We start from the raw sequence: 144,179 nt of genomic DNA on the forward strand, positions 1-144,179 counted from the left end.
CTAAATACCTGCTGCTATCTAAATCAGCAGCATGATGGGGCAAATATTGTTGTATGTGACACATAACTGCTTCTCTCCAAAATATCAGTGTGATAAATTGTTATGTGTGAGTCCCTTGTCACTTTTAAAGTATATGAACACTAAACTGTTTGAAGTCGGTGAGTTATGCCATCATATTATAGGAAAGAGACAGGAAAAATCAGGCCTTGGTTTCCATTCCATAAATATGTTCTGTACAAAAGATTTTGGGTGTAAATAACATAATAAATATGAATAATGTCTGGAGTGAGAAAGATTTCCTTTTGAAATTTCTTGATTCTTAGGAGAAACCCTTGTAAAGCCTAGTCTATGGATTCTAGTCCAGAATCCATATTTCAGCAGTATGTACTAACGAAGATAAGTAGTATGGAGACAAAAAAATGTCTCAAGACTCTAAGGAGAAGCCACTCACTTCTCTTTTGTATGTAATTCCTCTGCCCATTTTATCCTTTTCCATTTTGTCTTGCTCTCTAATTGTTCCTCTAAGTCTCAGCCATAAAAACATTCTTACCTATTCCATAGTCTGTTCTCCTTCTTGACAAGAAAAGTGATTCCTGTTCATAGAAGACAATGACGATGATGACCCATTCTTGAGCAGGTTTGGTTCGTAAGCAGTCCCAATCTTTACATCATTGATATGCAAGCCCTTGCCAAAGATATGTGGGTCAGCACAGGACTGGAAATTCCACTGCAAAGGGTGAGTGGTTGCTGCCACTCTGCCATCACTCGTGATGACGTTTGGCAAAAGTCGTATGTTCATTGTCAGGAGATTTCAGTTCCCTGTGCATATCTTTGCTAGCTATTCCCATCTCTCAAGCGACTCCATACTGGGTCATTTTCTTGCCTCTCTACAGGAGCTATCTCCAGTAGTGCAGACTGCAAGCCATGCAGCAGCTTCCTTTTCTCTCTTGCTAAGTAGCAGTGGCCCCCAGTGGTGACAGCTAAGCTGGCTCCTTATTTCAGGTTTTACCGCGCTGCACTGAAAAGCCTCCGTCCTGTAACAACCTTGGCATAAGGACTTCAGAGTTTCCCAAATCTTTCCCTTCTGCAGGGACCACGGGACAGTTTCTTCTGACCACTCCTTTCCCACCCCCCCACCCCCCACCCCCGAACTGACCAACACTGATGAGGCTTTGAGAATAGAGGTATGTATCATATTATTCTCTAAGATGTTTAGTATTTAAGAAGGAACTATATCACTTAAATGGTACAGCATGTCATCTAGAGAGACCCCTAAATGATGGAGGCATTTTTCTTGTCTTCATCTTTTATGTTAGTATTAAAAGCAGGAAGACAAAAATGTATTAATTCAAACAATTGCTTTGGCATTTTAAGGATAGTAATGCACATCTAAATAGCTATTTTTACATTGCTGACAAGCATTACACATTAAAATACAAGATATTTAAGGACAAGGATTTCTGACAAGGATTTTAGATGGAATACATATACTCTTTTGGAGCTGCAACTTTGAGTCACTGAAGTCTGCAAACACAGTATGTATGTATGTCTCAAAACACAAAAAAACCCCAAAACATTTTACCTAGGGACTTGTTTCACTGTTTCACTCATTAGATGGTATTTTGCCCTCAAGTCAGAATGGAACAAGCTTTTCACTTCTTCAGGCCTGCTGAAGAAGACAAGCCATACATAGACAGATGCCAAAGAAAAAGAAGGCAGTACATAGGGACTGAAATGCCCTCACTCTGTCTCATACTTAGCTGAGAGAACTTATCAGATGTATTCAGGTGAGTAAGAGTAAACATGAGAGAAAAACTTCTTTTGCTCCTTCTGTTTTTCAGCACCCAGGAGACTTTGAGTTAATTTGTCCTTATGAATATATGTATAGGCAGATCAGGATCTTAGGTATAAGTCCAGATTGTTGCTCACCTGCCAATAGTCTATGCCTCAATGCTATTATCATCCACTGTACCAAATTAAAGTGAGAGCAAACAAACCTCCTGTAGTCATGCTTTCCATTATCATATACCTAAATCTAAGTTTTCAGGCCATGAGGATATGGGAAGTGGTCCACAGAACCAAAGAAAACTGTAAAGTGTATATTGTTTCAAATTTAAAATTTTGATGATAAGAACACATAAGAAATTAGAAAGCTTAACATGATTTGTTGGAGACCACTGCTTTAGGGAAAAGGAGAGTACAGAATTCTCTGATTTTAGTGGGTTTAGGACAGATCCAGACAAGTATTTTAAAGCAAGCTTGTTTGTGTAAGTATGACTTTATTAATTTTCCTGCTCAGCAATTCACCACAAACATCTGTAACAGCATTATTAGTAGTTTTGAGGCCACATTAATTCTGGATGTTCTTAAATAGCATTTTTGCAGATACTTCACAACACTTAAGAAAGGAACACTTTAGAAGGCTCTTGGCAGAACATGAGAAGGTTAAAACAGTCTCACTCACCTAGTTTTAATCTGGGAAGTTTGATGGTTGTGAGGACTAAGTAATCTGATTCCAAACTCTTTAACAAAATGAAATGTGTCCTATGGAGTTGATATTTCTGTGGTTTAGATCAAACTTTTGAACGTGTTGCCTACAGCAGGGGTTGTTTCTCAGGCACTAAATGCACAAATAGCCTCAGTATCCTCATCAGGCTGTGCCTGTTTAATGAGAAGGACTTAAAAGGACACATTTGTTTGTTTTAAAAGACTTGTTTATGTACTTTGACACTTCATTGTTCTTGTGTACAAAGGAAACCAGTGAATCTGATTCTGCCACAGAGCCCATATGTTATAAAAAAGTTTAAAATCCTTCATAGTTGTGATTTGAATTATTTTATCTTTTTAATGACCAAGACTTTGTAGAAGATTAATTCACTGTTGGTGCTGTGTGATTAATTTAGGTCTGCAGCAAAACCTTTTCCTAAAAATAAAAGTGAGCTTTTGAGTGAAGAAATGCCACATAACAGGCAAAGCCTTGCAAGTTATATGTTCAACAGGATGAGGAAACCAGATTTCTTAGGTGAACTGTTTTCCAAAAAGGCCCATTACTTCTCTTCTCTAAATGTTAATTTGGATGATTCAGTTATGGCCAAGTTAAGTCAGAGGGCTTAAACTTGGAAGAATGTGTATTGTGGGCAAAGCTTCAAAAGTCTCTTAACACAGTCAGTGTGGCATTTACTCTGGTTATTGATTTGTGTCTTCAAAGCTCTGCCTTATTTTAGGCTAATGGAATTTAATTAGACATCTGATTGCTGCTGAAAGTAGTAAAAATGAAGCTGTTGATGCTTTACTTGAGCTAAACATTTTATGGCATTTTTCCCAATCTCCTGGACATGTCTGAACATGTTTTTACTTTCCTACCTCAAGAGCCACTTGGCACGTCAACATATGTATATTTTGGCTTAAAGAAAAGACAGTAGTTTGGAAATACAAAAGACAGCTTCTGTCTTCTGTAACAAGTCTTGTGTGTTAAGATGTAAAAGAGGTAATACATTAAATTAGAAAGAACTTGAAGTGCATAGTTGGAAGATAGCTGACTGATCGCTTGTGCTTTCTTAAAGAAAACTATTTAAGGTTTCAGTTAACAAGCAATTTCCTTCTCAGAATCTGCTTTCATCTATATGTGAACTTAGAATTTTGCTCTAAATAGAATAACAAAGCCTAGTGACTCACCACATCAAAATAATTGATTGGAAGAATCTCGGATTTTCCTCAAAGGCTGAATGGGGAAACAATCTTATCCTGTGATGGCTAGAAGAATAGATTTCCACTCATATACTCTCTAGACATCTCTGAAATTCATTGCTTATTGTGATAAACCATACATATCATAGGTATTCTGGATAGAAAATTATGTGGAAGATAGAAAAATATTGTGTCATATCACAATAAGCAGATGGGAGTAGAGGCTGACAGCCTTGAAACTGTGGTACACACACAGAAGTGGCCAAATACTTGTAAATGGATTTAGTAGTTCAAAAGTAATAGTGAACTAAAGTATCTAGGGAGATATCTTGAGTGCTCAATAGCTATCTCAGTAGCTTGTGTCACATAACACTTATGGTACACATGCACACATACATAGAAACTATTGTATGCACAGGCCCAGCCAGAACTTGTGTTTGTGCATGTACATGTACATTTTCTTATTTAGAAACAACTTTTAAAAAAGGAATCTATGGATTGTCAATTATATGAAAATTCACCAGATTTGGAAATCTAACATCAAAATTATCTCAAACAAATTTTGCATGATCATTACTCAAATGAAGATTAAAAATAACTGAAAAACTCAATAAGCATTAATAGAACTACCAGATGTTAATGCAAATGAAAGCTGCATTCACATGCAAACAGAATCCGAAGACTTAGCTGGAGTATCACCTGAGCTTCTGTGACTAAGATAGTTCGGAAAAAGCCTCTATTTCTCTTCTGCTCAAGTACTTTTGAAGAAGCTTTCTATTTGCTGAAGGTCTTTGAGATTCCATTCCATTAAATGGGGAAAAATCTTAGAGGTACAAAATGTCTGAAAAAAAATCCTAAATGGTTTCATTAGATGCCATTGTTCACCCCAGATCATAGGCAGATCAAAAGAAAAAAATAGATTAAAAAACAAACAAACAAAAAACTTCCAACAACTTAGAATTCTTCTTTATGATTGACACAACAGATTTCATTTAGTTTCTAATAAAATTAATAAATATCATTATTTTATGTTGCTTTTCTGAGCAGTGTAGTGAAGATGTGTTTCTGCAAAAAAGTGGTGTTACCTGAGAGCAAAACAGTTTTAAATTTTCTAGACTTCCTTCATCTCATTTCCCACCAAACAGCATTAATGTGTGAACCTCTAGAACATGCAGTAAGTAATATGATGTGGTTTAGCTTTTTCATGCTAATGCACCTCAATAAACAGATTTTAGAAATGAAAATACATTTAAAACACAGGACTCCCAGCCCATCCAAATACAAAGCATAAAATTTTTCCCCATGATCTTTAGAAAAAATGTAAACAAGAAGCAATCTTTAGACATCTTGTCAAAATTTTCCTTTTACTATAGTCTAAATGTTTTTATACTTCAACCTATCCCAATATATTCCTGTTGGAGAAATTAGCTAAAAAATAAAAAAATCCAGTCCATTGTTTAAGGAGCCAAAAAAAAAAAGATACCTTAATCATGTATTACTTCAACAAGGATTATAAGAAGAGAAAATCTTTTTAAACCTTCATTCTTCTTCGACTGTTAGTTACAGCACTTACTACCATTGAATTAACATCATCTTCCACTTCCATTATACTTGTTAGGTATAATGATTTAGCCCCCACTTTTTAAACTGTGATAGTTGTAAAATCTGGGCTGAGTTCTGCAGCCATCTCTCCCCACTCTCCCTGTGGTGAGGTGGCCTGTCCAAGTCAGCACCTCCACAGGCAGGGCAGGACAGGAACATCCTCCCTGCCTGACTAGGAGACAACTATATGGCACCAGGCAAGGCAAGAGACTGCCCAAAGATCATGAGAAAGGATGTTAAAATCACTATTTAGTCAATTCATTATCATGAACAAACTTAGACATCTGAAAAAGGAATGAGTACATCCTGGCTTTGTTGGAGATAGTAGGTGGATGATTGGAGACGTGGTTATGTCTCCCTAATTATTATAGAGTTAGGCAATAACGCTTAGTGAAAGAGACATGCATTTATATTACCTAGGCTCACTAATGTAAAACAATCTCCACCCTTCCCTCTTTAAATACATTCCTTTCCCCTTTTTTATTACTTATGGTAGAATTACTTATTCTTTATAGATAAACACATTCCTAAGGAACTCATTACAATGGCATTTTTCCTTTCTTTTCTGTATATATTCTTCTTCACACAGTTCCTGTTTTGCTTCGTCTTTGCACAGTGCAATCACGTGCATTAACTGTTAAAAACATACATTTCTCCTAGCTGCCCTCCTAGCTTAGCAGTATTTGTCCATAAAGGTAAAAGGAGCTGCAGAGAGAGAAACCTGCCAATTGCACAGCCAAAATATACTCAGTCACACACCCTGGGAATGGATGGATTCTGGAAGGATTGTACAGATTCCACTCTGATAGGTTTTGGTACCACATGCCCTATCTGATCCACTTATTTGAGTAAGTCCCACAACCATGAAAAGATAGGCCTGACCTGTTTATTCCTGCAGGCATAGTTATCCACTCTACCCTGATCTGAACCAACAGATTTAGCCAAAGTTTCTGAAGCACATTTTTTTCAACATTATTTATTTAGGACTCAAATCCAGCTCCTGTGAAGTCAGAGGGAATTTGCCAGTGAATGTCAACACCTCTGCTATTTTATTCTTTGGCTTTCTAAGCAGGAACTGCCAATCATACCATATTACACAGTCATTTTATTAGGCATCCAATCATGCTTTCATGAAGTAGAGACAAGTTACCGTTTGCCTTTGCTGGCTACAGAATTGGGCGCCTTCAGCAAACCACCACATTCTCTACGTGTTTCTTTTCTTGGAAGACACAACTCTAAACTTCAAACCATTCTGCCTTATGAGAGGAAAAAAACCCAAAACATTATACTATCATGTATATATAGTATCAAGCTCATATATGCAAGCCTATTTCCTGACATTTTTCCTCTCTTTCAGAACCTAAGTGTTTTCCTATTTCTTTCTGAATAGTAAAGACTGTAAAATAGACATTGGAAGATTCAAAGTGATACAGTTTTGCAGAACTAGAACGAAGAGTCAAGGAAACATAACATATAGATCTAAATCTCATTTTTCATCAGAAAATCAACTTGAGCTTTATAAAATGTGCAATTATGACTTCAGATTCTTTATCTAGAGGTGTTTATTTTTGACTGAGGTATCTTTTTGTGTGATTATTCTTAAAAAAAGTGTCTACATATAACAAAACATATCCCTAACAATATTAGGCAATCTTCTTAAAATATTGGCATGTTAGCATAGCAGCTCTTGGCAGAACTGAGAGCAGCAGACAGATATGGCTTAAATTGTCTTCCTTTCTTTGTTTCCTTTTTTCCTCTTCCAGCTGCAGCCAAGGCAAGAAAACAAAGAAAGGAAGACAATTTAAGCCATATCTACCTCCAAACTTTATAAACATTCAATAGCCCTTGGGGAGGGAAAGCAGAAATATGGCAGTACACAAGCACTACCTAAGGAACACAAAATGGGAGTAACACAAGACTCCTCCACCCAGGGGGTTGCTTTAAAGCCATTTTGCACTGTCAGCATCAATCGTGGCAGCTCTAAGCACCATGTACCATTTGACTGCACATTCCCCCTATTTACACTGTTGACTTGAATAAAGCTGGCTTTCTAAGCACTCTTCAGCTGACCAAACAAAGTGCTGAAATAAATAATAAAAGACATTTTAGATTAGTACAGTCCAGTTTTGATACTATTTATTCATAGCAGTCCGAAGAGGAGCATTTACACAAAGCATCCAAATCATACAAATACTGAGGACCAAAAGAAGCAGCAGATAAATAACATGATATGACCTCTTCTGACAAAATAAACTGCAAACACAATATGCAAGCCTTAGAGCTCATTGAACAAAAGAGATTACTTACAGATTGCCAAAAAAAAAAAAAGCAACATCTGTTACTGGTGTCTATAGAAAGAAAATATTACTATTTAACTGCAATCAAAACCATTCTGTAGCTCTTAAAATCCACAGTTCAATTTAAATGTATTGTTCGGGGAGGTTTTTTTGAAACTTGATACTTTGTAAGGTTTTCTTTATAGCTTAAAAAATGCTTTTCTGCAAAAAATTTCCTAATAAATCTTGAAATTCTTTTCAACAGGTCTAAGTATACTGAGCAATACTGCTTAGAAAAGCCTTTTCATTACATTGTGGTAGCTCTTTGGTTTGCAAATCAAAGAGATTAGATATATTGATATAGATATATTAGATATATGTTTAGATATATTTTCTTTGAGACTTCCAGACTCTACACTGTACTCTTAAAATGCTGTCATAATAAATTAAATCTTCACAGTAAAGATAAAGGGCTTGGGGAGGTGTGCATATTAGTAATTATATTGATCATATATTAAAGATTCAATTATACATAGAAAATTTAAAATAATTCAAATCTAAAGTCTTTTGTATAAACAAAGCACTTAAACTCCATCAATTTCATCAAATTACTTTGCATTTACACATTAAGTGCTTAATAAAGTTACTTTTGAGAGCTGAGATTCCTATAATGACTAAAGTATATCATATTATTTTCTGTATCATGGCGAAATCATAAATTATTGGCTGGAAAGGGTCTTCAAGGCCTCTAGTCTAACCTCTTGCTCAAAGGAGGGCTGGTTTTGCAGTTAAATCAGGTTGCCTATGGCCCTTTTGAAAACCTCCAGACAAATTTTGAAAAATCTTAAAGAATGGAGAATATTTACTTCCCTTCACCCCCTGGTGGTGTTGCTTATACCACCCAGGATGCCATTGCTGTGAGGTCATGCTGCTGATCAGGTTCACCAAGAGGCCCAGTCCTTTTCTGCAAAGTTGGTCTTGTGACAGCCAGTACCCAGCTTGTACCAGTGCATGGAGGTTTTCTGCCTCAAGTGCAGCCTTTACACTTGTTGAACTTGTTTCTGCTTATTCCATGGTTGCAAAGTTCCATGGGTTTGTATATCTTCAGCTCATTTAACTTGACCCTCCTTTGAGCAATTACAATAATACACAACAGAACACTATAGAATAGCCCAGTTCTGTTGAAAGGGGACTACAGTGATCATCCAGTCCAACTGCCTGACTGAGGCCAACCAGAAGTGAAAGGATGATGTTAAGGGCATTGTTCAAATGCATCTTAAACACTGTGACAGGCTCAGGGCATTGGCCACCTCTCCAGGAAGCCCATTCCAGTGTTTGATTGCCCTGTCCATAAAGAAATGCTTCCTAATGTCCAGTTTGACCCTCTGTTGGCACAGCTTTGTACCATTCCCACACATTCCATTATTGGGTCCCAGGGAGAAGAGATGGAGACATATCCTCTCACTCCCTGTGCTCAGGAACCTGTGCAGAGCAATGAGGTCACCCCTCAGCCTCCTTTTCTCCAAACTAGAGAAGCCCACAGTCCTTAATGACATCTCCCAGAACTTTCACCAGCTTTGTTACCCTCCTCGGGACACATTCAAGAACTGCCACATCCTTCTTCTCTGATTCTATGTTTTTTAAATCACAGGGCCCAGAACTGCACTCAACATTCTAGAAGAGGCTGCACCAATGCTGAATACAGTGATAATCACCTCTTTTGCACTGGCATTGCAGTGTTTGATGCATCTTGGGATGCTGTTTGCCTGCCAGGCTGCCAGGGCTCACTGCTGACTCACACTGATCTGCTGCCGACCAGCATCCCACATCCCTCTCTGCAGGACTGCTCTCCTGCCACTCCTTTTCCAATTTGTACCTGTGTTCAATCTTATCCTGTCCCACATACAGAACCCAGCATTTGTTCCTGAATTTCATGCCCTTGATGATTGCCCAATCCTCTATTTAGATCCCTCTGCAAGGCCTCTCATCCCTCAAGAGAGTCAAAAGCACCTCCCAGTTTAGTATCATCAACATAATAATGGTGCATTCATCTCCTGCATCCATATCACTGAGGAAAAGATCAAACACTGGAAGAACCTGGAAAGGCTTAGCAGAAGATCCTGCTAGTAAGGACTGAAATAAGTAACGAATTAGATATGGCAGCATCTTTCATGCCCTTCACTAGTAGATCACTTACCTGATTCACCACCAGGTCTGTGATTTCCTTGGTTTTCTTTTTGCTGCAATATAACGGCAGAAGCCCTTCTTGTTGCACTTCACATGCCTTGCAGTCCCAGCCAAACTTTGGTATTGCTAATTTCATCCTTGCATCCCCATATGGTGTTCCTATTCTTGGTAGTATATCCCATCTTCTGCTTTTCATACACTCCTTTCTTGTGTTTGAGATCAGCCACACGATCTCTGTTTGATCGCACTGGTTTCCTGCGGTGTCCGCTGTATGTCTTGAATATTGATGTGATATCAGTGGCCAATAAAGATTGAGTCAAAGCTCAATCTTTGTGGGTTGTGTCTACAGGGATGGACAAATTAAAAAAAAAAAAAAGTTCAAATTTGGACTTTGGAGCATTCTAATATTTTGGCTTAGAATTATTTTTTCCTGGTGAAACCATTCTATGTCTCTCATATCTGAACTATACATTAAGACTGAGACATGCTATCCCTCTCTGTCAGGGCTTTAGACTATGAATAAATCCATATATGACAGTTTATTACTGTAATGAAAGGGTCAACAGGAACACTGGATCTTGCACTTGAATGTCAGGCCTTTTTCTCTACACCATGGTTTTCTTTTGCCTTCATCAATCTTGTTACTGAATGAAGCACATATACCCATTCTGTTCATCACAGACTCAAAAGTGGAAAATGAGATACAAATCCAGTGAGAATTCTAAAAAGCAGGAGTTTAATATTGAATCTGAATTCAAGGATGCTTGACTGGAAGGATAGATGGAGAATATACATGAAAAAGTAATCTAAGCACAGAATTCTGTGTCTCCTGAAGTCTGTTATAGGGATTTAGTGTAATTATAGGGATTTAGAAGAACTATAAAAAAAGAAGAGCTGGAAAAAGTTGAGATGGAAATGATTCATGAATGAATAATAATCTCAGTACAGCCAGAGCTGAATCAAGGAAGCAGCCTGGCAGTGCTGTAGGGATTGGGAAAGGTCAGTGACACACAAGCAAACTGTAAGGAGGATAGAAGGTTTAGAAATCATGTCAGACTCAAGGATGGCTTCAAGATTTCCTGTCTTCACTACTGCAGAAAATAATTAAGCAAATTATTGCAATAGTTGCAGTCTACTTACAAAGTTTAAAAAACAAAACATATTTCATAGCTGCCAAACCACCATCCCTACAGACTTTTGTTCCCTTTCAATAAAAGTTAATGGAAGTAGGGGTTCTGATGGGGTGCTGGTACTGACACCTGTCAAGGCTGGCCTTAATGCACTTGCTTTTAAACAATCTGTAACATATTTGGGAATGCACATGTAGGGGATTTATTTGTTTGAGGAGATTCTGCAGAGTTAAAGAAAAAAAATACAAAACCAAACTAAAGAAACTGTATGAGATTGACGTTGACAGCTCTTCTACAGATAATAAACATGTTAAAAAGGCATGGAACAAAGGATTATAAGAAATGCAGAATGTCATGTAAACAAAGCTCAAGTGCTCAACAGAAATGGCAATGGTAAATGAAAGAAAGTTGAAAGTAGCATTTTGAAAAAGCCGTGATATTTCAGGGTGAAAATAGTAAAACCTTAGACAAAGAAAAGGTGTAGAGGAGAGAACTGCTCAGTTACCTGCTTTTCAGAGCTGTTTGGAAATTAACAATGGCAAAAGCAAGGTGGGCATGATTCAGTGGAATCCCTTCTCCACTTGATAGGAGTTCAGTTCACCTTACTTGAAAATGTCATGCAAGACTGTAAAATGGAGACTTTACGGCTGGCTTTTATGCAACGCTGTTGTCCTAATGAGAAAATGTGAAAGGCTGAACAATAATTTCATAGACCTGCAAATCTAACAGAACACAGTCCTAGAGAAGAAATAAACAACTCTTGGATCAAAGACTTCATAGATCACCTTCACTGGAGGAATAAGTAAAAATTTATTAGTTGCTTTCTTTTCCCTTTTTTTTTTTGAAGCCAGCTCACAATAAGTATACAGTTTAGCGTCAACTTAAATTACATCTACAGTTTTCTGACAGATTCATTTGCTTTTTGAGGTTTATGTCTAACCCACTGACAGTTTCTAATCAATAGGAGACAATTCCCTTTGAGAGTTATTAAAATATACCTTGCATTTAAATGCAGTAAAAAGCATGACTGAACATGCCTCTGTTCCTCATAACACATAAATACCACATCTGGCCCATAAAAAACATGCATTATACAAAGGTTGTATGAATGCCAGATACATATTATTACATGGAACTGTTTTATCCATCTAGCCTAATTTCCAGATGTTTTCTTATTTGTAGACAAGAGTATTGTCAAAACTGTTGTTCAAAGTCCATTTATTTCAAGAGGGCAAGGGACAGGGCTAGCAAGTTAAGCTACAGGAAATGTTTGTGATACAGTTAATGGCAAATCATGTGACTGAATCATCAGTGCTATCATGTTTAAAGAAATGCACTTAAAAATTCAATTTCAGACTAAGATTTCACTTGACTGCATTTTAAATATGCACTTACTTATTCTTCCAGCAGTAAATGGCACATAATTGTAGGTAATATTTACAAAAAACAGAGCAAGAAACTAATAAAAATGAAATGGAAACTATTAGTACAAAAATTGCTGGTAACTGTAACCATATCCAACAACATATCAAGCAGTTAGCTAAAAATTTTGAAGACATTGAAAACTAGTATCTTTTGATTCCTCCAATTTGGAATTGGGCTGTGGGATTCTTCTTGGGTTGGGGAGGTTGTTGGTTTCTGGGGTTTTTTTTAATCTCTAAAGAACAGAAATACATTATCAAATATGTTTGGTAATGTATTAGGGTGACAGTTCTCAAAGAACCATATGGCATCTGAAAAGCTTGTTTGAGTCCTTCACAAAAGCCAGATTTCTAGTGCAATAGTTAAAGTATGACATAGGGAAGGGGATGAAAAGGCATGTAGGTGAGCATATAAAGGAAAAGCAGCAGATACTATGTCATAAAAATGTTGTTTCACCAAGATGTCTGAAGACACAGGTCACAAAAGACTTTAAGCGCAGCAAAGTAGAAATGAAGAATTGTAAGAATGCCACTAAAAAAGAGTTACTAACATAGGGGTTGGGCAGTAACGACTAGGTTCCTTGTAATGAAAGTACATTTTATTAAATGCAGGGCTTGGTTTAATGAAATACAAGATATACAGAGATGTGAAGGTTACCAAGTGAAAACACACATTTTTAGAATAATTGATGTATCAGTGTGACACTTCTGATTTCATCCTTGAAAACAAACAAACAAAAAAGCAACAATTTGCTGTAGTCTTAGAATGACTACAGCAAATATACCTCACAATCCTATTCAAAATGTACAGATCTCCTAACTTCTCTTTTCTAAAAAGTAACATTAACCCCAAGGTCTTTTCTGTCCTATAATATTTCCTATACTGGCACTGAAAACCTCCAAGTTCCTCTGCTCAATTAATTGTGAGTCCTGTTTCAAATTACCGACTACTTCTCACATCAAGCCTTCTTTTTTTTTTTAAGTCCTAAGCAGGAGCACAGCCATTAAAAAAAAACCCAGACATTTCAGGTGAAGGGAGGCAGACCTAATAGGGTCTCAGGAAAACCTGGAGGCTACAGTCGAGGGTGGACTCCATAGTTAATGATTAATTTGTTTACCTGTCTTCAAATTTACTAAACACCAATATTTAAAACAGGGTTATAACTATATCCACAAAAAACATTAAAACAGGGTTATAACTATATCCACAAAAAACATTAAAAACCCCAATTTTTTTGAAATATGTAATGGCTGGGAGGGTATAATTCATTTCAGTCCTATGAATACCCTAACCTTGTAAGTTGTTTTTTCCTGAAAACTAACAAAGACTACAAAAATGTCCCAAGGTTTTAGACAGCACTAAAAGATGGGAAAACATTCATCATTCTGCCCATAAAAAATATGATGGTTGATCCACTATCACTGATAATTTGTCAGAAGTTGAGCTAAGGTGATGATCAATAATTTACCCTACTTCTCAAGTTAAGACCTGTCCTGCTGCAGCCATCAGTTTTATTCTCTAAAGACAGCTCCAGTGACTTTCTGATTGGTTAGCATTCTGGGTGTTGTGCATTAGCAGGCCCCCTAAACCAGTCAGAAAACTTGGGGCTTAGTGTACTGCCAACTACAGACAAGGACATTTAGAATTAAAGATTGAGTAGCACAGCACATAAGATTATCCTTGGTAAACACAAAGCCGGCTATTCACTTGCCTTGCTGTGAATAGCCAGCTGAATGGATTTTCAGACCAAAGACTCCTTACATCTCATGTCTAATGGTTTGTGTATAATGATTGAGATAGCTGTGACAAGACTAAGGAGGTAATTAATATTTCTCACTGTATGTATTAGCTGATTTGCCATGCATTTCTCTTAGAAACTCTTTGTTCTTTTATTGTAAAGAGAAAGCAATCTGGACCAAGAGCATAACTGATACTGCTTATTGCTCAAGGAAGACCAGAGTACACAGAAATATTCTGTGTATGAACACCAGCAAGAAGAGAGAAACAATGCACTTGTGCAATACTGGAAGGAAAATAACCTGTACATTGCCTGTAATGTTTCTGAATTGGAAACATAAATTAATTATTCCTTTTTGGATCCCACAAAGAAGGCCTGGTTAAATCATCTTGCATGACTCCTGCTATTGAAAATAAAAACTACTCAGACTATCTGCACTGCTAAATATCCTGACACCTCTAGGGATCAAATATGTCACTTAGAATATGTCTATAATGTATCCAACAGAATGAAATTAAAATTGACTGATTACAGCAGTATAAACACATAACAGAAAAAATTTAAAACAAGCAGCTTGTTACACACATTTATGTTACACATTTATGCTCAATTTATTATTTTCTCCAAAGCTAAGAACAAAAAGATAATAAATACTGCTAGGACTGTTTGTTAGGAGGTCTCCAAACACTTTGCAAAGGGGACACTGCTTTCTAAATGTAACATGCTAGCCAAAACCACACTAACCAAGTCAGAGACAGAACAATCACAAGCTAAATTATAATAGATGCAAATTTCATGGCAGGTAGAATTGGCCTCATCCTCACCCTTTAGAGTAATGCATTCACCTGTATCTACTATCAGTTTTTATTGAAAGCATCTGCAAGCTCTCACTGCAACACTGTTGTTCTGGAGAAAAACAAGTGCTGTTAAAAACAAACCAGTACCCTCAAAGTGTTCCTCTCTGGAGATTTTCAATATACTGTTACCTATATTACTGTCTAAAACATAGGGTTTTCCTTTCACAATTCTCATGAAGTCCAAGGAAAAGAAGATATACATATATATTTGATTTTCTGGTCTAGAAAATGCATCTTCCTTGTATGTACTCTGGGTCCTGTTTGCATACATGCCGTAATCCTAACACATGTTCTTGTTTCATTTTATAAGAACCAGTGGAAGAGTTTGTATGCACTGACTTCTTTACTGCTCCATAAAGCATGACTCTTCTGTAATCAAAATTCATGTTAAAAATTAAATGAGCCTAAGGAGGATAATTTATATCTCTTTCCTCCATATTTCCCTATCCATGCCATCTGCATCAAGAATAGTGTACTTGCTGCTCTTTGGGAACATAATGCGGTATGAAAATAATTTTAAAAAAATCAGTAACAAGTTGCCAGCAGTGAACAATGCACCAGATCTAGTTTGACAATATACTACTGGTCAACACTACTGGTTCACACTACTGGTCAGCAACACTATCTGACCTTTTTGGATGTAAAAATCCCAAATCCAAATCACAGGATCAAAGAATAGTTTGGGCTGGAAGGGTCCTCAAAGATCATCTAGTTCCACCCTCTGCCACAGGTAGGGACACCTACAACTAGACCAGGTTGCCCAGAGCTCCATCCAAGCTGGCCTTGAACACTTCCAAGGATGTGGCATCCACAACTTGTCCAGACAACCTGTTCTAGTGTCTCAGCACCCTTATAGTGAAGGATTTATTTCTAATGTCTAATCTAAACCTAGCCTCTCTCATCTTGCAGCTATTCCCTCTTGTCCTATCACTACATGCCCTTGTAAAAAGTCCCTCTTTATATCTCTTGGCAGCCTCCTTTATGTACTGGATGGTGTTCTAAGGTATCCCAAGAGCCTTCTCTTTTCTAGGCCGAACAACCCCAACTCTCTCAGTTTGTCTTACAGAGGAGAGGTGTTCCTGATTTGTGATCACCTCCATGGCCCTCATCTGGACTAACTCCAACAAGGCCATGCGTTTTTATGCTGGAGGCCCCAGTGCTCCAGGTGGGGTCTCAGCAGGGCAGGGCAGAGGGGCAGAATCCCCTCCCTGGCCCTGCTGCCCACCCTGCTCTGGATGCAGCCCAGGACACGTGTGGCTCTCTGGGCTGGGAGTGCCCATGGCTGGGTCATGTCCAGCCCCTCAGCCACCAGCACCCCCAAGTCTTTTGACTCAAATCTATTATCAATCCATTCTCTACAGCATTTCCTCCTCGCCCCTGGTAACTTGTGCTTGGGATTACAAGATGTAGGACGTTGTATTTGACCTTGTTGAACTTCGTAAGATTTACATGGACCCAGCTCTCTGGATGGCATCCCTGCCCTGCAATACATCAACTGCAGGGCAATACATCAACTGCACCATACACACAGCTTGGTGCTGTTGGCAGCCTTGCTGAGATTGCACTCAATCCCACTGTCCGTGTCACCAACAAATATTTTAAACAGGGAGAGTCACAATGCTAATCCCTGAGGAATTCCACACATCAATGGTCTGCACTTGGACATTGAACTATAGGCTGCAACCCTTTGAATCTGGCCATCCAGCCAATTCTTCATCCACCAAGTGACCCACCCATCCAATCCATTTCTCCCTAGTTTAGAGACAAAGGTCATCTAGAACAGAGTCCTTTACAACACAAGGAGCTACACAAGCACCTCGTTCTTGGAGCACCTCTTCCTTTTACCTTTTACTAACCCTTTTCTTACTAGGTGATCTCACTGCCCTTGAGCCAGAACTTGATGTATGGGACTTTATCTCAATAGAAACATTGGAGCACTGAGTAACACATGCACTCTTTTTTGTTCTTCTCTTTTGCTCTCCTACAAAACTTACTTCTCTTTCAGGACAACATAACTGCAGCCATAGCTTTGTTCCATGTCCAGATCAGCTTTAGTAAACCCTACCTACCCCAGCACACAACAGTGAAGCTGTCAGGTCCCTCTGTTCAGCTGCAGCAGAGAGAGGCACAGCACAGCAGAGAGAGGCCAGGTGACATAGAGCAGATGAACCTTGCTTCAATTACCCAAGGTGAACAGAAGACAATATCATTAGGTTACTGTTCCTAGAAACTTTTATGTTATACAAATTTCCCACATTAATCAGTGCATATTCTTAATTTAAGTATAGTGTGTAGCATAGATCTACTGCAGCTGGCACTAAGCCAAAGTAACACAGCTGAAGGGGTACTAGCAGGAAAGTACCCCTGCACAGAATGGATTAACAGCAACACCAGATGAGGTCAGCTTCAGTCTTACCTGGCCAAGCTCAAACACCACAGCCTCTCCAGAGATCTTGTTTCAGTGCTGCACTGAAGAATTTGCCAACCAGCCTGTTCTGATGCACAGGGCACTGAAGTTAATGAGCTTTCTGTTAGTCCAACCCTTAACTTTCTCAAAAACTCTCTGAAGTTCTACCTGCAGGCATGTCACCCTTTCTGACTAAATTGTAATGTCCATAAGTTGGATATTTCATCACAGCAGACCAATGGGTCTCCACTTGAAAACACTGTCTGTATTTATTTAGTGGGGACTTAGTTTTCAGAGTAAAATTAGGAGAAAAAGATGAAAACTTTTCCAAGGCCACAACAGTTAAATTCATTCTAAGTTTAACATTTTAATTGACAGCAAGGAAGGAGGCAGAAACAAAACAAAATCTGCTCTGACCCTGAGAAATAATAATTTTATTTCTTGCCTCTCTAAATATAGCTGATTTTGCCTTTTTTTGCCACTGGAAAGTTCTTCTAGTGTCCCTAAAAACGGGACAGACTTATCCCTGTACACAGGGGGTACAGGAAAATAAGGGTTCCTATTTTCCTGTAATCTGTAATCACTATATTTGAATGTTAAATACACAGAATACAAATAGTTGTTAAGTAGGCATCTGATTTGCATGGATTTCTTCAGTGACAAAATGCAGTAATATTTATTTTGCCGTATAAGCACAGCATGGAGAAACTCAGCAAAAAACTATGCGCATGGAATCCTAGGATGGTTTGTATTCAGGCAACAAGATGCACAAAAGAGACCAATTGTTGCCATCACGGCGGTAGTTACACTTTCAGGGTGAAGGCCCCAGGAGTGAGAGACACTGGTGCAGTGAGAGCATAGCACCACCTGCCGGTGAACACCTGGCTTCAGAAGGGAGGAAAGGATTTTGCCATCTTTCCCCATAATAGTTAGATATCAATCAATCAATCAATCAATCAAACAAACCTCTCTGTATAGAGTTTATCCTCTTTTATTATTAAAGAAATCTCCAACATATAAAACTTGCAAGGGCTCTGCACCTCAGATATTGTGTGGACACTCCTAGTGTTCCATTATAAAAGAAAGAAAAAAAAACACCAACCAAAAAAACTGAGTGTATATTAAAGGGAGGCATAGAGTAGGATTCAGGTAGTCGGTATCTTCCAAGAACCTCAGCCAATGGGGAAATGAAGAGAGTGATGTGGCCAGGAACTCAGGATAAATAGGGGGCTCTGTCCCCAGCAACATGAGAGATGCCAGGGGAATGCCCCATGGTCTCTCTCTTTATATAAAGTTCTATAAAGTGAATAAAGTTACTGAACTCCTCTGTTTCCTTTCTGGACATTAATCTCTGGTGTTGTGAATTTTTCCACACCCTTCTAATCGAGAACAGCTCTATTATATCCTACTTGACAAACTGTGTCTGCCATGAGGACCAAAGCACTTTGAGAAATCAGCAGTTAATGAACAGGCACAAATCATTACTCAAAAAAGACTGTACAAAAGGTTTTATTCAGCCTTTTTCTCCCTCTGATATCTCATTGCAATTGCTGCAGACCAAAGAAACAGTGCTGATGAAACCAAAGACCAGTGGTTGTGAGCAGTGGATCTCTATCAGAATAGGAGGCTCCATGAGTCTGAAGTCCCCAAGCCCAGAGGCAGCACTACTCTAGACCTCACTTTCACGGAATTCCCAGACAGCTGTGAAACAAAAAAGACAAATCAACAAAAGACCATGAGGAGTTTGATAGCCACCCAGTAGCCTAGAACCTTTCTGCATCTGGCATACATTAGCACTTTCTCCCAGCATGTTTTTCACAGTTTCTAGGTGCTTAGGCATTGAAGCCACAGACCTGACCCAGTACTAGATTCATTCGGACTTCTTTCTATCCAAACAACATAACAAAGACTAAAAGTAGTCAGACAGTAGCACACAATGAGGCTGGCAGCCTAAACCACAATTCCCTTTACAAAAAACCATGTGTGTATTATATATATGTGTCCACAGTTTCTTTCTAGCTGGTTCACCTACTTACACTAATCATGCATCTGACATGTGCATCCATTCACAAACTGCCCTTGCTATTGTTTGAAATATTTTCAGCCTGTGAGTTTCCTTGAAGTTACATCATTTAAACATCCTGTTTTCATTAGTTCTTATCCCTAATTATGTATGTCAACATCAATACCAACATTCCCAGCATGTAGCTCACAGACAGCTCATGTATTATGATCCATTTGGAAACTCTCTTCAGCCAACAAACATACTTAAAGTCAGACAGTTCTAAACCCATCATTCAAGCACTCATTGGTCACACACAGGATCTCTAGGCTTGTCAAGGTTTCCAGCTTTCTAGATGTAATTAGTGCCTGGATACTCCTGATATTATAACAGACATCCATAAAAAGATAGCTATACAAAGTGGCCAGGATGAAAAAGAACATATATTTGGAAAAATGTGGACATACAATAACCATACAGAAAATTGTGCACAAGCTAGGTTAGGAACTTACAGTGCAGCGATTCCCTTCTAGAAGTTTATTACATTTCCAAACTGCAGCCCCCAACAGAAGTTTATTTCATTTCCAAACTGCAGAATCTTCACAATCTTTCCCTATACAAAATTATTGTCAGCAGCTATATGTAATATGAAATTATCCTCCTGCTTTACCCAGTCACAACACTCCCTTGTAGGCAAGACCTTCATCTGAGATACCCTAAGCTATGTACCTAGCAAGTAATTAGCTGAATGGAAAGATTCAGTCCCATCTGCAAAAGATATGTACCATTTACTACTCATATGCTCCACTATCCAGATAGTGGAACAGCAGAACTTACTACAATCACGGTAAAAAACACTTCCTTGTGATCTGTCAGTTTCAGGTAACTTAAGAATTTACCTTAGTTTGGCAATGCAGCAAATAAAATATCACCTGGTTTCCAAATAATGGGGAAGTAATATTTTTCACTATCAGTGGTGAACGTCTTCTAAAATTTAATGGATGAACCTTTAACATAGTCCAAAAATGTCTTTGTGAGACACTGATGTGCAATCCCCAGTCAGGTCTCAATTCACACCCTAGTCTGCTGGGTAGTAACATTCCCATATGTTGACCAGACTACAGTGGCCATAAAATATTACTCAGTGGTAGTAAGTCACTGTTTCATCTATGCCGCCTTGCTATTTCTCAAATAAGAAATCAACAGCAGAGACTATATGGCACATTTCTTTTGCGGAGTCAACAGCAAAACTATATGGAACATTTCTTGGCACACCAGGAAACACTGCTGAGAGATCTCCTGCCACTTTGTAGTGACTGCTGTAGCCACAGAATAACTGCAAGAGCTGAGCTACACAAATGGAAGACCAGACCTTCGTCCTGTAAAAGTTACTGGTGTGCAGCCCAATTGCACCATTTTGTTTAGCAAGGTGAACTTTTGAGATTCCTAATGCCCAAAACTGCCTGCCTTTTTTGGTTTTGTTTTTTTTTTTTTTTTTTAATTCCTATTTAAAACAGGAATGTGTATGAAGGAATCTGCACAGTTCTGTTGTAGGAGTCAAGCTCAGCTACATTTACCATGTATTTTTACTGCAGCAATTTTCTTCTCCTTTACAGAAAGGATTAGTCTGCAACTTAATAACACATAACTTTCACCTTGGGGAATGGAAAACACATCTCTGATAGAACCAGGGGATTAAAGTTCATGATCAGAATAACTCATGATTGCACTTTTCAATTTTTCTACAAAAATGCAAAATAGTACTTTAGTACTCATTCAATGGGTATGTGTAACCTATAAAACCATATAAGTCTTTACAACCCTAGATAAGAGTACATTTCCATTCCATCACAGTTTACAATATAGGCTCATCAATAAAACATCAACAATAAAGAAAGATCAAAATCCATTCCTCTCAGAAGCACAACATCAAACTTACAGAACAGGCTAAGAATAGAGTATGGTGGATTTTCACATTCAAGATTTTGAGTTGATAGAGTTGATACTGGAGCTCTTTTTTTTTTTTTTAAGAGCGTGAAGCACACTGATGTCTTCTTTGCTTGTGCACAATGCTGGAAACAATTACAGTCCTACTGTGCAGTTTCATTGTTCTGCTGTGTTGGTGGAAATCCCTCTGAAATCACCTGGTCCCTGAAGAGAGCAACTACAGCCTGCAGTCCAATACTCTTCAATTCTATGTATCCTGCTTATCCTCTACTGTGAGCTTAGAACCAGTCCTAAGATGCAACATAAAACCGAATTACATCATAACACTTCAAACCTAAGTGTCTGAAAATGTCAATGCAGACTTAGATTGTTTGTGGTAACCAAAGACACTACAGCAAGGTTTCCTCAGAAAATGAGGATAGCATGTTTATGTCTGAGTACTCCACCCAGTAATTGTTAAATGCCAGAGGCCTAGATACCAAGTTTCTACAACTTGGTATATACCCACTGGTATACCAGACAACTTTTGTCCGGTATACCAGTGGGTAAAAGAAAGAAACTATACTCATGGACTTACACAAGGAAAGACTACCTGATCTCTTTATTCATCATCAGAAAATCTATCCAGAGAAGATAAAAAAGCAAACTTCATTTAATTATTATTTTGTGCACAGAATAAGTATTTTAAAGTGTGATTATGATAAATTATTAGGTGAATATTTATTAGATGACTAATGAATAAGTGCACTTCATTGGTATAAAACAGACTTGCTCTACAGAAGATACAGCCACTGAAAACAACTGAAAGAAAAAATACTCAGTCTGTCTGAGAATTACATTAGTGGTGGCCAAGCTGGTTAACAGAAGATTTAGTTCAGTATCTTACAGGCCCCCTTCAACTACAGCTAATTATCCTTACACTCTTGGAACAGTTGAATCAACACAGTTGAGGACACAATCACACCAGGCAAAGGAAAGATATATAAGGTATATTTAACAGGCAGCTGGAAACCTCAGCCACAGCTTGAAGAGCATTACAATTCCCTTTGAAAGCACCAGAAAAGACAGCACTGTCATTTCCATGTGTCTCCTGGCATGCAGGGGCAGGAGGGTAGGCTTGCAGGTGTCATGTCCTGTTGTGCCTCTTTGAAATCACCTAATAAAGAATTCCTTTTACTTATAGCATTACAAGATTAAATAACATTCTGCTGTGGATAGCCTGCATCAAACACTTTCCATTAAGCCTTTCCACTCCACTTGCATGGTCAGGGACAGCAAATGGCAAAACTAGCATGTTTTGTGATCCATCCCCTTGAGGATGGCTGACCAGCTCCTCCATTACTCTCCAGGAGCAGACTGCAGATATCAGCTCTCCATCATTGCTGTAGGTTTAACTGGTGCATCAGACAAAGCAGCAATGATGACACTTCAGTGTTTGCATTAAGCATTCAATTAGAAGTGGCATGAAGCCTGAATTCCTCCCCACTTTGACTTCAAGTCTTGAAATGCTTGATTTGCCTTCTTCACAAACACTTCAGCACAACTTCCCCAGATTTGCACCGAGATTGGCCAGAACACTGGGTTTGTTTGTTTAAAGGCTAAAACACTTCACTGCAACTCAGACTCCAGCTTGTTCACTATATAGCTTATAGCACGTTCTGTAGAAAGCCTGTGAAAAAGTATTTTCTGCTGAGACTGAAATTGTTTTGTAGCAGTACAAGAGATGCAGAATCTTTGCCTCATAAAAGTGTGGTCTGCATCACACCCTTTCCATACAGAAATTAAGCTGGCCCTGCCACACTCTCTTATTCTGTAGAACGGTGCCACGTGCAGGACATTATGGTGCTGGCTGATGGAAAGTCATGGAATATGCTGAGCTGGAATGGATCATTAAAGTCTAACTCATAGCTCTGAACAGGGTAGTCCCATGAATCACACCACGTGTCTGAAAGCATTGTTCAAATGCCTCTTGAACAGTGTCAGGCTGGTGCTGTGACCACTTCCCTGGGGAGCCTGTTCCAGTGCCCAGTCACCCTCTGTGTGAAGAACATTTTCCTGGTAATAACGTGAACTTCTCGTAACTCAGCTGCATACTGTTACCTCAAATCCTGTCACTAGTTACCTGAGTAGATAGGGACCTGCCCCTCTGTTTCCCCTCACCAGGATGTTGAAAACCACAATGAGGTCTCCCCTCAGTCTCCTCCAGGTTGGACCGACCAAGTGACCTCAGCCGGTCTTCATACATCTTCTCACCCAGACCCTTCACCATCCTCGTGGCTCTCCTTTGGACGCTAACAGTTAATGGGTTTTATGTGAGAAAACCCCTCAGAGGAGCATGAAGGACGTACCCGCTCCAGCAGAGGGTCCCTCAGGCCCCTTACCGGACCGCGCTCCCGCCGAGGGGCCGCAGGGCGGGCGGTACCGCGGGCGGGCACTGAGGCTCCCGAGCCCGCCCCGTAGCACTGGAGGCGGAGTCAGGCTGCCCTGTCAGTGGAGCGGGCGGGCTGAGGCAGCTGCCCCACTATGGGCAGAGCCATGGGGCTGGCTGGGCTGCTGCTGGGGCTCGTCGTGGTCCCCGCCGTGCTGGTGAGCACCAGCCTCCGCCACGGCGTCCCGCGGAACGAGGCCGAGCCGGAGCCGTCCGGCTGGGAGCTGGCGGCAGGCGCCGTCCCCGAGGACTCGCTGTGGCCGCTGCCGCAGTGGGTCCGCACGTATCCTCGCCAGCTGCAGCTAGCGCCCAGCCGATTCCAGCTGGTGCATGGTGCCGGCTCCTCGGCGGGGCCGAGCTGCGGGCTGCTGCAGGACGCCTTCCGCAGGTGAGCGGCGGCGGGGCCGGGGTGCTGCAGTGGCGGCCCGGGGACGGGAGCAGCCGCCTCAGGGCCCCGCCGGCGCCTCTGCTTCCCCGGCAGGTACTATGAGTACATATTCGGGCATTCCTGGCGGCGGACGTGGGGCCGCAGGCCGCTGGCTGCCCGAGCGGAGCCCGAGCTGTTCCAGCTGCAGGTGGTGATCGAGGCGGGGGACCCTGGCTGTGACAGGCACCCGCAGCTCGTCTCCAGCGAGGCCTGTGAGTACCCGCTCGCCGCGCCCCTCTTTCCCCGGCTTCGGCAGCACCGTTACGCGCTTGATTTCCTATCACGTGTCCGCTGTAGAAGTCAGCAGGTTTTGGGGTGTTTTTTTTAAGGAACTGGAAAGCGAAGGCTCTCGGAAGCCCGCAAAAACATTTCATAACAGTGGCGACCAGAAGATAATTCTTGCTCTTTATACTGTGGGCAATCTCAGCCCACAGTGAATCGTGAAGCTCGCCTATGATTTTTGCAGTTCAGCTATCGTACAGATCACTTAACTGCCTCTGTCTTTTCTAGCAGCTGTCATTAGGAATCAGAGATACTATAGTATGCAGTAGCCAGTTATCTTTGGTGAGATCTGTGCATAGTCAGGAGATGATCCCTTTCAGTACAGGGTATTTATTGAGTGAAGGCTGTCACTGCTTACCATCTCCTAAGAAGTGACTGAATTTAAATTGAAGCTACTTACATTGAGATATGTACATGGTATTTCCTGTTTTTCCAGGAAAACCAGAAAGTGTTTGTTGAACTTGTTATTCATCTTGCAGTCCTATAAATCCACTTCCTTTCTATCTGTAGATACAAGAAAGGATTTAAAAACATGAAGTTTATATTGGACTTAGTTTCCTGTGCTTCTTTAGTTCTGTGACTAGAGTCCAGAGTGGAGAAGTACTCTAAGTATTAAAGTACTAATCACCAGGGAATTTCCTTAACAGAAATAAGATTGAGCAGTAATATTGCTTTCTGTCTAGACAGGCTAACACAAAAATCAACATATTCAGTTAAACATACTCTGTTAATCTAGACCTGTTTTAAGATAATCTTCTGTTGTTTGGTATCCAGGATACAGATCCTTAGAAAAAAGATCCTTTTAATCTCAAGTCATACATCCTGCAGCAGGATTAATTCCACCTGACTTGTGAAAGAATGTACTAATATTAAATTTAGTCAATCCTTTTGGAACATATAGCCAAGGAGTTTGGTTTTTATGTGCAAACTTATATTTCAATGCAAATTAAACATAGGAGCAAAAATGCTAATGTTCTTGAAATTGTTCTGCCAGTCAGGTTATTGTGCTGCTTTATTATTATTTGAACTTTGAGCTTGTTTGTGAACTTAAGATTTTAATCAAAGCTGGTTCTTGTCATGGAATCTGTCAGACCATGTGATTTTTAGGTTGCATTCTTTAGAGCAAGCAGTTTTTTTCCTTCTGCTTTAAGAAATAAGTTTTCTATTACAAATAATGTGTTTTCTTCATATAATAAGCTGAGCATTCCAGGCTCAGCTGTAAGTTTTAATTTCCTGGTTTTTAATGGGCTATCTTTTTGAGGGTACAGATTCTGAAAAATGCTGTTATTGGTGACTTGCTGGTTGTGGTGGTCTGTCTTATCAATAAAGGTAGTATGGACCAGTTAGTCACTGTCCTGTGGCAAGAGTATTGGATATGTAATCAGAGTACAGGTTATCTCCCCTCCTGCCTGCTTACCTGTTTGTGCAAAATGTTTCAAGTAGCTTATTATAACACTTTCCAAGTTCCTCTTTGTTTGGGTTTTGTTCAGGAAAAAAAAAAAAAAACAAAACCCAAACAAACCTGCTGTGTTGGAAATAAATCCTTGACAATTTATTTATTTTATTTAGGGAAAACAAATGTTTTCCCTACAGTTTACCTGTGGAAATTGCAGTAGTCTTCTAAATTTTCTTTCTTACCCCCAACATCCAGTATGTGTAATCGGTTCTTAGGTTAACAGGGACGCTTGAGGTACTTTCTTCATGTCACTAAATGCCTTTTCTCTGGTAGTTTAGATAAATGTATGAACTGTGTAAATTGTAGCCAACCATTCTTTCATACTGGCACAGATTATGTAAGTCATTGTACAGTAATTCAACATCTTGATTTTTTTCTCTGCTCTTTCAGATGTGCAATTATTGCTTTGATGTTTGAATAATAATATAAATCTATAGATGTATAGATGTAGTATATTTTTATGCATATAAATGTATGTGATTTTAAAAAAATACTTAAAATATATTTGTTTCTTCTCAAAAAACTACTAAATCACCTTAAATTTGAAGCCAAAATTATTTTAGCTTTCTTTTTTCATTAGTATTTTGTACTGTACTGCAGTACTCAGCTTCAGGGAGGATTCTTATGGATTCCTTCAGGTACCATTCTTCATTTTACTTACTGTACTTCATCTTACCTGCCTCCATACTGGTGCTCAGGTCAAGAGGGTGACCTGGCATCCTGTAGGTGCATCAGGGACAGCATGGCCAGCCAGGCAAGGGAGGGGATTGTCCTGCTGTGCTCTGCACTGGGGCAGCCTCACCTCGAGTGCTGGGGGCAGCTCTGGGTGCCACAGTGTAAGAGAGATACAAAACTATGGGGGAGTGTCCAAAGGAGGGCCACAAACATGGTGCAGGGTCTTTGAGGAGCAGCTGAGGTCACTTGTTCTGTTCAACCTGGAGGAGACTGAGAGGAAACCTCACTGTGGTCTTCACAAGACGAAGCTGAGGGGCAGGTCCTGATCTCTTCATTCTCATAACCAGTGACAGGACTTGAGGTAACAGCACCAAGCTGAGTAGGGGAGGTTTAGGCTGGATATCAGGAAAAAAGTTCTTCACCTAGGCTGTGGCTGAGCAGTGGAACAGGCTTCCCAGGGAAGTGATCACAGCACCAGCTTAACAGATTTCAAGAGGCATTTGAACAATGCTTTCAGGCACATGGTGTGATTCTTGGGGGTGTCCTGTGCACAGCCAGAAGTTGGACTAAATGATCTTGATGCATCCCTTCCAACTCAACATACTCTGTGATTCTGTATTTTGATTAGTAATTTTTTTTAATAAGACTTAATAGTAAGCACCTGACAATATTATATGACAACTTATATCTTTAAAAAATATGAAACCATAAACTATATGAAAGGAGGTAAAAGGAGAAGTAAATTTTTCATAATCATGAAAAGTTTGGCTTAGCCACCCAACCTTTATCATGTCTTAAATAGAGTGTGTTATTTTTTAAGTCAATTGGGTTAAACTTTGCTGGAATTCTGGCTCATGTACAATATTTTAGCATTGCTCTTACTAAGCACCTTACTTCTTTTATCTTCTTTCTGATGAGCTGTTGACTCTCTGAACAGTGCAACAGCTTGCTTCACAGGAAAACAGAGATGAAAAATAATTGCATGCTATCACCATTAAAAGCAGGATTGATTGGAATTTAATACACAAAGGGAGATGTTGCACTTGGAGAATCTTTTTAATGCCTTTTGGCATTGTCCTTGCAATTCATTCTTTCTTAAAGAGTAAGCAGTTTTTTTTTCTTTTCTTTAGATCATTTAACTGTAACTGAACCTGTGGCTATACTGAAAGCTCCTGAGGTATGGGGTGCTTTAAGAGGTAAGCTGATGCTTTTCACATTGAGCTATTTGTTTAGGGTTTATACAAACTTCATGGCAGACCAAGAACCAGCTGATCACTGAGCCTTGCCCTCATTCATTACTTCATTGGAAGTAAGCTTAGTCAGGCCAGAAGGATACTCAGATGTTTATCGGTTAGACCCTTGGTCCAGATGCTCAGCATCTCAGATCCAGTGGCATACTGTGAGTACATGCTTGCTGTATCTGAAATAAGCCAGACCAAGCAAAAAGCTTTTTAAACTATACTGTGAACAGATTATTTTCTCACTGCACCTATAAAGTGGACATGCTGAAGGCATCACAATCACAAAGAATAACAATCCTGACATTTTAGTCTGCTGTTTTTACTGGAATGTTAAGTCTATATATTAGTTACCTATAAATCAACAGATTTTTCATGCTGAATTAGAAACTTCACCATTTCCCGAAATTACAGGAATAGATGTACAACAAGACCAGAGATTCCCACCTCACTCTCAGTAACTTTATTACTATTTAGGGATTAATCTGCTGCAGCTGAGCGGTAGCACAGGTATTCAGTATCTGTGCATAATAGAGAATGTGAATGGTTCTCTCCAGAATTTTTAAATGGTGATGCTTGAGCAATTAAGGGAACTGTGCTAAAGAGAAAGAAACTCAGCTACAAAGCATTCTTTCTAGCTAGATGAATGCCTGTACATAGTTGTGCTGTTTGTAACTAAAATTTTAAGGGCAAGTACTGGGCTGTAATTGAGATCCCTTTCTTGGATGTTTTTCCAGGTTTGGAAACCTTCAGCCAGTTGGTTCATGAAGATGACTATGGAAGTGTAAGTATGGCTATTAACTAAATCCACTGTCCTGGTAACTGAGTGCTTCTCTAGACTGAGCAGATCAGTTTCATTCAGCAACATTTCAGTTTGTTACATATTTCCAAGAATCATTTCTGAAAAAAGAAAAAGTACTTCCTGTTTGAAATTAATATGAAATTAATATAAAATTCTAATTTTTAAATTTTGTTCTCATAGGTTCTTGTCAATGAATCTGAAATCAATGACTTCCCAAGATTTGCTCATAGAGGAGTCTTATTAGATACTTCAAGGCATTATTTACCATTGAAATCTATTCTTACAAACCTGGTAAGTAGGCAGTTTTATATCATTAATAATAAAGGCTTTTTGTTGTGTTTTGGCTCCTGAAACAGGTAGCAACTGGAGATGGTATGAAAGAAGAACCCATCTCCTCTGACTGACTGTAAAAGGACAGAGTGAACTTTGCTAAGCAAACATAGACTGGAGAGGAGTCAAGTGGGCAGACACAGTGATTATTGGCTCTCTAAAGGGGACTGGTGTTTGTGGTACCTCAGATTCTCTGTACTTTCTGATGCCTAAACCAGCTTATGCATTATATCTTGGAAGCATGTTTTGAGATGTCTGACTGTCATCAAGCAATACAAGGGATACCTTGCTTCAGTGCCAGTGATTTCAGGAGAACTCCAGTCTTTTGGAGCAGACTTTGGTAATCCAGCAGCAGGCTTAGGTAATCCTTTCTTAGGCTGCTAAATGCAAGCCAGTCATTAAGTATTACAGAGCAAGGGAGGAAATTCAAAATGTTGATGGGAAGCTACTGAATAATAAGACTAACCAATAAAACCAAACAAAACTTCCTCCAAAAAGCTTAAGCAAGTACATTAAGAATTAATATGCTCCAGCCCTGATGGAAAGGTGATGTATTTGTATAAGTGTAGCAGCCAAAGATGGGGTGTTAACTGTTTTGCACTCCCCTTTTTTTTTTTTTTTTGGTTGAAGTCCTTGTGGGAGGGATTATTTAGCTGGTTAAAGTGAAGGAACTGGCAGTTTCCCATCTTGTCTCTGCCTTGCTTCTCTAAGATGAAATAATACTTGAAATTTCCCCTCCATGTTGCAGAACTTTGAAAAATAAATATAGGATAGGAAGAAAGAGTGCAGATAAAAACAGTCCTTAATTTCTGAGGTCATTCTTGATCTGTGCTCAGAACTTGTCCTTTAGGTATTTACCACCTTGTTTTCACATTCAAGGTCAACACCTGTTCAGCAAGTAATGCTTGTGTAGTGTTACATTTGTGACAGAGGGTGCTTCAAAGCCTCAAATATTTGTGTCGATATTTTTTGTCTTGTCTAAAAGAGATGTCCAAAGAGACTTGCATTTCTAACTATTTTTGTGTTTCTATAACTGCTGCTGTTCTGCTTTTTTTCCTTAAATTGCATGTCTGTCTCTAATACATTATCAGACCTACATTTCATGATGTTTGCTGGTTTAAGAAATATGCTTTTCTTCCCACCTCTGTGCCTGCTTGAATCCCAACTAATAAAAAGCATCAGTAATGTCTTCTCCGACATGTGGTGAATAGATACTTAGGGCAGCAGTTCAAGTTGATTTCTTGTCTGTGTTCAACTACTGCACTGTATTTCCAGGAACGGCATTGTTCTTGAGGAAGGAGTAGGTGCATTGAAGGTCCAGAGATGTAATTTTTTATGTTGAAGGATGATATTGGTTAGAAATGCATGAAGACATGGAAATTAAAACTTCTGCAGTGTAATGAAACAGATGAAATAAATCTAGGAAATGGACAAGATATAAATCTTCCTTTGTATTTGGTGGGAGTTCCTGAAGAGATTTTATTACCTCCTTAAATACACCTAGGTGAAGAAATAATGAGAGGAATGGGTGGGGAAAACAACTGTAGTGTAGCAAGGGTTTGGGAGCAGCTGTGTTGCTGTCAGTCATGAACGATGTAAACACTTATTTGGTCTGCTCACAGCACACCCTTCAAGTAACTAGCAAGCCAGCATAACTCAAGGTATGTGTGTAACTGTCCAATTGGAGTCATAATTCTAAAATAAGTGTCTAAACATTGATCTTATTCATCTTCAAGATGAAAAAAAGGAAGTACTGACACTGTTATGAATGAAGACATAAAAGAAGCACTGCCTTTTGCAGGGAAAATGCTTAGTTTATTTTGCATGCATTTGTAAAGGATTCTGCAGAAGTCACTAGTGAAAAGGGATGTACTATGTCGTAGGAAACTCTCATGCTGTTCTGTTTTCAAGTCCAAGGTATTTAGTTATAAAAGTATAAGCTTTTCGGTAAGCTGAAATAGTTGATGGTGCATAGAAAATAGCCCACAGAATCATCTGTGTTGGAAGGGACCCAGAAGGATCAAGTCCAACTTTTAAATGAATGGTCCATGAGGGTCAAATCTGTGACCTTGGTGTTAGTGGCACAGTGCTGTAAGCACTGAGCTAATCCCAGGGTACGTGTTCTGAAGTGGAAAAAATTCCTAAGTGTTCATGGCAGTTCATACTACACAGGCTGGTAGAATGGGGATCAAATGAAGAGTTTGTTGACAGCAGTGGTGAAAATAGATCGCAGAGGGGTGGAGCAGTAGAGGTATGTGCTACTAAATGAAACAGAATGCTTTTTTGGTTCGTTGGTGGGGGGATTGGTGAGTTTTGGTTGGTTTTTCCAGTGGTTTGGTTTGGTTGAGGTTTTTTTCTTTCTTAGTTGTTGCTCTAGGCATGTGGGATATGCTGGGACAAGACCACTTTTTTCCATAGATTTTCTATGAGAATGAAGTGTTTAACTAGACTCTATTGCGTTATTTCTTACAGGATGCCATGGCTTTTAATAAGTTCAATGTTCTCCACTGGCATATAGTAGATGATCAGTCCTTCCCTTACCAGAGCATTTATTTCCCTGAATTAAGTGATAAGGTGAGTGAACATCATTGCAGCAGGGTAGAAGGGCAGAAATCTGGCATATATTTAATGGAAATATCATGCAGAGCTAACCAATGCTTGACTACATCTGCTCTGGCTGATTGTGAAACAGTACCATGGGACAAATAACCAGCAAGTCCATATTTAGGATCCTGCCTGAGTTTCTATGTGTATCATTTTTAAGTCTTCTTTTGGATACAGGGTAAATTACCACCTTTACTCTTCTGTGCAAATTTTCTGAATGATCCTCGGTGTTTGCAGGCCTTCAAACACTAATGGTATGCAAATAAGTAGTGAACACTGCCTGGATTTCTGTTGATGGATTTCTTTAAATTGGTTGACTTCTGCCACTCAAACAAATGTAAGAGATTTTCCTGCCAGCTCTTAGCACCACTGCAATAGTAATATTATCCTTACAAAACACATCATGTCTGTAAGAGATCCAAAAGTGCAAGGTTGTTTCCTGAAGTGAATACAGTGGAATGTGTCTCTTTATTTCTAGACACATAGTAAGCTTTATTACATTAGCGAGAGCCACCATGAAGTTCTTGCTCAGTCACGGTACAATAGGAGCCAAATCAAATGTAGTTAAGAATAGTTAAGAAGACTAAGCCTAAGTACAAGATTTGTGATTCTGTTTTAAAATGCCTGCTAGAATCTGATTCTCCTGAAAACTATGTTGGCAGTGCTAGAGTAGATGCTGTGAAGAATTTTATAATTCAAAAATTGTAGATGTTGCATAGTGCAGTCAGATTATTTTTTGTGGTAAAAGCAAACTCTAGTAGAGCTCTGTCATATATCCCACTGACAGCTAGAGAGAGGGAGATGGTCTTTGTCTCAACAAGCTTCTCTTTGAAAGGCTTATTGTCTACTCTTTCCTTTTTTGAGTAACTCAGCTGTGGAAACCATTTTCAGATAAGCAAAAGCTTAAGGTGCTATTTATCATGAAGAGCATCTTTGGCAAGTATCTGTTTCACCAAACTGTAGTAATCTGGGTCACATTTGTTGGCTGTGTGGGAGTGGAATTACACTCAAATTTAGTGTCACAAAAGAAACATATCCTGATGCTAAATTAGTCACATACAAAATCGAGAAGCAGAGGTGCTGGGAGTTCTTTCTGACTTGGCAGAATTTTTCCATTAGTCTTGTATGTTATGTAGTGAGGGCCCTATATTTCAGAGCTAATGGGCAAAAATAACTAGCTTCTGTACAGAAGAATTGAGAACCATATCTTTCAAAATTCTGAAGGATAAGAAACTAGCTTTTCTGTGTTCTTCAGTAACTGCAAGCTAAGGAGGAAAGGAAGGTCTCCTTAAGGCAATCTGTCTTAGTGTTTTGAGTTTGTTGTTTTGGTAGGGTTTTTTTCCTCTCCACAAGTTACGTGAAAAATTATGTCTGTGCAGTTGATAAACCACAGCCTACTTGTAAAAACTGCTCTCCAGTCTAAGTTAAAATACTTCCGACCAAATTTTGTGATCTACTGGTATAGTGTGTTGTCTCAAAATTTGAATATTTTACAGGGGGCATACTCCTCTAATCTCATCTATACTCCTACCGATGTCCGTCTGGTGATTGAGTATGCCCGGTTAAGAGGCATCAGAGTTATCCCGGAGTTTGATACACCAGGACACACACAGTCTTGGGGAAAAGGTATGCCCAAGAAAGTGTTAATTGTTAAGAAATTGTGGTAAGTAGTAGCAAAAAAATTAATTTTTTAAGGACTAACCAATAAAGTGCTTTGGAAGGCCCTTGATAAGAGAGAGGCAAGGAAGAGGCATTAAGTGATGTCATGACTTTACAGGTTACAGGAAATAAAATGAATGAAGAAACGTGTTCTGTTGACATGTTCTATGCTAGATGTGTGTGCAAGGGTACAGATTCTGCTTTAGACATCATTCTAGCTTCAGCTACCACTTCACAGTGACTTAGGTGTTAAAAACCCAGAGTAATAAAAAGAGAAAAGAAGCCTCTGAAGCATACTCATTATGTTTGGCTTTCTTCCAACTGGCTTCCTTCTGATGTTTATTAAAGCTTTTTCTTCTGTTCAAGTAGTTATCCAAATGCTGTTTTCCAGGTATTGTGACGGGTTACATATGTTAGGTTGTGTTAAATCATAGATCTGAAAGTCAGAATCCTGACTGCCAGTTAGAGGGTTCCTCAACCTTTTACAAGTTGTTTTATTTCATCCTGCCTCTATTTGGTTATATTTAAAATAGGTGAGCATTTAGGTAATGAATATTTACCTTTTTAATGTGACTAACTGCTTCTCCCTGGTAGCAAAGTTAGCATAGCAATATGAAACTGAGTATCATCTATTAATTGTTTTTATTAGGTCAAAAAGATCTTCTCACTCCTTGTTACAATGGAGGACAGCCAACTGGGTCCTTTGGACCTGTAAATCCTGTTTGGAATACAACTTACGACTTCATGACTAAGTTCTTTAAGGAGATCAGCAGTGTATTTCCAGATGAATTCATTCATTTGGGAGGAGATGAAGTGGACTTCAGTTGTTGGTATGGTGACAATTCAAGGAACAAATACCTAGTGCCTCCTAAACCTGTCCACCTGCATCAGTTATGGAACTCAGTTGCATAAGATAGTTTTCACTGCATAACCAAAAGATCTTCACTCCTACCTTTACAGGCAGATCATTTGTGATCCTCAAAAAGCAACTGATGTGTAGAATTTTGCTTTGACTTGTAGTTTCATAAATATTCAAGTATTCTAAAGGATTTAGAATACTAGTCCTCTTACCTTGGCAGGACAGAAGACTAGTATGTTAGAAAAATATTAGATAAGAAAATTAACATTTAAATTGTTTGTGTTAAAGTAGATGTTTATATTGAGTTCTGCCCACCAGAAAATCAGGTAACAGTAAGAATTACCAAACAGATTCATATGTGTTTGTATTAGAAGTACAGCATGTATTAATAGTGTTCTTAATTCAGTTGTGGATGTTGAATATTTTGGAGTCTTTCTTCTGGAGAGACTAATAATAAAGCATTTGGAGCATTTTGATGAGTATTCAAATTGATCTAGTTAGTATTTCTACATTCTCTTTAAAGATCAAATTCAAACACTCAGGACATTATTTAATTTTTATAGAGAATGAAAACTGGCTGTAGCACAGAAATGCTGTAGCACAGAAATGTTGGTTTGCTTTTTGTGGTAGAAACACAAAATTGTTGAGTTCTCAGAGTGCTGATAATGTTGGCACAAAGTAGCTGAGATGCTAGGAACCCCAAAGCTATTAGGAGGCAGCCTGCCAGGGACCACTTCAGAACAGGGACTCCACCAGATTTACCTGAGGTTAGGTCTGTTGGCTTTATTTCAAATCTGGATGAAACTCTTTCAAAATATCTAAGTCATGTTAACCTGCTGCTTCTGCTCTGCAATGTGTTCCAGGCTGTGGCATGCTAAGGCACCAGTTAGTGTGCTGTGCATAGGTAGAAATGATTGAGAAATCTGGTTTAAAACATTAAAAAATAATCTTTTTTTAAACTTGTTTTCTTGTTATTATTTAAGGAAATCTAACCCTGAGGTGAAAGAGTTCATGAAGAAGCAAGGTTTTGGCATTGACTATGCTAAACTGGAATCTTACTATGTTCAGAAGTATGTTGACTTTTTAATTCTTGCTCAGTTTTTCACAGCCATTATTAGAGGGTGGATTTGAGGTGCAGATATGGAAGCTGACTTAGTATCTATCATATTATTTTGAAAAATTGCCACATATTTGGAACTATCCACTTTATTTTAAAATACCAGGTCTGAAGTTCATGGCTTTAAAATGTTGGACACAGCATGGATATGTAAGCTAGTTTTACATACACTGTGAATGTATTGCGTGTCTTAAACTAGGTATCTGCAGTAGTGTCAGCACAAGGGTGGGGAGGAAGCTTTTGCAGACACTTCTTTCTCTCCTTAAATAAAATGGACTTAGTCACCCATCACTTAGTCACTGCATGAATTGCTGGTTTGTGTTAATGCATGTGCCCATTGTTCTACATGGTAGAACATGCTCTGCAAGCATGGTTCTGAAACCAGAACAACCTGCTTTTTCTTGGTCCCTTATGCAGTGGTGGGAAAGGTCTGATATGCCTTGGGGTAGAAAATGTTGCTACTTTGAGTGCTTCTAATTATCTCATTGATGTTAACAAACCTGATCTTATTTCTAAATTCTAGCATTTTGGACATTGTTTCCTCCTACAATAAAGGACAAATGGTCTGGCAAGAAGTCTTTGATCACAAAGCGCAAGTAAGATGGGAAAATTAGTAAGGTACTCTTGCATAATACCACAATATTGTGTGAGGCTTCCAGAGCAGACTGTTAAGTAGATCTGGCTTTGTCTCTTAGGAGTTAAAGCAGAGCCTGCTGACATTAGCAAGTCTCTCCAGCTGTGCGTAATTTCAATCCCTTGAAATCATCATTTGTTGAATATGTAGTAGGTGAAACAGGAACACCAGCATTGAAGTGCTCTTTTGCTCTTTAAAGGTGAACACAGTTAAAAAAATAGGTTTAAAACATCTGAGTAAAGGGTGAAGTTTCTATGAGTTTTCCTTTTTTTTTTTGTCTCATGTAACTATGTGTCTGGTCTAGTAACACCAAATACTCAGCATTTAACAGCTGGTCAGATACCTGGTGCTTGTCGGAATCCTCTTAGAGCATTAACTGTCTGTAGCATAACCTAGGCTTCACTCTAGCTGAGTGTTTAAAACCAGCAAAAAGCTAATCAGCTTTAGACTAGGAGGGAGGGGGGAGGGATGACAAGTAGTTTCCAAAATGGTCCTCTTTGAAACAAAATAGAGAATTTTGAAAGTCATGATCCTTTTCCTTGATAACAGCAATTAGGATTGCCATTAGTAGTTTTGGTTAAGTTAGTTAGTTTGTTTATTTTGTCTTTTCCTCTTTTAGCTGAAACCGGACACTGTAGTTCAAGTGTGGATGGCAAATAACTATGCTCGTGAACTGAGTAGGGTCACAGGAGCTGGGTTCACTGCTGTCCTGTCAGCACCGTGGTACTTAGACTACATTAGTTATGGGCAAGACTGGAAGAAATACTACAGTGTTGAACCACTTAACTTCCCTGGTTTGTCACTTTTTTATACATGTGTTCTGTGCATGAAACTCCTTGGTTTATAGTACAGCGTAAATGGAAAGAATAGGGCTGTTTAGAGTGGCCATTCCATCACTGTGATTATAGTATCATCAAAGGAATTATGGTTAGCTAGAACTCTGAAAAACTCTTTAAAAAAAAAGAACTTTGCACTTCGCACAGGGAAAGGTATTACCTTCCTCAAGCATCTGATACTAGTGTTTTGCATAAGATAGAATGCTGGACTAGGTGGGCAGATGCTTTAGGAGTGGAGTTGTGCAAAATGGCTGTTCGTAGATAGACACTGAATTTGTTGTTATTTACTTGATTGTTAAACTAGTCTAGAAAAAGACATGTTCTCTTCCCTTCAATTTTGTATCTAAAGTTGATACAAACATCTTATGCTTTCCACCGGGCTTTCATTTTGTGCAAGGGAGCTCTCAGACTTTTAGACCTCATTAAGCACAATACCTGACTAAGTAATTTTTTCAAGGAATGTTCTCCATGTGATAGAATGAACAGTTTCCATGAGGTTTTAAATCTCTGAGGAATGTCAAAAAGCTGAGGAATCTCTTCAGAGCATAAAAGGTAAAATCCTTTCTGACAGAGCAGAGAAATAGCTTCTCTGGGCAAATGGCTTGGTGGTTCTCCTATTCAGTAACAAGACTACCAAAATGTTAGTGAATGCTTAGAATAGCTCAGGTATTTTATATGAAAACAACTGAACATCAGTCCTATCTAACTGTTGATATATGCCCATCTTCTGGACAGAGAAGAATGCTGACTTTCTGGTTTGAATTCAGGATCTGAAGAACAGAAGAAACTTTTAATAGGTGGAGAAGCTTGCCTGTGGGGAGAATTTGTGGATGCAACTAACCTGACACCAAGATTATGGTATGGACTGCTTTATCACTAGATTTTAAAAAGCCAGCTATAAGAAGCAATAATTAATCCCACAAGACTGTATGCTATTGCTAACAGTGCTTTGTGCTGAACCTAAGCAGCTATGAAAAGTAACGCTTCTGGATATTAAGTATTATATTAGACCTGGTATTAAAAAAAAATTATCCATTCTTGGTTACAGACCATACCTACTCTAAAACTTAGTATACCTTTACAGGCCTCGAGCAAGTGCTGTTGGGGAAAGACTCTGGAGCAGCAGCAATGTGACCAACTTGCAGGATGCCTACAAAAGGCTAACTAATCACCGATGCCGCATGCTCCGGTAAGATTTAGTAGGTACTGTGTATCTTGGTTCTCAGGTTTCATTACAAATGGAATAAAGGTACGGGCATAAACTGCTGGCCTGGAGATAAGAAAGAGAGCTAGCAGTTTAATCTGACTGTAAAGGCAATCCCATTTGATTTTGTATCCACAGAAGAGGAAGACAGATACATTAAGACAGGAGCTCTGGACAGTTTTGCAACTAAAATTTTCAGAACTCACTTTCTTCAATGAAATACTAAGACTCTTCTGAGTTTCTCTTTCCTGTAAAGGAAAAATTAACACCACAATTAACTTATTTCAGACAAAAATTATATTAAAGGGTATGTGAGAAGAGTACACTGACAGAAGGAAGAGCAGACTTCTGAAAAAAAAAAAAAAAGTGGTGTTACTTATTTGTTATAAATAATAATTAAAGACCTGCAGCAGGTAATCAATTGGAGCTGTTTGCATGAGAGTTGAGCTTGGGCAAGCTATCCTTTCAGGTATTGCCTTACTTTAGGGGCTGAAAGGGGTGGATAAGCAGTCCATGACAAATTTTAATTCATTCACTTTGTTTACAGTAGTAACACATTCTTCTCCCAGTTCTTTTGCTAAAAAGTACCTCGACAAGTTACTGGTTATTTATTGCTAATGTTGTTTTTGTACATTCACAGCAGCAGATATGAGTGATTTCTAGGTTGTAAGTCTCAAGTTTGACTCCACTTTTGAAGTATACAGTCAGAGAGCTGAATAGTTGAACTGCAACAGGCATGAAACGTACCATTTTATTTCTCTACAGAAATTTATGATAACTCACAGAAAATGTCAACTCTGTGTGGTAGTAGTTCAAGGTAGATACAAATAATTTCTTTAAAGAACAGGATACAACAGCAGTTATAGTCAGCACTTGAAACTCAAGCTCTCTACTCATGTTCATGAAGATGTCTTAGCATAATTATGTGTTGGAATCACAGAATTCCTAGGTTGGAAGAGACCTTAAAGATCATCGAGTCCAACCCAGCCCTAACACCTCAACTAAACCAATGCACTGAGTGCCACATCATCTTTTCTTAAACACATCCAGGGATGGTGACCTCCCTGGGCAGGCCAATCTAGAACTTTATCACTCTTTCCGTAAAAAACTTCTTCCTAATATCCAACCTATATTTCCCTTGGTGCAGCTTGAGACTGTGACCTCTGGTTCTGTCCATTGCTGCCTGGAGAAAGAGACCAACCCCACCTGACTACAGCCACCTTTCAGGGAGTTGTAGAGGGTGATGAGGTCACCCCTGAGTCTCCTTTTCTCCAGGCTAAACACCCCCGGCTCCCTCAGTTGTTCCTCACAGGGTTTGTGTTCCCAGCCCCTCTCCAGCCTCGTTGCCTCCTCTGGATGCACTCAAGCGTCTCAAGGTCCTTCCCAAACTGAGGGCCCATAACTGGACACAGCACTTTAGTTTAGAGTATATAGTATGTGTTTAGCTTGCTGTCACTCTTTAATCAAGAGTTACTGAAGGACTTGAAAGTTTTGACTTGGCTGGGTTATTTCAAACTGGCTTAAAATAATCATGTGAGGAAAACAGCTGTATGTAAGTTGTGCTATTTCCCTCAGTCACGAGAAAAAATAGATACGTTAAGTGAGAGTTGACAAATACATGTTAAAAACTATATTAAGGGGATTTCAAAACTTAGGGTGGTGCATCTCTTGATGAGGCCTAGGAAAACACTGCTACAACTGAGCAGTTACGTGTACAGTGGCTGTACCACTAGGATTAGGGTTTTACAGTGAACTATGCTGTTCCTGGACCTGCTTGACTCCACTGCTGCATCTGCATCATCTTCCTTAACACTGGTACTTGTAAAGCTGTAAAAGGAGCTGGTCCAGATAACAGCAGCTGCTCTTTTAATGCTGGCATGAGAGATGCAGAATGCAGGGGCAGACTAAGGACTACTCCCTGTACTTGTTGCACATATTTAGCAACAGAAAGTAGTCTAAGGAAAAACTGTTTTGCTGACTTAGGATGAACAATTCCTGTTAGAAAGTAACTACCTTAATAAAAAGATATGTTGTCCTGAAAATGACTCTTTTTATACAGACTTTGAACCAGAAAAAGACTAGAGGAACAATTCCTTTCCCCTTGATGAAGTGAAAATTCCATGGGGCTGCAGTTGTTGTTATTCATGTATATGGGGCTTCCTCAAAGAGCTGACTTAGTATCAGGATGTTGTAGTCTTAGCATGTATGTAACGACTGTGTTCCTATTAATGTTTTTATTCATCACATATGTACTGACAGTGGCAGTTGTAGGAGGACAAGGGTCTTTTCCAAGAGAACAAAGATCTGGCTTGCTCTGCAGCTGGTTACCAGGGAGCAAGGGGAATGGGTAGTAGCACATTGTAACAGCTAGATCCTGGTCACTGGATGAACAGTAACTCTGCCTATTGAAGATCGAGGCCACTGCTCTTGAAATACTACTGTGAATGCAGTAGGTACTATGCAGATCCAAAATCAGCTTCTTCTAGGATACAGCAACCCAGATTGCAGAGGAATGATGATGGGAGGAAGGACAGTAAGATGGGCATATATTCCAGAGTCTTAGAAACCAAGCCTTGTCTTTACTAAGAATATGTCTTGCTTAGGGGCAGCAGTCATTAAGCTGAGCTATTACTCAGTTTCTTCCACTGCACCACTAAACATTAGTGGCAATAGTATCTATATCTTAAACATTTGAGAAATAGAATATTTTTTACAACTATTTTAATTCTGAAACATGTTTTTTATACTATCTAACTGCACCATCATTAGCCACAGGGGTTGGTTTGTTTGTAATGCCACATGAGAACAGAATAATTTATGATCGTGTAAGCTGAAAGAAGCTGACTACTCCCCCCAAAATAATGAAAATTATGGAACTAGAGCTGCATATGAATGAAACATTGAGTTTGGGAGAGGAGAGGGAAGAATGTGTAAATGTCAGTTGGTTCTTATTTGCCTTTCTTAGGACTTCTTTTCAATAAAAGCAGTAGATTTTGCAAAACATCAAAAGAACTAGCCCTTGAATTTAAGCTTTTCAACATGTCTGCTAATAGCTTGGTGCCTCTTATTGAAACAGAGGTTCAGTCTAAAGTGTAATCAAAAGTAGAATAGGGCCCTTTTCACTCCCTAAATAGTTCATCTGTTGTTTTCTAGGAGTAGTTTTGTTTATATAGTTATTAAAATAGATTGCCAGTATCTCTCTTCCTGCCTACACAAGCAGCCAGTTGTTTGATTATAGCCATACCCATTCTGCTTTATTTTAACAGCCGTGGCATAGCGGCCGAACCGGTGTTTGTTGGATACTGTGCCCACGAAGCAAGAGGGCCATAACTGCTGCAAAGACTTCTTCTCAACAGCCTGAAGTGCCTCTGGGGGATATGTATGTGTGGTTTCATATCTGAATCAAGACTTAAAATTTTCACTTTTAAAATAAAATTATTTGACAGCCTTATTGGAGTAAAAATTATCATTATTAACCTTTCAAAAGTGGGGATTCTTCACTGTGAAATCATGAAACTTGATACCATAGAGTTACTAATTCCGTACACTCTAAGGTTGAAGAAAATAAAGCTAAGACATTATTTAAATTTGGAGCAAACTATTTTTTTATTTCAAAGTATCACTTGCCCCTTTTCTAGGTAACCAGATAATTGCAACCCATAGCAAATCAGAACAATTACAGCTTAGTTTACTAATTCCAAAAGGTAAACAAACAAACAAATCTGTTCTTAACATACTGCAGGGTGGTAGGTAGGAATTTGATCTGGAAAAACTGCCTTTCTTGTATTTTTCTTTTTTACATATATCTTACTTGATTTGCAGAAGTATCCATTTCTTACTTGATAAACTCAGGTAAAAATTACACCCAGTCTTGAACTCTGGTTCAAAACTGGTTTCTACCGGTAGAAGTAATACCTCTAAGTTGTACAATGTAAAGTGCTTATTAACCATATCCTTTGTACAGCTGAAAACAAAATACAGAGTGCCAAAACTGTGAAGTTATAAACAGTGATAAACAAAACTTCCACAAATTTTATTTACTAGATCAGGAAAATAGTCCAGTGGCACATTAAGGTGGACTTAGTGCTCATTTCTGTGAAGACAATTTGCATCACTTCTCATTACAAATGTCCGCAAGATAAGAATTTGCAGAGCAGCAATTTGTGGTTGCATTGCTGCTTTGCAATCATAAGGTTATGGCAGCAGAGCAGAGTCTCTTGAACCTTCCTCCCTGGACAGCTAAAAGCAGTCTGTTCATATAGCTGCTAACTCATTATTTGCCATCACCAGTTGGTCCCAGACGAACACACTGGTGTACATACGAAAATATTTAGCAAGAGGACAGAAAACACTGTTCCTAGAGAGAAAAGATCACACCAACCCCATCTTCCTCTGAAGAAGTGCACTTTGCTCTTGACTGCTCAGGGCTTGATAACTGGCAAGCTCCAATGTGAAGGTGGCTGAGCCCGACGTTAGAGAACGCAAAACTGTTGAGTAGCCCTGGACAAAATGGAGAACGCACGTCACTCAGGTTAGGATAAGGGCAAGATAAGTTAGCACAGGAAGCTGCTTAGACCACAGAGAGAGAAAAAAAAGAGTGTCAGAAGTACACTGCAGTGTACTAGTAAGTTAACTTTCCAATATTACTGTATTAGAATTGCAACACATGCATGAGTCAATAATAATCTTTTTTAAAAACTGTTCTCCATAAAACCTGTTTTAGTAGTATTTACTAGTTCTCTAGCTTACAGCTGAATACATGCTGGTTTAGCAATCTGAATTTGGCATAAGAAACAGCTACTCAATTTGAGGACACTTCCTTCTGACCTTCAATAATTAAAATACAATTTAAAAAATCCATTCTAAATTTACTTATCCATAACTAAGGAAAAGTAAACTGAAGCCAAATATGTTAAAGCATATAAAAAAGATCAGTTTTATCATTGGTAAGGTAATCACATACCATCATTTCTGCTAGTGGAACAGCAGCAACCACAACTCTGTTGTCTTGACGAGACAGGATTTCCTGAATATTACCTCTCCGCTGTGCAAGATCAGCAAGTGCTGCACTGAGATGATCTTCACTTACTGTGATTTCTAGGTTCATCAGGGGCTCCAGTATTTGTATACCAGCTTTTTTTAAAGCCTATGTGGAAAGGAAGGAAGTTATGATGATGTACTCTATGGGCTTTTTTAAATAAAATTGACATAAGTACTTGTATCACTGAAGCTGACTCAAACTCTCTACTTGCAAAAGCTGTAAATTCCCCAGCAAGGGCATTAGGAGAGCATGCAAAGAGGAAAAGTGACCAGATATTGATACACATGTATTCTCCCAGCAGTAGATCACGCTACTGTGTTCAGAGAAGCTTACAGTTTCACTGTACCTTTTGCAAGCAACGGGAGACACAGGCTGATACCATTGTGTGCGAGGTGTCTGGGTGCACTGTCAGTGATTGCACTGTCACATCTATATCTTGAACTGGGAATCCAAGCAGAGGTCCTGGGTAGGGCCATGAAGAAGAGATAAATGGGAAAAAAAACAAACAAGCTCATTTGTTTTCAGAACATTAGGACATGTGCAAAAATTTTTCAGAATTAACTGGAAGTTTCTCACTTTCCTCTTTGCTCTTTCCTTTCCTGTCCTCTCCCAGGGGTGTGGCTACTGGTCATGTTCCTGATTTAGAGGTTTTGTCATTGCCTAACTTTACCAAAAGAGACAAAGGAATGCAGCCTCATACTTTCTTAACTCTCTCTACCAAAAGCACAGATAATTTTCAGAACCTCCTGATATATACTCATCCAGACAACCATTACCAAAAAGTTATTTTTAAATACATTATACTTTCTAAAACAAGTCTCTTTTACAAGACATCATTTGAGAAAGCAGGAAAAACTTTTGTTTAACCAGAAGACAGAATATTTTCTGTATTTTCTGCAATGCCTGATACTAACACATAACCAAAACTCTAGGGGTAATTCAATTCCATAAACTAGTGTCCTAAGGCAGATTACCTCCAACCCAGGACTCTCAACTAGACCAAACTGTCTTAGACTACATATGAGGCTTGAAACACATCTGAGAAAAGAAACACTACCTTTTTTTAATGAAGAACATGGCCAGGTATTTTTATTTTTTTAAAGCACTTAATGACATCAATTTTAGGCTGGAGACAGCACAGTTCTGAAGTTTCTTCAAGAAGTGTAAAGAAAGCACATGGTTAAGACATTCTACAGCCAAAGACAGGAGATGCTTTCGAGTTCCACAGAACAAATATGAAAAATCACTTCATGCTGGTTCTTAAAATCTCCTTTGTTAATCCACAACCTACTGATATTACTGTCCACAAGTTATTTTTGTCCACAAGTTACATAAGACTTCCTATTTTTAATTAAAAGTCAGGGACACTTTTAATTTATTCAAGGGCACTTTAATCCTTTAGAAAACACACTTTCCAATTACGTAAGGCTTTTTGCTGAAAACTCATGGATTTAGCATATTTGAAAATTAAAAAAATGCATTAGTATTGTAACCGTAATAGAAGTGTAATACATGTTGGCCTATGAAACCATTTCTGTTTTATCACTATGGTTTACATGATGTCATGAAGTAAATGTCTTATCTCTTACACCACATTAAAAAAATAAACCAAAAGAACTCCAAGCTCACTGTTGAGTGACTGAGAAGACAACAACCTTGAAAGCAAACCAAAGGCAAACTGATTTCCATTCCAGGCAAAGAGAAAAAGACATTTGGCAATTTTTGTAGTAGAATTTTTTGTAGTTTTTGTAATTTTCCTTTGTACCTTACATATACATTAGTTGTACATTTATGTACTATCTTTTTTTCAAGCTACCAAGCAGTTTTTCCTTCCAGAAAATGGATTCTTACAAAAATATTAGACCAGTATAGCTGGCATAACATTTCCTTTACCTTGAATGCATGAATTTGTGATTCCATTTTCTATAGCTCCTTGGAGTTCTTTGGGCAGTACTTCACTGACATTCTCAGCATAGCTGATGATGGGTTTTGTTGCTGCCCCTTCTCCTGACGTGGGCCTCACCTCTATCTCAGCAGTTACACAGTGTCGTTTATCACCTACTGTTTTGTCCAATATATCTGCAGGGGGAGGAAAAAAATAATACATAAAATTCATCTGAAAGCTACTCATATATCATTTAAAGTAAATCAAGCTACACAACCAGAAACAAGATGTGCCTTGCATTCACTCATTTTACCTGTAGCTTGGGCAGCATTTAAGATGGTTTCTCGGTATGCTATTTGAAGCGGTCCCAAGTAAGTCTCAATTCCATATTCACGTTTGATTCGGTCATGAATAATTTCTATGTGTAGCTCTCCCATGCCACAGAGGATAGTCTGGTGAGAAGATAATTAAGAGGGAAGTGGAAAAACATGCAAAATTCAGGTTTTAATACAAATTCTTTAAGCAATGACTTGCATGCTTCAAATTGTCTCTGAAAAATGCTTCTAATTCAAATGGCCATAATACTTCAAATTCTAAGGACCCTTAGAATTTGAAGTATTATGGCTCTAAGTCATCTAACATAAACACCGTTTAAGTGAGAGTGTTGTTACCAGTACTGTGCTCATCATAAAAAAGATAATCTTACCTAACCTTAAAGACTATGTAATTCAAACCTTTTTAAATACAGAATTGTCAAAAACATGCAGAGCATGGGCTGACTTCCTCTGTTCTGTAAAGCACAAGTGACAAAGACTCTATTTTAGTTTCATACACATATCATAGGAACATTCAGGGAGTTCTTTTTAATCAAGAACACATCAATATGCAAATGAACTAACTAAACTGTGGTCTTAATGTTCTAAAATAATGTTATAAGATGAGCAATAGAAGATTCATCTTACTTGTCCTGTGTCAGGATCTGGCTTCACTTTTAAACTGGGATCTTCACGCTGAAGGCAGCTCAATGCATTATCCAAGTCTGTACAGAAATATCAAACATTTTATCTGAAGCAAATTCAGTAATCTGAAGATCAGAGTTAGTGCCTAAATATCACTTTCCTCAAAACAAGCAAAAGAATCCTTGAGGAGCATAGATTTTGACAAAAAAATTCAGGTCAAATTACAAGTAACCAGCAACTTCTGATTTTATCCCACAGATTAACTGTGCTAAAAAGTGCTTGAATTTAATTATTATACATGCTATTTTCAGAGTGATATTTTGTGTTTCTATGAAGACAGACTGGAACCAACAAATTATTAATGAAGCCAGTAAGTAACTGATAAGAGAAATGTCAACTGTTACATGATTTACCTATGTACTTCAAGATAACATGAAATGGCCCAAATGAAAATATAAATCACTTTTTATACATAGTTTTGGGTTTTTTTCTGATTCCCCATTATCTTAACTGTTGAGGAAAGCAGCAGAATGATGAATCAAGAGCCAAGACTGCATCCATCATACCTTACAGTCTTTGGGGGGAAAAGCCACAGAAGTAAACAAACAAAAGCAAACTAAAACATCCAAACACTACAAACTCAGTAACACCTTATAACCCAGTGGCTCAGCCTGCAGACATGTTGCTCCAAATCTGTTTTCTACCTCACTCCATTCTGTAACAGTACACTGGTACTTCCCCTCCTCCTCTTCACCCCCAAACAAGCTCAGCTTTGTTAGAACAAAGATACAGAATTTAAAGGGTATTTCCAAAAAGAGTCATATCACCAAGCCATCTACTGTTGAGAAAACAGTAAGATTACAGGACTGTAAGGATGCAAAGATGAACCCTAACTAGACACAGAGAATTCTTGGTATACAAAGACTTTATAGAGTAAAACTCAGAGTGCCAGCTGAAAAAAACCCCACATTTTAAGGCTATTTGTACTCGAGACACTATGTACAGCCCACCACTGTAACTGCAGCAAAACTCAGAATAAGTATCCTTCTATTTCTAAATGAAGAACTACTACTTTTCTAGACACAAAAACTAGAAAAGTAGTAGTACCACTACTGCTTGATGCAGTTATAGCAAAGGATATGGACAATCATGATCTGAAGTATACCCTCAGTATAAAAAACACCAGAAAGAACCATACTAGATCAATGGGCTGTTAAGTCTGTTAAGTCATCCAGTTAGGTGGCTGCATTGTACCTTGTTGTCTGGCCATTGAAGGCGGTTCAATGGTACAGAAGAAGACAGGCTCAGGGATCTCAACACCTGCCAGCAGAAGACTGTCTACACCACTACCAGACCTCTTCTTTTCCCCAGCATCCCTTCCAGCTCGGCGTGCTGCAGCAACAGCTGAAGCCTTTGATGACACTATGGTATCTCCAGTGGCACTCTAGAGATCAACAAAGGAAGTGATGTGAAAAAAAAACCAACCCCAAATTCAAAATGTATGCTAAAGCTGGTTACATTTTAGAAAATCTATGTAAATGAGATTCATGAAGCAAGCACAAAACACATTTATTTGAACTTGAAACTGTTCCTTTTGGGTAACTGATTCAGACCAACATTCCCCTTCCCCACAGGAGGTCTCTTTGTGATATTACACTGTATTTTAAGAGTTACAGTATTAATACGAGCCCAACCCTAACAAAATACACCTTTTTTGTGTATCAGTCCTTTCCAATCAGCACTGCAGTTTCCAGGTCAATTATTGATATTTGTAGATTGTGGTATTTAATTTTAGGAGGAAGTACATCTAAATGTACTTCAAATAAAGCAAGTTTACATATGTCACCATAATCAAGAACATTAGAGATATGATATCATAGAAGTAGAAAGCACACTAGTGAAACAAGCTCCTTTACAGTATCCGTATTCTTCATTACCTGTTTTAACCCAACAGTGAGAGCAATGTTGCCGGGCATTAGTGATGGTATTTCAATTTGCTGATCAGCAAAAGGCAGGAGCAGCCGGCTCATTCTCTCCCTGAAAATTAAATTCTCTGTTACTCAGGACTTTAACAGGTATTCCAATACTACATAGAACCACACCTCTATCTTACTCACGTGCAACTTTTGTTAATATTATATACAGCTGACTGAGGTTTCAGTGAACCTGAGTAAACGCGAACAAAAACTAGTGGTCCACGACATTTATCATGAAGAACTTTGAATGCCAGGGCACACAGGTCATCCTTGTACCACTGTCTGCAAAATAAAAAGCACAACAAAAAGCATACTTGTAGGATTAATCTGCTCACATGCACTTTTACCTAAACTTTCACTCATTTAAGAGGTGATATGCTTCTTACTGCAATGTTAGTGGAGGCAGATTTTCAAAAACTGTAATTTGTACCAAAAAATAATAATCTAAGCAGTTCCACCTCCAATAGGATATGTTATGTAAGATGTTATGTGATTCAGACAATACTAAACAGGATTACTAGATCACATTTTTGTGAAATGACAATGTCCTCAGATTAAAAAAAGACTAAAGAACTCTAAAGTGCAAGTTTGACAGTTGGAGATAAATGCATCCAATTCCAGTAGAACTGAACAAAGCAGGTTCGGTACTCAAGTGTATTTTTCTGTCCACACATCTCTACTATTATTTAATACCTAAAGACAGTAAATATTTTTTAAAAATATGAATGCTTTGTTAATATATTTCATTTTCTCCTTTTGTGCTTTCCTACTTATCTTTCCTTCTTTTTTTCTGAATCTCCTTTTCTACCTGTACTTACAGAAACTCATATGAACGCTCATTAGGTGCGGGCAGGTACAAAGTAATAGCATCCAGTAATGGCTGCACCCCTTTGTTCTTCAGCGCACTGCCACAGAGCACAGGGACAGCCTTCTGAGCTAGCGTGATTCTGCGGATAGCAGACTGCAGCTGCAAAAAAACAGTTATTTTCTGTTACTACGTGATCTACAATTTAGTTGCACTCCAGCTATTAGATACTGCTAACCAATCTCCAAAAATCTAAAAAGTATGTTTGTAAATACAACATCACTCATCCAAAATCCTTTCACTGCTTTTAGCAAGCTCCAAACCATAAACCCAAACATTTAGATGCTAAAACAGAAGACACTGGTTTTAAGATTTCTAAACATTTCACACAAATCTGCTGGTGTTCTTGTTATAACAATCCTTTGAATTCAGTATGTTGTAACTTACTGCTTTCAACATGCAGTGTCTAAAGATCCAACCATTTCAAAGTAGCTGAGATGCTATTTTTGTTAGTGAGAATCAGCAGCTCAGTCACAAACTGCACTGAGTCTACCTGAAAGTTCCATTCACCTTTCCCTAAACCTTTTTGTAGCAGTCTAACTTTCAAAAAAAAGAAAACCCCACCTTCCTAAATAAATGTACCCAACTTTTAAAATAAAGCCTAGCATGCCTAAGAATCCTAAAATAGCATATCTTTATAAAATTCCTACTAACTCTGAATATATTGTTCTACATCCACACTACTGTTAATTTACTGCGTAAGATGGTATGATCTCATTTTATTGAAAAATCTGCAAAATCATAATTTGCATGTGTCAAAGGAAGAATAACCCAAACCCTTGCAACAAGAACTAGTAAACACTTGTAAATGTAAAAAAATACCTTGTCAGCTGGTATTAAGTCAAAATTTTCACTATTTTCTCCTAGAACCAGCTCAGCAAATTCATCATCCAGATCTGCAACCTTCAACAGAATAGTTCTTTATTATTTGGCATACAGCAGTTTCACAGAAAAGTTACATATCTAACTTACTTAGAATATATAGCTAAACAGAGCAGAAACAAAGCCTTTAAAGACATCAGCAATTATAAACTCAGATCATATAAAATTATGGAAATGAAGACTTCAAGAAAGGATGGAGGAAAAAAACCCAGGGAAGTCTGAAGTAAGCAGCAAGCAACCTTTACAAGCCAACAGATACTGAGCGAGAAGAAACAGACAAGCATCATGGCATTTTGGCCTTCTTCATGCCAAGGGTTTGTAGGTCCAAGAACACGTCTCTGTTTTTAAATTGTACCAGTTAGCTTGACATGTAACTTAACTCCTTAAACATCTAACATACATCCCTGCACTGTCACAGGTTCAGGACACCCAAACACAGGAAAGCACTTTGCCCTCTCTATTGGCTACACACCAATTGGCCAAATTTTGAAATAAACCCTTGATAAGCAATTAGAAGTCTTATCAAGTTAACAGTTAAAACATGAGAGATAAAGGAAATAGTTCATTTAATTAAGTGAAAGTAACGTGTGCAAAATGGCCAGTATTCAAAATGCTACAGTTTACAGGGTTTTGATAAGGAGTATTAACAGCATAGAAAGCATTTCAAAAAATGTTTTACAAATACAGGGTTATCTCAATTATCTCACTTCTGGTACACCCCTTCCTCCTTCAGGAAGGGCCCAGAAAACAAAGGGGAAAAAAACCAACACTGTTCTTACAAATCTTTCTACCTGATAACACATTTCTTAAGAAAAAAGGCTGGGTATTAACACTGCCATTTCAAAACCTACTAAGTTTGAAAACCAGATTGTGTATATGTTCTACTGAACTCAGAGCAATATAAAATATATCTATCCAATTTCAAAGGAAACAGAGCTACCATAATCTGTTTCTGCACTTGCACAATGTTATTCAAAGTTGTGTGGAAGGCAGCCCTTCCAACAAAAAGGATCGATTTATAATTGGATTGAGCTGCTTCTAATACAGCATTTAGTGCCATTTTGACCAGGCTGCAACATCCCATCCAGCTTTTAGCTGTCATTTCAGAAGAGTATGGATACCCTGCAGGTTTCAAGTCATATCTGTCACGTTTCATTTCAAATATATTTTGGCATCTAAGACAGTACAAACACTGTCTGCTTTTAGCTTCCCCAGCACAAAAGAGACAGACAAATTGTAGGAACTCAATTGCAAAACCACTAATGGGGCTGGAGCGCAGCTGGAGGCCCAGAGCGATGGGTTTGTCTGGATTGGAGACGCTAGATCAGGATGCAAATACTGTTTCTTACTATTTGAACTAGCAGTAGTGGCCCTGCTTCAGGGAAAACAGAACCAGGTTCTCCTCAGAGGTACACAAGGAAAGCACCAGCCTGGCAGTTCAAGCTTGCACCACAGTAAAATCCCACTGGACATAAAGAAATTATGATCAAGCACTGGAACAGGCTGTCTACAGAGAATCATCATCCTTGGACTTGAAAACTCAACTGAACAAGCCTGAACAAGTCGACCTAATGCTTTAAGCTGATCACTTAACCAGACGCCTCCAGAGGTCTCTTTCAGCCTACTTTTCCTACTGCTCTGAGTAATGAGTTTAAATATATTATGTATTTACTTTAGAACTTTACTTGTTCTATTAAGGTATTTCTTGCATCCTGGACTTCTTGGAACAGGTTTGGATCATCAGTCTCCAGCAGCAGTTTTCGCTCAAAATTTTTTCCATCATCCACATCAGAAGTGGGTTTCCAAATTATTTGCTCCTTAGTCACAACATCAACCAGTCCTCTGAAGGTCTTGGCTTCCCCAATAGGCAACTGCAAATCAGAGACTTTGTCTTAGACAGATGCAAAAAAATTAAGAAAGTAGTTCCATTCAAAAGAAATGAAACAAGCATTTAATTTCTAAGCTTACCTGTAACAGTAAGGGTTTTGTCTTCAACTTTTGTTTGATGCTCTCGACAGCATATGTAAAACTACAGAAAAGACACTAAGTTAAACAAAACTTTATGATATTAGTATGATAGGCTCACCATTCCCTATTTACTGCAAAAATTACTCCTACAATTATACAAAAATATGCATTTCCATAACCAAAGAAGTATACAGTATTAACATAATTGGGTTGCTCTATGCTTAACAGAAAATGCTAGACATTCTCTTATGAGCTTCTTAACAATTATTAAAATAACTGCCTGAATACCTTGCCCTGTTTTTGTCCATCTTGTTTAAAAAGCAAATTCGTGGAATCTGGTGTTTGTCCGCTTGTCTCCAGACTGTCAGAGTTTGTGCCTAAAAGCAAAACACAAAATGGAAACATTAGTGTCAACAGTTGCACTACATGCTCCCCAATACCACTGAAGGTCTGAGTTGAGAGTAGAGAAGGGAACTGTGCTGTGTATTGTGACAATCCCATATCTAGCTTAATAGATGAACTCCAAAAGCAGCTTTATCTTATCTTGTCTCTCAGCTGTTGTCATTTCCTTTTCTGCACTAAAGGCATGTAGGCATAGTGGCAAGGGAATGTGAAGAGAAACTAAGCATTATGGGGGGCATATATGGGGAAAACTCTGTAATGTAGTGACTTTATGTTTTATTGCCAAATTACTTAGGCACACACAGGCAAGCATTTCTGTGGCAACACATACAGCACTAAAAAGTACTGTGGTTTTAACAGTAATTTGTGCACTGCTGAGCCATTTATCATATGTATTTTTATTTGAAAATTAAAGCAGGTATTTAGAAAAATAGTTCAGATTCAGTAATAGACTCTTGCCACTACAAGGAATAATGCAGGAATTTGCTACAGAGTTCTAGAAAAAAACAAGAAGTTCTAATTGCTTTGTTTTTGAGGGTGGAAGCTATTACTCAGTTCAGGTTCATATTTAGTGGCACCTACATGTTTTCCAGTAGGAAGTTAAATAATGTGACTTACAGTGATTAAGAATTCATTCATCCCTCATCCAGGAAAAACCTATGTCCCATGCAAGAGGGACTTCACATGTAACTTTTCTACAGGACTGAACTACTTAAACATCTCATGCTGTAAAAAGTCCAGTTCTAGCTTGCCTCCACCTTTTCTGCACCCTGTTAAAAAGGCCACTGGGGAGGCAGAAAACCTCCTTGAAAATTATCTGTTTTCTACATGAAATGTGAAAATGAGAAATTGGCCTAGATTAATTTCATTCAATTTGTGGAGCTAGTCAGAAGCATCCACCTCAATCAACAGTTGTAAAAGACAGCAACAAAATAACAAAACCATTCCAAACTTTTAATGATAATCACACTTATTAAATGCTCAGCTTCCTGAAGCTGAGTTTTTATAAAAGCATTGAGAGAGATAATACAGAGAAAAATCTCTGTACACTATTTCTGCCTGATTAAAGTCATTAAACACTGCAGGAGTGTTTAATGACGAGTGACTGGAGGTAAAATCAGAGAAAACTGGGAAGGCACATTCACCCTCTAAGAGAATTTGTAACTGTGGAAACTACAGGGTGAGATGCAGTTGCTATTCCCCAGATAGGATGGGGTCAGCATGCCTGACTTCCCACACAATACATGCTGAGCAGAGTGAAGACACTGTGTCCAGGTTCTGTTTAAATCCTTGCAAGAGGGGGAACTCAGTGGTACCTTGTGGCTGGTAAGTCACATAGCAGCTGTCAACCAAGGGAAAAAAAAATAAGAACCAGGAACCATGGCAAGATCACAGACCTTTAATTAAGATCTTTAATTTCTTAAAGATACACCTCCATCTTAAAGGTGATCTTAGATGTAACACTACTATTACCTAGCTAGAAGGTACGACCACCCCCACTGAACATGACGCATGACTACAGTCACTGAAGCTCCACCTAGACACAAAAATAGTATTAAAGTAAATTAAAAATGGAGAGAAGTTGGCTCCTGGGAACTTCTGGGATCAGAAAACAGGCTGAACTTGTCTTCATTCCTACAGCGACATCTATTGGGTAAGAACCGTACTCCATCCATGATGAATGACTACCTCAAGCTAGCTTTGGTTAAGGATTGGAGCTGGTTAGCATATTGCTTTGAAGGCACTTTTGCAACCAAATGCTACCACCAGAAGTCTTCAAACCTTAACCAGTCACAGAATTCAATTACATTAATGAGGAGTGCTATTCCATAAACTGTTAAGTCTTAGTCCTTTAAGGGTGCTAACAGTTGCTAGCAGAAGACAACATACTGCACTGTGAAGGTCCAGGGTCTCTCTTAACCTGCTGGCATGTCTCCCTGGACCTTTCCTGAGGCACCAACAGACCAATTAAGGACCCCTTAGGAGGATGTCTTTCTGTTTGCATATGACCCTGAACAAGGTAGTTGAACCATGCTCTGATCAAGTGGATTGTTCATTGAAGGGTCATATGCACTCTTGGGTCCCCATAATAGAACACTGAGAGACTGAATTGGTCACGAGAATTTCGTCTTTCCTGGGGAACTGAAAGACTAATCAAACACAAAGGGTTTGAGAAAATCTCTCCCCTTTACCAGACAGACTGCACACACACACACAAAAAATATAACAGCTGATTTTACCTCAACACCAGCTGAAGCATCAAATACCGCTACTGCTCCATCTAGGACTCTCAAACAACGCTCAACTTCCACTGTAAAGTCCACATGGCCTAAAAAACAATCTTCCTTTTATACCATCATAATTGAAACAGGAATCATCAATAGGTCATTACACATTTAAACAACATCTTTTTTCTTTTAAATAAAGTCAAAACAACTTTTTCTTTACTTGCAGGGAAATACATCTATCAGTTTTTGAAATAAACAAGATTATTATAAAGCAATCCTAGAACTGAGAACAATTTAATGTGGAAACATCTGAGCTCACTTTATATAAGCTAGGAGTCAGCAAGTAATAATTATCCAAAGCTGAACAGAGCTTAGTATAGGTGTTTTTATTGATGCAATTAAACCAATTAAATTTTGCATGACATTTAAGACAAAGACACTCTGCAACACTCCACCTCACCCTCTCTCCCTTAATAACATGAGTGCAACTAAAGAACAGTACCTGGGGTGTCAATCAGATTGATTCTGTAGTCCTTCCAGTCAAATGTAACAGCAGCAGACTGAATGGTAATACCACGTTCTCGCTCTTGTGCCATAAAATCTGTCACTGTGTCTCCATCATCAACATCTGCAAACAGAAACCAGGACTGGGTAGGTAATCAACTCAAAATCTGAAATTGTCTTTGAATACAGATGTCAAGAGAGATGTGGAAATAGTCTCTTTTACATATATATATAGATATATAAATATATATGTGTGTGTGTGTGTGTGTAAGCTAAGAAAATTAGCCTTTTGGAAACATTACAATGCCGGGTAATTTACCAGGCTCCCTTTCCTAGGAATAAATGCCCTGCAAGTAAAAGACAAGCTATTTCAACAACCTTTTTGTTGTTCTTAATCCCAGTAGCACCATGAGCATCTTAAAAACTAAACAAAGTCCAAAATCATGAACAAACTACAACTTTAAAAAACCTGGCTGCACTCACTGTATGGAATGTGACTGACATTTTGAAATTTGGTAATCAAAAGGTAATTAAATCAAAAGTAAAGTACAAACAAACAAACCACCAAGAAAGAGGTTGGGTTTTGCTTACTTTTTAATAACAAGAGAAGCAGTTCACATTTTTAAATTAGTGGGATCCCAAGTTCAACTGCTTGACAAGCTGAACATCTTCCATCAGTCATATACAGTTGAGAACAGGGTATAAAACTTAAAATGTCAAAATGAAACACAAAAAGAGGCTGCTGTGACCATTTCAATATTGAAGAATTCTATTAAACTTGCTGTAGCAAAGAAGTCTTTCTGTGTCATGGCTTTCAAAAGAAATGAATACTTTTTCTTACTGTGCCCTCTTCACAGGTCAAAAGAGAACTCAACAAACTGCTTTACCAGAATGGCCAATTAGCAAACAGCAAAATAAGGAGATTCTGTAATTAAATGTTAAATAAAACATAATATGCTGAAAGTAAAAGAAAAATATCAACCTATGATATCTGAAATCAAAACTACCTTAGTGGAAAAAGGAACATGCATTAAAATTCAATTAAACTGCAGCACAACTTAGGAACAACTGCCTCCTACATGAGATATTCCATCAGCAACTGTACTGCATGTAATTGTTGACTATAAATTTCTTAAACCTACTGAAATACAAAGAGCATTTCTAACCTCCAAGTGTTCTTATATATCCAGAATAATACAGCATCCTCTCTGTTGTTGTAGTTTTGCCTGCATCAATGTGGGCCATAATCCCAATGTTTCGGATTCTGCATTAAGTGAAAACAGTGTGGTTAGTGCAGTAATTTTTTAAGCCTGTGATAATTCTTATTTGTATAGTTAATATTCCCTAAGAACAGCACACCAGATTAATAGCATTGTTTCTCTGCTGCATATCTGATATAGTGTACACTCTAACACTGAAAAATGTAAGTATTGATATGGTGGATTTTCTTCAAATCAACAGTACTGAACAGTGTTGCAACAGGTTTCCAAGCTCCAGTTCATGGAAGGCCCCCTCTTCGGATCATGCTCACCCATCTGCCCTCCCAACAAACAGAAACAGCCTCGCCTCTCTCTTGTCCATCCTAATCCCTGACACCTGGTGCTCTAAACAACCTATAGCACAGATACACTTTACACCCCAAATATAGCGCACCCAAGTTCCCATGAAGCTGTCCTTGATCCCGTTCAGCCTACTCTTCCTTCCTGAAGTACCTCGCCAGTAGCTTCCAGAACTGCTTTGCTTGTTCTGCACAGCACAGCTTGTGATCAGCCCCATGTTCACCACTAATGCTGCCTTGACCTCACCCTCAGGTACACACTACCCTTCCAAGGGAACTTCAGCCCTAAGGCACTTTGGCAGCTTAGCCCCTAATTGCCTTGCCCTCATGAAACATGCCATGAAAACAAAGCACAGAGCCCTGCCCACCCGCAGCCCTCTAGCTGCCAAGACATCCTTCCCCCTTCTCCATCTCCCAGCAATACCACAGATTTGGAGCTTCCCTTAACAGTCTGGTTTTGGTTATGATGGTGCAAGCAAGGGACAACACAGGACCTCTGTGCCACCAGCAGGCACTCTCTATTAAAATGCCACAAGGGTAAAGGTAAGCAAGTACTAACTTTATATTAAACATGCACATCAGACAGGCATGGCAACAACCTACAATGCTTTATCACATCAACTGTTCTGACTGAAGTTACATCCCAACAATAAACTAGCTTGATGTACCTGGATATATGAGGATTAATGACAGAATGCAGAGACTTAACATCTCCTGGAAACAAAAAAAAAAAGAAACAAAACAAAACTTTTCAGACAGAACCCAATATAGAAACATATTTAAGAAAGCTTCTAAAAACCTTATTTAAAAAAAAGATTCAGAGCCACAAGTCATGAAAATCTGTAATCTCTACCACCTCAAATTTTTAAAGATATTAACCTAATTTTAAACAAACCTCTCCACATCTCAAAAAAAAGAGAAATGGTTGAGAAAACAGCTGTAACTTAGAAAGAACAGAAAAAAGGCATCACAGGAAAGTATCATCATCTTACTCTGCAGAAGCATACCTCAGTTCAAGACAACTGTAATGCTGACATTCATCTGAACTGGTGATTAGATAATTAATTTGAAAAGTTATTTCTTCTTTAAGCCTTAAAGCTATACAGTATAATTCTCAGGGATAAAAGGCAAGCTGACCCGTGTTGAGAAAATATGGGACTGGGAAGTTTTAAAAGCTATTTTCTTGCGAGATATATTCTTTCTCACACAGCTTAACTATAAAATAAGTTTTATTGTTATAATATAACAATATATTATAACAATATTATAACAATATAATATAACAATATATATTGTCAAGGTAATTTTTTTATGAAACTAACCCAAATTCACTTCTTCAAGCTATTGAAGTTGTGTTTCGGGAAAAAGTAGTATAGTTCATCCTTGATAGGCCACACAGAATTCAACAATATTTAAGCCAACATTCTTTTACCACCTACAGATCATCTGTCTCATCAGAGACAGACTGAGTAGCATCTTACAGGAACCCTTAATGAGGGGTCCCAGCACACTTCACAACTGACCTGACTTCTTATAACATGTACCTTAGCTTATTATTGCTTTCTAAAGGCTTTATACTGTGAATCTACTGAGAAAGAGCAGCAACACAAAACTCTTCAGTCCTTGAGCTAAGTGCTCTATTTATGTTTCATGCATTAAATTTTATTAAAAATGACCAAAAGAATACAACGAAACAGAAAGTGTACAGAAATAGAAAGAATTTCTTATTTTTATTCACTTTTAAATTAATCCTTACTATAAAGAAAACCACATAAACTTATACCTGGTGGAGAACTGTAGTTTCTCAGACTGCAGTTTCGCTGTGTCACACCCATGACTCTCATTCTTGTATTTCTGAAATACATGTACTTGAAAGAAAAAAGAATCATAGAGAATGTTAATTGTTATGATTAGCTATTTTGCAGCCACATTTCTGGCAGCTGTAGAAAAATAAACTAAAAAAAAATATCTACCAGAACAGATATTGTTGCTAGATATTTATATAAGGTCAAAAAAACATCTATTTAAAATCAGATGCTTGAAGTTGATGTCCACACTGAGGTTTAAACCAAAGTTGATCCAAATAATATTTGGGATAATCAGTAAAAATTTATGGCCACATCAAAATATTTTTCAATAGACAAAATTTTTTTAATACATCTAATTACTTGTGTAAATAATTCAACAATAACAAGAGTTAAGCAGTCAAAAAATTTACACAAAATTTACACATTCAATTCCCAATTCTGAAGTCCCATTTTAAATGAAAGTATGGAATGTCCAGAGGCCAACTGTTAAAGACAAAAAAAAACCAAGCAAAAACCAACACATCAATTAAAAAAAGCTTACTCAGAATAACACAAGTGTTCCCCTTGCTCACAGAAAAAGTATCAAAACTGGGGGAGAGCTTACCTTATTGCACAAACTTGATGACTTCAATGCATTCACTGAACATTTCCCCATAATTCTCAACATTCTGCCTCCCGTCTCTAAAGCTGTATAAAATTGCATAAAATGTTTATGACACGAGATAGGCTAACCATGTTCCTTTGACATAACTCAATCACAAAACTTCATTCTTCTTCATGGGAAATCAGGTTAATATTTTTCAGGTTATTGCTTTGCAAGTTAAATCAGTCACATCTGTAATAATAATATTATCAAGTCTTAACAATGCAGTATAAATGCATGCCCACAAACACTAAAAATATTTATCATGGAAATAATATATTTCTCCAGGAAAAATTAAAGCAGAATAACGAAAATTAGAGAATTTACACTCACTCTCAGATAAGATCCAGAGCATCGACTACTGGTGAGCAAAGTGCAAACAGCTTTTCTAGTCTTGAAGAACGAAGGATGGCAGGGCAAAGTACCTATTTAGGTCAGAAACAATAGAAAATATTAAGTACTATGACCTTTTAAGCACAGCCAAGTGCAGCAGCGTCAAAAGCATTCCTAGATGGCTGCCGGTTATTTGAGGAGACATCACTATCCAGCTCCCGTGACTTTCATGTTTCGGAGTAGTTTCACAATGCAGAGTAAGGGCTCAGCGCACACGCTCACCTCCACTCCCTCATCTTGCGATTCGCACACGTCTCCTGATGGTGCCGGCGCAGTTTGCTGACCGGGGGAGCGGGAAGGGCGCGCTGCCTTCACGTTGTCCGTGACGAGTCCCCAAGCCGAGCCCAGCCGAGTCCCGCCAGAGGCCGACCCCCGAAGGCTCTCTGCAAAGTGACACCGCCTTCCTGGCCGCGTTCCGAACCCCCGGGGCGTTTCGTGCGCTGGCTCCGGGTCACCTTCTGCTCCCGGACCTCCCCCTCGGCCCAGCCCGGGACCGTGCCGGACCTGCCCCGGCCAGCGCAGCCGCCGGAAGGCAACCTGCTTCTGCCTTCCCCCGCTACCTCACCTCCCTCCTGCGTTCCGCTCTCCCGCCACAACCTGACAGACCAGGCAGCAAAAAGCGCCTCTTGGACCTCTCTCGCTCCGTTTCTCCCCCTCTTCCTGGCCAAGCCCGGCGTGAAGCCCTCGGGGGGCGCGGACGCCGCCTCTCCGCCGGTAGGAACTAAAGAGGCGCGCGGAAGCGTTTCCATTCGGCGCCACTTCCCAGAAGGCCCGCCCTTTCCGTCGCGGAGGAGGCCGCGCGGCTGCCGACATGGTGGGAGCCGGCGCTGGGGGATACGGCAGCCGGGGGCGCGGGGCGCGGGGTCGGGCGGCGGGATGCAAACGGCGGTGCAGGGGAGGGACGGGAGGCTGCAGGAGGCCGGGTGGGCCCCGCAGTGAGGGTACCGCTGTCGGGCCGCCGCCTCCCCCCGTGTGGCGGAGGAGCCGTCACCGGCCCGCGGGCGGCCGTGCCCGCTGACCGCGCTGCCTTTGTGCCCACAGCCGCAGAACGAGCACATCGAGCTCCACCGCAAGCGCTATGGCTACCGGCTGGACTACCACGAGAAGCGGAGGAAGAAGGAGGGCCGGGAGGCGCACGAGCGGTCCCGTAAGGCCAAGAAGATGATCGGGCTGAAGGCGAAGCTCTACCATAAGCAGCGGCATGCCGAGAAGATACAGATGAAAAAGACGTGAGTGTCCGCCTCCTCTCTGATACCGTCCTTTCATCTTGACGCTTGAAGGATGAGATGAGACGCTTATATTGTTACAAAGAGCTCACTATTGCTTGAGTCACATGTTGTGGTTTTAAATAGCGATCGGCCTGTAGAAGGAAAGGGGCTTTGCCGCAGCAGACACATTTCAGAGTCCCTCTCTTTTAAATGAATGTTAACAATTTCGCTCCTAGAAGTACTTCCTGAGACAAGTGTTGATGGGCAGTAACCGTGACTAATGTAATCATGACAAAAAAAGTGAATGCAATCCTTTGGAGCTTTTATATTAGCTGCTGTTAGCTGATATAAAGTTAGTGTAGCAAGAGGCAGTATTTTTTAGTGGTTAATAGCAAATATACAGTAGCATACGAAGTATTTAAGCAAAAGATGAGGCCTGTCTTCAAGGATAAACAGCAGTGTCAAACATAGACGATAAAAGCATTTTTCTGTAAATTTTTTCTGTCATCCAGAACTTGAAATCAAAGCTGTTAATGATGCCTGAAAACTAGGCAAAAAAACAGTACTCCATAGTGTAAAGCCTGTGGAGCAGGTCTTTGTTTATTTGATGCTGGGAGTGAGGGGGATAGCGGCACCACAAACTCACCTGTCCGTTCTTTCCACAGCACTAGCTTTTCTGCTTTTCTTACTTAATGTGCACATTACACTTTCGTAGCCTTCATGTTGCAACATAGTTTCTAACTACATGATTATGTGAGCCCTTGTAGCACATGCATGGTTTTCACAGGAGGTGGTCGCAAGCCTCCTGGTGGTTGTTTTTTGATGAAGGCTCCTTAGTCTTCCTCAGCCTTGAACTTTTCACCCGGGTGCCTGTACATGCTCTGTAAGATTGTCTGCTTAAGTAGACAGTGGTTAGCTTTTTGCTGTTAGCTTGTTCTGCTAAATTTACAGGTTATTAAAACATGCTTCATTCACATACTCTGCTACAAAGTAACTACTTCTTTCTGCATAGCTACAGCTTTTTGCATAGCTCAAGCATTATATTGTTGCCTCAGCATCATTAACATTCTCATTAATTGCTAATGAACTTCATACCTATCCACCGTGTAGTTTTTGCTGGTTTCAAAGTGTAGATAGCTGCTTTCCTCTGCTACTTTTAGAGGTGATGAGTTTATTAACCCGTTATTAGTTTGTGGGTCTTTTCTTCTTTTCTTCCCCCTGGTAAACAACCTCAAAATTAACAAAACTTGGCTCCTCTTACAAACACACATTCCTCACATGTGTAAGCATTGCCATCAAATCTCAGAAGAGGAATAGAATGGGTTTTTTTTTGTCAGCAGAGAGAAAGGCTACCCTCTCTCAAAGTGCTTGACTGTTTGCTTTGGGTCACACAGAAATTCCTTAAAAGAGGTGCATGTCTTTCTTGTGTTCCTGTCCTGGTAGGAAGTGACAAGATTGAGTGAAATTAGTACTTTACCTTGAAAATTATTTAGTATTATTCCATATAAATATATAATACTTCACAAATACCTCTTAAAGAAAAATTTGAGCAGGCACAGGCTCAAAATGGTATATCTAAAAATAAGTCTTTTTTCTTGTGCGGTTAATACTGGTTTTCTTTCTTTGCAGCATTAAAATGCATGAGAAGAGAAATACAAAGCAGAAGAGTGATGAAAAAACACCCAAAGGAGCTGTACCAGCATACCTGCTGGACAGAGAGGGCCAGTCCCGGGCCAAGGTCCTCTCTAACATGATCAAACAAAAAAGAAAGGAAAAAGCTGTAAGTAAATGTATCAAAGTTCAGATACCTAAAATAACAACAACCACTTTATATTGCTGATGCCAAGGTTATGTAACAGCCTTCAAGCAAAGACTGATTAAAACATGAAATCTTGAGTGACTGAACAGTTTAGGACAATGTGAGCATATGAAGTATCTTGATTTTTGGAACTTTTAAGTGCTAATTAAATAAGTAGCTATGAATTGCATAACAGCTATGGTCTAACCCTTTGCTTTCCAGAAATTTGATTTTATTTGGTTTTTCCCTTTTTATTTAAATATGTGACAGGTAAGAAAATTGACCTTTTTTTTTGTTTGTTTTACCCTCCTTCCAGGGGAAGTGGGAGGTGCCTGTGCCAAAGGTTCGTGCACAAGGAGAAACAGAAGTTTTAAAGGTGATTCGTACAGGAAAGAGAAAAAAGAAGGCATGGAAGAGGATGGTTACAAAAGTTTGTTTTGTTGGAGATGGCTTTACTAGGAAGCCTCCTAAGTACGAGCGATTCATTCGACCAATGGTAATGTTTTAGAGCCTTAAAGAACATTTAAGTAATAATTCTTTTGACTTACTGCTTTGATTTTCTGTGTTAAAGAAACTTTCTTGTGTGATTATGCACTTGATCATTACTTATGTAGAACATTCCTGTTAGTTTCCTTGCCAAAATATAAACCTCTAATAGCATGGGGGGTGGGGAGATGCCTCTACAGTCCCAGTATATGTTGAAATTCCTGCTTTTATTCCTATAACTCAGGTGATGCCAGTAAGTTAAAGCTACGAGCTTTTGAATTAGCATAGGAAAATCTTTATCAAAAATACTTTGCATATATTTTAAAGATGGAGGTGTCTTTTTCAAGCTGCACTGATTCTCCGAACTGCAGAAGCCCACTCTGTTCTAGGACTTCAGAATTCCCTCCTTTTGGCTTAAATAAGCTTGAAGCACACTTGTGACTGTGAAGGGAAAAGCTGTGCCTCCAGTCCAGCCTTTACTCACTCAGCTGCAGGAGCAGTGCCTGGGTTCAATCAGCCTGGCAGCACAGAGGCAGAAGAGCTGGATTCAGTGAGATAGTGTTTTATATAAAGAGCCATTCCTGTTCCCTTACAGGACTCAACAGTCACTGTGCAGGCTGCCCATTGAATTGTACTTCACTGCTAGTTTGATGGTCTTACAAACTAGCCTTGGAAAGATTTTTTTTGGCACAGAAAAATTATGGTACATAATTGTCAAGTACCCTCTATGAAGTGCAGGTCACTAGATAAAAACTGCTCTAGGAGATGAGTATTTCATATTTTGTCATACTTCTTCATGGAACAGAAATTGTCTAAGGCAACAAGTATTATTGTTGGGCTACTACTAAAAATTGACATCCTGAAAACATACATGGAAAGCTTTATCTTTTTATTAACCAGATTTTAAAATAAGTCTGTCAATCTACAGTAGGCAGATGGCATTCTGTATTCTAAGTTGTTTCATTCTCCTTAGTCTTTCTAAACACACAGAGAGGAGGACATAATTCCCAAAGTGTTTAACTAGATCAGTTGTGAGAGTTTAAAGCAAATATTAACTCATTCTAACACTCTTTATGCAACAGGGCTTACGTTTCAAGAAGGCACATGTGACACATCCTGAACTTAAAGCTACTTTTTGCCTGCCTATCCTTGGTGTAAAAAAGAATCCATCATCTCCTCTGTATACCCAGCTGGGAGTAATTACTAAGGGTACTGTCATTGAGGTGAACGTGAGTGAGCTTGGCCTTGTGACACAAGGGGGCAAAGTTATCTGGGGTAAGTAAATTTACTACTTATACTGCTGAACTACTTTTTAAAGTTTTTAATCTTCATTGCACCATGTGTTGTCAAGATCTCATCCTCTAGTCATAATTGATGGATTGTTAAACCTTAGGTTTGGGCTGTAGCAGAAGCAACTAATAGCAACTCTAAAAATATGTGCTTTAAGTGTTAATCTTACGCTTTCCATTCAGACTTGCAAAATCAAATTAGATAAAGTTCAGAGCAAAGACTCAGCTTGCTTGCTTGTATATCATATTGAGCAATGCCACAAATCTGTTACCATGTGAACCATGAACAATTGAACTACACTTGCAGTGGAAATTCTGTGTAGGAGCCTCATTAACAGATTCTGCACCTGGGACAAGGCATCCATGGTTGTATGTATGGACTGGGGAACAGTAGGCTGGAAAGCAGTGCCATGGAAAGGAACATGGTTGATGTCAAGTTGAACATGGTCAGCAATGCCCTGGCAGCCAGGAGGGCCACCCATGTCCTTGGGGGGGCATCAGCCAGGCAAGGGAGGGGATTGTCCTGCTGTGCTCTGCACTGGGGCAGCCTCACCTCCAGTGCTGGGGGCAGCTCTGGGTGCCACAGTGTAAGAGAGATACAAAACTATGGGGGAGTGTCCAAAGGAGGGCCACAAACATGGTGCAGGGTCTGGAGGGAAAGCTTTTTGAGGAGTGGCTGAGGTCATTTGGTTTGTTCAGCCTGGAGCAGAGGAGACTGAGGGGAGATATCACTGTAGTCTTCAGTGTCCTCACAAGACGAAGCTGAGGGGCAGGTCCTGATCTCTTCACACTTGTGACCAGTGACAGGACTTGAGGTAACAGCACCAAGCTGAGTCAAGGGAGGTTTAAGTTGGTATCAGGGAAAAGGTTCTTCACCTAGGCTGTGGCTGAGCAGTGGAACAGGCTCCCCTGGGAAGTGATCACAGAGCCAGCCTGACAGATTTCAAGAGGCATTTGAACAATGCTTTCAGGCACATGATGGATTCTTGGGGGTGTCCTGTGCACGGCCAGAAGTTGGACTAAATGATACTGATGGATCGCTTCCAACTTAGCATATTCTGTGATCTTCATAGGATCAGACAGACTTCATTTAACAGAGGAGTTCACTTGGACAGTAGGAAACCTAAGATTTTTTTTTAAATCTCAGAACTCTAAATGATTCATTTATAAAAACAGAGCTTTAATATAATATTTTGAGAACATAAGTTTACAGCTCAGTAGAAGATAGATTTAGATTTCAAAATGCATTTGAGTCCCTGTGCTTTAGAGACTTGTTGATTGTATTTGCAAATATAGAAAGATCTAATCTATAAGAACTACTTCCAGGTTTTATACACATGTAATTCCCTTTTCTCTCTAGGGAAATACGCCCAAGTAACTAATAATCCAGAAAATGATGGCTGTATTAATGCAATTCTACTTGTTTAAATTGCATACCAAGTGTTGGATGTGGACACCTACAAAATAAGTGGACTTTACCCAAATTTAGAAAATCTTTGGAACCTTCAGCCATTCCAGAAGAGTGACCCTACAAGCTGATGAGGAACTTCAGCCAGAAACAACTGCTCACATTTTTATATTTATGTTTGCTCAGTTGAACATTGCCCTTAAATAAAGAGATTTAATTTTTATTTCTTCATGTGGTATGGATTTGATCTAAACCTTCTTGGCGTTTTTACAATAGCAGTTTCCTTGCTTAAGTATGTTGTACCTAATTCAGGTCACATTCCCATAGGGGAAATTTCCCATATGGGAAATACAGCCACTATCTCACACAATGTCCTGCTGTAACAACTAAAGATACAGTAGTGTGTGCTAATTTGTATTTGACTTCTGGGAAAGAAGACTTGGGAGGCTGCAGCTGGAATGTTACTGCAGACTGACATTAGAAACCAAGTTTGATACCTGCCCCTGCAGAATCATGGGCTTGGGAGCATGTGAGCAGCAATGGGGGTGTGTGTTACAAATGAGTGTTTGAGATTGCTTAAAAAATCACTGGCAAGGGCACCTGAAAGAAATAGATTTAATATTAAGCAGCAGCACAATGAAGTTGATTGGCAAGATTTGCTCTACTTCTATGAGACAATTAAGGCACACTAAGGAAAAAGTGACACAACAAACCAAAAAAACAAAATCTAGTAAATCAAAACAGAAATTAACCAAGAACTGTCAAGGGTGTGTGTGTGTCTGTGTGTGTAACAAAAGGATAGAAAGGGCAAGGATAAAAAAGAAAACAGTCTAAAAGCCCAGCAGCACTCAAATGTAACCATGTTTAACTTATAGCTTAAACTTCACTCATAACTTATAACTTAGCCTTAACAATTTAACAGAGGAGGACTTAACCTAACTTGTAGCTTAACAGCTTAGCAAAAGAGCAACACTTGACAACATTTAACTTTGCTTATGTCTTTACCTTACAGGCCTAACTTAGATACCTCAGATACTTAAACATCTAAGAAAGCAGAATTTCTCCCAGATTTTCTGTAAAATATGTGCACATGCATACACACAAAGAATTAGTGCAAGGTACCTGTGAAACATTCTCCTCAAAGGTAGAGAAATGCTCACTCTGGATGCTTTTTATGTCCTCAGCAGCCAAAGGGTTGGGCCTCAAGGAGTGAGGGTATCCTTGTTCAGCAATCCTGTGTATACAACAAACAAGGGTTAGCTGGCTCTGAGAGGCCTCACTCAGAAGTTGCTAGTTGCAGCCTGCTGCAGCTCAGGCGAGCTCAGGAACTATTATTTTTGACCTCTGTGGGCCCGAGAGAGTGAATTTCAGTCATAACAATGTTTCATCCTGGCCATAGTTTGGGTCAGCCACTTTATTTGAAAATGTTAGAGCAACAATGTTAGGGCAGTCAGGCAAGAGAAACTGTTTTCAAGGCTCTTCATTATGAAAACAGGAGCTTGTTTGTTTCTGGGAGCAGGCAGTGTTCCTGATGAGCCCTAGAGGAGCTGAGCCCTGGTGCTGTTCAGTCACGGCTGAGGCCCAGCAAGCTTTTGTCAGATCACTGCTGTGCCTGGAAAAGGAGCAGGGGATGCACTACCACAGAGCAGGGTGAAAGATAACCACAAGGGCAGCTACTCTCTACCTGCCCCCTTACCTCCTGCCTTTCTCCCCTTTCTTTCCACGACTGCATTAATGGAATTAATTAATCTAGCAGAGTGTAGCACCTTAGTTTTAAGCAAGAGAACAGTTTCAGAAGTTAAAATGTATGAATTTAAAAGGGCTTAAATATGTGAACTTTGAAAATGGTTTGACAGTCTTGATACTACAATTTGTAGCAATTTTGGTGGCTTTAAGAAATACTGAAGAGAAGCTAAAGGTCACAAGCTTTAGCTGATCAATATATATTTAGCTTGCATTCTTGAAATAAAAGAATCAAAGGCTACTTCTAAACTGGGAGCTTTCAGCAATGTTGCAACTGAATTGGTAATCTTCCAGTCATGGATTTAGTGGCAAACAGAAATATTTTATCACTATAAATATCCACACTCACTACTTTATATTCTTACTCTTAAATAGTATTTCACTTCTAGCCAAAGAAGTTTTTAGCACAAATTGCAAATCAAACCCTAATAAATTTCTTCCAGTTTATACAGGCAGTAGTCACCTACAGCAGGTTTGAGTATATCCAGGTGGGGAGATTCCACCACCTCTGAGCAACCTGATCCAGCATTTGACCACTTCTAGTTTATACTGGTTTTTATTTTAATAGAATTTCCTATATTCCAGTTTTTCCCCAACTGGGCACCACAGAATCTTAATCCATCTTTATATCCTGCAGTGATATATGGCCTCTGCCTCCTCTATAGGTCTCATTAGGTTTTTGCCTTGATTAATGATTCCTGCACAGTTAAACTTCGCTTGAGCTTACCAGAAACACTCCATAAACAGGAACTTCTGATGCCTAACCAAGGAGGGGCATAGGAGATGATTGCTCATCCCCAATAGGCTTCGAACATTACTTACCTGAACCATAGCCAGTGGAACGGTACTATTATTACTGGACTTTTGAAGAATTCCAGTAATTACTTACAGCCAGGATGATGATTAATTGATGTCTTAAGTCAATCAACTTGCAATTCTATAAATAATGTTCCTAAATGAGGCCCTTCTAACTGTCCTGAGCCACAGCAGGCTCCTCTGAGTGGAACACTTCCCACAGCTCACCAGCTCAAGAGTTTGCAATACTCAGAGGACCCATGTCAAAAGCTGAAGGTGGGACCTGAACTGATAGCTCCCCATATTGCTTAAGGCGCAAACCTCACTCCTTCAGAAATGCAAAGGCATTCAATATGAGTATTTCACTGAACTTAAGGGGAAATTTAGTAGGTATCTTTATCTTTGTATGTATGCACATACACACACATATCTGTGAGTTGATTTAAACATGTAGCAAGTACACTATAAGCGTTGCCATCTCAGATCTATAATTATGTTATATTGTTGAGTAAATCCTATTTAATCTCTCCATAAATGTTAAACTAGTCAATGATTGAGTGTTGCCAAGTCCTTTACAGATAAACCACTGACGAAGTCCAGAACTATGACTGTTCTCAATCATGCTCTATCAGCAGTTTGGAATGCTGTGGCATCCCATCTGTAAGGAGAAGGAAGCATCCAAAATTCATATGCGCTTGTGGTTGAACAGAATGATAAAAGTCAGAGGATCCTCAAAGTTCCGTACTTAGCATGGAAATTGGTATGTTAGTCCCTGATCTCCTAGACTCAGCAGTGGAGTTTGGATAAAGGGTAGGGTGAAAAGGAAGAGAGATGAGGGAGGGGGAAAAGGGAAAGGAAAATCCAGCTGATGGGGTGCCCAGGTCCTGGGGCTCATGTGCACCTGAGCTTTGTGGAGTCATGGGGATACCTCAGCCCCATTCCTGTGCCTACACTGTACTGTGTTGTGCTTTATTTGCAGAAGCCAGAACAAGGATGTTTGTCCTGAAAAAGTGCTGCCCTACCTTTGTATGTCCCCATCTCAATCCATGTCCTGCTCTTGCTCACTGTGTAATTACCAACAAACCTTATTGAGATAAGATCCCAATATTACCGGGCGGAACATGCCTGGGCTCGTCTGGCCCTTGCTGCCTGACCAGAGGTGGCAGCTGAGGGGGTTTTACCTCAGAGACACCTTTGGCTAGCTGTAAGTTGCAGCTGGCACTTGGAACAAGTCCAGGCAACCAGGAACTCAGGTTTACCTCTGGTGGAAAGGCTTCAGGCGATGGTGAAGAGAAAAAGGAGACAGATTCTGCTGGAAGGTTTAATCCAGAGTTTTATTCCAGGGTCACAGATCTCTGAATCTTGTAACAGCACCAACAGAATAAAGATCTGTGTCTTTTAAGCCCCAGGGAGAGGGGGAGGGGAAGGGGTAGGTGTGCCACCAACCAGGTAGAAGGGGGGAAGGCTCAGGGGACAAATCACACTTGGATGGCCCAATTGTCCCCAGGGCTGAGAGGCATCTTTTGAACTTCGCCAATCAGACAATGGCCTTGCTGGCCTACTGAGATTGACGGACAGCTCTCAGCAGGAGGCAAGAGGAGGGGAAGGGAGAAGGTATTGGCACACCTGAGGGAGGAACTGATATAGCTAAAACAGGATATTGCATCACACTGCAACATCTCCCCCTAGTTTTGTTTAAAAAGAAGAGGACTGGGTTTGTGGTGCTGAGTGCTTGCCAAACCATGCTTGGTAAATCGGTTCCTCCTCTACAGGAGGGTCAGCATTTTCCACTGAGGCTTTCATGTCATCCATTGGAGCACTAAGGGCTTCCAAATGGCAAACTCCAGGAGGGGAAGATGAGCCTGAAATTAACTTGAGAACCATGCATTTGATTAGTCTGAAAACAATGATAACAACTACAATAACAATAACTAAGATAAACAGTACCAAAATTACGGTTTTCAGAATTGATCCCAACCAGCCCGAGAGTCCCCAGCCTTTGAACAGTCCACTCAGCCAGTCGTCAGTTTCTCTCTTGATGTCCAAGGTCTTTTGCCAAGGTAGTCCATACGTGCTTTGGGCTGAGGGACTATCCAGGAGATCACTGGTGGGAAGATCACAAGTAGGACGAGGAGCAGGCTTGGTCTCATGGCGTCTTGAGGCTACACACGAACCGTGGGATCTAAACTGGTACAAGGAAACTTAAGACAAACATATTACAAACTATTCCAGACAGGAGGTTTAAATGGAATTTCCTCCAGAGAACGCATGCGGCGTTTCCTTCTCCAGGCAGCATTGGCAACCTGGGGCGCTTCTCTCGATTTCTCTGAGACCTTGGGAACATAGGGCCTTACCCATTTGGAAGGAACCCACTTTAACCCAGAGGGGGTGGACACACAGGCATATCCACATCCCCAAGTAACTGATTTGTAAGGTCCCACTGTCTTCCAAGTCTCAGGGTCCTTTACTAAAACCAGAAGCTCTTCTTTCAACATCGTATGACTGCTCCCCCCAAAGTGGCATAGGATCGGCGGATTCAGGCTGTCAAAAGAACAGTTCAGAAAATTAATTGTGAACAGCACCCGGGACAACTGGATGTGGGGGGTGTTCCAGCTTCAGAACCTGTTGTTGCTGGCCCAGGACTCTTTTAATATCACGGTGAGTCCTTTCTACTATGGCTTGACCTGTAGGGAGTAGGGGATGCCAGTTTTGTGCTCTACTCCCCATTGCTGCAGGAAGCTCCTGGATTCCTTGGATTTGTAAGCAGGCCCATTATCAGTTTTTAACTCCTTGGGGATGCCCATGAAAGAAAAAGCCTGTAAGAGGTGCTTAATGGCATCATTAGATGACTCTCCTGTGTGGGCAGAAGCATAGAGCACTCCAGAAAAGGTATCTACACTAAGATGAATGTATTTCTGCCGTCCAAAAGACTGTATGTGTGTAACATCTGTCTGCCACAGTTCACAACTGTTCAACCCCCTAGGGTTTGCTCCTGCACTCACTGTAGGGAGTGCATGTTGTTGGCAATTTGGGCATGTGGCCACAATCGCTTTGGCTTGTTCTCGAGTGATGTGAAACTGATGGACCAGGCCAGGTGCATTTTGGTGGAAAAGCTGGTGGCTGATTTTTGCCTGTTCAAAAACATTTGGGAGAGTGGCCATCACTGCAGGTGCAGCAAAAGCATCTGCCCTTCTGTTGCCTTCAGCGATAAACCCTGTCAAGTCAGTGTGTGACCAGACGTGCATCACATAAAATGGTTGCTCCTAGTGAGTGACTAACTTTACAAGTTTTGAGAGCAATTTGAAAAGTGCAATGTTAGACACTTCTTGCAGTATTGTTTGATCTGCCCTGGATACTACTCCTGCTACATATGCAAAATCTGTAATCAGATTGAATGGTTCTGAGAACTTTTCAAAAGCCCTAACAACTGCAGCCAACTCAGCAACCTGAGGTGAACCTTCCACCTCAGCAATGTCTGTCTCCCATTGCTGGTTTGAAGATCCTTCCAAGTCATAACGGACTTGTGGGACCTCCCAGCCGCATCTGTAAAAACGGTCAGAGCCTTTTTTAAAGGTCTCCTACTCAGAGCACTTCTCAATTTCAGAGTAAATTGAACATCTTGCTCGAAAATTTTGTGGGCAGGCCATTGGACAGAAATTTGTCCTGAGTAGGAATCCAGAGCAAACTACAACACTTCATTTTCTCGAAACAATTGTTCCAATATTTGCATAGAATTTTGGCCTGATTTTAACTCAGTTGGAATGTGAATGCACTCAAAGTCACATCCTGCTAACTCCTTGATCCAGGTCCTTGCTTTCCAGATCAGTTCTGCTACCAGCTCTTGAGGCTTTGTCATTCTCTTGGACCTTTTGTGACTGAGGAAAACCCATTCCATGATCAAGAGAGGGTCCCTCTGGTCCTGACCCTTTTTAGGTGTATCCTTTGCCTTAGGTGTTTGTTTTTCCTCCCACTGGAAAATGGTTCCATGGAGGTGTGGCAACTTACCTAAGATGATAAATTTGAATGGCAGGTCAGGCTGACATCAGTTGGCCTGTCTTGTGGACATTGCCATCTGAACTTTTTCTAGAGCTTTCTGTGCCTCTGGGGTAATTGACCTAGGAGCACCTGGATCCTCTCCCCCTTTCAATAAATTGAAAAGAGGGGCAAGGTCTTCATTAGTCAGACCGAGCCATGGCCTTACCCAATTTAAAGACCCACACAACTTGTGGACATCCGCAAGGGTCTTGATCCTTGGATTGATTTCTAGTTTTTGAGGAACAATGGTCCTATTTCCAATCTCTAAGCCCAAATATTTCCAAGGTGGCATCCTTTGAATTTTCTTTTCCTGGAGCTCGAACCCTGCAACAATCAATGCATGGATCGTTAGGTCAAGCGCATGTGTGAGTAAATCATCACTGGGGGCACACACAAGGATATCATCCGTATAATGATAGATGATGGCCTTCTCTGCAGCTGCACGCACTGGGGAAAGCAGGGAAGAGACAGACCACTGGCAGATCACTGGCGAGACCTTAAGGCCCTGAGGGAGAACTGTCCAATGGTACCTTTTCATAGGGGCTTCCATGTTGATGGTGGGGACCGAGAATGCGAAACGCGGTGCATCGCCAGGGTGTAGGGGAATTTGGAAAAAACAATCTTTTATATCAATAACAGCCAATTTCCAGTCCTGGGGAAGCATTGTTGGGGATGGCATACCAGGCTGGGGAGAGCCCATATCTTCAATGTCATTATTAATTTGTTGGAGGTCATGGAGGAGCTGCGATCTCTTTTTGTCAGCTTTCTGAATGACAAACACTGGAGAGTTCCATGGGGATGTGGTCTCCACAATGTGACCCTTTTTCAGTTGCTCTTCCACTAGCTCCTCAAGCGCCCTTATTTTTTGTTTACTGAGTGGCCACTGTTTCACCTCAACTGGTTTGTCTGTCTTCCAATTCAGTTTTTGGGTGTAGCACTGTTGAACGACTGCTGTACAAAAATCCTGTGGGGAGTCAGGAATATCAACTGTGACACCCCACTGGGCCATTAAATCTCTCCCTAACAAAGGTTCTGAATAATCCAACACAAATGGACGGATATTTGCCAATTGTCTGTTTGGTCCCTCAATTTGGATGATGCTTTTGGATTGTCTCGCCAATTACATGCCCCCTAAACCTCAAACATGACCAGCAACGTTTTGCAAAGGCCAATGTGCTGGCCAGTCTTGTACTGGGATCACTGTGCAGTCTGCACCTGTGTCTACAAGCATCTCAATGCGTTTTGACTCCCCACCCCCACTGACATTACACCAGATTTTGGGTTTGTCTCTCCCAATAACTCGGACTAGGGCGACTGTGGGCCCTTGTTTTTCTGTACCTTCAGGTAAACACGGCACAGGGATAGCTTGTCCAACAATTTGTCCTTTGGGAAGAAACAGGGGTGGGTGGAAACAGTGCAGCCCGAGAATGAATTGCTCAGGATCTGGTGTTGTCATTCCTGGAGCAATTTCGATCTCTTGTGGTGTGTGTTTGGTGTCCCCAATTACGGTGTACTTAAAACGAATTCGGTGCCAAGTACCCTGCTTTTCTGGGTTGACGGAGACAAAATGCCAGTCAGTGTCTTTCAGGTGGAGTGATTCTGTCAGTTGCAACCTGAAAGGCTCATTGACAGAAGATGTGATTAACATAGGTTCACCTAAATCATAACAAAGGTTATTTTGTTTAACTTTCAACAGTGGGCCAGCAGACATGGTCTTTGAAGCATCTGCTTCACTTACAGAAATAGTAATATTACTGTGCGCTTGGTTTGTTTTGGTTCCCTTATTCCCTTGGCCTGCTCTTTTTGTGTCTGCACGCCTGGCATGCCGGCACTCCCCATTCAGTTTTTTTGTTGTTGTTGACCCCCTGGGAGTGCTTGTAGTTCTCCTCCCCTGCCATTTCTAAATTTATCAAATTGCTTTTTCAGGGGGAACTGGCTACTCCAATGTCCAAGGTTATTGCAAAGCAGGCATGGCTTTGTGGGGTCAACTATTGCTGGTCGTCACTGCTGCCCAGGGTGCTGCTGTGCTGAGGGAATGGGCGCAGGGCTGGCAATGGCAACAAGCTGAGGTAATCTTGGCAGCAGCCTTGGTCTGGTGTCCTCAGCAACGTTCATCAGAGGCACTTTCCTGTTACAGACTAGAAGCATATCTTTTAGTGGGGGGGGGGGGGTCTAAAGGTAGGCTTAAAATTGCCGCTTGACACTGTTCATTTGCATTTATAAATGCCATTTCCTCTAGCATTCTCTTTTTTAACTTGGATTTCAATAGCTCTAGTTAACCTTTCTACAAATTTCAGAAAAGGCTCTGATGGTAGCTGCTTGATCTTACTATAAGGCTCAAATGGCCCTTCAGGCTGAAGGGAAAAGAAGGCTTTTTCAGCTGCTTCTTTGACTTTCTCGAATGTTTCTACAGGAATTGCAGCAGCTTGGATTGAGGGTAAGGACCATTGGCCTTCACCGGAGAGATGCTCAATGGTAATTGGCATGCCATATCTTTTGCTGTGTTTGGATCAGCATGCAAGACTGGGAGAGCTTCTTTTAGCAGTTGTTTCCATGCTAATTCCCATAATTTGAATTCTGTAGAGGTCATGAGGCATGAAAAAAGCTGTTTCAAATCATGTGGGACAACTACATGATACCTACTTCTTAGTTCAGAATTTAAAAGGCCACAGAAGTGTGTGAGCCATACTCCCTATGGGATTTGCAAACCTCTTTAATCAATTCTCATCCAAAAGTTTTCCAATTAGCAGTTGGGGCTCCCCCTTGAGCTGCAGGCTGATACATAACAGGAGTGAATGACAAAGTGGGACCCTGTACTGGGTCTGCTGTTCCCTGCCCCGTATGCTTTGAATCGGAACCCTTGGGATGGGGAAGGAATTTTGGGATGCTTAAGAGGATCTTGGGAAGAAGAAGACCAGGTGTGGGATGAGGCCACATGGTATCCTCCATCTTGTTGACCCCCTAGGGACTGCTAGGGATCACTGCTCTCTGAAAAGGTGACACGTGCTCTGGGTTTCAGAGCAGGGGACACAGGGGTTTGGGAAAGGTTCCACATGGTCTGGCCAGGACATTGTGGACAAAGAAACTCAGGCATTTTAAAGTACTCAGGGAGCCGTCTTCCCAGGGCATGAGCAGAGTGTGCTCTCTTTAAAATACCAAGTTTTGGGGTACAGGGTTTAGAGCTGGGAGGGGGGGGAGAAACAGGGAGAGCAGAGGTACATTCTTTATTATTTGGCTTTTTTCTCCAATTACCTTTGTTTGAGCAAGGCTGCTTGAACTTGTAAACTCCAGAACATGAATTTAGCTGAAGATGTATTCCCAGACTGTCCCAAGGTTATCAATTCATTCCCAACTTTGTCCCAAAATTTGATATTGTGGGAAGTCTAGAAAAAGCCACCTTATAAACTGTTTCAATTTTCCTTTAGAGAACTTAACATCGCCACTGACTAAAATTCCAACAATATGATAATACACTCCTTTTTGTGCTGTGCTCAACTTAGAGCCCATTTTAGATATAAAAGGCACAATACAAACTCCCGCCGACCGAAAACAAAGCCAAATCAGCTACCGATTTCTAAAAAAAAACCACAGTTGAGAAGCAAAAACGAGTAGACGATAGCCCTTCACATTGCAGCTGCTTATACTGCTTTACAATTCCGCGGCAGCAGCACGGAATCGAGACCTGCCCTGCCGCGGCGGGGGATAGACCAAGCCTCTCCTGCCGGCACCGCCTGGTGAACGTGAAACCAGAGCCGCCCTGCGCCAAGAAAGCACCCTCTGGTGCCGCACGGCCAAGCCGAATCCAGGGAAACCCCGCGGCGCCTCCGGAGAGCCCCCATGCTGCTCCGAGAGAGAGGAGGGGCGGGCAGAACTCCTCCGCTCCTCCGCCGGTGCCGCGAATTTAGAAAAGCAGCAAAGCCACGCCGCAGTGAGCGATGCCTAACAGGGTATTGCTCCCGCTCCGTGGGGCTGCGCAGCCTATTAAATGCTCTGATTAAGGGCAAAAAAGAACAGATCTCACGGCAGAGACTGTAATTCAAGTTTCTACCCCCCCTAAGGAGCAGAAATACTCACCGAAATCAAAGCTTTTGGTGGCAAGGTCAGGCAGGATAAATCTCTTCACCTGAATAGGACCCCATGGGCAGGAGGGGCTCCCCTATTCTCCTCTGGAAAATTTGCTCACCAGAAAGGAGCTGCACTTTCCAGAGGTGCAAAGCATTCCGTGAGACTTGTGGATTCAGTTCCAAAGTCTCTGCTGAGAGCAATGCAGTCAGCACTCTTCCAGTGGATGCTAAGCTGCCTTTAAAGTCTTTCCGAGGTTCTGAGATACCGAGAGGACTTGAGGCTGCAGGGTCGAGCTGCCTCACGTTGGGCATCAAAATATTGAGATAAGATCCCAATATTATCTTCTATGCTTCTACAAAAGGGGATCCTCTTTGAATGTCATGACTCAGCAGGAGGTCTCCCTAACCTTTTTGCATTCCCTATCTCCGTGAATAATTTCAGATTGATTCTAATTCAATTTTCCTTTCTATGCTTCATCTCTCTAGTAAGTAATAGAGCGAATCTTGCCATCAAATTTTTTAAAGTCATGATTTGCAAATTTATATTAAACCTGCTTTTGCTAATACCTTTGACAGCGGTTCATTAAGCAACCTAAACTACTTGTGACATACACTTCCCTTCCACCAGGTATGTGTACACAAGGTTAAGACCCTCCTGAGCTTTCTCTTCTCCAGAGATGAGATCTCTTCTATCACAGATGCTTCTCCTGTCAGGTTTCAGATCTGGAACTCAGACAGGAAGTCAAGCTAGCTGCTTTTGTACAACCTTCATAACTTCTCTTATAGGATCCTACAAACACAGTAACTGTAACCACAACCTGTCACTATTTTATTAGTTTGACACACTGCCCCACTCTTGACTTAGTAACTTACAAGTATTTGAAAGTAAGAGAGGGTAAAAAACCAGTAAGTTACTTGCTTGGAGAGAGGGCATTTTGTCAGAATAGATAAACCTCCATTTATTTTTATAAAGTAAAGTTCTTGTTGCTTTAGTCTTTGCTGAACATTAACAACATGAAGTGAATATTTTAATTCCCTACAGCTGTCTTGAAAACCTTTACTATATTTAGTGCTATAAATACATAACTTGTTGGCTGAATATCACAACTGCACTTAAGACATTTTAATGTACCACACTGTGGGGAGTGTGTTACAGCATTTCTAGTTGGCTTGTCTATAGCAAGCTGTGTTAATAACTTCTAGGTTTACATCATGTTGCAGAACTGACATAAACAGCAGAATGCATGCCATAATGCTCAGAAGAGCTGATTCTGCTGCTTTTTTAAAATAAAATCTGATGCAAAAGCTAAAGAAAATTATTTTCATTGATACAAGGGTTTTTAATTAATAATTTTTGATTTCTTAAAAACTCCTTTGTAGAAGACAGGTGGTAAAATTCATGTACCAGTGCATTGAACCACTTTAAAATGTGCTTCCTATATAGCAGAAAAGGACTCAAATATTAAGAACCAAGCAAAAAATAATCACAAAATAAAAGTTTATTACTACTTCAAAACATTTCAAAAGCAGCCAAGACAGTACTAAAAAAAAAAAAAGGAAAAATTAACACAGTAACAAGACTAAGGTACAATACTATGCAATAGCAATACATCTTTCATAAGATTTAAAAACAGGGTATCACCAGTTTAGAAAACATCTAACACCACATTTGTGGAAATAAATTCAAAGTGTATCCCCATAGTAATATTTTAGAACAGTCACATAGAAGCAAGGAAGCTGAAACTTAGGCCAATTTGTTGCTAATAGTGTCAATGACATTGTAAATGATCAATTTGACTACTGACATTTACAAAAGAAATGATACAAAAAAGCAGCAAGGTCAGACATCATTTGAAATAAGTTAAAGCGCTTTTGAAATAAGATTTTACACTTTCATGCGAAGGACTGTGAAACAGGAGAACAGCAAACAAGAATTCTGCATTAAATTAAAATGGACCAAGAGAGAATATGGGAGAAGCAGTACAAGACAGACATTTGAACAAATATTGGATTCAAGTACAAAACCATTTACCATTTAAGTGCAAGGCTGAAGTCACAAATTAATGTTCTTTAAACTCTATTCCTAGACTAAATAAAGCTCAAAAATAATACTGCCTGCTTTCACTGTACACACATAGTTCCACAGCATGTTGTAATAACATTTGGTACAAACTTGTATAAAGTTGATCTTTTAATCTTTCGTTGCTGGTGCAATAGGATCTTTAAAATTGTTTAAGAGTTTGATATTAATAAGACAGTTAATAGTCCCCAAGGTAAAGCACTCCAGTCAATATAGTTGTCAAACGTAACAGAATTAATAAGGTATTGAACTACTGTTCCTGTGGGACAATCAGTACAGCAATAAAAACTATTAGTTAAAATCAGTATTTTGATTTTGCTACTCTGCATTTACTGGAGAAAGTTTGATGCCAAAGAAGTTGTAGAAATAAAACGCGTTCTTTGGTGCAAAGTAGTGCTGTGATCACTGTTAGAACAGTGTCCATCTTTCATGACTGTACTGGTTATTGGAATTGCTAATTGCACCACAACTGCCCACATTCTGTTTGCAAAAGTCTGCTCATCAGCTATTATCCCAGCCACCCCAGATTTATAAAGATATCTACTCAAGGGTGTACTTTTAATACATGAATTTAAGTTCAGTATTTAAAACTGACTCACTGAAATGAAATCAGAGATTTTATCATTCTCAATAGAAATTAAAACTATCCTAATACCATAATCTCATTATATTTATGTATTTACTCTGCAAATGTCTCAAAAGAAAGGTACTAATTGAAATAATTCCAACTTAGCCATGAAAAGTAAAATCTGGGTGAGTGAAATTACCTTCTCATGAACAGTTTTCCAACCTCACCAGGAATATAAGTGATAAACGTACATATCAAAAATCCACCTAGAAGTAATTGAAATTACTGGGGCTCATAAGTAAACTTTTAGTGGAAACATTTGTATCAATTGAAGGACTCAGAAGATGAATCTTCAGTAAAGCTTGCCCTAAAAATGGAAGATGAGTTGCAGTATATGGTATACAACCACTCTTTTTTTGAGGACCACCAGTCCTCAAAAATCCCCAATTCTTAGCAATGCAATAGATGTGTTTTCTAGCTACTTCTTTTTTTGAAACAATTAATCTCAGCAGTAAAAGAGAAACTATACAGAAAATATCAAAAGTTTTGTCTTATATGCTTTATATAAAAAGCTTTATGAGTTTTAGAAATGCTTAAGGTTCACTTGAATATGTTTACACACAATCAGGAAAGATCTTGAATATTTATCAATCATGGGGTTCATAATGAGTACCTGTATGTATATTGATAAGATACTATAGCTACATGCAATAGTTCAAGAAACCCATACTTAACTCAGTAATCTCACATACCCTGCATCTAAAGTTAATACATTTTTTTTAGCCGCCTTTTTTTTTCCTGTAAGTTGCTCTTAACAGGTTAAAAAGGAGCATGGTGCTTCATCACCTGAAAAATAAAAAGTATGAATGCATCTTAAATAGTTAAAATATCATATAAATAGAGTTAAACTTCATAAGCATAAAATCCAAAACCAGATTCTTACATTAACTTCATAAAGGGATAAAAGTTAAGACAGCATTGCAACTATTCAAGTGAACCTTGTACCTCTGTTTTTGCAACACTGCAAAAGACTAGTTCACGCATCTTGGAAAAGGCATATGCAGGACAAAAGGTGTAATTTTCTGTTCTCAGAATCATTGTTCTTTTATTTCTGAGTTTTTAGCCCATTACAAAAGGATCTGCATTTATTGGAAAGAAACACACAGCAAACTAAGGCCAACTTAGGTATGTGTGACAAGTTAAATACACAGTTTGCCAAGAGAACCTCAGAAGGGAAATGAGCATGGAAAGTCTGGGTTTATTCCTGTTGGCATACAGTGAATTTTGGTTGCTGCTTTTAAGAAAAGTCATCAACTGGGAAGCTGTCATCCCAGAAATTACACTCAAGTTAGAAAACAAATGTGGGAATTAGAAGTATTTGCAAGGTATCACCCACTAACTCCTAAAGGCATAGAAGTTTGGCAAGCAAGCATTTGCTGAAATACCCACTAATACACTAATAAATATCACAACCACCTGAAATGTCAGTGCTCACAGGAGTCACACACCTGGAAGACACAACATTTTAGTAGTTATCCCACAGCACCAGCCACGTATTTGGAAAACACAAAGAACCACTTCCATTCAGACCAAAACAAGATCAAGAGTAGTCATATCCTTTTCCTGTAATGCAACAAGGAAGCAACTATCCACTCAACACATGCAAGCAGTTAGGAAGGCAGTTCAAATGATTCCATACAGAGGCTCCATTCCATATACTCTGGAAAAACTTGGGTTTACCAAAATGCTTGCTTTGGAAGCTACAAATAGTTTGCTGCGTAGGCATCTCTTAATGTTTGCTCAAGAAATCCATTATCAGGAAGTGCTGTGGCAGACACTGCACTGCACTCTACTGACTCAGCTGTTTCAAGTGATTCTCATGAAAGACAAGTGCTGCTCATGTTGCATCGATCTACTGAGCTACACCTTCTTGTAGATTTTGAAACCTAGAATGAAGAATCTTACATTCTTTTAATATCTTAAGCCTGTGGGAAGGGAACAAGAAACAATGAAGGATTTTTCTTGTTCTGCTTTTCTCCACAGTAGAGAACACAAAGTTATTTAAAAAATTATCTCAAGTCATGTCCAGTGACAAGGAAGTCTATAGCAATTTAAGGGACCTTGACAGGGCCAGGATTTCACACTGCATTTTTCTTCCATGACTACCACCTCAAATATACAAACTATTCCCTTTGAAAGCACAACTGTATTTATTCATCATGTATCCTTTATGAAGGGAGGAGACTGGCTATTTACTTTCATACTATGAAGAAGCTCAGTTTCTAGTGGTTAAATTTAAAAAACAAACAAATCAAAGCTTGAGGAAAGGTGATGAACCCAAGAGGAAATCCAACACAGAATTTTAAGCACATGTGTCCTGTGCCAGATATGGTGCAGTTACACCTTAATGTTTTACACAAAATAGCCTTGTTATAAATAGATAAATTATCACTATTTGATTTTTAAGCTGGCTTTCCTTTTTTCTTGGGTGGACCTTTGTAGCCTTTAGCCTTTCTTCGCAAGTTTCTCCGATCTACAACGGGTACCTCAATTTCTGCTTCCTCAGAGCTGCTGTCAGCAGCCCGCTCTGCCACTGTCTGCGTGTAGTGATCTGGCTGCTCTGCAGACTCTTCTGAGGGCTCTTCCAACTGGTTCTTCTGTGCTTCCTGCCCAGAAGGCTGCTGAAAAGAAACACCCTCAAGTTCAACCATTACCAAAGAGCTCTGACTCAAGGCAGCAGGGGCCTCCTGTGAGTTGTGCCCTGCTTCCTCATTTTGATCTTCTAATGAGGAAGGTAGGTTTTCAGAAACAGATTCTTCTGCTGCTTCAGTTACCACAGAGTTGGGCAGGCCATTGTCAGAGGGCTCTTCCTTTGATGCCACAGCAGCTGCGTTTTCAGTGCTGGCCTTTTCAGATTCTTGCTGTTCTTCGGCGCCCTCCTTCTCTACTGATGTAACTTCTTCAGTCAGCATTTCAGAATCATTTTCATTTAAAACCTATGTGTGGAGGAAAACAATCAAAAAGACAATTAGTTGAAGGCAAAAGACACTGAACAACTACTGCCTCTAGTTATTAACATCAGAGGATAGTTTGGCATTCAGCAGGTTTTTAATTCTACACACATAACTTGAAAAAACAGTTCTCCTTTTTGCACAAGACTATTTTTTGACCTGCATTTCATATCCAGAGTTGGTCTCTGATTTTCAAATTGTTCAAAAGAGTTGAATAATTTGAGGTACAGGAAAAACACTCTGATATATTAATCCCAAGGGAAAAAAAATTAATTTAGACAAATACAATTATTGTTTTGCTAGCATATAATAATCTGCTTTTGCACTATAAACAAGAAATGAATAAAACCTGTGTTCTGAAAGCAAAGGCATTTTAGCAGTAGTTAATTATTTGTACACCTCATCAGGCACAAATTGCTAGACAAAAAAGTATGTGGCTTTTCACTCTTACCAAACCAGTATTTTAGTGAGATACAGCAGTTTCATGACTGTCAAGGCAAACTGCTGCAAACATATCTTTCTTTTGGGTATCACAAGCATAAAGGTCCCACTTCTGCACATTGAAACAGAAATGTTAGTGTATTCTCCTTATGCATTTACATCATCTGGCCTAATAATTGCTTCTCCCAGTAATTTCATACAATGTCAGGGGCTACTTTCTGTTACTTAACAAAAGAAAAAAATCACGCAAGATAAATACACTTACACAAGTAAAATGACTTCACATTTTGTTTCAGTTCTCTCACCTTCTCTGATTCAGTGTCTTCTGGGGGTTTTTCTGGAGCATCAAGGGTTAATGGAACAAATGGCGTTACAGGTTCTTTTCCTTGATTCTCAGACAGCAATTTTGATTCACCACTTGGAACTTCATTTACCATCTCCCCTTCAGCCATGAGTAAGGTCTTACCAGTTTCTTCTGCTACCTGACCATTAAGAGGTTCTGATGGCATTTCCTAAAAAAAAAAAAAAGTCATATTTGTAAGTCAAAATTACACCCAGCTATTGTTCCCCAGCACTAATGGATGTACATGCAATCTAAATTTGTAGCTTAATGTGAGAAGCAGATAGCTGAGATATCTAGAATTGCGTACTAGGACAGAACTTAATGCAGATTGGCAAACTTAACCAGAGTATTAGTTTGTTATTGTCACTTGTACTAAATATATGACCATAGCTTACAGTTAGGAGCCAAGACAAGAAGTTTTCAATGCATCTCTCATGCCTCCTGCAATCATTCCTTGAACCTAACATACATAAAGTACACTTTCTCATCCATCAGTAAGACCAAAAAATCCTGAGGCATTGCTAGGCATAAAGAATATTCAGAAATTTAAATTCAAGTTGTTAACAAGGTGAAGCTAAAAGCTGGATTTAAAGTTGATGTTTAAATCCAACAGGCAATTTTTATGTAGAGAAGTAAAAAGAACCAATAGAAGTCACTGAAGCATACCAGGTACTGATATCTTGAAAAAACTTTTTTTTAAGATTAGAGATACTGGGTCAGATCTTGATCTTATCCCAGTTCTCTGGAATTTCTTATCAGGAGAAATCAATGAAGAAAATTAGGATGGTAGACAAGCTAGGAATTCATCTTACTGAAGATCCTATAAACTTTATTGTTCAAAATATGTACAGTGAAATATTCCCTGAAACTAATTCTGTACTAGCCTTAACTTCTCAGATACACTTCTTAATGAAGCACTGGTGCAAAAAACCAAAGAACTGAGAATCACATGGAGCAAGGTAGCAAGGACCACATTTAACAGAAACTGTAGCTGTATTCCAAACCTATCTGCTATTGCTATCCCATCCAGCTCACCTCCATCTCACTTTGTTTCTCAGAGGGTGATACATGCATTTCGGCTTCTAATACAGACTGGTCCTCGTTTTCAACAATTATTTCCTCATCCTTCTCAACAGTATCCACCTTAGGCACTTCTACTAAGTCTTCAGAGCTTTCAGATGCGTGGGAAAGAAGTTCTGGCCTGTAGGTATTAAGATATTTCTTTTAGATTAATACATGATTTAGGGAAATTCTTTCATGACCAATTATGTAGTACATGTTTGCCGTAGGAAATACAAATCTAGAAAACTAAATGCATCTAAAAATGGCTAACTCCTCACTAGGAAAAAAATTATAACTAGGAAAACTACTTTGGCAATTATAAAATTATATCTGTCTCACTTCCATTTTATGGGAAAGAAATCTGAAATTTCTCTAAGTTTATTATTTTAAATTTAGAAAGTAGTGATGTATTACATATTTGAAAGTTACAAAGGATTAAGAAAAGCAGCAACTTCTTTTTCCCTCATCCCTACTGTAGAAACAGTTTCAAATAATGGAATTATGATTATATGAACTGTATTCATATAATCACTGAAAATACAGATATTACAAAGATCATGACTGGAAAGTAACTCAAGGCAATAAACACATCATGAGTGAATAAGTTACCATCAGCTAGAGGTTACATTAGCAAATATCTAAAGATGAAGTGCTGGTGCACTGCCACTACTGCAGGATAGTAACAGAAACTCAAATATTCAGTCCTCATTTTCAAGATGATAAAGTTTAGATGAACTGAAACTACTACATACAAGCAAAGAAAAAAAGTGCATGTAATAGATGCACAGGAGTCTACTTTATGATCTCATAGTAAAGGCAGTACTGGAGGGTTTTATCCTACATGCCAGTCTGGAGATGAAAGTAGGACTCAAGAGGAAAGTGCACAACAGAAGACCCTGATTCATTTGTTGGTGTGCATGGAAAGTACCAAGCTCATATGCTGTTCTGATGCCTTCATTTTAGTGTTCCTCTTAGCTCTGCTTAAAAATACCATGTAACACATCTTGTGTAACAGCAACACCTCATTGCCTAAATTTTGCAAGGCCCAAAATTTGACATTCAAATTAGGTTAGTTTAGTAACCAATCATATCAGGGTAGTCCTCTTACATACAAACTAGCCAATTATTAGAAGTAACAGCATTTCTTAAGCTGTGGCAGCACCAAGTGTGCTGCTTGACCTGTTTGAACCAGCTTAGGGCAATGCACTCACAGTGCAGCATAGCAATACAATATCTGTAATTTCACAGAGCAATTTAAACAAAAATTAGTCACTGCCTAGTGGAAGGCCTCAGCTGCACAAAGAAAATCCTCATGACAAATTCTGTTTAAAGAAGCCTCATGTCACAAGCTTGAGTGATTTCCTATAAGATAATCAAGTTATCTTCAGTTTGTCTAAAGAGGTTTTAGGGGTTGAAGTGGATTTCTTTGGAAGAGAATGAGAGGAAGACATACACATGGAGCAGGGTGGGGTGGGCACAGTGTGTCTATGAGGGAGGAAGGGGCTATTTATTTACAAAAAATAGATATTCTGAATGGAAAGCCAGTACAAATTATTACTCCAAGCCCTGTTCTGTAAGAACTGTTATGGCACACAAGTTACACTACTCTTCACATCCACATCTGGTGATTGTTACACAGGTTAACATCATTTAAACTGGAAATGGTTTTGGGTTCTTTTCAGGATGTTAGATCAGATGTGATGGTTTAAAATATTGTCTGAGCAAAGGGCTTTCCTTTGAAGACATGGCCCCCTATAACAGTTGTTATTAGCTGACAAGCAGTAACCAGCCCGCCAGCTGAACAGTCAGACCATATTTTACTGCAATAAAGAAATAACAAGACTGTAATAAGAAGTGGGGGAGGGATACTTCCTTAAAGACCACACAGAGTATTATGGATATAAGTCCAGATATATTACCTCAAGAAACTGTGCTGCAAATACAAATATTTTTACTATTGTACAGATTCAGTTACAACAGGACACTCTCAGCCTTCCCTCTTTTCCTATTATTTCTACTATCTACTGAGCTTTCACAGGTACTATATTTTGGTGCAATCACTCTTTAAATGATGTCTCACTTTTCTCTCTTCCCATCTTGCATTAGACTTCACTTTTAGTAATCTTAAAATCAAGCAAGTAAAGTAGGGAGAAAGGAGAAGAAATACCAGTTGCACATCTTGTGACACCAATGTAGTTCATGGCTGCCCAAGCAACAAAATAAGAAATCAGTAAAAATGGGCTCCTGGTACCTGCTTTTGGGCAGTTGAAGAGCATTTTCCTCATCTTGTTGGGAAGTTTCAAGTCCAGGTTCCTGTCTATTTTTATTTAGCCTCTGACGTTTTAAATGACTGCTTCGTGTCCAGATGGAAGCATGAGTTGTATTAGGGTCTTAGAAGAATAACACAAAAAAAAAATTCAAGTGAACAAATTCAGTCTAAGATCTGCATATGACCTCCCCACCCAAAATAGTTCATGAAAGAAATTGAGTGCCACTAAAACAGCATTTTGTTGTGGTACTTTTTATCTGAATAGTATCTTTATCAAGACTCATAATTTTATCTGAATTCCTCTAAAAGGTATAGGAGTTGAATTTCAGCACCTTGGAGGGAAGCATGTTTTTATATCCATTTTACAGATGAATGAAGTAAAATAGAAAGCTGTAAAATAGCCTGCAAAACTATCCATCTAGAGTAACTGCAATACTGATAATCAAAGTTTTTACCTTCAGATGTGCTTGCATGAACATCTGTTGATTCTTTACCTTTTTGAGAGTCAGCCTGTGGAAGAAAAGCAAAGCTAATGTTATTCTAAAATTTTCTGAATTTATTAAAGTACCTTCATCATCCTACCTATGGTTGCACCTTTCTAAAGCACTCATAGTAATGATCCTATAAAACAGCAACTAAAACAATTCTTAATTTATAGCTAAGTCTTCTGTTTCACCTCAGTAAATTTTATCTTTTTTAAAAGTTATCTTTATGTCATGGATGATTAGTTTTTCTGTGTTTTACTTCTGGCCTCAATGTAGAAGATAAGACTTCAAAGTGACCTGTCAACAATACTACCAAGATTTTTTTCTAACAGTTCTACTTATTATAAGCGTCCACACAATTCAATTATAGGAGCCTCTTTCTGTTTGTTTCCCCTTTCTGTATAAACCCAAGGGACTACACTGCAGTGGTTGGCAAAATTTATTTGCAAAGTCTTATTTTTATACTTTTATGCTATTCTATAGTTTTATTTTTATCATGACACCCAACAGAATATGGCAACCCATGTAGAAAATAAGAAAAGCCAGAACTTGGTGATTCATCAGTAATGCAGCTTACATGCACAGTCAGCACAGGAGGCTGCTTAGCTCCCTCTCCCTAGAGCTTTTTTTGTCTCCTGTTTCTCCACACCATCCCTTAAATATCTCAATTTTTTCCTGCAAGTTAGCTGAGGATTCAGCACTTGATACAGTAAAGTGAGTACAAGCTGGACATATTAAAATAAAATAATGTACATTGTTTTTTCTTAGCTGCTAGTAATAATCTGGAACAGCAATTACCAGCATCCTGGTCCACTTTTCTAGTCTCACTTCCAATACTGTGGAAGAAGGCTGGCAAAAAGTGGCCATGTCTACATTCTGCTATTTGAAGTAGTGTCCTAGATTGCAAAGCAATGTGTATTCTATTTGCCATCAGTTAGAGGTGTGGTGTGGCAGTTATCTTCTGTTAAGTGGGCAGTTTATCTCTTCCACAAACCAATCTTCCCTCTGGGGAGACAGCTGCTGTTAATGGTCCATTGAGTGTCACTGCACAACTGATAAAATTACAGCATACCATTGTGAGATGTTCCACCCAGAGGGAGGAGCCAAGCATTCCTGCCTGGATATAACCTGAGATTCTGGGACACCAGAACAGCCTTTCCATTGGATTCCCAGAGGAATAGCTGCCTCTTCCACAGGACCTTCAGAGGGAGACTACACCCTTCTCTAGGATCACTGCTCCAACAGAACCACATCGGTCACTCCAGGAGGACTGCAGCTACAATTCCAATTGGACTGCTACCAACACGGTGTCAGGTCAAATTCTGACTCTGTCAGTGTTGTTTTGTATTACTGCATTGTTTATTTTATTTTTTATTTTCTTCCCCAATAAAGAATCATTATTCCTGCTCCCATATTTTTGCCTGAGAGCCCCTTAATTTCAAATTTATAACAATTCAGAGGGAGGGGGTTTACAGTTTCCAGTTCGGGGGAGGCTCCTGCCTTCCTTAGCAGACACCTGTCTTTTCAAACCAAGACAAGTAGTTTCAAGTGAGTACTAAATACATAAGAATTTGTAAACTAACACCAAATTATTCTAGAATCAAAATGCACAAAATGGGGAGCACTAATGGAAAGGTGAAAATTAAAGTTGGGAGATGGTTTTTTCATGGTTTGGGGGAAGGTGGGGTATTTTACTTTCTTAGGTGGTCCAATAATTTTCAAACCGTTACAGAACTGCTTATAGATACTGCAGATGCCAATTTTAGAGCTGCCCACAGTTTTACCAAGCTATGAGGAGTTGGAGCACTTTGGTATCTACTGTCTTTTCCTCTGCAAAAGGGCAAGAGGCAGGGCATGACTTCTTAACTCACAGCAATAAAAATCAAAAGAACTACTGTCACTCTTCTATTTTCTCCAGGTATATCCATATAGCTGTATAACCAAATCGTGTAACTTTTTAGATAATTTTGCTGATATGATCATAACTGGAATCTATCTAAAACAGATATGAGGCTAGAGACATTGTTACAAATGAAAGACAACTAAGAGTTTTGCTTCCAGTCATTGAGAGATTAAAAATTTCATTATTTTCCCTGTTAATTTTGCTTTGGGAAATACTAATTTTCTCAATTGGGAAAACTTGACTTAAATTCCAAATCTAAAGTTTAAACGTTAATATCTGAGAGTATTGATTTAGCCATTATTTCCCATTTTTAATTAAAGCACTGACTTCTATGAAAGACTGTCAGTAACACAGACATTTCTTAAAGCATGCAAATCCATGTTCACAGTATTTAGAGCTATGAATGACTGTCAAGTAGATTCTGTGTGGCTTCAGAATACAAATGAAATAAAGGAAGAGCTTCATAATTTTTAATGACCCAAACATATTCATAAGCACATGTCCATGAGCAGCTGTAATCTTGTTGCTGTATCAAATACATACAAAGAAAGCTGCGGTCTTTTTGTACAGACAATGTCTAACTGTTCATGCAAACTTAACATCAGCCACTGTACTGAACTGTGACATGGATAGGTACCTCTAAAAACTCTCTAAACAGTTTAATCTCAGAGATAGTTGAAATACTCTCCTTTATATAATCTGCTGGTAAAAGGCTTAAATTGCAGACCCTGACAGCTGCGGCACAGACTCTATATGCATGGGGAAAACCCACCTGTGCACAAAAAAACAACAAAAAAGCCAAAACCAAGAACCAAACCAAAACCAAACAAAACAAAAAACAAACAAAACAAAACCAAAACAAAAAAACACCAATCCATCTTAGACATTAGCATTACATCACTGGGAAGCATTACATCCACACAGAAAGTAACAAGTAAGCAAAAGTAAGCAAAAATAATTTCTCATAACTGTTTTTCCGGTAACAATACACTCATAAAAAGAGGTAACAGACTGTGTACCTACACTTAGCTGTGTTTCTACCTCAGTCCTTGGTCCACCTGCTTCAGATACTGCAGACTGACAAAAATTGTCCTCTGCTTGCAAACTCTTATTTTCCTTCTTTGAGGTCTCTGCTGTGAAGATTTAAAAGAGTAAACAGCACAAGAGAAAATTAGTACCTTTATAGAACAACTGTTTGTCCTGCTTTCAGAACATTGTACAGGGATAGAGTTACTTTGCTATCATGGGATAGAGTTACTTTTCTTCCTAATAGCTTATACAGTGCTCTGTCTTGAATTTAGAGTAAGACAACACATTGATGTTTTAGTTGTGCTAAATAAGGGTTACTCTAATTCAAGGACTTTTCACTTTCTTATGCTGAGTGAGCAGTTGCACAAGAAGCTGGGAACAAGACACACCCAGGACAACTGACCAAAGAAATATTCCATATCACATTGTTAATCCCAGCACATAAACTGGGGGGTGCTAATCACTGCAACTGCATTGTGTATCAGTTCTCTCTTGGGCGTTTCATTTTTCTGGTTTTGTTGTCTCCCTTCTCATTATGATTATTGTTATATTATGCTTCTGTTTAATTTTATTTCAATTATTAAACTGTTCTTGTTTCAATACAGTGGTTTTGCATTTTTTTCAGATTCTCCTCCCCACCCCACTAAGTGGGGAACAAGCAGATATGTGGCACTTAGTTGCTTGTCAAGTGTGAAGGAAAGGCCTTCAAGGAAGACATTCCATGTCAGCCAGGCAAGTGGACTACCATGGACAGAGAGGTGTCTAGTACCTGAGGGAGCCAGCTGTGCTAGAGATGATTTGTTATGAGCCAAAGAATGTGCAGTCACACACAGATTTAGACAAAGGCCAATGCACATAACCCACATGGGTAGATATTTGTATATGTAGCACACCATCATCTCAACTCATTGGCATTAATGACCTAGAGAGATGAAGGAATATCTGCAGTGGATTAAGTGGTTTCCTAATTCTGGGAATACAAAGAAAATCTCTCGTCCTAGCTATGGTCTTGCCTCTCAGTTATGAAAAAAGGTATGAAAAACAGGTCCAGGAGTTACAGCAACAAAAAGAAGACAGGTTCTACTCCCCACCTGTACAGACAAGTATCTCAGCTATTAAGAGAGCATTCTTTTGCTCAAAAATGAGGATAAAGGGTACACACCATGGTTTTTAAAATCCTGTGGGACCACAGAAAGGATATGAAAAAATTATATGGAAAATCCACCTCCACCCTAGAGGCATGGACTGTAAGGAAAAACAGTCACAAATGTGGATTCTTCCAGGAAAATTGCTGCTCCAGTCTCTAGCATGCAACTTCCCAGACAGAATGGAATGGCTAATCTTACCCTGATTCTATGGTAAAGAATTCTAATCCTTGTTCACAAGAAGTGGGTGGAGAATTCTATGTCCAGTACTAGAGGGCCCTTTCTCCTTTCAATGGGAGATGATGATCAGTTAAGTTCACAGGAATGTGAGGATTCAGTAGCCTAGAATGTCAAACCCACAAGAGTATAATGGTCTAATAGACATTAGTGCACAGTGTGCCCTAATGCCATCCTGCTATAGAGAGCAATAACCTAATATAGTTCTGGAGTGACAGGGAGGTCCCAAAAGCTGACTATAATGGAGGCTGAAACTAGCCTGACTGGGAATGACTGGCAAAAGCATGTCACTGTGACTGGCCCAGAGACTCTGTGCACCTTTGGCACAGACCATTTCAGAAGAGGACATTTCAGGGACCCAAAAGGGTAGCATTGGGCTTTCACTACAGCTGCCTTGTAGACAGAGGAAATTAAGCATCTGTCTGCCTGGCTTTTTCTCTCAGAGGACCCTTTTGGTGTGGGGCTCTTGAAGAATAACAGGTGCCAGTCTAACTACCACAACGGTGCACCAGCAGAAATACTGCACCAACTAGATTGTCCAGGAATCTTGAAAGTGATCAAGGACTGGCCTGAAAAGATTTTGGAATATCACTAGAGGAGGTGACCCATACTGAAGAGGACTCACTGTGTAATAAATTACCAGAAAATTGAAGAAATATGCCTTATTTACTGATTGTTCTGCCACATTATAGGAAAGGATCAGAGATCGAGTCTCCTACAACAAAATGCTGAAGGAGAAAGTGAATCAAGTGAGTTTGCAGAGGTGAAGGCCATCCAGCTGGCTTTAGACATTGCTGAATGAGAAAAATGACCAACATTTTAGTTCTATACTGACTTGTGTAGTGACAAATGCCCTGTGGGGTGGTTGCAGTGATGGAAGCAGAGTAACTGCAGCAAAAAGGTAAAGCCATCTGAGCTGCCACATTGTGACAAGATAATTCTGTCTAGGTGGAGAACCTGGTTGTGAAAATACCTCATGTAGAGACTGATGCACCCAAGAAATGGGCCACAGAGGAACATCAGAACAACCAGAAAGTGCATCAGGCTGCTAAGATTGAAGCGACTCAGGTGGATCAGAATTGTAAATACAAGGGAAAATTATTTCTAGCTTGGTGCACCTATGACACCTCAGATAATCAAGGATAAGATGCAAATTATAGGTGGACACATGATCCAGGAGTGGACTCGACCATGGACACAATTGCACAAATTTTTCATGAATGTGAAACATGCAATTAAAGAAGCCAAGTGGTTAAAACCTCTCTAGTATGGAGAATGACAACTGAAATAGAAATATGGGGAGACTGGGCAGATAGACTATATCACACTCCCTCAAAATTCCAGGCAAAAATGTCATGTCCTTATAATGGTGGAAGCAACACCTAGAGAGGAGAAAACATAGCCTGAACCCCATGCCACCACCAAGAACAGTGGGCCTTAAGAAGGAAACCTTAAGAAGATGACAGAATTCCAGAATGAGATAGTGCAACTAATTTTCTAAACAACATCATAGACAACTGGGCCAAAGACCATGGCACTGAGTGGGAATATCACATTCTCTGTCATGTACCACCCTCCAGAAAAATTAAATGATACAACAATCCATTTATCCTGGAGCAGTGGGTGGCAGGACCTTCAAACATTGGGCTACACATTTAGCAGAAGCCACCTGTTAAGTAAACCCTAGGGAATCTGACAGTCAGTCTGACACAGCACAGTCCAAACTTCTACACATTGTAGAAAGAGATAAAAGTGGTGTGTTGAGGGAAACAGTCTGGGTTATTCCTGCTTCAGGAAAAGACAAAACAATTTGTGGAACTGAGTTTGCTCAAGCACTTGGCTCCACTTAGCAGGTAATACAGGAAATGGGGAATTCCATTGCATTCCTTACAGGGATTTGGTTTTGGGTGTGAGTAGCCAATAAATTAAATTGCATTATGTTAATTGCCATATAACACTTTATACTGTCTCTTTCATGGTTATATGCCTATCACTCAACTGGGTACCTCACAGCATCTGTTTTCACCATTCTGAATTTGAGGATCAGAACCTGATTCCCATTCAATTGCCATATCAAGGGTATTACAGTAAAAATCACCCAGACCAATGAAGAATTAACTTTGCAAAGGCAAACAAGTGCAGTGGTGACAGAAGCAGAACTGGCTCCAGCCTGCAACAATCCAACTTGATGCAAAATCTTTTCTGCTCTACAAGACTGTTACAACAGAGAGAACTCAAAGTCATGGACTAAAGGAATTCATTTTAGAGGGACGGCCCATAGACAATGATACACATGTGGGATGCGTGTGTATATATCAGAAGACAGGAAAGGTAACAGTGTCAGAGTAACTGGTAACTGCAAAGAACAGAACCTGGGTATGACATAAAAGATACAGAAAATAAGGAGTGGATATCATCCCACTTTCAGAAGGGATAGAATTATTACTGTTCCTAGTAGCTGACACAGTGCTGCATTGTGAATTCAGTATGAGAATAATGATGCCACACTGTTTTCATTGCTGCTGAGTGCTGTTTACCCTTTCTGAAGGACTTTTTGCTTTCCCATGCTTTGCCAGTGAGCAGGTGCACAAGAAGATGGGAGGGACCATAGCTAGAACAGCTGACCTGAAGTGGCCACAGGGATATTCCACACTACAGAACATCATGTTCAGTACATAAACTGGGGACACTTGGCTAGAAAGGGCTGCTTGGCAATTGCCTCAGCATCTGTCAGCAGGTAGTGAGCAACTGCACTGTGCAATACTTCTCTCTCTTCAGTTTTATTTATCTCCTTTTGTCTCCCTTTTCATTATTATATTTTATCTTATTTAAATTATTAAACTGTTCTTATCTCAACCCAGAAGTTTTATTTTTTTTTCCAGACTCTCCTTCCCATCCTACTGCGGGAGGAGAGGGTGAACAAGCATCTGCATGGTACTTAGTTGCCAGCTGGGGTTAAAATACGACACCATTCCAAATATGATCTCAAAGGTCTCAGGACAAATAGAAATCTTTCTGCTAGTTTCTACACAGTGTTCACAGAAGTCACTCTTGTACAGTATTTGTTCAACTTTTACATAGTGTCAGAAAACAACAAAACAAAGCATCCATACCTGCAATTTCGAGATTTTCATTTTGCACTATAGACATAATAGACTTTCTCTGGAACCAATCTCCTCCTCCCTCCACTTGCCACAAAAGGTTTTTATCCCCAGGGTACTTCTCAAGGTATTGCTTACAAGCTGAGCAAACATAAGAAAAAACACTATATTATAGAAACCATATACTCAGCTATATCTCAGATTTAAAGTTTATCTGAAATAAAATTATTTTGCAATCTACCATCATACACAAACAACAATAGAAAGAACTGTTAAACAAAATAGTCAAGTCTGAAATAAACTTTGCTTTACCCTACACATCTTTCCTAATTAACCCTTTCTGAATATAAGTTTAAATACTTTCCATTATTATCTTAATCTGCAAACAAAGATGAATGGGATTTTCTTCTTTTCCTAGTACCCACTTGAGATTTTTGCAGCCTCACTAGTTACTGTTCCTGCCAACTAAAAAACCAAACTCAGGACAGAAGGGTTCTTAAGCAGAGGATGTAATCAAATGCTTTTTGTCCCCTCACACTCTCTAGGCATCTGTGACAAGCACTCTCTAGGAGTGTTAATATGTTACCATTGAATGGTTAATCATTGTTCATTTCCAAAACATTTTCTGCACTGCTGTCCTTCCATCTTTTTTCTATTTATACCTGTATCAAACATACAAGGGAAGAGGCATCATGCTTTGACACTATTCTTTGGTCTTCGCTAGAAAAAGCTACCATTTTTCACCGGGTTCAATACTGATACACAATTTCAGAGCACAAGATCCCCACTGTGTTGCTTCTTGACTACAAAAATGAATTAGTCATTAAATTCTGCTCAAGTAATTTTTCTCATTGAAGCCTAACAATTAGGTCTTATCAGATCCAGTGACAGACTGTGGTGCTTCAAAAAGCAGAAAATTTCTACTGGTTAAGGAGGCCAGACAAAAATGTTCATAGAAGGAATACTGGCAAATGGCTTAAGAAGAAGCATGCCTTGAGAAACAGGGCAAAAGAAATGTGCTTCTTGTCTGAACACAGTCCCAAGAACATAGTTTCCATGTAATTTCCTGCATGACATAGCTCTCTTAGGTTGCTAATGGAAGAACCATATGTGTTTTCCTTGTGTTTTAGAACTGTCCCTTCTGATACGCAAGTGAAAGCAGAGCCTAGTATGTCCTCTTCACCAGAAGTTCAGAGAATGCATGAATTAAACAACCTCGTGAGGTTTAGGTGTGAGCAAGAAAAAGGTGAAACAAGGCAGATAGACATTAGATCCCACAGAGAAACACCTCTGCCCATGCCACAGGCTTGGTGGGGGAAATGGGACAGTGGTAAACTTCACAGCAGCAGAAAGCCAACAGAGTTCAAATAATCTACTTTTACATAGAGGATAAAAAATTGAATCAGGAACTACATCTTAGACAAATCAGGATTTTTAGCCTCCACCAAAGTGCAGAAAACTTAATGAAGAACCTGAGGATAAGTCCACAGATATGGAGGTTGAATGACAATACTCATTTGGACATGAAAAGAAATCACAAAGAAGATCAGAAGAAAAAATTAGACAGCTTGCCTGTATACATGAAAGATGACAGTGGATATCGTAGGCCAAGAGACTCTTCAGTAAAGGAATCCACAAAGTCTTCCAACATGATTAACCCAGAGTCTTTCCCACGATGTTTCTTTCTAACGAACATTGTGTCTAGCACTGGCAACTTATACTTCTGATGAGGAAGAGAGGTACAAACACTTCCTGAAATAATCAGAGGGAAAAAACATCCATCAGTATGGATGACATAACTGCATGATGACTGACATGCTGCAGCATGGATTTAAGCATATTTAAATAAAGACTTTTATAAGTTATAAAAATTCCAAACTATATAATAGTAAGTAAATTTATAAAAAAATTATAACTTCATTAAAAATATGTAATTTCTAATAGTCATTTATTAGCTTTTTTGAGCAAGCTTCATAAGGTACTCATAAGATACATCAATAGGATAATGTAACAGCAAAAGTCTGTAGCACCAGAAAAGAATAGACGTGACAGAGAGGAAAGGCTCACTTTGAAATCTCACTATACAGTCCTATATGAAAACTAGCAAAAATGGAGCTGAAAGATGGAGGAGGGAATAGGAGAAAACAAAATTATTTAATTACACTTTTATGCTGATTACATGACTTCTCAAGACAAATTTGAAAAGTAGTTCAGTTCTTGCTTAAAGACTGAAACAGTGATTCCAATTTTTCAAATGAAGACACAAAATAATGCTAGGACATTTTACGCTGAAATTCTCCCTTAAACAATATTTATCTCCTTTAAACAATATTTATTAAACAATAATTATCCCAAATTAAACAAACATGGAACAGATGGTGGCAACACATAGCTTCTTCAGTATCAAAGGATTCCAGGGGTAGCTATAAACTCAGCAGTGAGAAAAGGACGGCATTATAATGGCATTAAAACAGTCCATTGATAGCCAATCTGTTTTCAGGCCCTTCAGTGAACCTGTGAACAATGGCAAAGAGTTGCCCTCTTCTCTAACAAGGCCAATGAGAAACAAAGTTGTCTATGCAACGCTTTAGATAGTCTTTGCAACCTTGTATTTTTTAGGACCCATGAACAAAATTATTTCATGGGCCATGAAAATAATCAGAGGGCTGGAGCACTGCTCACAGGAGGAAAGCTGGGGCTGTTCAGCCTGGAGAAGAGAAGACTCTGGGGTGACCTAATTGTGGCCTTTCAGCACCTGAAAGGAGCCTACAAGAGAGCTGGAGAGGGGCTTTTTGAAAGGTCATGTATGATACGATAAGGGGCAGTGGCCTTAAGCCACAGGAGGGTAGATTTAGATTGGATATTAAGAAGAAATGTTTTACTGTGAGGGTGCTGAGGCTCTGGGACAGGTTGCTCAAAGAAGGTGCGAATGCCCCATCCCTGAAAGGGGATGTTCAAACTGTGCTTAAATTGAATGCCCCACCCCATGTTCACACCAGTCTGGATGGAGTCCTGGTCTAGTGGAAGGTGTCTCTGCCCATGGCAGGGGGGGTTGAAACTAGATGGTCTTTAATGGTGCATTCCCACCAAAATCATTCTATGATTCTATTATTATTTTCATGTTTCAAGCAAGGGAAACTTGAGCAGAGAGGTTACTTGGGTACCCTTTGGGATGCTTGAAGAGCTCCACCACTCCTCAAAACGTCTGTTTACAGAGTGGTCTTTTCCACATAGGCTATTTGTTTGGAGAATATAACACACACTCAAACATGGGTGAAATTTTGAAAATTTTTTGAAAGAAAAGCTTTCCATTTTTGCTAACTCAAGCCTTCCATTTTGCTAACTCAAGTCCAGTCTAAGTGTAAATAATCATGCTAGAGAAGAAAAAAATGCTGTCGGGTATATCAAGTTTCTTATTTTTAAATAGAATTTGTAATTATGAAGAGCTTATATTGCTAAAGCATGTAATTATTTCAGCTAGAGATTTTAACAGCCATCTGATCTCTTATGACTGCAGGAAAACACCAATTCAATTAGGCCTGCAAGGCTCATAAAGCCTACTAATACAATATTCTTCAAACAAACTATCTCCTCCCCTTCAGTTCCCAAATCCCACAATCCTCAAATGTTCTACCTGTAGGTTTAACAGAATAGAACCCAATAGCCTCTCCTTTTTTCCACATGATCTTAGCATAATGGCTGCTACCATGACAGAGAAATGGGATCTCATTTCTTTCCATTTCTTGTGTTCGATAGATAATTCGATTTAGAACATAGAGAACAACTCTTTCTCCAACAGACTTCACCTAAAGGAACACAGAAAAACATTTCAGAAGATTGGTCAGTTTAGTTAATACCCATACATGAGAGACCTTATTTAACACAGCTGCAGACAGATTTCAAGGGAAGGCTGTAAATGCTAAAGCAGGGTGACTCTCTGAGGTTTGTTATAAGGCAAGAAGATGCTCAGAAGTTGCAATACGTTAAATACAAATCACAACCACAGAGGATATTTCATGTCTTCAATATCACTCCCAATCCAATGTGTAAAATCTGGGAGAAGGGCAGTGGAGTGAGAATATTATGATCTAACTCAAACCTATACTTGTACTTAAACATTCACCAAACACAACAGCAGAACATCAGCCTCAGAATTCCCAGGCTAGCAGGTAACTGAAGTCCTACAAAGGAAAAATGATGAGCCTCAGTGTGGAAGGACTTGGCACACTCAATCACTCCTGATAGAGTGGCAGGCAACAGGACATGATGCAGTGAAAAAACTTGTTACAACAGTTTCTGTGGCATGAAATAAGGAATTAAATATCCTTTTATCTATCCTACAGGGTTCCTTTTATATATGAAATATGAGTTCACCACTGTTCTACTTATTGTGAAGGAAGGAGGAACCATTATCTGTTCCAATGCTTAGTCTCAGCTACCTCCCTTGTAAAAGACTCAGCTTTCTTGATTTTCCTACCATTAAGAATTATGTGGAAAGCCAGGCTACATGCCAAACTCTCAAGAGAAAATTTTAAAAATCACAAAAATCAAAGACAAATGCCCAGATTCCATGAGCAGATAAAAATTACACTCCTGGAAAAACACAGATTTCCAGTTTTAGAAATCTCGATGCTACACAGGGTTAAATAATGGTAAAGGTCAATGATGGGCAATAAAGCAGATACCAGGCAACTTACTTTTCCAAACTTCATGTATTGCCACTGCAAGCCACCAGCTCCAACTTGCTTCTGTCAACACATTCCTGACAGTATTTTTGGTTTACTAGTCTCCTGATAAGATCAATAGGTACTGCTATGGTACAATGCACTATTCTACCAAGATGTTTCAACACAACCAGATCACAATATTCTAAAGAATAAAGAAAATAAATGGTAACACAGCTAGCACCTAAGCTGTCTACATATGAAGCTGCTCTACAAAGGTCATGCTTGCTCAAGACTATCTTCACACTGAAGTTCCTTTCCCCATTGTACCTATTCTTCTATTCCCTTGCAACAGCCCTCTCATTTCCAAATTAAATTAAAACACGTAATATCTTGCACACTATCTATTTGCCATTATCTTGGAGTATAGGATTAATTACTAGGTGAATGTTGGAGCGCTTTACCTGATGAAGCCCCTGTCTAGCAGGGACAGATGTTCTCACAATGTCATCAATTGACCACCACTGGTCAGCAAGATACAGGGCTACAGCTTGAAAGAAACAAGGGAAATACAAAGTTAGTGATTCTTACCATTCCAAAAGAATCATATTTCATTAAAGTTGCTAAATACCCTAGAATAACAATGTAGTAATCACATTAGGCATCTTCTAGAAGGTACTATATTAATGTAGCTCCTACTACCCTAGCACAACCAATGGGGCACGGTACACCCCACCCATGTAAATGCTCCCTAGTCCAAAACCTTTTTTGATTACTGAGACTAATAAACACTAGGGGGGTTTGGTTTGGTTGGGGTTTTTTTCTTGTGATGTTTTATACAGGAACCATTTTTCAAACATAAGCACTACCCTTCAACACTGTGCTCTAACATCTCTTTCCACTAAAAACTGCTTGTCAAGGTAAGTCTCACTTATACATGTATTTTACTATTGGGTGGCTAATAGATATTAGTATTGAAACTGTGCAAGTTTTAGGGAGTTAGATGAATGTAAAAGGCTGATAGCCATTTGAACAGCAGTCAGGAAGAGTATGATATATAAGCATTTGTGGCATACTAGGCAATCATATACATGGCATTAAATGGAAGAAGGAAATGTGGAGAGCTGGAAGAGGAGGAAGAAGGGAGGAAGAATGAGAGGAGAAAATCACAAAAACCATAATCTCAGAGCTATGCTAGGACTTCAAGCTAAAGACACATTTACACACAATTCTGATCAATCACTATTAATAAAGAGCATTTAAATTCATGTGCAAATTGATGGATTCTAAGAATGTTCAATAAATACCTTTTGGAGAGGTGAAGCATACATAAAGAGATCAAGAGATACATGTTGTACTATGGTCCAGACAAGCACCAAATTATTTTGCTACATATATTTTGAATTCAACAGGTCCAGTTCTGATCTGATTAGTGTGTGAAGTTCTAGCACTTGTGTATATAAATATACAACAAAAAAATAATAGTATGTGAACAAAAAGACAGGGAACAACAAATGTACAATGGAAAAGTTATGGGCTACAGTAGCATGAAATGAACAAGGGCCTGGTTACACACATTTTCCACAAAAATAAAAAAAGGCAACACAGAGATAAACTTCAAATGAAACCTGTGAGTGAGTCCCATGGCGCAAACAGTGCAAGAACTTTGTTCGTCTGCTCTTCACCATAAAGAGGAACAAAGCCCACAGATGTCAAGGTAATAGGAACCTGCAAGAAGAATGTACAATAATACAGTAGACTTTTGCTAAAACAACAGTAATAAAATACAGAGAGTTTATCAAGGTAAAAAAGAAGAATAATAAAAATCAAGTCCTTAACAGCTAGGTGTAAAAGACAAGCCTTTCTTAAGTCCTTTCTTTAGACACATCTTCTACAGAGACAAACTGCATCTAAAGAGCTCTGACTCTCAAGCTGTGGCAGATTTAGCTAAAGTAATTTGCACAGCCCTTTTCTGCTGACAGTTTGCATTTGTGTGCACAACTGAAGTAAGGTGTGCAAGGAGCCAGCATTATGTTCCATTCAACAGTCCCAACTGTGCAAGCTGTCAAAGCCAACAGAAGAATGAGGCAGTCAGGCACTGAAACAAGCTGGCACAGCAAAACTGTGTTTGTTAACAAGTTCTAATGTGCTACAGTGGGAAGGCAAATTCAAAAGGGTTTTGTTCCCTGAAGTTATACACATGTTAGAAATTCTAAAGTTGCCTACTTGATATTCCTCCTCAGAAAAGAATATGAGAAGGGTCAAAAAATCTTCTTTTAAGGAATCAAGTAACTCTGTGGAAATGCATTTTGATATTTAAATTCACATGCTTCTATTATTAAATTAATGTATACAAAACTTGACAGACATGAATGGTGTGGTAGATAGACTTGCTTAACAAATTTAAGAAGATTATGACATTGTCACAAATGAGGACATTAATACAAGCAATCATTTAGGCATACAGCACTTGTATAAATATAGAAAAGTAGTCAAGATTCTGATTCTGCCAAGGAATCTGTGGCACTGACCTTTAGATCCCACAGAAAATCCTCTCAGTTCACTTACTTTTCATTAAAACTATACACACTGCTGGTTTTATCAGTACTATTTCTAATAAAAGCATTTGTCTGGACAGAACCAACACTGACCAACTCATCACAAGGGATAAGTGTTTAAAACATAAGTGTTTAAAAGTGTCACAGCTATTCACTACTAGAGATTAGTAACAGCACAGGATATTTCAGATAAAAAAGAACCACCTTTTGAAATTAGTGAAGTTATTAATCAAAACTTGAACCCAAACATAAAGAACACTGAAGGACTGAGATACAAAAAAGAGCCAGTTAGCTTAAGGAAATCATGAACCCCTTAGTGATGACAGGTTTTTGAGAGTGCATGAGGTTGGGTTTTTTTAGGTTTTTTAAAATTGCTCATTATATACAGATCCATTGCCTAGCAGCAGCAGACAATAACTGAAACCCAGATTTAAACCCAGCTACAGAGTGAAAAAAATTTGAATTTGGAAAATATGAAAGCTTTGATAAAATAATTCTGAAATTCAATAGGACTGGGTATCCTAAATTTTAGATCTATTAAGAACACCAGTACTACAGTATTTGCTGGTTTTTACCTTGCGGTGGTCTGGCAGAGAAAAGAATTCAGGAGCGTTTGGATTCCCCCACCGAAGGTCAAAGAGGTAGTCCTCTGCTGAGTTCTCCAAGTCCTCATGACTGTAATTGTTCAATATATCCACAGGGAATGACATGCTCTTGAGAAATAAAGCAACATTATTAATGTGGGTGCTTTGACACATAAAATGTAGATGTAAATAAGACTGTTGAACACCCACACTGCTGTTCAACACCCACACTCTGCTGTTGACTCTATATCTATGACAGAAAAGAGAAATGTTCCAGCATTTACAATTAATTAGGATGGTGACCAGTAAGACCCAGTCTGTAAAATAATCAAATCTGTGCTCATAAGCAGAAAAGAATGAGATTAGCCTATCCCCCTAGACCTCATTTGTGGCAGACTTCCAACATACAAGCCACATGTTTGTTTCACAAGTACATGCTGCTTTGAGGTGGCAGACTTGGTTCTATCTCCCTCCCAGATGATGTTTATGATGTCACCAGTCACGTTATTACTAGGCGGTAAAAAAAAGTAAACCACCCAGATGACAACAAGATGGAGTTAATTTGAGACTTTGCATTTAAATCCATCTCTGAAGAAACCAAAACATTGTTCAGGGTTTTTCCACATCAACTGGCCAGTTAGTGTTCTTAACAGATGGTTGTTTCCAAAAGCATTTCAGCTGTGAACAGAAACTTACACAAGCTCATTAAAAACAAGAGCCCACAACAGACTAAAGAGAGACACTTAAAGGAGGTGACGAGACAAGACTATAACACTGAAGCCAAACCTTAGTGGCAATAACTCCTTAAAAGCTCTTAGATTCAGATTTTACTTGTCAACACAGTGTGAAATTAAAATGAGCAATATCCTGGAATCTACTGTGTGGTCTTCAGGTAAGGTTCTTCCAGCTCTATATACAGAAAGATACCCCACAGCTGCTTTAAAGATATGACTCAATCTCAGAAGCATGAACAAACACAAAAACAAGTTCATGAGAACCTACTCCAGTGTTCTGGAGGAACACAGGGATATTACTCTGTCTTTCTCAGTTCCCATGAACCCACCACACAAGTTTCTGAACACGAAAGTTTTCATACAAGTTTTATGATTCCTAGTCTTCACTATGGAGGCTTATTTTTCAATTTTATTTTAAACCTTAATGTGCAATGATTTTTTTTTTCCTCTTTACCTTCAGTCCCCCTATTTAATCCATCATTCATTATTCTACTGACACAGGTGAATCAAGGGTGAAAAAACATCTTATTCTGACTCAATCTCTAGAAATTAAGTGTACATTTTGAAGGCTTTTAAACAGCAATATGCTACTACTAAGTTGATTGGAGAGAAGAGGCTGCTCCTTCTACAGAAGAGATTTTTGTCCCCTGTTAAAATGGAACTTGGACATGACTTCATCGGCATCTACAACGGCTGCCCTTAACACTGTTGCTGATGAAAACACTAATGTTCTTCATGAATGCTATTGTTCAGATATACACATGCATTCCTCAGAGCCATTTCCTTTCAAATTCAGGTAACTCCTTCTCCTCAACTGTTATTTGCATTTTCTCCTGCCTTGCTCTCCAGTCTCTCACATTCCTTCTATTATTGCCCACTGACCCTATCAGATACTTCGCTGCATCTTGTAATTCTCCACCTGTTTCTTCCCATGTTTTCAGGGCTACCCTTGCCGTTGCTAACAATCAACTCATTTGGCTCCTCCTGTTTGCAAGCAGACTGATTTCCAAAGCCAAAGGTGAGGGGTGCATGCCTTTGAGTGCAGCAGCAACGCACAGCAGATGAAGGAGCTGCTGTTAGGGGCTGCTGTGAAATTCACCCACCACCAGCCTCCATTTCTCTGGCAGATATGGCTTGCCTGCGGATATGACAGTTCTCAAACACACCAGCAATACTGCACAGACTATGCCGATAAGCATGTTGCAAGACAAAACAAGGAGGAGCATAAGATCACACGAGACTACTTCTACAAGAGGATGAGGTTTTGCCACCATATTAACTGCAACAGGCAAGGTAAATTCAGCTGTGAAGGAATACAGGTATATGAAAAACACAAAATTTAATTTTCTGTATGCTGGCAGAAAAGGTAACCCCCCTCTATTACTAAACAAATACCTAAGTGCTTAGATAACTTTGCTATTAACAAAGAAATTGAGCTGAGGTTCCATTACTGCATGGCAAACAGACAAACAAGCCAGAAGCTACAACTTTAAGCCTCTAGGTAATAATTCCTGACATTTTTTTGGAATAAAACAATGAAGGACCAAAGCAGAAAACATGCAATAAGAAATTCAATAGATTATCTGAGTTCCAACCACTACACCACTACAAAAATAAAAGCAGCAACCATATCTTTGCTTAAAAGCAAAAAAGGCTAATTACTGCATTCATTAAACTACCCTCAAAATCACTCACAGACCTCTTTTCTGTTTGCTATATGGGCTACCTATTTTCTCATGGCATACTTAGATTTTATTTACTCTCAACTCCCAGTAGTCACTTTTGACTTTCCCTTTGCAGCATTTACAGAGAACATGTTATGCAAAAGAAAGCAATACAGAGAAATTTTCAAGACTAAACCAAGGAAAACCTAGTCAGCATCCCTTCTAAATAAACATTAATCTTTTTTACCACACAGCAGGTTAGATATGTAAAGTCACAAACTCTCATACACTTGCTTGATGTGTTTTGTCTCTGTGCAGAAGAGGTCAGAAATAGTTCACATTTAAGTTCACTACATCCCTGAAGAAATCAGTAACTGTTCACAAAGCTATCAAGTTATAATAAAAGCATTAAACAAGTGATGAAAGAAGAATGGTCCATGCCAATCTACAGCAGAGCATAAGGAATTAGATCACAATACAAAATGCAAGCATCTCAAATTTGAAATGCAAAATAACCTACCAAAGACAAATGAAATGCTTTCCAACAGTAATGAATTAATATTAGTCCCTCATTAAAACACAGTTGGTTTGACAGTATGTATGTTGAACAAAGTAAAAATACAGATGGCTCCATATCTAGCCAGTCTCAAGTAAAACAGGAGAGAGAAAAAGGGCTGGAGAAAACCACTTTTCAGTTTTTTTTGACTACAGCATTAACACATTTTTGTTGCAGAGGCAGCAGGAACAGCACAGGTCTCTACCATGCAGTTCCTCATGCCCCTTGTTGCTCTAAACCTCCATGCACTGCACAACTGTAAAACTGTCAGGTCAGATCTTTGTCACACATTGCACGACCACGCTCTGCTCATGGGGTAACCTTCCAATTGGTTAGCACACAGTCAGGCTGACTGAGCACATGCAGTGTAGCCCTAAGCAACCAAATTCATCATGAGTACATAATATGCTTTTATGTACATTTGTACATAAAAGCATATTAGAAGAATGTGTTTGGAGGGGAAGGAAGAAAATTAATTTTATTTTTTAAATGAGACAACTTGAGCATTTCATTTTTCAAGTGAAAGAAAATAAATCTTACACTCTTCAAAAACGTAACATTTAACAAAATATATTAATGATTTTTTGTCATAAATTCACATGAAAAATATTTGCTTTAATGTGGAATCGTATGACTTTCACCCTTGTCAGCATTATGCAAGCTATTACACGAGGAATGGCACGTCCTTTTTTAGGAACAGCTGCAGCACCAGAGGGTAACAGATCAATTCATGGAATGCCAACAAAAACCACATTTAACAGGATGAGTGAACACATTCCTGTGCAACACAGGCATTTTATTCACAAACTCTTTATTACTATTAGTACTATGGTAAAGAAAAGCCATGGAATAAGTGAGCAACATTGGAAATAAGTTTAATTATAAATTATATCTACAACTCCTATTTCATCTCAGAGTGCATGAGAGGTGCACAGTACACACAGCTTCCAGCTTACATGTGGATTTGAGCAGGAATCAAGAGATCTATTCATCTCCTTGCAGTTCCTCAATAATGAATGACACAAAATTGCAGAAGGATAATAACCCAAAAGCTATGTTATTTCTTACAGTATGTCAGAGGGCTTAAATACAGCTTAAAACTGGGTTTGGGTGCCTTTAACTCAGGGGAAATGGAGTTAGGCTAACAGATTAGGATTTAGAAAAATTTCCAGCTGTAGCAGACTTAATGTTATGTGACACAGACATCTTATGTGATCTGCCTGAACTCCTCTACAGAACACAAATAATCATTACCTCAGAGGGACCAGCGTGAGAAATACTTTACCGAGATCATGAGATACTTGAACATTGTATCAAAACTTGACAAGTACAAATACATAGTTACCTACACTGCACAGCTTACCTGAACAACTTATTCTCCTTGAAAAAATAAAATAATAATTTTAAAAAAATTATAAAAAAAATCATCCAAGACCTTTTCAAGATAAGATAATAACTGGGACAAATAATCATGCAGGTGAACAATCTTCAGGTTTAAATTTGTTTTTAATAATAAATAATTAAAATTTAAGTAGTTGTTTGGGGCTTTTTTAAATAGTGATTTGCAGTTTGGAGAACAGGTGCCAGGGTGCTCAAGCCATGACCTGCAAAATTTCCTGCTAAACCAGGAAAACCAACTTAGACCCGGCCTGCAGGATACAAATACAAGTCCAGTCCTGTGATGAAGCACCGGCTCACTCACACAAAAAGTAACCTGCAGTAATGTCTGACCCAGCTTTGATTGATTTCAATGAGTGCAGAAGCATCGGATGACCAAATCCCTCAATGACTGCCATGCATTTCCAATGAATCATCATCACACACCTTAAACCAAGTTCTGCTTTAAAAATATAATCCATGATCCTACCGCAACCTCCCAGCCTAGCTATGAGCTACACCTGGGCTCACATCATGGGAAGAGACATAAAAACCAAACTAAACAGATATATATGCCCACACATACACCAGTTCCAGACAAAGCCAAGACAGACTGCAGAAGTCCCAGGCAAGGCTCCAGGCCCAGACTGACAATGCACCAAAGCCGCAACAACCTTGATCAGAGCAGCAGGAGCATCATTTCCATTTTGCTTTGTTTGTTTCCTACCTTGCAGCATCCAGTTGCTGGTCTGGTGAAAGCTGTGAAACTACATAAAGGTTGTAAGAAAATCCAAGATTTTTTAAAAGTAGTCTTTTCAGTCTTCTGGCTTCAACTACAAAACAAAACCATCACATCTGCTACTAGAGTTGTTAAGCTTATCAGTTATTCTATTAACAGATAAATTACATAAATGTTTCTTTGCTTTTACTACCAGCTGTTATATACACACACCATTTTTATGTTGTTTCTTCTCTGTTCAATAACAAATACTTTAAACTGAGATAAGTTGTTTTAAAGTAATTTTTTTTTATTTCTATAAATAGAGTCTCTGAAATACTTATGTTTAAAAGTTCATAATTTTCTATTATAAAAATAAGTAAATTTTAAACCTGTGCTAAGATAATTAGTCATTTAAGTATGTCTAAGAGAGTACGTAGTTGGTTTATCATGAGCCAACATAATTGAAATACATAGAGAAAACCTGTCTCATAATTACCTATTTAGACCACTATTGTAACACAGATTTTGAGTTTTATAAACATTCCCATTTCTTAAAACTCTATTAATTTTAATTGTAATGTTATGTACATTGGCTGTAGGAAAAGGAACACATTTTAGGGAAGAGGTGTTAAAATTTTAAACAACAGAATTTTTATTAGGATTTCTTGAAAACTGCACCAGCTTGAAGCAGCAACAATAATACACTGATCTGCCACATTGAATAGACAACTCAAGTCTTTCTCACTCAAATAACTACTTATTTAGAGGTAGGTTTTCTTGGGGTTTAAATCACAGATTTGGGGGTTGGACAACAAGTCTTCAAACCATGATCCACACATTAGCACTAAGGCATATTTCCCTGCAGTATAGCTTTTTTTCACATTTTTTGAGAATATAAGCTAATAAATACAAGTTCTTGACAGTTCAGATAGATTTGCACTGGTTTCTTTTTTTTTTTTCTTTTAAGACAAAATAAGATTTAAAGACAAAATAAGATTTTTTTGGTTTTTTGTTTGATTTATAGTAACATAAACCCCAAACAGTATCTATTCATACCCAGCAAAATCACATATTGAAAGTTCTTAAGGAAACACACGGCAGTGTCTAGAAATTGCTGTCAACATCAACCAAGATCTCTGGATTAATATGCCAGCCACATTACCCATAATCTCCCTGAAGCAGCTTATGCAACTCTGGTTTTCTATCAGACACACAAATCAAAGCTGTTGATTTGAACACAAATAAACAAACAAAAAGAGCAAATCCTTTCCATTCATCAATTAGCCACACAATGTAACTTACATGTGTAGCACAGAATTATGAAATCTACATACAGGACTCAATTCCCCAGCAAGAATTATTGTCAGAAGTTCTAAATGCTGGGCTTGAGCACTTTCTTGTCAGATGAAACATGAACAAGGACAGAAAGAGGAAGAGTCCTCCACATTAAAAACAAAAAAACCCAACAACAACAAAACAAAACAAAAACAACCCCAAAAACCAAACAAAAAAAACCCAAAAACCAAACAAAAAAAAACCCCCAAAAAAACCCCACAAAACCAACCAAAAACAAAGTAACAAAAAATCTTGCGTCTGATTTCTTTAATTAAAGGAGACAGGGTAGTATCACAAGAAGACATGCAACTTCTCTCTCAAACCCACCTTAGGCAGGTAAGGTTCTTAGTCATATGCCAAATTAGCCACCTGTGTAACACCACTGGCATTTTACTCAGGTGATTTAAATTAGATAATATATTAGATAGCTTATTTAATAAACAACTAAGTATACAAGCTACTTAGGTATACAAATTACTGACCTGTTATTTACATTTTTCTACAGTCTCACATTTTAATGAGATTGTCTGGTTTTTTGAAGAACACTTCCTTTAGTAGGGAGTTTTAGATACTAATGTGCACAAATGTTTCCTACAATGAAAATGTGCCAGACATATGCTAAATTAAAATTCTGTGTTTGAGACTGATCAAAATAAACACAATTAATAAATTTGGAAAACTAGTTTTTCTTAAAGAAACCTCTCATGCCTCCCCTTTCAACTTCTCCAATTCAAGGTGACTATATCCATACATAAAATTAAAACCATTCTAATAATTGAAAATAATTAACATGTATAATTAACAAGACAGAAAGATACAGCCAGGTGGGATTATTACTTCATTAATCTGCCTCTCTCTGACACATATCTGATATTTCCACTGCTCAGCACTCATTCTTCTTTCTAATTTCCCACTTTCCTCTACCTTTTCTTCACTACATGACAAACCTGTTTAGGGGCTAGGAAAATAACACCAAACCCCACACAGATACCCCTAATGACCCACCTTTCCTCTCTGGTCACTACTATTTCTCCCTTCCATGCCGTAGCAGTTTGAAGCTGTTGGTGTGCAGTTCTCCAGCTCCACCCTCAGTACTCTCCAGTTTTGCTTCTGCAGTTTAGGCCTTACACCATCTGCTCCTAAAGACCTTGATGACCTTCTTATAGCACTCATCACTTAGAGCCCCCACAGCCTCTCTCCACAGGTGGTTGATGGGCCACCTGGAACATACACAGCCACACTACTCTTACTCCTGCTCATCTGCTATAATTTCCATAGGTTTACCTCCTCCTTCTCCAGGAACCTAACAAGGCAACATTCTGAAGCTTAATTTGCTGCTTGATATCAAAAGATTATCTCTTACTCCCACTTGGAACCCGCATTTCTTGGCAACTCCTTCCATTTTCAAACCTTCATATCCTTCTCTAACATTATCTCACTGGTTTACAAGGGCCATCTCATAAATACATCTAGTGATTTCAGAGATAAGGACAATAAAGAAAGCTCTTTTTCTAACACCCTTAGGGAAAAAAAAAAAAGAAAGGGACAATAAAACCCACCAAATCTGGGTAGACAGCTGGTGGACTATCAAACCTAACATCACTAATCTAACACCACAGTGAGACTGGAGTTGCAGTCACCCTATGTCCACATTTGCATCTATTTTTAAAATGCTTGGCTGCACTGTCCTATCCCCTATCCCCACAACTGGGGCAGACGTCAAAGCTGCACAGATTAGATTAGCAATCATAGGTACATGTTAGCGAAGTCTAATGAGTTACTTTTCATCAGCCAAATAACAGCAACTCTCTCTGGCTGTTTCGAGAATATTCCACATGGAAATTCAAGTGATGGTGTCTATGGCTACTAACAACGAGGAGCAGGTGATTAATCTTTGCAATCACAGTCTCCATATCCAAGGAGTTACTAAAACAGTTGTCTGAACTACAACTATGCCACATGAAGTCTGGCTTTCAGCAGACAAGCTGTAGGAAAATTCAACAGTTAAGTAGTATGCAATCTCTTTTTTCTTGTTTAAATTATCTGTAGGTGGTTTTGCTGGTTTTGCCTGCTTTTTAATGTCATTTGCAGCAGGAAACGTACAACTAAGAAAACAGCATACAACTAAGAAAGCAGCAACTGCCTTGGTTTTGCAGGGGATTCAAATGAAAATGCAGAAAGGGGAATAGGAATTAACATGAGATGATCCTGGACACAGAATTGCAAATAAACAAGGCTGCAACAAGAGATCCTTGTCAGCCAACCATAAAACTTCCTTGCAAACCAGAGATGTTCCAGACTCTCATTGTATGGCCCTACGGGCCATTTACAACTGCCTGAGCATCAGAATTCTGGAAGCAGTAAGACAGTAAATATAACACATTTGGAGCAGCAAGTATTTAAACATCATCATAGATTAAAAATTTCTATTTTTCCCAGAAAGTGAATAGGCAGCTATCTCCAAATTCTTGATCCAACTCTAGTATTTTGAAGATACTACAATTATCTTCAGAAAATGACAGATGCCTAAAAAACTACTGTTTCATATGAGCAAGTTCTGAATTTTACCTGCTACTTGTTCTCAGTGTCCAATCATAGCAAGTTTTTCAGTTTCTTTGCACAACAAATGATAAACTACAACAAAGTGATGAACTTCACAGGCATGCACACAAAGTAGTTTGTGGACTTACCAAAACAGTGTGGGATCGCTTCAAAATAACTAGAGACACAGATAATTAGAAAGACTTTTACCTTGCCTTTCTCAAAGGAAAGCTAAGGTGAAAATCATAAGTCAAGATTATAACACAACAAAAACATTTTTGTCTAAAAACAAAGGCTTTTAGACAACATGCTTGGGTCACAGACCAGATAGGGAGTCATTACTGAGTCCCAGTCTGAGCCCAGTCATGTTAGGAAGATATTACAAGTTATCATTCCAGGTGACAGAGACAATTCTCACAAAACCAGTACAAAACCAGTAATAGCTGTAAGTGGCCCCATATGTCCATACAAAACAGCACCTTTACTTCCTCAGCTTTACAAAGGCCACAAGAACTGACAGTCTCTGTCTAGCTCTGTCAGTTGTAGTCAGCAGCGACTGTGTTTATCTTCTTCATCCCATCTTCAGAAGGATGGAAAAAAGGCACACATGGACTAAAACTAGAAAATTAGAAACCATGTCCTCTGAAAAATAAACAAGTAAAATAATATGCAAGCCTCATATCAATACAATTAAAAAGCTAGGAAAGAGTCAGACATCTTGTAAGCTGCTCTAGCTAGTAGGAAAAAAAAAAGGTTAGGAAGGTCTGGTATTTGTTTGTGTAGAAATCCTGCTCCCATAACAAAGGAAGAATAAAACATCAAAAAGAATATTTCATTGCCCAAAATCAGAATCAAGAATCTGTTCTGACTGACAGAATCAACTGACTTACGTCTCTCTTCCTCAAAATGAACCTCTTCTCCCCAGTATTCATACTTCCTTGTCATCCAAACAAATATTTAACAAAATTCTTAGTAGATTGATTCCTGAGCAGCTGTGTGTTTGCCTTTTATTTCAGTAGTCTTATACTTGTGGATGTTTAATTTTTGTTTCCCACAATTGTCTGGATATAGCCACTGCTGGTTTTGTTCAACTCATGACAGCCATGTTATAAAAACCCATCCATTAATGTGAATCCACAAGGTATCACTAAACATGTTACTACAGGACTCAAGATCTATGTCTGCAAACTTTAGCAAGAATGTCTCTAATAGCAGAAAGGAATTCACACACAACCATCTCCCTGGTGTCATCTGTCCTCATCGCCATCAGCAATCATCCTGACATTCCAAGAACTCACAAACTTCTGTCAGCACACTGCACTTCCCCTGCTTCTCACTGTAATACATGCTTGTAAGACTGGAACTTTTAAGCTATATCTTCTAGTACCTAGGCTATCCTGTTGCAGGTGTACTTGAATTTTGGAAAATAAAAACTAATGAACAAACTGTTTTAAAAGCTTCAGTTACTTGCCTTCTCTGGAAATGCAGACATTGCTTGATTGTTAGTGGTGGGTTTGGATAACGTAAGTAAGCTACTCATACTTCTGAACATACCACCTTACTGTACTTTGTTAAAAAGCAAACAAAACTCCCCAACCCAACAAAAAACCCCTCACAACAAAAAGTACTAGTATTACTAGAAAAAAAGTATTCATACTGCTGACACATTATACTACCTTAAATCAGTGCTCAGCTTAAGAAGGAGTTGCCAGGAATCAGCTTATTATCTCCTGCTCCTTCAAAAAACTCCTTTCTGCAGCTTCAGACTAAATGTTGACAACATAAACTCCCAGTGTTGAGGTATCAAAAGAAATAAATTATTCCAACATTTTAAAATCCTATAAAGTTGTCTGTGCTGCACTGTAGTAACATTTACATTGCTACTGTTAAAATCCCCCACTATTTTATCATTATCAACTCACAAATTACTCAAATTCCCCAGTTATGGTTACTGCTGCCTAACTCTACAACAGCTGTGAGAAGTATTATTCAACCTAGGAAACACTTCTATTTGCAGAATATGCTGGCTGCAAAAGAGCTAGACAAAAACTGGTCTTCCAGCAAAGCACTCGCTAACTTCAGCACACTTCACATTTTTACACCTGGTGTTTTAGGAGCACGAAGGCAGTTAGGGTGAAGACAGCATTTCATACCATTCGAAGTTCACCGATTCTCCGTGCTGGGGAAAGGCTGGTGCAGCTGCAGGCTCACAGCCACTGCCGCACCAGAACTTCTGAGCTGGGTGTATTCTTCTAGCACTGCCTCAGGGGCTACTGATTCAGCAGAGACCACACCTTTACTGATTATTCTTCCCCTTCAGTAATCCACAGAATTAAAGAAACCTAATTAACCACCTTTATTTTACATGTTTTGATGAAGCTTAGAAGAAAGGATAACAGTGAATTCAATTCATCCTGGTCCATAAAAAATTTCTAATCATAAGCAGTGGCAAGAGATGTAATTACAGAGATGCCCTGTCCTACAATATTCTGACACAAAATGTTAATGTGCACAAAAAAAAAAAAGACAGAGAGACAGCTCAGATTTGAAAACAAAACAAAAATCATAACTATTACTTTCAATAACTGTACAACATACAGTTCAGTATACAATTCAGAGAAATGGATTTTCCTAGATTTTCAATTCAAGGAATCATTCGGAACTTATAGACTTATCATTCAAAACAATAGTAGGTTTTCCAGTTCACTTTGAAGGCAAAGAAACAGATATGTTAGTCCTGATAGTTCTCACTAATTTTATTGGGATTTTAGTAAAGATTTGAAAGCTCATGACTCTTTTGGGACAGGATTTTTTACATATTTTAGCAAGCTATTTAAAAGCTTCTCTGAAATCTCAGAGTCACTAGAGAACACCAACTAAATTTATAATGATTAAATAAATATATGCTGTCACATCCCATTGTTCAGGGAAAAAAAATCAGCAATAGCAGACAAAACTGCAAGAGTACGAGAGAATAGCTACAAAGACACTGCTTATGCCATTTTGGTTATGTTTAAAACAATGCAGTAGAGGAAATACATAAGAGCAGGCTTTTCCACTCAGACTTGTTTAATCCATGCTGCACCACCTGGAAGCATAAGTTTGAGAGGAGGGTTGAATTTTGATTGAATAATTTATTTTTTTAAATCTGTTTCTATTGTAAGAAAATTATTTTTGTTGTTTTTCAACAGCTTACAAAATGATTACCCGAGAGACATTGACTGACAAAAGCAGTTCCAAAGCACACACCTCTACCACTGTGGCCCCAAACATTCACAGACAAAAAGATGACAGTGGCTTTCTGGAATGTATAGTTGATACAATGTGATGGATAAGTTACAACCTTGAGAGTCAGGAGTAAAGTATTTATCTGCGAGGAAACAAGAAGCTGGTATTTTGCATGGAAAAATATTTAAGGAATGCCCATGTGAAAATAAGCCTTAGTAGACATCACTTCAGCTCTAATGCCACATTTATACTTGCAATTTAGAAACATAATTGGCAACAGCTTTAAATGATCGCCACTACTTGATATTCATTGCTTGACAGAAAATACAGACTGATATCAAATCTTATCATATCTAAGAACGTAAAACAATGGAAGAACACTTCTACTCTGGTAAATTTCTCTAGAATCATCAAATCTCATGTTTGTCCTTTAGTAATTTTGCATCAAACATGGGGGGAAAAAAAAGCATTAATAAGTGTTAGCCTTAGTACAGAAATGAAGTTCCTCTGTCTTTCACTGGCAAAGACTCTGCACTGGACTAGATATGCAAGTACAACTATTTAAAACAAATTTTGCTAATATGAATTGTGGATAAGAAGAGCTTTAAGATAATTTTCAATGGTATTATCTTTACAACACTAACAGACATTAAAAAAGGAAAAAAACCCTGCACAAACACATAAACCTCCACCTTTTTTATTATTAAATCAAAGAAATATTATCTACCTTGATGTGCATACTGAATAAATTGAGTATTTTCCAATTCATTTTGTAAAGTGTCTAGTTACGTAACACTCCAAAAAGAGTTCTGGATCACGCACTGCTAAAGAGATATTGTAAACGTACAGTAGAATCCCATCTTAATTACTCATCCTGCACAACAGGAAAGAAAGACACTGTAAAACATTTGATTCTGCATAAAGAAAATTATGCCGAACATCAGACTGGAGAAGGAGAAACAAGGAAAGGATTTAAAACCTATATTAGTGGCTCTTAAAAAACAGTGTTGAAATTGAGATGATCGCTGACATTAATAACACTTGAATTCGAACATTAATTTTATAAACCACTCTCTGCCCTAACATTTTTCCACTATGAAATAGGTGATGAATGTTTTTTTCACTAGCCACCAAGAGAAAAAACAAGAAGTTCTTTGGACCTAGAGGAGGTCAATTAAACAAGAAGAGGTACCAATGTGGTTGAAGAAACAGAGAGAAGATGCACTCAGTTCCTATAGAGTTTGAAGGAAGAGGAAAACCACGGTCACTCTAATCTGCAGCAATCTTTTATAGGTCCTCAAGTGAGGCAGCACTGATTTTATTATAATGATCACTCTGACACAATACTTATTCCCCATACAAACCGGTGAGCTTTGTACTAGGCTATGACCAATGGTACAGCCCAATGTATAAAATGAGTAAATGCAATTATGCAGAACAAGAAAAGAGTTCCCTCCTCCTGTGTTGCATGTACACAAAAAAGCAAGTATCAGCTGAACAGCGTTTCCACACCAAAGGTTATGTTTCTAAATTTCTGACTATTAATAACTGAAAACTCCACAGCTCAGAAGAAGTGAAAGATAATTTTTTAGATAATCTTTTCTTCTAAATAGAGCATTAATACATGTATTAAATTGGTGAGTTAATATATTTTGTTTTCCATTAATGCTAGTAAAACCTTTTGCTCTAGCTCTCAGTGCAATCCACTTTCTCAGGCTGCATTTAACACTCATAAGCAGGATAGCAGTGCTACGTCAATGGATATCTTAGGCAAGATGCTTCCCTATGTTTTAAGAGGAATGAACCAACCCTACGTCAAAATAAAATTGCAGAAGACTTACACATCATACGTAGGAAAACAGAAGAGTGTGTGTGTGCAATTGCGTGTGTCCACATGTATTTGCACACGTACACACAGCCATCTTTGTGGGAGACAGCAACTGTAGCATTGCAATTACTGTTTTCATACATGCGTAGAGGTGTATAGATGTATAAATGGCTCTTACACGTGTGCGTGGCTATAACATGTAAATTTCAACGCTACAATAGAAGACCCCACAAAAGATGGCTGGTCCTGGCCAACACGGAGTGGCCTGGGCCAGAACTCACACCGAACTCGGCGTACCGCAAGCTCCGCCAAGGCCGGGGGAAGCTCGGGGGGTCGAGCTCGGCCAGCGCCCGCCGCGGGGGAGCCGGGCCGGTCCCACCGCCCGGCCGAGCCGCCTCCGCCCACCGCCCGCCGGCCCGGCGCGGCCCTGCCCGCCCGCGATGGCAGCGGCGGGGTCGGCACTGCCCCGGGGCGGGAGAGCGCGCCGGGGGGGCGGCGGCTGCGGCGCGGGCGGGGATGCGGACGGACACCTGGAGCCCGCGGCGGACGAGGGGCCGCGGGCAGCGGCCAGCCCAGCCCGCCCACCGCCTCCCGCCGAGCGCCCCCGGGCCGCCGCCGAGCGCCCCCCGCGCCCTGCCCGCCGGGCCCGGCTAGGCTGCGGAGATGCGGGACGCCTCGGCAGGTCACCGCGACACCCCGCCGCGCCTCACCTCAGCCGGCCGGGCAGCCTGCCGCGGCGGCGCGGGGATAAACGGAGAAGGAGGCGGAGGCGGCCGGGCTCCCTAACAGCGTTCACAGCACACCCCCACTCACCTCCGGCTTCGCCCGGTCCTGCTGCCCGGCGCCTGATATCATCTCCCCCGGCGGCCTCCCCGCCCCTCGCCGCTGACGCACTCCCGCTGATACGCCTGGAGCCGCCGCCGCTCGCCCCGCGCCGCCCGCCATGACGGCTGCGGGGACCCCGCATCGCCCCCCCGGCCGCGGCGGGGTGTGGTACCCCGGCACCGCTCCCTGTGTGCCACGGGCAGCCTCACGGGCAGGCGGGGTACCCACGCCATCGCTCAGCACCGCTGGGCTGGTGACACCTGTCCTGGGGCCCTGGCATACAGAGGGAGCCCGGAGCTGCCTCAGAGATCTGTGGTACTCGCAAGGAGAACGGAGAAAGGCCGTGCATCGTCTCCTGGTGCTGGGTAGCTCACCACAAGCTAGGGGTGAAATATCCCCTTTGCAGGAAAGGTGACCTCATGGACTCGGGCAGTAAGGATTGCTTCTGCATTTCCAACAACTCACCGTGGACCAGCCCGAGCCCTCACCCCTCCTCCTGTTACCAAATTGGGGTGCTGATTAAACTCAGTTACTCAGAAGCCTATTTTCCAAACAGAAACATTAATCCCTGTTCCCCAGCACTGACCACCACTGGCCACAGCACCTGAGTATCCACCCCCAAGAAGACCTGTATGCCAGGAAACTGAAGAATACCAAAATCAAATGAAGGAGTTGGTGAGAGGACAGCACTTGCCCTTGGCTCTGGCTGTAAAATGTACCCTTGTTTTATAGGTACGATGATTTGTTCTGAGAATGAGAAGTAGTAGGTGCACATCTGTGATAACATCCATGGAACAAAGGAGGCTGGGCCCAAACTGGGGTCACTGCCCAGAGGCAGCAGTCATTTCAAGGGCTTCTAAGTGTTATTTACCAAAGACAGCTCTGTAACACCAGGGACCAGAGGAGCAGGTATTCAGTGTATTTATGATTATATGCTTGTCCAAATGTATTAGGTTGGTGTAACAAGGTTTCGGTCATGGGGAGGCTGCAGGAATGAGCTCTCTGAGAAGCTGCCAGGAACTTCCCCTGTGTCTGACAGAGCCCCCGCCAGATGACTCCAAGTTGGATCTGCCACTGGCCAACGCTGAGTCCATCAGTGATTATGGTAGCACCTCAGGGGTCATATATTTGAGAAGGGAGAAAACAACCTGCACACCTCCAGCCCAAGAGACGAATGAAAACATACGAGAGAAGAAGACTAAAGCTATTAGAAAACATCCAAAGGAGAGCAACTAAGATGGTGAAGGGCCTTTAGGGGAAGACTTCAGAAGATGTCAGGAACACCTGACATCACTTGGTCTGTTCAGCCTGGAGAAGAGACTGAAGTGAGACCTCATTGTGGTTACCAACTTCCTAATGAGGGGAAGAGGAGGGGCAGGCACTGCTTTCTTCTCTGTGGTGAAGAATGGCAGGACCCAAGGGAATAGCCTGGAGTTGTGTCAGGGGAGGTTTAGGTTGGATATTAGAAACAGGTTCTTCACCCAGGGTTGGTTGGTGACTGGAAGAGGGTCCCCAGGGTAGTGGTCATAGCACAAATCTGATAGAGCTCAAGGAGGGTTTGGACAATGCCCTCAGGCACATGGTGGGACTCTTGGGTATGGTCTATGGTGCAGAGCCAGGAGTTGGACTCCATGGTCCTTGTGGGCCCCTTCCAACTCAGCATATTCTGTGATTCTGTGAGAAACAGCTCTGCAGACACTGAGGACTGTGAAGAAGGAGGTGGAGGAGGTGCCACAGGCACCAGAGCAGATGTTCCCCTGCCACGTGTGGTGAAGACCTACAGCTCATGGTGGAACATGAGATCCACTTGAAACCTGTGGTGGATCACTCACACTGGAGCGGGTGAATGCCCAAAGAAGGCCTGTGACCCCATGGTAAACCCATGTTGGAGCTTCTGCCATGACCTGTGGACTTCTGTCAAGATCTGTGGACCTGTGGAGAGACTAGCCCTTGCTGGAGCAAGTTTTCTACCAGGGCTTGTGATCCCAGGGACAACACAGCCTGGGGCAGTCTGCTCCTGAAGGACTGCACTCCAAGGAAGGAACCCACGCTGGGGAAGGTTGTGAAGAACAGAAACACATGGGAAGAGCTTATACTGCAAAACAGGGAGGAGTGTATTCCTTAAGAGGGGCCCCATGCTGGAGCAGGAAAAAGTGTGAGGAGTCCTTCCCCTGAGGACACAGCAGTAGAGACAGCATATGGTGAACTGACCACAACCCCCATTCCTGTCACCCTGTGCTGCTTGGGTGGAGGAGGTAGAGAAAATCAGGAGTGAAGCTGAGTTTGGGAAGAAGGAATGGGATGTGGCCAAAGTGCTTCTAAGATTTGGGGTTATTTCTCTTTATCCTACTCTGACAGGATTGCTAATAAATCAAATTAATTTTCCTCAAACTTGAATCTGTTTGGCCCATAGCAGCAATAGGTGAGTGATCTCTCCCTGCCCTTATGTTGACTCAGAAGCCTTTTTGTTATACTTTTTCTTGCCTGTCCAGATGAGAAAGGGAGAGACAGAGCAGCTTTGGTGGGCACCTGGAATCCAGGCATGGTGAACCCATCAAACTAAAATGATGTAACTTTGCTGAAACAGATTACAAGTCAGGGGCTGGGATGAAGCATCAACAGAACTTTTTTGAATGGGCAGTCATCTTAAAACTCCGTTTATGACAAGCTTTGACAAAGTTCTCTCTTCAAAGTTTCTCTTTTCTAGAGAAAATGGTCAATGTTTATGCTCTCCTAATTTCTTCTCCTAGTTAGAGTAATACTGATTATATTTTACACTTGCATTTCAAAGGAAAACTTTTTTAGTGCAGCGTTACGTAGTGGAAATTGTTCTGCAATATGTAGTATGCAAAATAAGATATCTTAAAGGAATAAGATTACGAACTAAACCTGGCAGGAAATTCCTAAAATAAGTTCCTCTGCTTCCTGTATTTTTTGCTTTCACAACAAATGAATGAAAGAACATAGAAATTGGTGGTAGTTTTCTACCTGAATTGTTGTTAACAGTTTCATCAAAGAACCAAGAACCTTTGGACTTCTTTGGAGAAAAACTTTTTGTCCATGGTCATTTACTAGACATTTTAAAGGAGACTTGGACATGCACAATGTAATTTAATAAAAGTATTTGCCTTCTCAGTTGTTTGAGATATGGACATGCTATTAAAATCCTCTCATAAAACCTTTTAGGAGAGGAAATAAAAGGCAAAAAAATTAATTCATGCAGAAATTCTCCAATAAATTACTGCCTTTGCAGGTCATCTCCAATATTGCTTAGAAACACATTTGCATGTAAATTTGTTTTTAAACTATTATTATTTATATCATGCCACCTCTTGTATCTGGAAGAATCTCCATGCAAACCCCTCAAATAAATAATGTATTTTCTACTGTTGTGAGAGTTACAGAGATCTGGACAAAAGATTCTTGTTTAAGACTAGTGCTTTTATCAAATTAATCTCAATGGGGTTTGTCCCTCTCCCTCTCCCTCTCCCTCTCCCTCTCCCTCTCCCTCTCCCTCTCCCTCTCCCTCTCCCTCTCCCTCTCCCTCTCCCTCTCCCTCTCCCTTCCCTTCCCTTCCCTTCCCTTCCCTTCCCTTCCCTTCCCTTCCCTTCCCTTCCCTTCCCTTCCCTTCCCTGATGCTTATATTGTAAATTTTTAGAAGCATGTTAAACCTCACTAGTACAAGTACCCACACCAATAACATAAAGTAAGTGCAGTGGGAGACCTTACAGACTACAGTACATAGTGCTAGGATGATCCTCTGAATATATGTGCTGTAGATCACACACACACACACACACACACATATTCCCATCTGCCACAAGGAGACTTTGGATCTCTTTCAACATTTTGGATTCCCATGGTAATTTTTACCTGGAAGACCATACACCATGACATTCGTGGTAGTATATAGAAGAAGGTTATGCTTCCACAACTAAAAAGTTTGTCAAACCTTTGCATTAAAAAGAGAATGGATGTAGACATGGAAGGTCTTACATCTTACCCTGTATTTTCACATCTTCTGCCTCTGGTATCTTAGCACAATTGATACCTTCCAAGGAATGTCAGACTGGAAGAAACCCCAGTGAACTGTCTGGCACATCTCACTGTCAGATGTTTTTCTAGGCTAATTTTTCATCTCTAGTGACAAGATGCCTGCAGCTTGCCTAAGGAGACTTCCAGACTAAAGGTTTTTCCAGTAAAAGCAACTAAAAGGAAAGGTAGCAAGTTCTAATTAGCCACAGTCATGAACAGTGTCTTCTAAATGGCAAGCACACTGTGCAGCATGCTCAATAGGAGCGTGCCAGTGTAGCTACCAGACATGCATCTGAACATGCATTCAGCATAACTCCTGTGACTTGTACTCCAAACATTCATTCAAGTGACACCGGTGCTTGGAAACACAGAATCATAGAATTTTTTGGGTTGGAAAGGAACTTTAAAGATCATCTAGTTCAACTGCCTCTGCTTTGAGCAGGGACATCTTCCACCAGACCAGATTAACCAGAGCTGTCTGCCTTGACCTTGAGCGTTTTGAAAATGGGGCATCAATAACTTCCCTGGGCAGCCTGGTCCAGTGTCTCACTACCCTCACAAAAACCAAAACCAAACCAAACCAACCAACCAACCAAACAAAAAAACAAAAAAAACCCCAAACAAACAAACACCCTACCCCAAAACAAAGTCATAGAAATATATTAATTAATAGACATTGCAGCTAATGATCATGAGACTTCTCAATAGAAAAAATCAAGAATTTAACATGCAAAATTCTGGGTCAGACAAGAATCATTGGCAGATATTGCTGGGTGGCTCTGATGTCTATATTCCTGCTGAAGGACACAGGTAGGGCTAGCAGGATTTGGCAGCCAAGTCATTTATTGCTAATGACTCAGTCCCTAACCCATGTAGGAAAAGGACAACCCTGCTCTTGGCAAGATTTATGTAACAGACCAAAGCATAACAAAACAAACATACAAAGCATGCAATATCATAGCTACGACCACTTGTATTTCTTTCCTTTCATCCTCAGAAAATGGCAATCCTAGGGATATTAAGAAATTTTGTGGAAAGAAAGGTTTAAAGAAAGAAGCATGCATCTGCAACTTCCTTTTACTAACAAGTTCTTTGAAAGCACATCAAGCAGCTATGTCAGGTCCAACTACCCTCCCTTCTCTTCCTTATCCTCACCCACCACCCTCCACAGCAAGAACAAATGCAGCATCTGCACAGATGTGTTCATTCCAGAAGGAGTGATGTTATCTCTTCATCTTTATTGGTGATATATTTCCACCCATGTGATTGATCTTGGCTGCTGTCACATTCTCACCAAGCCACTCTACCACTCCTCCTTCTTATCTGTACAGGGAAAAGAGAATATAATGAAAGACTTGTGGGTTGAGATAAGGACAGGGAGGGATCACTCACCAATCACTGTCAAGGACAAACAGGCTCAAATTGGGGTATTTAATTTAGTTGATTGACAAGCATATCACAGGTGAATAACAGGAAATTAGAATAGATCTTAAAAACACCTTTCCTCTTCCCCTCCCTTCTTCCCAAGCTCAACTTCACTCACAATTTCTCTACCTTCTTTCCCAGAGTCTCACAGGGGAACACGGAACCAGAGTTGCTGTCAGTCTATCATGCATTGTCTCTGCTTCTCCTTCCTCCTCCCACTCTTTCTTTGCTCCAGTGTGGAGTCCCACACTTGGGAGAGCAATTTTCCACAAATTTCTCCACTGTCAGTCTTCCCCATGAACTGGGGTTCTTCATGAACTGCTTCAGCATGTTCTGTTCTAGGGTTCTCCAATGGCTGCTGTGTGTTCTGCCTGGGACCTCCATGGGCTACCTCACCATTGCTTTCATCACAGGCTGCAGGGGAATCTCAGCTCCAGCATGAGATTCATCTCCTCTCCCTGCTTCTTCACTGTCCTCAGTGTCTGCAGAGCCTCTGACATTTTCTCACTCCCCTCACATATATGCTGTTACTCTTTCTTAAATACACTATCACAGAGGCACTGGGATTACAGCTAAACACAACTGATGTTTTGCTCAACTTTGGCCATTGGTGGGTGCATCTTGGAGCCAACTAGAACTGCCTCGGCTGGACATGAGGGAAGCTTTTGTTAGCTTCCTAAAGAAGCAACATCGTCCTACCAAATCCTTGCCACACAAACCCAATACAATCACTATCACACTACAAAGTTTGTCACTCTCTTCTTACAGTCCTCTAGCAAGGCTAGAAACATCTCCCTTTTTGGTCAGCCTTATTTCATACATGAAAGTATTTTTATGTGTCTTTGGAAGTTTCACTATCCAATGCATGCAATAGAAATAGCAGTACTTCAGTTAACACTTCTTTTCAATTTCCAGTTTCATAGTCTGAAATCTCCCTTTTCCCTCCAAGTACTGTAGGAATTTTGCTTTCCCAGTCTGGCCTTATTTTGCCTAGCCCCCATTCTCCCAAAGACTCCATATTCTGTCTTCTAGTATGAGAACATTTTTGCATGATTTTAACAAGTTTTACCAGGAGGTGAAAATTTTGAAGCATTTTTTAATTATTTCATAAACTTTTGTCTGCATCTTCCATTTCTTGACAAAAGCTTCTTATTTCCCAAGTACAGAATCGGCATTTATAGGTGAACCAAAGTTCTCTAAATGAGCCAAATAAAAAGCTTTCTCCTGTAAAAAATCTGTGAAGCTGAGAATAAAACCTGGACAGCTCTTCCTTATCTTGTGTTGAGGAGTCACTTCATACATTTGGAAGTCTTCTGACCTCACACAAGTGGAACTGGACTGTAAGTCACCAACAGAGACTCCCTCTTGCACCATGTTGGTGTTGCAGTCAGAGGTGTGGCTGCCACAAAGGCAAACACATTAATGTGCACAGTGTGCAGGCCTTTAACCCGGACAGCTCTTTTATTCATAGCAAGAGGGCACTAATAATGCAAAGACCTGTGACTGTTTCGAAAGATGCCACATGGAATTGTCAGTGTCTCTAGGAGAGCTCCATCATAGTGCAATCCAAGAGAAGACACTTCACAAAGCCTTTAAAATGTCTTTACCATTCTAAGACTGGTCAAATTTTTTTACTCAAACATGTAGGTTCATTTTTTCATTTCATCCTCCACATCTTCCAATTAGGACTGCCTGCAATCAGCAGCCTGACTTCTGCAGGATTTATATGCCCTACTCCCCCACTCTCCCAGTACAAAGGTCTTATTATGCACCTAATTTGAAACCTGGCCTTGTGGCTCCTGCCCTCTTGCTGGCCCCATGACTTACTGTTCCTTCTGGCTGCAAGACTTAGGGCCCCTCACAGCTTTCCTCATGTGAAATGAAATATGGCAGCTGTCCCATCTGCTCTGTGCAGGAGAAAGTCAACAAGTCATTCGGTAGTTGCAGTCCTTGATAGTTAGAGAGGCCCTTATCAGGGCACAAATGGGAAGAATCAGGGAAAAGACACAAAATGAAAAAAAATAAAGTAAGCTGAAAAACTTGGATCTAATTTGCCATACATTATTAAAATGATAAAGAGCAGAAAGCGTTAAAGTAAGCAAGGTCAACCTATCTCACTATGGAGTGGCAAATTCAGATTGAGTTCAGAGGGTTAGAGCAGGGTGTTAATAACACTAAGGTTCAATCCCTGTATGGGTCATTCATTTAAGACCTGGGCTCAATGATCCTTGAGGGCATTTTCCAACTCAGAATATTCTGCAGCAATGACAGGAGCAAGCTGATCTCAAACAATTCTTCATGCAGGTTTAAATAATCTATAGCAACTACCTATGAAACTACCTGTCCTGGTTTAGGTCAAATCTGGGAGAAAACCTTCAAAGGTGTTATTCTAGAAAGCAGATTTAAGTGGCCCTTTCCCCATCTGGTTTGGGAAAATATTTATTTGGAGAAAAGTGAAAAAAAGCTGTTTATTTAACAGGCAAAGCATCCACCAGCACAAGAAATGAACAATATTAAACAATAAAACCTCTTGCCAATCTGAAGAGATGACAAACTCAGAAAGTCCCCTTGGTGGGCTGTAGCTTGCACTGGAAATGCCACAGTCCAGGCCCGGCCCGGTGGCCACAGGTACGAGCTGCCCGTGCTCTGCTGGGTGCTCAGTCCAGAGCAGGTTTGAACAGTTCCAGTAAAAAGAGAAACCACAGTTTGGGAACTTCTCTGCCTCAGCTAGCTAAAAACTAACTAAAAAGCAGAGGAGAGCTGTCTGTCTGTCTGCAGACAACACAGTCCAGGAGCAGGATGCGGGGGAGCAGGTGCAGATTCTGGTCACAAACTGCGCACTTCTTCTCTCCCCCCCTTCGATCTTGGAACCAGTCTTAAAGGTGCAAAACTTATTTCTGGGATAAACAGACAAATGAGGATACAAGCATCATAAAGTCACCCCAGGACACTAGCCTTACCCCAGTTTGAATAAGGTGACTGTAGGGTTACCCTTTTCATAAAAAAACCCCAAACCAAACTATGAGTGCTGTTACCCTAACTTCTGCAGAAATTCACACATTTTCCTTGCACTTACATGATTTTTTTTTTTTTTTTGTAAATACCAAATCAGTTCCCCACGGTTTCCTTCAAATCCTTTCTTAATGCATCTATTGTCTGTGGTAGCTGCAAACACCTGATAGAAGATGGGTAAGACAAACAACTCATAGCCTTGGCCACTCCTTGTCAGACACTGTTGTGTCCCTGTTGCCTCATGCTGCTTCTGTCAGCCCATAAACCTCCATTATTTCCTTCCCTATCATGAGACTGTCAATTCTTTAAACAGAAACCATCTTCTGGTCATTGATAAAATTCACTTATGAGAGGATTAACATTTTATGGTAGAGAAGAAAAAATGAAGGATTGCCTTTGCCCTAAAATACCGCACACAGATTACCACAGTCAAATGATAACCCCGAAGCCAGGATTTATCCTGTAGCTTCAACAGAACCAGAAGACCCATAGATGGTTGCGCATGTGGCAGGAATGTGGCTTACATCGTGTTTTTGAAGATAACAATGTCTCACTACCTCTTCTTTTCACTCACCTAATATGGTGATTTTAACATGGGTAAGTTTGTGTGCGGGTTTTTGAAAATTTTTTAAAGAATATTGAAATATAACTAAATAAAAGGCAATTTTCAGTTGTTATACTTAATTTTACCATACAGAAATAGGCATTGCGATGCAGAAGTCTGACATGGGCAAGAATGAAAACAATTGCTCTAACAGAGCATACTTTTAATATAAAAGAGCTGGAAAACATCAAACTCTTGGTTTCGCCCTCAGGTTATCTATGTATATTTATTGCTACAAAACATAAGTTTGCTTACTTGTTAGCACTTCAGTGACCTTACCTACTTTATCAGAAAAAAAAATTTTAGTTTTTACTCCCCAAATTCACAGCAAAAATTGCTTTTAAAATTCTCTTGCAGCTCTCCCTGCGCACCATGTTTCTATACATTGATTCTCCCATTGGTGCAGAGGGTGTGCCTGTTCATCCTGATGCACAGGACAGTGGTGACATTGGCTCTCACTGCTCTGTGGCTGTGCCTACACTCTCATACTCCAGAGGGAATGTCCATGCTTCTGCTGTGTGTTTCTGAAGTGAATATATACAAATCTCAAGTCTTAGTTCTTGCAGTCACTATCAACTAGCATTCTGTGTGAGGAAGAGGGATACTTCAGTGTCAGGTGTCCTGTGGGGTTTCCTGAGAAGCAGTCTGCACAGGTAGGTAGGAGCTATGGGGTGAGTGACCTAGTCTTGAAAGTGACACTTGAACTCCAGTCTCAAATGTACTTTCATGTTCCATTCTCTTCAAATTATGCACAGCCTTGAACACTTCCAAACACAAGAGATTTTCATCCTGAAAAATCAAGAGGATGAGCAAATGTAAATGTAGAATAAAATGAAACTGTTGGCTAAGTGACTCTGACCATGTATTACCTTAAAATGCTACTATACCTATAACCTTAATTCAGGTCTTCATTTTTAAAGGATAAACATTTGAGATAGTTTGAATAGAACCTCCTCACCTGGGCAAAGGCAGATCTTAACACCTGCCAAAGAAAACATTTCAAGTCTCTGAGAGGAGTGATCTGCAAGAACTGTTCTTCTTAGAAGCAATTGTGATCATGAGCCCTAAACCTCAATTTGTCTACAAACAAAGGAATTAGAGATTATTCCTTAAAACAAAGATAATCTTTAGTCATAGGTGTTATGTAGTCAACCTTTATAACAAAACAAAACAAAACAAATCAAAACAAAACAGAAAACAAAACACCCAACCTCTTTCTTGATTACTAGAAGCAAGTATAGGATTACTACCTATACTTGTAGGTAGTACTTAGCATTCTGCTTGTTCAGCATTCTGCTTGTTCAGACTGAACACTGTTAAGAAATTTAGTACTTGTGTATGTTCCTGGAGGACCAGGAGCTATATTTGTTTTCATTTTTGATGTTATATTCTTTATATAAATGACAGAATGACAGCTACATTAACCAGGTAGAAAAGTAATGATTTCTTGTTTTGCTTTTTTGTACACACAGCTCTTGCTTTGCCTACTAAATTGTCTTTACTTATGTCCCTGCATTTTCTCACTTGTACCATTCTGATTCTCCTGTGTCAGAGTGGAGGAGGAGGGTGGCATCTGAGTGAGCAGCTGTATCAGGCTTTTCTGCCTGCTGTAGATAAACCATAAACTATGATAAAGGTACTGGGAAGAGCATTTGGGGATTATTTAATACTGAGTTAGGGTTGGTTAGGGGAGAAAGCAAGAGATCAAGATGTTTTAGGGAGGAACAAGTACGGGAAATGGAAGGATAAGAGGATAAAAGGCATAGTGACAATTCAAACATGTCCATTGCTGCTCTGCTTACTTCTCTGGCCGTGCCATGTGCCTGGTCACCACATTCAGGTGGTGTTGTCTTCCCACTAAAATCCATTCCTAAGCAATTTCCTGGGTGAAGGACTGTCTATTCTGTGTGCACATGCAGGCATGGGTGTCTGAGGGCCAGCTGCACCAATGGCCTTGCACTGTTTCCTTCTCTGGCTCATCAGGATGGAGCAGGGACCATGTGTCACAGGAATCCTTTCCATCCACAGTGCCAGGTGTGCAAGCTGGCCACTGTAGGCATTGGGAGGCCATGCCAGAAAGGAAGGGTTGGGGTCAACTGAAAGACCTGTTTCTATCTGTCTGTGTGTCTGTGTCTGTGTGAGACAGCTGGAGACAAGAGAATCCAGGTGACACTTGGGGAGCCACAGTGTGCTTATGTCCATGAGTAAAGCTGCAGGCACAGGGAGCGTGTGTGCAGACATGCCAGTAACCATGTAAACTAAGGATCCAGGAATATTTAGAGAGGATTTCAGCTATTGGAGCAATCTATATTTTGTTTGAACATACAGATATGTTTCCCATCAATTGACCTTCATCCTGATGAGCCAGAGAAGGCAGCAGTACAAGGTCATTGGTGCATTTTGTGTGAGTAGTGCATTTTTGTGTTTGACTCCATCAATGTGGCTAGCTATGTGCATATGTATATATATATATGTGTGTGTGTATTGTATACAAGTATCTGAGTATAAAAGTATCATAAATATGTGAGTGTGTAGTCTTGGAAGGGCCTGGCAGTGTGGAGCTGCAATGGCTCTACCTCTGTTGGACTACCCAATATACCCTCTCCATTACTAGGTTTTTGATGTCATCTGAATACAATTGCATTGCAAAGAGTTTTTATTTTGTTTATAATAATAAAATCTCACCCCAGGCTCAAATTGGAAAGAGATATTTTGGCTTCTTGTTTCAAATTAAAGGAACAAGAACCCCAAATATGAAATAATTAATGGGGAAAAAAGGATTCCTCATTACATGCATTTCTGAGAGTCTCTGGCATTTCCAGAAAGGGTAAATAAATTACCAGAAATTTTGCATTGGTATATACTTGTTAAGCTGTATTTGAAATAAAAAAAGAATTGCCACAGGTTGAACTGAGCAAACAATTCCATGGTACAGTTACCAAGTACTAGTATCTACATTGACAATAATTTCAAAAGGCCCAGGATGACCTGAGGAGAATACCCTCATTTTACCTCAGTCAGTTATGCTGCAATTGAAAAGTTGTTGTCCTAGTTCCACTGCAATTAAAACTCTGCTCATTAGTCCCAGTGAAAATATCTTCTCTTACAACACCCCTTGTGTACTATAATAAATGAGGAGCAGACTGCTCTGGTATTGTATTCCTGTTTAATGGGCACTGATACACAATGGGATGCCCAATATCCTCCTGGTGCTGCTGGAGTTGGAGGATTAAGCCACTGAGAACACAAGCAGCAGTTTAGGACAAGAAGTGTCTCCTGTCGTGTCCTGCTGAAATTGTATGCCAGAATTTAAAAAGGCAAAATCAGCCATCCAGACTGGTATTAGAGTGGACCAGAACAAAATATCCCAGCTTGCTTTTCTTTTTTCTTTTTTTTCTTCCCATGGAAGATCCACAGACATCTAAAAAGCTTTTGTAAAGGTTGTCGAAAAAAGTTGAGCTTTGATTCTGCTTGTAGACTTTAGATTTTTCTCAGGGCATTTTAGTTTTCTGAGGTACTGCACAGAATTTACAATTAATTCAGGCATAAAACACAAAAATCACATGTGGTAAACTAACAATTTGAGTTTACCACTTAATGCTGCATCTAGAGCTCATCTTAAAGTCAAAGTAGGCTGTCTAAAGAGACTTATTCAAGAAGATAATAATAATTTTATTAATTAAAGTATATTACAAATCAGATCTCTATAACCTAATAAGTAATAAATTCTGTCATAAGCTTAAATTTAGCATGGAAAGTTCAATGTAGACCAAAATAATCCTCAAAATCAAAAAGTCAAAGGTAACTGTTAATACAAAATACTGCCCTTGCTTGACTCCATGAACAAATATGATCTTTTTAAGTAGGCCCATATCATGTATATTGACACTTTATTTATGATTCACATTTATTTATGTTTGAATGTACTGTGTTCTCAACACTACAAATTGAGATCTAAACCTAGGCTTTCAAACACCTATGAATAAATCTGACATAATACTTGCATATAGATTTTGTTCATTTCAGTATTTAGCTGATCATTCCATCTCCTTTGTTGTGCTCCCAGGAAATTTCCAGAGTTTCAGGATTCAGCAATGCCTGTAGTGTGATAATGTTATATGAAATTCCTGAGGCACAGCTCCCTGGTCCCTCTCTTCTTAAGAAGAGCAAACCTATGCAGGATTGTTCACCTTTGTGCTGGAGCTCACACTGTGCCCACTAGCCAGACACTGAGTTTTGCATCTCCCAGCTGACTCCTGTCACCCTGTTCTTCTAAAGTTCTTCTAAGCATTCTGATTTTTACATTTTTGTAATGGAGCTTCTCACGCACTTTTCATGTAAATAATGATTGTTTTGCATTCCTTTCTAGAAGAAGAGAAAATTAATAGACTGTTAGTTTGACCAGTGTGGTTGGAGAAGTAACAATTTCATCCTCCAATCCATGGTCACATTTAAAATTCTATAAACATCAAAGTCCAAAAAGAAATAAGCCCTTTTTACCTTAGACATCTCAGCATGTGAGTATCATTCATTTTGTGTCATGTTGTGACAGACTCCTGCAATGACCTTCACTAAAGCAGTTTGGCTGGCAGAGGGGAAGGAGCATGAAATGTAAATCTGACCAGTGTGACAACTGAAATTGTTAATGTCTTGGGAATGCAACGGTGGTCCATTAGGGTCATCAGCACCTAAACTGAAATAAAAGCACAGTGAATTGTGAAAACACTCCAGATTTGCATAGATCACTTTACAGTAGGGAGGGAGAAAGAAATTAAAAGTGACACAGAAAGGAGGAAATGACATTTTCACATTTCTCCTGCTCATTGCTTCTTCCTATCCCCAGCAGAGGCTCTGGGTGGAGGTCTGTTGAACTTATGTTTCTCAGTTGTCAGCCTTGTGGCTTCAGAGTCTGCAGATCAGCTACCACACAGAAAGCACTGCTCCCTGTTTACACCACCAGCTTCACCCCTGGATATGTACCTGGATATGTGCTTCATAGTGCTTTCCTCTGGGACTGCCTTTCACTGCCCAAGAGACAAGCTGGGCTGTTTGCCATCTGACGGCGAGGGGATAATTTTTTGCACTGGTCTGAAAAGCAATCACCTTCCACCTCACTCCATTGTCTCAAGGCAGGAGGGAGCTCATGGAGCGGCCTTGTCTATGTCTTGCTCAGTTTCCTTAGATGAACTTGCTAAGTGCATGCAAGAAGGAAGTTGCTGCAGCCTTCATTCTGCTTTTTCAAGAGCTTCTCCTATTTCAGAGCAAGCCAGACATACATACCTTGTAACAGAAGCCAGACAGAATTGCTAATCACACTCTTCTGCTTGCTTCTCTTCTAGGAATTTCTGCTGTACTGCACTGTACCCCATGCACCATCACTCACACTGAAAGTCCCCTAACTGTAAAAAGCCTGAGTGGTTGCTAATGGAAAAATCATGGAAGAAGTTACCAATAAAAGGCAACACATTATAGTGCTTGTTATCTCCCTGAATATCTCGTTGTATATTGATGGGACCAGTGCCCCCATTTCAGGTCTCTCTAAGCCTGACATGGGCACGCTGCCATGAGTATGCTTGAGCAGGAGAATAACAAATTCATCACAGGAAGACATGCAAAACAGACACTGTCAGAGGACCATTTTGTCATCTGGGTGCAGGGCAGAAGTCACACAGGTCACTTTCTGCTACTTAACAACTGTTCTCCTCTGCAGCCAGTGAGCCACTGCGATTACTCTCTTGCTTTTTATAAAAAATAATTATTTACTTAGTAACTATACATCTAGCCACCTAAGAAAGGGCAATTATTTCTGGAAAATCTTTGGGTTGGGCATGACAATTAGATATGATTCCTTCAAAATGTTTTTGCTTCAGCTACAGCAAAACCGAGCTCCAGTCTCTTGTCCTGTCTGAAGTCCATGTTGAATTCACTATGCATTAGTATATTGTGAAATGTAAGATTATATTCCATCACCAGTGGAACATGAAAGGTGTTGTTTTTTTAGGCAATCTATTCTTAATTCTGTATGCCATGATTTATTAGCTGAAGCAAGCATAACACACATGACTGACAGCAGTAAAAGTGTTAGTTGAAATCAGATTGACCCTGGGTTTAGTCTTAATCAGATTTAACAAAGACAGATAGTTTAGACTGGAAAATGGGGAGAAAAAAAATAAAAGGGTGACACTGGTTGAAGTGTTAAACCAAACTGCTTCTTCTGTCCCTGAATGAAAACAAAAGCAAGTTTTGTTGCAAGTCCCTTCTTTGTCTTCAGTAGTGTAACATTTTGTGGAAGAGATGCAAGGGAATGGAATGCACATAAAATTCTTCTGTGAAAGGTCAGGCTGAGAGTCACAGACTCAGAAGAAAAACAGAAAGAAAAATGCAGCATCGAAGAACAGGCTTGAAAGCTAGGTATGACTGTCAGCTGAGATTCTAAATGAGTTGATACACAGTTACAATAACTATGGTTTCCCACAATGGCTTATGGGGAAAGAAGTTACACTGGGAATTACACAATCTCCTCCCATTTGTAAAAGAAGTAAAGAGCTGACAGTATTTAGTGATAGACCTTAAGATACAGAAGGATTATCTGTTTTTTTTCAAGGTACTATTTTAAGGCAAAGAGAAGCCCACATGGAGATCTGCGTGACTTAATTCTTCAGACACAGCCTGGTTGATGAGTTAAACCTAAGAAAGCAGAGCTTCTTGTCCAATCACTGTAGTCAGCTGCTTCATCCTCAGGCTAGGTTTCATATGGAAAGAAAAGAAATTAGTCATGTCTAAAGCATTAAAAAATCTAGCAGGTAATATAAGGAGAGGTCTTCAAATTAGAGCATGGGAAAAAACATTAAATCAAAAAAATTATGTAACTGCAAAATAAAAGGCTGCAGCAAGTAATTTTGCTACTAGGAAAATCACTCTAGCACTGAGCAAAGTGGGCATTAGCTAGCCCTCAATGTGGTACAGACACAAAAGGCAAAATGTAACACTTGACAAGAACAGTATAGACAAATCTAGATATTTATATTTATATTGAAATTCTACATAATGCTAAATATAAAATTTCTAATTTCATTATTCAAATTATTCTCTCAGGTTAATAATAAGCTGGTTGTCAGCTAATTTTCAAGAGGTTTGTGTATGCTTAATTGATAATTTATATGTGGTAACTCACTGGTATGGCAAATTTTGTCAAAGGCTTAATCTAAACCATGTGACTACCTAGTTGCTATCTCCTTACATGTGTCCAAGTGAAATAAGCATTCAAGTGCTGTTCTTAAGAAAAAATTTACTGTGATACAAGGTGGGCAGGTTCATGGAGTACTTCTCACTCCTCTCTTTGGCTGCAGTCGCTGCTGTCCAGTCATGCTTTCCCCCTTGTCAAATAGATTACCCCAGAGGTGCTACCACCATTGCTGATGGGCCTGGACAGTGGCAGATTTACCTTGGAGCTGTCTGGAACTGGCTCTGTCAGATACAGGGGAAGCTTCTGGCAGCATCTCATGTAAGCCACCCCCACAGCCCCCTGCTGTAAAGTCTTGCCTTGCATAGAAAATACATTTTTGTTTTTCTGTTATTTTCTTTGTTAGCTCTAAGAAAAATTAGGTTTCGGATGAAGGCTTCAGAGAAAATGTAAAATTAGTTTAGTTTGGGTTGTGGGCTACTATCCCAGTTGGCTTTCAGAGCATGCTGACATGTCCCTGTGGTGGACATGGTGTACCCACAACTTCTACACTGGCAAACTTCCCTATGCTGGTGTCATATTTGGTTCGCGATTAACATGGGATACATGAAAAAGCATGCATGGGTAGTATTCAGTTATTGCTGAAGCAACACTTTGGTAGTGGTAAAGAATACTTTTACTACAGTACCAGTTAAATTATAGCAGTTTTAGGAAAAAAAGCGCCTTCAGACATCTTTGAAAAGCCAAGCCATATGAAGTGTTTCCAGGAGATGGTGCTATTCTCAAGCCTTTTGCTTGAGCCTCTGCCTCAGAGAAAAGACTCAGAGGATCACCATGCTTCCCCTGCTAACATCCGGATCTTTTATAATTAAAATAACGATTTTGTCAGTTAATATATCAATTAATACGTTTATTTGATTCCTGAATTGAATTTGAAGTGTCTACACTGCTGAAATCCCCTCAAGAAATGGCCTGTGCCATCAACTAGGGAATGGAGGAGGCTTCCTGCACCCACATGGAGGGAATCAGTCTTCACTAGAAAGGGAGACTTAAGGGAATGAGCCTCCGGGGTTTTTTAGCTTCTCTTTTCTAGAATCAAGCCCTTGGGTCTTATTCTAAACAAGAAATTTAAGCCCAGATCTGTAATGTGAGTCGGCCACTCAGTCTCACAGCATCACCTCTGCAGAGAGCTGCCTCCTCAGGTCCCTGTTCAGTTCCCAAACAAACGCCAGTGGGAATAAATGGCTTCAAACTAGAAACCATTACAGACAGTAAAGAAAAGGGAGTGCTGAAAATAGCCTGAAAAGGTAATGCCTGTGCAAAGAAATGCCTCTCAAAACCTTGCCCACATTAAGCCTTCACCACCATACTGTTCTATAGGTCTTTTCTGTGCCTCCAACATAGCTCCTGGGGCCAGGATGCACCCCTCTTTCAATGCCAAATGACTACTGCTCAGATGAGTTACAGGCTACAGAAGAGACAGCTCCTATTCTCGCTTCTGCCTGACAATGCCCAAACTCACATATCTCCAGAAAGTGTTCTAGACACCTAATAGTCCGTTTTTCAGGAGAAAAGCTGGTTTTGTATGCCAAGCAAGAGTTGTGAAAGAAACTAAAACTAAAGGTTAGGGAAATCAACTGGAAATTAGAGACTCAGTTATCAAAATTGCACAGGTAGGATTAAGAGTCTGGATGCCCAATCCCAAAGATCTACATTTGGCTGTAGTCCTACATCACTCTGCATCTTATTTGTTTTTTGTTAGCAGCATGGCTTCATGTGGAGACCTAGGTCATTTTCCCCAGTTTGTCCTTCAACTCCATGGAACCTGTGTCCTGATGGTCACAGCAAATCTGCCAGGCTCATGGGGGAAGTGAGGTCAAACCTCCTGGTTCAAGCTGTGAAAAACACAAAGGTCTTGCCTCATCCATTGCTCTGGACAGAAGAACTTCATGTAACATGAAGGCCTGTGCAGCAGGTCTCTGGGCACACATGACAAATGGTCCTTTAAAAAGGCTGAGTGAGGAATCAGCAGGTTTGTGAATCTTGACAGGATCAGTCTTCAGCTGCAAGATGATCTATGCAGCAGCAGGAACAAAGAACCTCTAATGTGCCCAGGACAAGTCCTTCAGGCATCAAGGGAATTTCAACTTCAAAGTTTCAGACACTGGGAGGCTCAGGCAGCAGACAAGGGGGCAGGTAGACTTTGGATAGTACTGCTTAAATCTTCTGATCTCTCACTTGGTCTTTTGGCTGTAAAAACGAAAGTAATGTTTATCTTAGGGTTGCAAGACATGCTTGAATAATGTTCTAATTCTACCAAAGTCACTGAAATGCTCAAGTGAATGAGGTGCCAGAACTGGATCCAGATTCTGGGTTTGGTGGGGAGCAGAGACCCAGGAGTTTCACTTGCCAACAGCATTCAAGTTCTGAAGTTGAATAGAATGTAGTCACTAGCAAAGATGAAAAGTCACAAGCATTAGTTTTGCTAAAAGAAAACTATAAATTCTAAATCCACAACTATCAAACACCAGCAATTTTTTTATAATAAAAGCCTGAGAAGTTTAATTCATGATTGTACTTAAAACAGGCTAAATTTTTTAGCTGAGATTTAACAGGGCCCAAACATTAGAACAAAATTCTGAAATATGCACTGTGGTTCATGGGCACTCATGGCTGAGCATTTCTGGAGAAATAAACAAACAGAAGCTGTAGTGTTCTCATGGTCAGTTTTTTCTTATATTTGCTGCATTTTTGCAACTGCTTCTTTTGAATGTGTAAGAGAAATTCTTGGCTTCTGTTCACCTAATTATAAAACCACATTGAAGGATTCAATACATTTTATAATTGTAATTTGTCTTCTTTTGGTTTCTAGACAAACCCTTCTGGTTTTGGTATAAGTTTAGAAAAGCCTCTTTGCTCTGGAAAGATACATAAGGATACACTCCAGTTTTAAAATATATTTGGGGTTTATTGGAGTTGTGATCAAGCACTTCCCTGATGATTTCAGTGAAAGAATTGGGATATTCAGTTGGTTTGTGTTTTACTCACCAGGAAAGTCTGCCACAAGAAGCTATAAACTGAACTAGTGAATCAATATTTTAGACCAGGAAGCTGCTCTGAATTACATTTTTCAGCTTTTGGAGTATTGAATTAAGCTCTGAAAATGAGTCATTGGGGAAAAAGAGTGGATCATAAGAATCCATTATGAATATATTAGCTACATTACATTTTAGTCTTGTAAAAGAATAGTTTCCCTGCTCAGCTGAAGTTCTTACTGAAAAAAAAAGGATACAGAAGCATATGTTATGTTGCTCCGTGACTCCTTACACCATTTGTGCATGTGCAAACAAACGATAAGATTGTTTTGTGTAATTTGTTCAACATGCATAAATTTATCCACATAGCTGGTCCATTGACTTAAAAATAAGGACTGCATTTGGCTGTGTATCAACAACAGAGAAGTGAGTAAATGAGCAGAGTTTTGGGGTTTTTTTTCCATGTTTGTATGGAGTGGGTTGTTTATTATTGATGTAGTTAGCAGATGGAAAGCATTATAGCCATTGTGCATGAAGTCCACTTATGGTACTAAGAAATAATAAAAAACAATTAATTAATGTCTCTGTCAAAGAATCTCTACAAAAATGAGAATTGTACAAAAAAAAAATAAGGTTTGCAGCAGACATCTGTTAAATCTTATATATAACATTCATATGCAAGCATTGCAGCCCCAGTGCTGTAAAGCACAAGACTAAAGGGAACAGCTGCACCTGCACAAACTTCTCAGGTCACTGCACCTGGAGAGTGTGTAGGCACAAGAAAGGCACAGTGCCTGCCCAGGTTATGGCCCCTACCTCCTCCCTTCTGACTGGGAATTTTTTTCCAGTTTGTGCCAATTTATATATTGGTTTAATAATTAAATAGGACTTTTATTAAAATAAGGATATCCACTGATGTGGTAGATACCAAGACATCTCCCCTTTATGCCAGGTACTATCCTTTAGGCTAGAATATCTTTGCAAAGCTGGCCCTGTTTTCACTGAAGATTCATAGAGGCTCAGGCTCATCCATTGAACTTCAATATAATTAAGATACTTTGAAAATTTCAGATTTTTCTGCTGATAGTGGAAATCGTTTTCTAAACTGCGGATTTGCATACAAGAAAATAGGTACAAAAAAATCTCCATTCACGAAATCCACTACTCCTCTAACCCAAGGGTAAGCTGAATACTTGTGCACCTGAATTAAATCAGAGCCAGCCAAGCTATTAAAAAAAAAGTCTGTATTTTTAATTATTAATCTTTATTGAGTCCTGACAGGATCCTGTTTATTAGCTCCTTAAGTCAGGTTTGCACATAGAGACTCAAAATGAACACAGACATTCTGACTAGTGCTGTGTCTGAGCTAACAGTCTTTTCATGGCCTAGAAGTCAGTCTTCTCCCAAGGCACTCAAAGTCCTGTCAGTCTGCCTTGTTCAGTGCTTGTCAGGGTGGAGCCACCCCTGCCCCTAAACCCTTTGCTCCCTAGGCATGGACGCCAGCACTCTCCTGTGATGGTCAGCATTTGAATGTAATGTTATGCAAGGAGACAAAGGCTTCATGAAAAGCAATAGATATTGTCAGCTTGCAGTGAAATGCTGAGGTTTGGCAGCCCTGACTGCACTTGAAGCTTCCCAGAGAAGAGCTCCCAAGACAACTGTACTGCTGGCTCCAAGCTCAACACAAAAAGTTGCTGTAAGACTGTCCCTCACATCAGCTGAAGCTCCAATACAGCTTATATCAAGTCATGCAAACTATTGCATGACTGGAAAAAGTGTAGCAGAACATTATGGATGCTCTCTGGAGCCCAGAATGCCTGATACATGTTTGAGGATGCTCAAACCATGCTTATATAGGGTAGAAGTATCAAAAAAGTCTTTAAGCAATGAAATATGATGGAGATAAAACACTGAGACATAAGGATCACAAAATTCTCTTCTTGGATTTGTTCAATCTGTAGAGTTCTATGGAAAGATTTGATCATTCTACACAAGCAGTTTGAACTGAGTTGTAATGTATGAACCACATTTCAACAACAACCTCTGTTCTTCAGGTACTTTACAAACGTCACACATTTTCCCCATCTCTAGCCTGCTGAAGCTGGGCAGACCTTTCCTCTCATTAGCAGCAGGAATATCATAGAAGACTCACTCATAAAGCTCCTTTTAATCTCACCTCATGAAGTTATCGCTGTGCTCAGGCTGCAGGTCAGGCAATGCTGCCATCTGTTCAGCTTTGCTGCTGCAGAAGTGTTCTAAGCCAGCAGATGGAGGGGTCTGAGTGCACAAGCTCAGCCTGACATCAGGATGCAGGGGAGAGGGAGTCTCTGTGCCACTCCTGCCCTCTCAGAACATTGTTTTCACAAGTTAAGCAAATTCAGCACTAGGTCAAAATATCAACTATTTACTTCAATAAAAACAGAAGCTACTTTTCTTGCTGTTTCCATGTTTCATTGCTTTCATCTTTCACTGCAAGCTTGTGTGAAAGGGCACCACACAGTCTCTGGCACCATCCTGGAAAGTTAGAGCAAAACAGCTACAATTTCTCTTAATTTCATAGGACTCCTATTAGGGGTCATGTTTTATAGCAGAAAATATTTTTAAGTGAGTTTGTTTTTATGTGCTTTCTCTCTTGAAAATCAAACCACAAGTCAGGTCATAATTTCTGATAGGATGACAGAAATGGTAATGAGTGTACTGAAATCAGAAAATGAAATAGCCACTAGGGGACAGGAAAAATCCTACCATTATGGCCTACAATAAATAATATTTAGTGTAACAGAGCGAAGAGATGTTAAAATCAAATACATTGTTGTATCTCTTTGGACTATGATATCTCTCATTTTGTCAGGGAGCTGCCCATCAAATTTAGTTATTTGTGTGGTATAACTAAAAATTGTTTAAGATAGTGGAAAAATATGCAATAATGAATGCTACAAACCTTTACAAAAATAACTTGAAAAACTAACTGTGCTTAATTTAATCAGAGACAAAATTCTTTCTCACTAACCACCTCTAGAGAAAGAGACAAATTACTCTAAACTAATAAGTGTAAATTAAATTAGTGTGTAAATTCTCAGAAATGGGAGCTAGAGTTGGATTGCTGAAAATAAATCAACATTATCCAGACAGAGTGAGAATTTTTAGTGGCTTTAAACAGAATAATCTGAAGATGTTTGTGGACTGAAGAGTTTTTACAAGAGCCATTCCTCTATTCAGTCGCCTCATGCTATTTTTATAGGAATACACGAGGTCATAACATCCTGATAAAAATTTTCAGCAGGTTACCTGATTCTATGTTCAGAATTGAGATGTGTTTTTATCCATCAGAGCAGAACACCTGAAAAGGACACAGGTCTAGGAGACATGGCACAAAAGTGCAGTTAGAAGATGATATACTCTGTTTCTCCAGCTAATGCAAATCTGTTTTACTGCTACTGTCCAGGTCCCTTCCTCCAGAAAGGAGCTGGTCTGGGGCTGTTCAAGGCTCTTTCCAAAGATATGCACTGGCCAAGGTTCACATTAATTGATGAAATGATTCATTTCCATGTAATGAATGTTTAAACAGTGGGGGCTTTGCTAATGCATTTTGCAACTGCATACTAAGATCAGTGCCAAGACAATACCACAAACATAGTCTGAAACCAACAGACGATAAATAATCTATTGCTGCTCTTGTTATCAGATATTGGCTTGCAATCTAATAGCTTTTACAGTTTTCCATTAGACTTCCTGGCCATTCATTTAGTCCCCATGAAGAGGTACTATGCAAAATGGAGGAAGAGGGATGGTCTGGTCTGGACAGTTTCTCTTTTATTGAGGAAATTTAGCTGCCCAGTCTGAGCAGGCAGCTCTTGATGAACAGCACAGCAGAGGACACTCACCAGGCATTGTTCAAACATGTCAGCAAAGACAGGAAATAAACACAAGGGGTTTTTTTGCCCACCACCAGGTTCAAGACTAAAAGCATACCTGGTTCCTCCTAGTCACAAGAAGAATGGCTTAAATAAATGGTGATAGAAAAAAACAAGAAAAGGAATATTTAGGCCTGCTTTCTGATTTGGGGGCCCTCAATCTTTGGTATTTCAAGTCCTCCCACAAAAGTGAGGAGGTTCAACACCTTTGGGGCTTTAATCAGGACAGCAGTGAATGACCAATTTTGCTATCAGTTTAAATTAATGACACTTCAAAAATTCTTTTAAAAATTTTATAGAGTGCATACTAATATGTAATTAAATTAAATCTTAAGTTTTTCATTTAATATATTTTAAAAATATCACTTTTTCTTATAATCATAGTTGTATGAATTTAACCTTATCACAGTATACTGTATCACAGTATGAAATTAACCTTGCCAGACAGATGGTAATGAGTAGGGAATCTCTGACAAAATCCTGATATGATGCTGACCTTAAAGACATTTTTGAAGGCAGGGAATTGACAGGTGCAAGAACTGCACCTCGACTATTTTGACATCAGACTGTTGGAGTGAGTCCAGAGGAGGCCACCAAGCTGATTAGAGTGATGGACCATCTCTCTTATGAGGAAAGGCCAAAGAAATTGGGATTATTCAGCCTGGAGAAGAGAAGGGTTTGGAGGGACTTACTTTCTGCCCTCAGTACCTGAAGGGGTGACCTACAAGTAAGATGGAGCAGAACTTTTTACAAAAGCATGCACTGACAGCATGGTGTGGTTCAACCCTAGCCAGCTGAAACCAGTGCTCAGGACAAGGGAAAATGGCTTCAAACTGAAGAGAAGAAGATTTAGATTAGATATTAGGAAAGAAATTCTTTACTCTGAGGGTGATGAGGCCCTGGCACAGGTTACACAGAGAAGTTGTGGATGGCCCAATCCCTGGCAGTGTTCTGGTTGGATGGAGCTCTGAGCAGCCCAGTCAAGTGGAAGGTGTCCCTGCCCATGGCAGGGGGGTTGGAATTAGATAATCTTTAAGGTGTCTTCCAATCTAAACCATTCCATGATTGTGATTTTTGTGGCCATCTTCCTTGCTCCTGCCCCAGCAGCTCCCAAGTAATTTGTTATTTATAAATCCCCCACACCTGTGTGACAGCTGCTGCAAACTTGTCATTATATATAATATAAGGCTTATCTCAGTGAAATGTTTGATCTTGAAAATGAACCTTAGATGCCACAGCAACTGATCTTTGATGTTTTCACAGAGGCACAAAGTGACACCAAAAACAGGGACAAAGATTTATCTAGAAATACTGAAAGCAAGTAACTATTGCTAGTTTAGACATAGGTACGTTCTCCAACTGAATAAAAAGTATATGGCAAAATATTGCCAAAAAATTCCTTGGGTCAGTACTGTTTCTCATTCAAATAAATTGTATAGGCAATATTTTTTATTGTTCTAGGAGCCTCCATACAAGTTGCTTTCACTGCAATAAACATGCATAACTGAAGTAATATATATGAAGAAAATAATCCTCCTAACCAGTATCTCCATCTCATAAAAGTTTGTACTTTTCGTGAATAGTTTTCCAGAGAGAGACAATGTTCCTAAATTCCCTTGTGCTTTTGAAAACATCTACATCATCCAGAAAATAAGCACAGGAAGATTTCCTAGCTCCAAGGATATTAGGCAGCTCTAATTCACTATATTTGGAAGAGGCAATGGGAATTCAGATGTGAAGGCTGCAACATGAACACCAAGAGCTTCTTGATCTACAAAATCTAGCCCTACAGACACAAATAGCAACTGGATACACCATAACCATGGGAGAAGGATACAGGAAGGGTGTGAGAAACATCTAAAGGGAGTGAGTGGCTTATATATGCACTGAGGTATTGGGAGGCAAGGAGCATTTATGTGGGAGGTGGAATAGAGGTTGTGGTATCAAAATGAAACCAAGGGCATTTGAAAACTCTGGCTATGCTCCTCCTGCTGAACACAAGACCTCAAGCTCTTCTGCAGTGATGAACATGTTGGGACAGTGGCAGCATTCCTCCTGCTTTTTCAAGATATTTATGCTGAGAGCTTTTCCTCTTAAGACAAGCACATTCCTGGAAGACAGACTCTAGAGTAAACCTCTAATGCTTGAATAATTTTCCACATGTGAACACAACAGAATTTTGAACTGTTCAGGATTCATTTACTTCACATCATGATCTACAGTTAAGACACTCTAAGAAGTTCCTAGCAACCAGTCTCATTTGATAAATGAAGCATCATTCCTTTGTTATAGTGCTGAAGATTTTACTGTACATGTGAGTCAACCATTAAGCCTTGCTCTTAAAAAATCAATAAAGAGAATGACCATCAGTGTGGTAAAAGACTCAATCCTAAATATAATGATTCTACAAGAAACATTCATCCTAACTCAGCTTTCTTTCAAGTTTATTTTGGGGTTACCTATTTCATTTATCAACTATTTCTTTATAATAAATATAGTATGAATGATACTAGAAAAGTCTTGAAGTGTCAGAAAAGTGTTTAAATTTTTAAGTGGAATATCTCAAGATATTTTTAGCCTATAAAGAGTATGTGAAGCCCAGATATGCTTTCCTTTAGGCTTTGATTTTCTTACACAGAAGAAAATTGACAGAAAATCTCTCCCATTAACGTATGAGATACAGTCAGGCATATCACAATGGTTCATGCACCCCTTTTTCTGTGTTTTCCTCTGCATCAGCTTCCAAAATTTTACTTGAAATTTCCTATCTTCTCATCTAATGTCTGAAAGCCATTCAAACTCTCAATAGAAAAGTTCTTTTAAAAAATTCATCTTTGTCCTTTACCTTCATGGCAAAACTTATGTCAGGTGACCATACCAGTGAAATTTTTAGGCAGGACCCAAGAAAAACAAAACTTTTTTAATATTTTTAAAACTCTTATCCTAAACTTCAATCAAAAGCACAGGTTCAGAAATTATTATATGATCTCTTCTACAATACAGGGTTCCACAAATTGCTAACAACACAAACATTCCTCACTAAATCATTGCATATTTTTCTAAGTATATCCCATCTCAATTTGAAGCTCACAGATGGGCATAAAAAATTCCATGGGGAGAGAAAAGGATTACATTAGGTTCATTTAACAGTTAATTGTACTAAACTGTAAGCCATCAGTCCTCCCTCCTCTTTCCTCCCCTCCTTCCTAGATCTTTGATGTTCACTTTCAGCCCTTGTTATTTCAGCCCTTGTTACAAGCTGGCTGTTAAACCCTTACCCTGCTCCAATTGTTAGACAAGTTTGATAATGCTAATCTATTTTCTATCACATGACTTGCATTGCATGTCTTTATTGCATTTTTTTATTAACCAACATATGAAACCCTCTTATGAAGAGAGTTCATTTCCCTAGAAACCTGACTCTTTAAAGGCATGTGACTCATTTTCTGCCTCTCTGCAGTTTCAAGATTAATTTTTTTAATGTACTCAAGATTTGAGTAATTATTCAATAGAGATCAGCCTGTCCCAGTGTCTAAATAATAGTTCTTGTGAGATAGTGAAAATTGTTCATTTCCAAGGACTACAAAAGGCAGACTTCTGTTAAACATTTTTCAATAATTGAGTATTATCTCTATTTCAAATGGACTTAAAGTTTTATTATTACTTACCTCTTTATGAAGCTTATTCAGTTAAATTGTGATTAAAAGGTCATTGAGATCACATTGGATCCACACTCAGAAAGCACAGCTATGTTATCTGTGCTCAAGAACCACCTCTGCACATACTTTTGAAGAAGAGAAATTGAATTAATGAAAATAATCTAAAAAACAAACAGAGGAGAAACATCCAGACAATCTATGTGGTTTTTTCCTCTTAGTGGTACAATTGCAGACCTTCTAATACAATTGCCAAGGACCTAATTCCTTTTACCCTAGTCATTTACAGCTTTCAGGATTGAATTTTAAAGCCAGATGAAAGATCTAGATACAGAAACCCTACTGACTTACAGAAAACCTTATGTTCTGACCATAAATCCCCCAAATGCTTCTGATGTCTCCATGCGTGCAGTTTCTCTAGATCTGAAAAAATGGGCCAGTAAATCAGAGCATCAGCAAATGACAGGTCATCAGTGAGTCCCCAGACACATTGTACTATGTAGTGTAGTGTATAGTAGTGTAGTTTGTATGTAGTGTCCAGCTCCTGATAGCCAGCTCCTTGTCTCTGACTCATTTTTGCAGAATGACAACCTACCACTTCCTCCTATCTTATGGAATAATGCCAAAATACTGGCTTCTTAAAGATATCTGTCCCCTAGGTCATTCTGGTCATTCTGTCTGGCCATCACATCTATGGATGTGTTTAGTGGAAAGGGCATGTCACCTTTTTCAGTGGAGGACATTGACCTGATATATGAATGTATTGGGAGAGAAGGGCACAAGGGTCCTCCCCCCTCTCCAGGGAGATCACAGAAGAGTGCAAGATCAGAGGAGACTGTCAGAGCCAGCCACACACGAGCACATTTATGAGGTAATTCACTCAGAAGAACTACACTTTCAGACATCCACTATGTCCATTCCCAGAAAATTCTAGATACTGCCTAATACTTGCCAAAGATGACCCGAAAGGAACAGAAGCATAATCATGTGAAAGTCAACAGGGTTTAATCTCACACTGACATTTTGGTTTAATATTACTAGCTCACAGAATAGATTATCAGCATCTTGGTACTCCTAATCTCACAACAACTCTCAAAGTGTGTAACGTGTTTATTTTAAAAATAAACACATTGAGATGCTGACATGCTGGTTTTTGCCTATGATGGATTGCTCCAAGGTTTACAGAATGACAGCATGGTTGGGACTGGGAGGGTGTCACTGTCATATTTTCTGAAAAATCCCTTCGCCAGGATTTCTTCTTCTGGGAAGATGAGAAGCTTCG

General features: G+C 39.5%; 4 protein-coding genes across 7 annotated transcripts; 2 read left to right on the forward strand and 2 right to left on the reverse strand.

Annotated features, from left to right (window-relative positions):
- The first annotated feature begins 23,715 nt into the window (after positions 1-23,715).
- On the forward strand, positions 23,716-41,257 carry HEXB (hexosaminidase subunit beta). Its single transcript, XM_054651761.2, has 14 exons — positions 23,716-24,071; positions 24,165-24,322; positions 27,654-27,719; positions 28,499-28,545; positions 28,744-28,854; positions 31,366-31,467; positions 32,994-33,123; positions 33,806-33,986; positions 34,999-35,085; positions 35,656-35,728; positions 36,386-36,560; positions 37,370-37,460; positions 37,687-37,791; positions 41,073-41,257. The coding sequence occupies exons 1-14, from the start codon at positions 23,779-23,781 to the stop codon at positions 41,134-41,136; spliced, it is 1,683 nt and encodes a 560-aa protein (XP_054507736.2). The 5' UTR covers positions 23,716-23,778; the 3' UTR covers positions 41,137-41,257.
- A 136-nt stretch (positions 41,258-41,393) lies between these two features.
- On the reverse strand, positions 41,394-59,442 carry GFM2 (GTP dependent ribosome recycling factor mitochondrial 2). The gene is made up of 22 exons (XM_054651760.2): positions 59,141-59,442; positions 58,859-58,950; positions 58,487-58,569; positions 57,858-57,942; positions 56,743-56,788; positions 55,683-55,780; positions 54,515-54,640; positions 54,025-54,113; positions 51,671-51,759; positions 51,383-51,443; positions 51,100-51,285; positions 49,355-49,435; positions 48,486-48,634; positions 47,809-47,949; positions 47,629-47,728; positions 46,946-47,135; positions 45,695-45,771; positions 45,046-45,184; positions 44,741-44,926; positions 43,194-43,309; positions 42,770-42,952; positions 41,394-42,306 (listed from the first exon to the last, which is right to left on the reverse strand). Exons 2-22 carry the CDS (start codon positions 58,878-58,880, stop codon positions 42,178-42,180), a joined length of 2,376 nt encoding a protein of 791 aa, XP_054507735.2. The 5' UTR covers positions 58,881-58,950; positions 59,141-59,442; the 3' UTR covers positions 41,394-42,177.
- A 143-nt stretch (positions 59,443-59,585) lies between these two features.
- NSA2 (NSA2 ribosome biogenesis factor) lies at positions 59,586-65,330 on the forward strand. The gene is made up of 6 exons (XM_054651762.2): positions 59,586-59,732; positions 59,960-60,147; positions 61,756-61,906; positions 62,241-62,420; positions 63,493-63,685; positions 65,060-65,330. The coding sequence occupies exons 1-6, from the start codon at positions 59,730-59,732 to the stop codon at positions 65,125-65,127; spliced, it is 783 nt and encodes a 260-aa protein (XP_054507737.1). The 5' UTR covers positions 59,586-59,729; the 3' UTR covers positions 65,128-65,330.
- An 11,895-nt stretch (positions 65,331-77,225) lies between these two features.
- On the reverse strand, positions 77,226-116,180 carry FAM169A (family with sequence similarity 169 member A). Of its 4 annotated transcripts, none has more exons than XM_077171233.1 (13): positions 116,022-116,180; positions 101,216-101,353; positions 99,711-99,810; positions 98,547-98,632; positions 97,053-97,224; positions 94,991-95,170; positions 93,431-93,559; positions 88,930-89,036; positions 85,974-86,028; positions 85,501-85,639; positions 83,223-83,388; positions 82,150-82,356; positions 77,226-81,388 (listed from the first exon to the last, which is right to left on the reverse strand). In XM_077171233.1, exons 1-13 carry the CDS (start codon positions 116,151-116,153, stop codon positions 80,855-80,857), a joined length of 2,145 nt encoding a protein of 714 aa, XP_077027348.1. In that variant the 5' UTR covers positions 116,154-116,180; the 3' UTR covers positions 77,226-80,854. The 4 variants fall into 4 exon arrangements, with proteins under 4 accessions (XP_077027348.1, XP_077027347.1, XP_054508141.1 ...); XM_077171232.1 differs by having other exon boundaries at positions 88,930-89,039; XM_054652166.2 differs by having other exon boundaries at positions 88,930-89,039; positions 115,919-116,058.
- Positions 116,181-144,179: the final 27,999 nt, after the last annotated feature.

Source organism: Agelaius phoeniceus, chromosome Z (assembly GCF_051311805.1).
Source record: "Agelaius phoeniceus isolate bAgePho1 chromosome Z, bAgePho1.hap1, whole genome shotgun sequence".
In the NCBI taxonomy this organism is placed as follows: Eukaryota; Metazoa; Chordata; class Aves; order Passeriformes; family Icteridae; genus Agelaius; species Agelaius phoeniceus.

Coding starts and splice junctions, on each gene's coding strand:
- FAM169A (XM_077171232.1), bottom strand. CDS start 116,153: ATGGCGGGCGGCGCGGGGCGAGCGGCGGCGGCTCCAGGCGTATCAGCG. Junction 98,633..99,710: donor GCCATGGGACTCACTCACAG/GTTTCATTTGAA, acceptor GTTTCTTTCAAG/CTGTAGCCCTGTATCTTGCT. Junction 82,357..83,222: donor AGAAACAAAGTGAGATGGAG/GTGAGCTGGATG, acceptor TTTTTTTTTTAG/GAAATGCCATCAGAACCTCT.
- GFM2 (XM_054651760.2), bottom strand. CDS start 58,880: ATGCTCTGGATCTTATCTGAGA. Junction 51,286..51,382: donor CAAAACCCTTACTGTTACAG/GTAAGCTTAGAA, acceptor TCTGATTTGCAG/TTGCCTATTGGGGAAGCCAA. Junction 45,185..45,694: donor CAGATCCTGACACAGGACAA/GTAAGATGAATC, acceptor TCTTCTCACCAG/ACTATCCTCTGTGGCATGGG.
- HEXB (XM_054651761.2), top strand. CDS start 23,779: ATGGGCAGAGCCATGGGGCTGGCTGGGCTGCTGCTGGGGCTCGTCGTG. Junction 24,323..27,653: donor GCTCGTCTCCAGCGAGGCCT/GTGAGTACCCGC, acceptor TCTTTTCTTTAG/ATCATTTAACTGTAACTGAA. Junction 33,124..33,805: donor CACACAGTCTTGGGGAAAAG/GTATGCCCAAGA, acceptor TGTTTTTATTAG/GTCAAAAAGATCTTCTCACT.
- NSA2 (XM_054651762.2), top strand. Junction 61,907..62,240: donor AAAAAAGAAAGGAAAAAGCT/GTAAGTAAATGT, acceptor CCCTCCTTCCAG/GGGAAGTGGGAGGTGCCTGT. Junction 62,421..63,492: donor AGCGATTCATTCGACCAATG/GTAATGTTTTAG, acceptor TTTATGCAACAG/GGCTTACGTTTCAAGAAGGC.